Raw genomic sequence first — 104,083 nt, forward strand, 5'->3', positions numbered from 1 at the left:
TGAAGCCATCAGTCATAGTCCTTTTATTGCAAGTCTCAAAGTACGACAATATCCAACTACAGGGAAGTCCAACTTCAACTACAGGAGAACCGACTAGTTACTGAAGGATGATAGATAAGCACATCTATCCTCAAAGGAAAAGGGGAGAGTGAAGATTTGCCCATGTGGCCCAAGCCACTAACAATAGTCTTAGCTACAAAGTTAAGTACTTAACCACTAGTCACAATATCTAGAACAGAGTTCAGATATAATACCAAAGAGAGGTGGCTTGTTTAGGGGGTAGGATGTAGGGTAGGTTAGGCCAAAAGTGAGCCAGGGTGGACGTCTCACAGGATGGAGGGGATAGGGGAACGAGAGCGCCGTAGCGGGCAGGGCGATCCGTAGGGCGAGGTCACAGGAGACAATCTCAGAGCGTTACCAGTCATGCCCGCTATGTTGTTTAAGCTCCGGGATTTCTCATAGCCTTCAGATGAGGGGGGGGGGGGCGCGACAATAGAAGGTGGTGGTGGAGGTGGTGGTGGTTGTGGTTGTGCAGGAACAGGACATGAACACACACAGGCAGGCAGGCACGCAGGCAGGCAACGATCCGAGTCCGAGCCAGTCGAGTAAACAGAGACAAGACAGGAGACAGGAGTGAGACAGAGCAACAGTAACATACTGTATGGTGAGTGCATGCACAGCACATTTTCCTGACAATGGCAGTAAGGCAGATTGGAGTTAGTCAAATGTTTCTCTAAGCTGCTCTGGAGGGATAAATAACTTCATTGGCTGAGGTAAACCTGAGTGAATAGAGCCAAAGAACCACAATTTTTCTGGCTGTATATTCCATCTATTTTTGAAACATGTATCCAACCAAAAAAGACTCATGGAGCCATCACATTAACTCCAAGGTAGAAGTTGGAAATAATCTTGGGCAGCTGCCAATTTGGTGGAAAATCCTGTCACTGAAAATAGCTGGACTGTCAAATACATAAAAACCCTTCACTATATTACCCTTCCATCTGAAGGTAGGCTGCTTAATTGGGAACCCTTCCTTATACAGTCCATGCTAATATAAGGTACATTACAGTATATTATTGTCTAATTACAACTGGTAGTAGGTAAATACAGAGAAACTACAACTGAAACACTAAGAAAAACCTCCATAAGTACCCATCAACTCTACAACTCAACCTACCAACTAGGTACTGTGTAATTGTGACTGGTTCAGCTTATAACTTACAATACAATACAATTGCATACTACTTCCTGGGAAAGCAGTCAACCAGTTCTTAGAAACACCTCATTTATTACCCATGGATAAATAATTAATTCTAACTTGATTGATGGGTGACAAATGATTATGTTTCTAAGAACTGGTTGTCTACCTCACCAGGAAGTACGCCATTATATCAGGTATTACAAACCTAAACCAGTCACAAATACACAGTACCTAGTTGATAACTCAGATGTAACTGCGTACTTACTAGGAAGGTAGGTCTTAGAAACACTATCATCTATTAACCTTCAATTCAAGTTAGAATTGTAGTTATCCAAGGCTAATAGAGGAGGTGTTTCTAAGAATTGGTTGCCCACTTTCCTAGGAAGTATGCAATTGTATTACCAACCTAAAGCAGTCACAACTACACAGTACCTGGTTGGGTTGATGGGTAACAGTGGAGGTTTTTCCTAGTACTACCTATTACCAGCTGTAATTCACCACCTTTTTTCAGAGTAAAGACTTGGTTATTAGTGGTATGTAAAAGGAAGGGTCACCACTTAATAACACATTGTGGTCATGTCACATTGTCAGAGGGTAATTACAAGCAGCTGAGTGAGGAAAACCATCCACATGTGTGTCTCATTTTGAAGTCTAAGTCTGAGATATTAGGAATTTCTGAGTTTGCAACATTTATGCTAACATTAGACATCACCTCTACAGCCTTAATGCTGCATTTGTGCCAACAGAAAAAAAAAACAGGAAACAAGGTCCATTACTCCAACTTAGAAACGTTCTTTACTTGCTAGCCTTATAGTCACACAAGAATAGTTGTAAATGGGAATTCAGCTGAAATCCAGGCACATTTTTGTAATTACACATTAACAAACAACTTAATGCGCCAAATTCAATATATTGGTATTGGTATTTAGGTGCTTCGATGTAACTGCCATTCATATTTGACTTTTTTTTAATTGCTTTGATTGTATTTTCTTTTCTCAAATGGGGGATATTGCACAGTAGTTGTCAGAAATTCCCAATATCTCAGAAAAATGTACAATTATTAGAATGATGTGAATGTTTTATCTCGCTTGGCTAATCATAGTTTCAGCCTTTATGTAAACTATCATATGTGTACATATGTGACCTGGACTTATGCTAGCTTGCTAAGTATGCCACTTAGCTAAGGTGCTAACGTTCCAACACAATTAATGTCATGGTGATGAATGGATGAAGAATGAAATATCTTCCATTACAGTTTTGACCAGTTTCGTCTGCCATTTCAGGAAGCCAATCAGCTAATGATGGTTCTAAGGCTCCATCCACTCAGTCAACCAATCAGATTGCTTCAAACTCTACAGCAACTCCACCTCTGAGAAATGCTCATGTGATTAAAACTCCAGACTGCCAGTGTAAATGTAAAAACCTATTAGTCAAATTAGAGCTATCGCTATTCTTAAACTAGTAGCACAGAAGAATAGAATAGATCAGCACTCATTCATCTCATGGCATCATCATTAGTATTTTATCTCACATAAAATAGTTTAAATCTATAAATCTTACAAATGTACAATAAATGGTAATAAGTTTAGGGAATGCTTGTATACATGCACATAGTTGAAATATACATCAGTCATACAGACCCAAGTGTACATATTTAGACTGCCAACGTGCACATTATGTATCAAACATAGCTGTTACAGTGTATAAATCTAAGTTGTAGCCCGCACATACTGATGATGATGATGATTAAAAAGCCCTTAATTATTAATGCTCCAGTTATCTGTGCAGATTCACGACAGCTCAAACATCTAAAAATGCAGCATGTGATGCACGCTGGCAAATTTGCATTCGGTCACTTGGTGCAAAATAAACAAGCAAGCCAAAGCAGCCAGATCATTAATGGAGCATGCCAATCAGCTGGTGTAAGCGCTGATGAGGAACAGCTAATGGGAATGTGGCCTCATTACCATACTGCATACGGCACCATTTGTTTCACCGAGAAGGGAGGGTTGTAAATTAAACTGGGGGCTCTTTCAGAACCAGCCAAGCAGGCAGAACAATGGGTGGACTGGGTCTATGCCAACAGGTAGCGAGGCTAGAAGGGACCTGATGTTTAATGCATTAGTGACGGTGTGGCAGCAATCGCAACGATTGAGACGCTGAAGGCACAGCTGCTCGGCCGCCTACGCCAAAAAAACTGCTGAGGTGCCTCGCTGTGAGAAAGACCTCTAGATGTGCTCTCTAGATGATCTGAACCACATGTACAGTAGTTAAACTTGCTACAGTATTTCTGAAAAGCATCAACAAGTTAGAATATGGCTGTAGAAGTTAACATAAATTATGTATTTTCTCATTAGAGATCTTTAGAAATGGGGGGTAGAATTTAATTTAACAAAATCGTCCATTAGAGTGGCACTCTAATGGTATGATAGCGCTACTTTGCCTGCTATAGAGTGAGTACAGTAGCACTATAAGGCTATGGAGCAATATCACTGAAAGACATTTAGAGAGCTTCCTGGAGAGGCAGTTAAATTCTGATAGAAAGTAATTAGCTGAGGCTTAAAGCTTTCACATTACTGTGCAGATTAACACAACATGAATGCCCCAAGATGCCTGAGATAAAACTGAGGATTTAAGCCGACAAACAATGTTATGTGGTTTCTAAATGTTATTTCAGTGTGGTCAAAAGTGTTTTATGATTTTGTTGTAGTGACCACCTATCAAATGCCTAATGGCCTATCAAGCTGCAGCATGAATTCATTTCCATTGTGTTAGCTGCTCATTTTAGACATTTTGGTTCATGCCCTTTTTTGGGGCGAGGGACAGTAACAAGGCTTTCTGATAATGCAGAAGATGTGAACTTCACAATGACCTTTAGCTTGGGTCAAAGTGTTTGGAAAGTCGAGCCCTCTCTAAGTCTGACCTTTCCACCGATGCAGCGATACACGACTGGAGGCGATGACTGACAGGCAAATCATTTGGGAAAAATCTGACAGCAAAATTTGAAGACAAATTTTGTCGGTTATGCTTCTCATTGGAAACAATGATGAACAAAAATATTGGTTTCAGAAACACAAAAAGAAGAATCAGATTATCATGGTGGTGCAGAACCATGGTCAACTCATAATGATTGGCAAATTGACTTCTTCATTAATACAAACATTAAAACTAATAGTAACAACAATATTAATTGACTGTTTGCAAAACTCTTCCCTCAAGCAGTGATTGTCCATTCATAGGTTAGGAACGTAACTGTCAAGCTGTCAGCATTTTAGAGTTTTGTATTTTAGAGTTTTCATAATGCCAAAACTTAGCATATCATAAGACAGAAACTAACCTTTTTCTCACATAATACTAAAGTACTGGAGCTAAATAGGCATGATCAGTGCAACAATACTATCAAAGAAGTATATTATCATTTAACACCAATATTATTCTTGTAAATAATATTACTTTCTTTCTTCTTTTTTTTTTACTACATTTCTTACCACTATCCTTTTTATTAATGCTCTTTCTATTTTTGCTATCCACTTACTGTTGCAATAATGTACATTTCCTACTGTGGAACTAATAAAGGAATATCTTATCTTATCCTATCATTATCGCACAAGTGAAGGACTTTAAGGTTTAAACATAACCACAAGCTTCAAGAAATAAGTCTGCCACTGTAAACTGTATGTGTGCAGTGCTAGAATGGAAAGCTTGACAGACTAGCAACAGCGCCTACAGGGAACTGAGGGCCAAGTGTCAGTTAAAAGGCGTTTATACTGTAATTAACTGATTTTTCTGTTGATGAAAATTACCACACATGAAATTACCACATATTCATAATTATGTTTTTCTTGTCTTACATTAAAATACAGAATGTAACATATTTAGCAGGTTAAATAAAGAGTCACAAGATGACTAGGTTATATTTATTTGATTTAAATGTGAATGAGTCTATTGTACACACTGGTGATTAGCTGGAATTGTTTTTTTACGCAGTCGTAAATGTTAATGGGTTATACTGTAACAATGAAGAAGTCAACATGTTTATGAGTTGATGGGATTCAAATCTGTTACTGTAACAATTGTATTTCCTTCTGATGGTATGTATCTGAAATATCTGCTGGTGTATCATCACCTTAAAGCAGATGATACACTGGGCAATTTATCTGGGAGCTGAATATGGGCAATGAACCTGGCAACAGCCAAAAAAGTGAGCCACGGGGTCAGAAATTTATTCAAGTGTTTCCAGGCAACAAGAAAGCATGAATAAATTGTGAAGACAGCAACAGTTCTGAGTCAGCTGCATGGACACTGTTGCAGAAAAAAAGTTGTGCTGTGTCACTGCTGAGAACGGCAGCAGCACCATCTGGATCAGGGGTTACGTTACCTTAGCTCGCTAGGCCTGAACAAACAGCTTTCCCCCCCTCCAAGGATGTCGGTGTCCCAATCACTATGGATACGGATCAGCTGATGAGGATTGTGACTGATGTTTTCTCAGTTTTTAATATCTGTCTTGGAATTTATTTGACTGTTCTGACTGTTTTTTTGAGGTTATTAAACAAATATTCCACACAAACTGGTGGTGGTCACAGGAAATCCATTAGAGGTGAAACCTAACCAGACTCGGACAGACTGTCTAATGAAACAAAAATAAAACAGTATCAATGAACAATAGCAAGCATGAATTTCATAAGGATTCTGAATAAGACATGAAAATATGCATGCCTCTCAAACAAAGACTTATTTTAAAATATTTACTTAGAGTTGCATTTCGACACTCAGTTACCTGTTTTTCTTATCCCTCCGTCTGCAGGGCAGGTATAGTCACTAGCAGCGAGCAGAAAACATGTTCCAGCACTCCGGCGGTCCTGTTCTCGAGTGCTGGATCTTCGCATGGGCACCCTCTCCTCTGGAGACATGGTCAGGTCACTGCCCCCGCTGCAATCTGCTGACAGAACTGCGAGCAAGGAATGCGGACAGATTACAGACCTGAGAATGTGCTGCCAGGCTGAAAGAATAGATTCACATCTTATCAAGTCACATGCCATGTACACTGAAACAAATTTGTTTGCTGTAATCATTCCACTCGCTCATGCTGGCCAATCCTTTCCTAATGTGCTCCAAATAGAGGAGATGGGGACTGGAGGCTATAGCAGATGAGCTAGACAAATAAGGATTTTCCTCAGTTGGTCTTTTCAGTACAGAATTCTGTCTTTGTGTTTCCTTGGACAGTGTTTCTGTGCTGAGCCACAGTAGAGGGATTCTAAGATACAGTATAGAGGGAATTTCGTACTAAATAGACTGTAAAATTGGAAGATTTCCACTTCTTTTATATAACTCAAATGGCCGATCCTCAGATTTATAGTCTCTAATATTTCTATAATCACCAGAGAGTTTGCTTGAAACTGTCTTTAGTGTAAGTCAGACATCTAATAAAACCAAAGGACTTTACTAGAATGGACTCATGTCAGTGTTACATTTTTGGTGAAAATGACATCCAAATTATTTAACTTCCACTGTTATTAATCTGGCATTATAGGACACCGTCACTTCTGAAAGGGATAAAGAGAGGTAAGATCCAGGAAGCTAAAAACTCAATGCAAATATATGAAATAACAGTTTATATAAATGAAAAAAGCACTTGAAGTTATATTTGCCATTAAAGTATTAATACCTCATTATTCCCTTATATATTTTTTCTCACAATCTGACAGTTAATAAAATCTAGTTAAATATGAAGCACTACCTAAGTGTTATAGTTAGTAATCACATTCTCTTTGGGGAACAATGAATGAGAAACTTACTTCCCATTGGTATATTCTCAATAGTATATGAGCAGAGAGAGGGAGAGGGTTTGCAGGGTGAGGAAACGGGAGTTTTGGGGTGACAGGAGAATCACAGTCATGACAAATATCAAACAGCCTCCCACATAAAAAAGCCAGCGCCAAATGTCAAACTGACATGTAGCACAGCAGAGGTCAAAGGTCAGATGGAGTGTTGAGCTTGAATTGATCACAGAGACACATTGTTTTCTTATGTGCCAATGAGGGTTTACAACAGAAACAACAACTTTTACCTCTGGGATGCCTGCATTTGCTATACTCAAAGGATAAGATCGATCTTGATGTTAGTCTCAATAAATCTCTTTAAAAGAGAAAAAACAGCAATTCATTCATAGTACTAATAAGTGTTATCTGTGAACCCACAGCCTGATAGACTGTAGATGTTGTCTTTGTGCCAAGAGACTCTGTTTTTGTCCAAAACTATTAAAAGCTCATAAAAGAGTCATATCCTTGCATTTGGATGACATACTGTGGTTCCATCATTACAATGAAGAAGGCCAGTGTAATATATTCCTCTTAGCATGTAAAAGTGGCGCTGTATCCCCAGGTATTCCCAATGATGTCTTCCAGATATAGAATTACTCTCCAAACTCTGAAAATACAGTTTCACCATCGGCCATGTCCATTGTAATGATGGAATATATAATATATTGCATCAGTGTGGCTCTTTTATGTGTTTTTAATAGTTTATGGCACACATGTAGGCATAAGCTATTTTAGGCTTAGGCTCATTATTGCTTTTTGTCATATCAACTGATTTGTTGATAGTGATAAAAAGATGAATTGACACCAGTGTTTTTTTTGTTTTTAAAAGGTCTAATAAACCCACTACACCTGTTTAGCTTTCTGGCACATACAGTGATAGCATTATTAGATTAACCACTTGAAATTCTCAATATTTGAAATGATAATATTATGTATTTGAAGGATGGGCCGTGATGACAGACACAATTAGACAAAAGCAAAATTCTCATTTCTAGCAGGTGACTTTGCTGAAATGACAACACTGACAAGCTAATTTTATCAGTAGGAAGTTGGCTAATTCAACTAATATTAGCTGCATGGGTTGGTTGAAAACAGTCTCCAGTTGACTTTTCAATCTCTAAGACTGGATTTAAAACAAGCCAGCGGGAAGCATTTCATATAAAAAGCGTTTTGTAAAAGGGATTGTAAGGATGCGTTTGATGGCTATAACACTGTGCTAAAAGTCTGATTGCTAATTAGCTGCATGTCCCTCACCAGCAAATGATGCATGTGGAGGAAATGTAACATTGCTATGAGGGCTACTAACATTACAGAACTGCTAACATTACCTAGATTCCAGGACTGGCTTCCACACTTTGGCAAAATACTGTGACAGTTAATGTTTGTTCTTTTTTGACCAATGTAGTTAGTTAATGACATGCTAATTGGCCTGGGATATAATGTTGAGATACTTTTTCCTGCTGGCAAGCTAGTAGCCAGACATAGAAGCCTCTGTGAGAGCAGATAAGCATACAGTTTAGTCCATTTATTACACTTTTGCTTCTTTGTTTTTGCTCTTATAACAGCTCCATGTGCTTCATTATGTGGAGAAATCCTAAACTTGACAGGCCTGCTGGGCCTTGTTACTGTTACTAAGCTCTGCCTTTCAAATTGCCTTTCAGGGAGTTAATGAACTTTCAGTTACTTATAATAGTAACATAATACTACCAAGTAAGAAAACAATCAGTTTAATACAGAAATAATCATGTGGCAGTGTTCCTGCTACAGTGAATTTCTATTTATATCAATGTCAATATCCAAAACGTTAAATTCTTCAGTCTTTAGATTACTCTAAAGGTTTTTAAATGAAAGGTTTTAGCTGATATAATCCAAGAGTAAATCCATATACTGGAAGTTGAGAAGCCCCCCTCACATGAAACCCTTCACATTGGAACAAAAAGCAGGAGGCCATCTAAAGGACAATGAACAGGAGAGTAACCTTGCCAGCTCTGTATTTAAAATGACCTCTGAGGAAATCACACAGGCGACTAAACCAGATTGATTCTGCTTGTGCATGCAGTTGAGGAATGAATTATTCTTTGCGTATTGAATATAAGGTTCAGAGACCTTACAAACAGACGGTGAAGAGCTTAAAATGTGCACCTACCCTCAGGATTGTCTGCGCTAGAATTCAAAGAAAGTCAGTATACAGAGGTCGACACTAATTTCCATCAATATCAGATGTGTCAGTGTAAATTACTGACATGAGCCCAGAGGGAAAAACAGCCACCTACGGTTTAAGCAACAAATGAACAATCCCTACTAGGAAAGACTTTGACACAAGGACTATGAATTCTTATCAGCATGAGCTATTCCAATGCTTCTCCTTGTCTCAATACCTTTTGCATTGCCTCCCTTATCACTGTGGCAACCAGAGATGAGGGCTACAGGGCAAAAGAGCTCAGTCTTTTTTTTCGAGGCAGCTGCTGTGGTGTTCATAAGTCCCGAGGGGGAAAACCACTCCAAGTATCAGGGGAGAATCTGTCAAATGAACACTGCTTTCTACCTGATATGAGGTCCCTTATGGATTCTCCTCCCTGTCACTACATGAATAACACCCTTCGGTATAAGCTGAACTTTAATACTGAGGTGAGGTTGCTCATAATTTTTTTTCTCTCATATGGCCTTGGTATGGCCATATGGTCTTACCTGAGCGGTTGCGTTCTAGTACCCTGCCCCCTTTGACGTGGCACAGGTCACCTTGAGTGCTGTTGCATGTGGTGTTGAGATCGCCTTTGCAGTAGGTGGGAGACCCTCCCTGCACCACCTGAGGGATGTGTTTCTTCCTCTTCTTGGGCAGCTTCTGCTTGGCCATAGCCAGGGAATAGTACATCCCAAAGTTATTGACGATAACAGGCACAGGCATGGCTATCGTCAGCACGCCAGCCAAGGCACATAATGCCCCCACCACCATGCCTGACCATGTCTCTGGATACATGTCACCATAGCCCAGTGTAGTCATGGTTACCACAGCCCACCAGAACCCAATGGGGATGTTTTTGAACTTGGTGTGGAGGCTAGCAGTGGGGTCATTGGGCTTAGCGCCGATGCGTTCAGCATAATAGATCATAGTGGCAAAAATTAACACTCCCAATGCCAGGAAGATGATGAGCAGCAGGAATTCATTGGTGCTGGCCCGTAGTGTGTGGCCCAACACCCTAAGCCCCACGAAATGACGTGTAAGCTTGAAGATACGGAGGATACGAACAAAGCGCACCACCCTGAGGAACCCCAACACATCCTTGGCAGCCTTTGAAGAAAGGCCACTCAGCCCTACCTCCAAGTAGAAAGGTAGAATAGCCACGAAATCGATGATGTTGAGCACGCTCTTAACAAACTCCAACTTGACCGGGCAGAAGGTCACACGTACCAGGAACTCAATAGTAAACCAGAAGACGCAAACGCCCTCCACGTACGTGAGCGCAGGGTCAGTTTCAATCTCGTACTGCGGGCCCGGGTCCGGAAGGCTGCTGTTCCGCATAAGCTCCGTCTTGTTGATGATGGTGTTGAAAGCCTCATGAGTCTCCAAGCAGAAGGTGGTGATGGAGACCAGGATGAAGAACAAAGATGCAAAGGCAATAAACTAAAGGAGAAGGAAAGAGAAAAGAGAATAACATGTTACTACAAACATGGTATTTTAGGTTATATGAACCATGACATCCTATGCACCATCCCTGCTCAGTGTGCATGCAATACAAATATCAATCACGTGATTTACTCTTGAGAAAAAGGATGAACTGACATGTTTAATTAACTAACATCAATTTGAATGGACTCTAGAGAGAGGAGCAATCTATTAGCAAGAGCAACAAATAAACACACACCATGGGGTACTCCTTTAGGAAATGGGAATGTAGATGTAGTCAGATCTAATTAACTACCTTTGGTATGTTGGGCAGTTGGCAGTAATGCAAGCAGGGAAGTGGTATAACCAACCAAGCCACCTTAGACCTTCAGACTCATTAGGGAGTTGAGAAAGCTAGTTATTTTTGTGCATTGCTTTGATTTTTTGTTTCTGTAAATCTCTTATAGACTTTTACCATACAAATCTTCATGCACTCAATAAAATGGATTATTATTATTAGTGTTAAAGTAGCTGGGAAACCTTTACAAACTTGACAGAATGCATCAACATTTATGGTTCCTATACTTTTCGTTGCCCCTTAAGTTATGATACCTTGCCAGAGGTTGCATAAGTGTACTAATTGCGACCAGGTCAACTAACAAATGACTTTTTTTCCTGTTGTTTCTATTCAGAGGTAAAAACAGAAGTAAAATTATTCACAAGACAAAAAAAGACTAGATGACAGTCTATTTTTCCTTCTTCTTTCCCATCCTCCGATTTATTCTGTACTCTCAGATTTTCTCAAATTTGTCTTGTGAATTCATGCTATTCAGGAACTACTTGATAGGTATGTCAAAATCATTTCAACTCAAGGCACACTTTCAATCCCTTGAAGGGTCTCTAAAGTGGATGGAGTTTGTTCAGCTGTCATGGAATTTGCTTAGATGTAATCCATAGGTGTCACAACTTAAGTATGGAACTAATATGGGTCATCTGATAACAAGGACCATCATTCCTTTCTGTTGAAGGATGGTCTATGTCGTCAAATATGGATGGTCAAGAAGGTCATGGTCAAGAATTAACTTTGGGATTCACTAATTAATAGTTCCTCAATCAAATTAGTTATTGTAATTTGAAATGAAAGTTTAAAGATATCGATTGTTTCACAATTTGTATGTATTGCTTTACAATTGACTTTAATCTTAGGAGTCTGCCATGGTTGGTGAAAAAACTGGCAGCCCAACTGAGCCTATAAGCCTTCTTAATAAGTGTGCTGGTGTACTTCTGCTGGTCACAGGTAGTTCTTGCCATTAAAAACAACATTGTGTTGTCTCCAACACTGTGTGTGATCCTTTTTTTGCGTCACAATATAGCACACATTACAAATGAAAGCCATCTTTTCTCACTTGTCCCTGTTGTGTCTGAGCAGCAGTGTCTGAAGGCAAAGTCAGGCAGCGCTAGCGATACCTAAATAGTCCTCTTGGGTGCTATTTGGTAACTGCTTCATTCATATTTACTGCCAACATGAAGAAATGCATTGAAATAACTGTTTTATTGGGATGCTCTATCCTCATCCGCTTTGGGTAAGCCAATAGGGGAGAAACAAGGTTATGTTAGCATTGAAGGAATATAAAAATGTTATTGGCAATGAGGACGAGCAATTTCAGAGCTTGACAATAACACTGACAATACAGCAGTAGGTTCAGAGTGAATAAATATGAATCACTAACCTCCTCTACATTTTATGAATATAAAGTTTCCGTACAAAACATCCCAATTATACTTGAGTTGATGGAAAATAATTCAAATAACCTCTTTTGCCATTCTGCCTTCTTTAATTGGCAAAATGGCAGAATGCTGATACACTGCAGCTGAATCTGTAAGGCAACATTATTAAATGATGACTCATCTACAGATTTTATTGAGTTTTTTTTCTCTCAGCAGATCATGTTTTGTTTTGGTGTTCTTTTGCAAAGTGTTTAATGAACCACCTGTCAGATGCAGAGCTTACATCCAGCTATTCGACTGGCCTGGAAAAAGCTCTGGCTGAACGTGCAAACATCCACGTCTCTCTCTCCCAGAGCTAGACGGAGCAGATTTCCACACATGCAGCCTACTATGCTTATCCTTTCTCCACCTTCCTCCCACTATCCACACACTTGTACACTCTGCCTACTGAGCTCTAAAGAAGTCGTTTCACACCCTGCTTTCTTTTTGGATTGCGTGACTCATACACACTCTGAAAATATCACTGCCACTATTTGGGTCACCCTGCTCATGAACTGTGTATGTACGTTCAATCTACGGCTGCTAGCATAGGCTCTGGTCATATATTATACATGTGGCTTTACCGTTCTGTAAGTGCATGTGTTCATCCTTCTCATTCACTGCTGCTGTTGTAAAGGCACAGCAAAATGTTGCAAAATGACACCTTCAGTTTGACAAGGTTGTTCAGCATCACTCAGCAGTTACTCAGCAACTTTCTACATTCAGGAACCAGGCAAGGACGTCTTTTTAATACTGAAAATGTCATGCAGCTACTTGCAGTGATAAACTTCTTATTCACAAAATGTTTGAAAAAGTATAGTTCAAAGTTAAAGGAATGTCTGTTATTAACACTGACCTTGTCATTTTCTTTTGTGTTGTACACAGTGATATATCAGTAGTAACATAATCTTGCTCAACATCACAAGAGAAAGAGAACAGAGAGATGTTTTAATGTTTCCAACTCTAATATTGCTTTTGGCTGCATTGTGTTTTATCTATTAAATATATGGATTTAAATCTTTACCCTCTTCTATACACTAATCCAGGCTGTAGGCAGATGCAAACAAGCCATCAATACTGTACTAACATCTCTTGTACACACTGTCCAGTGGAGTGTACTGTATATAAATGAGTTAACTTCATCAAATACTGCATGAAATTAAGGTTATAATCTGTCAAAACTTTCAATTGGATGCAGATGTCCTTATTCATTTTTACCTGCAAATCACCCAAATCAAACTTACTGAGCTATGCTGCTATCAGATGCTGTATGGTGGCTGGGAAGTGCAAAACAACATTACAAACTGTGAAACACTTTTATAAAGCTTGAGACAAATTTACATTTTGGAAAACATTTGTACACATCATACAAAAAAATTACATGAGCAAAACACTTTTACCAAGGACAAAACTAATTTACATTTTTGGAAACAAATTGACAAGATGCAAAACACTTTACCAGTCCTGAAACAAATGTACAAATGACACAATCTTCACAGAAAGGGGATGATCCAAATACCGGAAGTGACGCGGAAGTAGTTTGGGTGATTATGATGCCCGAAATTATGGATTACAAAAAAATGTGATGACTGTAATCACAAACCAACAAAAGGCAGGCTGTAACTATTACACAGAACTGTCACATCCTCATCATCTATCAATCTACACACCGCTAGAAAGTCCAACATATCAATCAGGTGGATTAGTTTATATCAGTGCAAAATGGCTCTTTGATGCTGCTGGAAAAATCCTGCATTCGTGTTACATAAAAATAAACAAATTACTGATTGATAAGTGGCTTTAATGTCAACATCAAAGTCATAATTGTAACAAGGGGGATGCAGAGTCTACTAAAAGCTGGAAGTCCAAACAAATATTGGATGTCTTTCATTCAAGGTTAATTAAATCCATGCACACAGTATATCTAATCCTCACATAACCATCTGGAGCTGCCTGATGATGACAACTCTTGGAAGCTAGTAAAAATGGGAATGTTTCTCATCACTGCCATTCAACCAATATGGTGTTAACTTTATATAACACCAAAAAAGAAACACAATGCACCACGTACCAAAATTATCCCAGAAATGCAAGGTACAATAGAGACAACATCATAAAAAAAGTATTAGAGGTGTTTTATGATGGATTTTCCTGTTGCTCTTAATGCAACAACTTTCCTTCCACTACTCAATTGTAACTTTCTCTGTGTCTCACCCCCTCTCTGCGTCTTTATCTTGCCTCCGCTCTTATCGTGACATTGGCTGAAACTAACAGCAGGACAACCTGAGCTGTTTCCTTTGGCTGCTTGGATGCTGCGCCGACTAATGACAACTGCCGTCTCGTGCTGGGCTGTAATTTTGTTGCGTTCACGTCTACAGAGAGAGGATATATCATCTCCCCAGTGCACACCGGCCTGTAACATCTGAATCATGTCACATTAAACAAGCCAGACAACAAACACACATGCATACAGAGAGGAATAACAACGCGGGTGTACAGGCACAGCCTCGCAAACATGCACAAGGTTATTTATGACAGACATTAAAAATGCAAAGGCGCTACTCTACCATGTGATTGCAACAGGCACATGCTTCTCGACATCCTGATTCCCAGCACACACACTCTGCATGCAAAATACGTCCTGTACTTATATAAATCGCCGTTTGAGGGGAGCGGATGTGGCACAGACAGTCCATCTCTGAACAATGCAGATCTAATTTAGCCCGAGGACTCGCCCCATTTTTCAACCATCATTTTCATTACCTCTAAGGCTTTTAGCTTTATGCTCTCTCATTGGCAACGCTGATAATGGCCAAGGTTGCTGGCGTAGAGGTCAAACATATGGCCTTTATGATACACAGAACCTGTGTGCTGAGTAAAGTCCCATATATGCAATTTTTGCAGATGATTTGACCAATTAGAATGCTCTGTAAATGACCTGGAATGAGACTTTACTCCAGTATTTTGCGTCAGGATATTATGGTGGTAATGTCATATGATTGGTTGGTCACTACCATACGTCTGACATTTTAGTCCACAGCAAAGTACACATACTGTACAGATTGCCATGAAATTTGCAGTGGGCAGTAATATGTTAGGCTTTTCCTGGTTGTCCCTGATTGGTTGACACTGCTCACGGAAAATAACTGGATCTGGGTTGGAAAATTTTACACCCAAGAAATACTGATTCCACCAAATTGATCTTAATTATTAGGTAATATTTACTCCCTGCAGGCAGGCAAAAAGTGCATGTATTATTATAGTACTGTGATGGTAATTGTAAAGTGAAAGGACGTAACTGGCCACAAAAAGCTAAAAAACAGCTAGACTAGCTGCAGCACATGCTCACGGCCAAAATACTATTCCAAATTTAGTTTGGAATAAATTTGTGCTCTGGCAGAAGTATCCTCATTTGGTGTCTGCAGAACTTGAAATGTTGTACAAATGTGTACACCCTGACCTTTCCTCAACTAAAACTCATGTCTATGACAAGCCATCTTAAAAAAAACTATCAGCTGAAATTCTAGATTACTCCACCAGTCTATGGAGGTAGCCTCTTTGGTTTGACCCCTGAGATAACCATGGCTGACATCACACTGAAATTAGCTGTCAAGGTCCCTAAAAAAACCTCCAGTGATTTTTAACACATATGCAATGTAAAGATAGCGTAACATGCAGTTATACTTTTATTTTTCGCAGTCCATCCATGAGAGTCATCTGTGTGTTTGTGTTAGTTTAAGTATAGCTTGCATACAGTAGTTGCAATTTAGCCAGCCAGCTAGCTTAACCGATCATTGTTACACTGCTACATCATGGATATACTAGGAGAACTGGATACCAGACCCGTTGCTTCTACGATGTAGCCACTGCTACAAACCATTATTTAGGGTCTCGGGGGATTTCTTTTTGTTGCAGTACCAATAGTGGCCTTTGCGATAAATTAGCGCCATTCAGTTGTCTTAATACATCCATATGCTTTATGTTCAAGTCTTCTGGTGTTTTTAGCTGTTAACAAACAGCTGTGCTTAGCTATTACCAAACAACTTCTGATACACTCCCCGTTAGGACAAGCGACCCTGACTTGCATGTAGCCCAGGAGAACCAAGATGGATCGCAAACACATTTTTAAACTGGCAATTGAAAGAACATATAAGTGTAAACGAAAGTGTATTAAATCATATGGATTTTATCTGGATATAAGACACTTCAAATGACAAATGTCAGTGGGCCACGATATATTTGCCATATGGAGCACATTTACGCTCCCAAGGTGAAACCTCCTGATGTTAATGACACCATGACCCTTCATCTAGTGCTACCCTGAGGACAACATTTTTAGCGGTAGGCTGTAACAAAACAAAATAATCAGTATATTGTTTGTTATATTGTATTGTTCTGTCAAACACTTTTGAATTGCAGGATGTAATAAACATTTCAGTCCCTTGGAGCTACTACCGAGGCATTTTGCTTTACTGAATTTTGAGTTTGAGTGCAACACCATGACTATTTTTCTCTTTTCATACAAGAAACCACCCTTATTCAGTACAAAAAACAACTGGTGGGATGATTCACATAAAACACAATAAACAGAAAACCTTTATTTAGTTTTGTCTGTTTCTGTTGTAGCAATAATCTATTGTGCCTTGGTTGAATGTTTTCATATCAGTGTACCTAGCAATGAATCATAAACATATTTCCTTATACATATTATCCATGCAGTCCTTAGTTATTGAGGAAAGCTGTGCAGAATGATAGAAGACCTGCATTTCAAATAACTGAGATAGTAGATGTAGATGGCAAAAAAGAAAACATAACTTTTAAAAAATAATAGAGAAACTCTTTGCATCATACAAGCTCAGTGGTTTTACTTACAGGCTCTGTGTATCTCTTATACATTCTTTACAAACAGAGTGATTTATTAGGACCTAACAGATTCAGTCAGCAGCTTTTTCACCACTCCAAACACTGATGGGATGCAATCGTGCTTCACAGTCCTAAAGCACAAAGGCATCCTCATAATCACATCATTTTTCGTAGGACATCTGCCACTCCCTGGAACTCTGCCTGTCCTCAGCCGAGGGAAGAGACACGAGGAAAATGCCAGATCAAACAGCTTCGATCACATGATCCCCCAGCGGATTACATCTGCCACTTGGCCTGGAGCTGCCAGCGCCAGTGGTCCAGGGCACTGACTCCAGAGCTATGCAGCCTCAGGTTGTAAACAGTAACTGATACACCAGTATGGGCGTCACATTAGAAAGCTAATAGAAACGAAAAACGTGGTGGTCTGCAGATACAGTGGAGGAACAAGGCTGTCAGCGACGGGTGGTAAATCAAATGTGACTAAACTGAAGGCTCCAGTCTGTGATTGTAAAAATATAAACCAAAACATTAATTTCTGCCATTTTCTAGAATGTAGACCAGCTTGATTATCGTTACTTGCTTACTTTGCATTGAATTGAAGTAAGTAAATCTTAGGTAAGTCTTTCTTGGATGATGAGAAAGTGTATTCCATAAATAAAGAGTTAAACTGGAGTAGATCAAGTCAACCTTCCAGAACATATTTACACTACTTGTAACATTCCATTGGCTACTTTGGCATGAGAAAACCTCCAAATATGTCACCATATCATCTTGTAACTCTTTATAAAGACTTAATTAGACTTGGTTAGTCCATCACCTTAAGACTCAAATATCACAACAAATATTGGATACATTTCAATTCCAATTTGGTAGACACAATCGTGGTCCCCAGAGGAATCCTACTGACTTTTGGTTTTGAGTGAAATATCTTGACAACTACTTTCTGATCTAGAACTTTGGTGCAGAAATTCAGTCTTCCTCAGAATGAATTACTCTGATGATCCTCTGACTTCTAATCTAACACCACCATCAGGTCAACATTTCACTTTGTTCAATAGTTTGACCACTACTTGCAAAGCTAATGACAAAACCATTTGCCTCATCTGTACTTTGCCTACAGCTAATTAGCAGATGCTGGAATGCTAATTCTGGTGAACGTGATAAAAATTCTAACAGGAAATCTGCATGTTGTTTTTTTCATTTGTTAATGACTGAAGTAAATTACCTGTCTGGCTGAAATTCATATTTGCCAAAAGGCTTTTTTCACCCACATAATTGATGAAGCAAGAAAAAATATTTTCTCACATACCTCTAGTGGTATCTACCCATACAGAGATCTTCGCTTTACTTTTCCAGTTTTTAAGCTGTCTCTGCTGTCAACCCAATACAATGGTGGTCAGTTGAATTTTGATTGTGGTGCTAACAGCATTGACAATTACATTACAAGCAGCAACACTACTTCCTTAAAACTGGTTGTGTTACTAGACAATCCACAGAGGATGGTATACACAGTTTTCATTGGGACTATTTCTTCAGTTGTAGTAGTTTTAAAGAAAACAGTAAGCACCATAAATTAAATTACATCATTCACCTTCCGTGTGTTGAAATCTTAAAACTAAAACTATTTGCATGGTTAGGGAAGGGAAAGGGAAAAGTAAGTGAAAATGATTTTGTACAAATGATTTTTTAAATTTAACCCTGCTAGTATTTGAAATATTCTCTGGTAACGCCAGCACTCAATCAGAAAGCTAAAAACAGAATGACCCTCATGGGTCACACATTTTTCTGTACATCCCTTCATCTATTGGCAGCGCAGCATGTTGGATGGGCAAAACTTTGGCATCTTCCCACTGAAAAATCCCCCCCACCCACGCAACCAGGCAGTCTACTGCTCTGCTGAGGTTCTGTTTCAGAAACCGCCCTGCTGGCCCAGCCAATCAGAGCACTCGCTGCCCCCACCTCCTCGGGACTGCCACCATCTGTTTGACACTATGGATGGAAGCTGTGCACTCCGATCCTGGCCCGAGACCACCATCCATCGCCATGCTGTTTCAGTCCTGCTAAGCTGCCGTGACATCATCAAGCAAAGGGGACCCCGGAGGTGCTAACACAGTCCACAAGGATCTCAAACACACACACACACACACACACACACACACACACACACACACACACACACACACACACACCAACATACGTCTACACACTGACATAATTAAACCTATGGGGTTTTGGGGTTTGAGCTTGTATATGGTTTGCCTTCTGTTTCTGCATGATTGCCTGGTTATAATTTCAATCAGGATTTAGGGCTTTTCCACTGTGTATGTACATGGAGTCTGCAGACGTGTTAAACTGCAAATCCAAATGAAGACAGCAGTGTACAGTATGCAAAGACAGCTTACATGTACTGTGAAGGGTAAACCCAACTTAAACCAGTTTATAGGCAATGTAGATCTTATGGTATGGTTTGTGGTTCTTGCTGTGTCTTTTTAACTAGCGCTTACATTACAGAAAAGATCTCTCCACTGACCTTCTGGAAAAGTGCTGCAAAGTGTCTGAGCCAAAATATATTTGTTAACATTTACAATTCCAGAGGGACTACTGTAAAAAGACTGAGTCTTCAACCATGCTAGAGACCAGTTTAAAATGTACCATCCTGTTTTTGAGGGGACCATAAATTATTGATTTAAAAGCTGTTTCATGGACAGGTGTGGTCAGGTTTGTTATTTCATCATCAATTAAACAGGTAAAATGTCTGGAGTTGATTCCAGGTGTGGTCTTTGCATTTGGAAGCTGTTCCTGGGAACCTACAACATGCAATCTAAAGAGCTGTCAATGCAAATTAAACAGGCCATCCTTAGGCTGCCAAAGTAACACAATGCACTGGTGAACTTGTAACACAAAAAGGTCCACAGAAGACAGCAGTGGTGGATGATTGCAGGATCCTTTCCATGGTTATGAAAAACCCCTTCACAATATCCACCCAAGTGAAGAACACTCTCCAGGAGGTAGCATGTCATTATCCAAGTCTATCATTAAGAGAAGACCTCACAAGAGCAATTACAGAGGGTTCACCTCAAGGTTCAAACCATGCATAAACCTCAAGAATAGAAAGGCCAGATTAGCCTGTACCAGAATAATGGGAAGAAAATAGTGTGGATAAGGCTTGGAACGGCTCATGATCCAAAGCATACCACATCATTTGTAAAATAAGGTGAAGGCAGTGTGATGGTTGGGTATGCATGGCTTCTAATGGGTCACTAGTGTTTATTGATGATGTGACAGAGGACAGAAACAGCCGGATGAATTCCGAGGTGTATAGGGATATATCTGCTCAGATTCACCCAAATTCAGCAAAGGTCATTGGACCATGCTTCACAGTACAGATGGACAATGACCCAAAACATACTGTGAAGGCATCCCAAGAGTGTCTAAGAGCAAAGAAGTGGAATATTCTGTAAAGGTCGAGTCAATCACCTGATCTCAACCCAATTACTTTTGAGCCCCTGAAATAGGTCTGTGTATAAAAATGCTTGCAGTTCCTAACATTTTTAAACTGTAATTTTGTCCAACCCCTTGAATTAAAGCTGAAAGTCTACACTTCAACCACATCTTGATTATTTCATTTCTAATCCATTGTGGTGGTCCAGAGCCAAAATTACGAAAACTGTCACTGTCCAAATATTTATGGACCTAACTGTAAGAGTATAGCCTATTAAAATTGAATTCGAAAAAGGTTCAAACATGCATAGAATGCTGACTCTATAACTTAAAAAAATAAGATATATATCGGTGACTATTGGATGACATAGTCACTGATACCAATATATCTGTAATAGGCCAATATCGGTCAATAATATTGGGTGATTGACATATATCGGTCGGACTCTAGTTTATGCCATTACAGTAGGTACAACTTCTAAACTGTGCCTCATTAGAAAATGAAACAGATCGTTTCTATTATTGTGTGACATTCTTCATATGAATCCTTGCCTGCGGTATTAAGCTTATGTAAATTAGTGTATAAAGATGGGGTTATTTAAGGGAGTAAAACAAAAACAAAATCTGTCTTTAATCTTCTGAAAAATCCTTTATGTCAGAGGTTGTAGTTTAAGCTGCTTTCAAATTACCACAACATAAATGCAGAGAGGTAGGGATGCACACAGCCACAGCCGTCCTCCTCGTCCTCGTCCTCCTCCTCTCCCTCCATCTCTGTCTCTCTCCCACAGACACACAGTTCAGCTCCAGCTGGAAGCAGAGACCCCCGGGCAGAGATATCCCTCCGTCTGTTGCTCCGTGTCTGTCACTCACTAGTGTTGTGTCTCTTCAAAGCGACCCCCCCCTCTCCTCCTCCCTTCCACATCACCACCAACCCACGATACTGACAACACACCAGGGAATGACACTGATCAGCTTACTTAATGACAGGAGCATCTCTCTTCCCTTATGCATCGTTCTGTCCCTGTCCCTTTTTTCTTTCTCCCGCTCTCCCGCCATCTCTTCATGCTGCCTAGCAACCATTGAATCAGGGCTTGTAAACAAAAGTCAAATATACTCTGCAGCTCATTGTTTAAGAGTTTTGCCAACCTATGATCCCACCAGGTTAAAGATTTTGGCAGTTGGATAGAACAAAACTGATTTTACCTTCTCTAACTTCTAACTTCAGGCTAGTCAAGGTCTTTGTCTATGTGGATTACAAACAGTGTTGGGAAAGTTATTTGAAAATTAAGTAATTACTTAGTGTAATGTAGTAATTACATTGATAATTACTCAGCAACAAAAGTACCGTACGTTATATTACTTGTTAAGGCCCATTTATGCTCAACTATTTGAAGATAGGTCTTTTATGCAAGAGGAACATTATCAATATCTCCTCCACAGTCGCCATGTTTGTTTTTGAGTCTGTTAAATAAATTTAGACTCTGTGCTGCCCCCTGGTGGATGTATTGGTTAACATCCAGGCCATCGTAAAGGACGCATGGAAGTATGTGAGCAGTGATAGTAACATCGTTTGAAATGGATGTACACATTTTCTTATGTACGTTGAGCAAAAATGGGCCATTACTCAGCCAAATGTGACTTTTGTGGTTTATAAAGTGAACAGAAAACAGTTTGAAAAGCTTTATTGACCATCCAACAGCCTCAATGACTGAACACAGTAACACCAGAAGTCTCAGCTGCATGACTCACAAACCCTCCAACCCTGAACTAAACCAGCATCAGGTGATTCCTGAATGTAGGCGTACCTGTGGCCAACATTAGCAAGCTACAACACAACTTTGGAATTACTGAAAGTTGCATTTCTCTTCCTTTGGAGTGTCAGCTGAACAGAGACCACACCAACCTTTCCTCAAAAAGTTCCTCCATTGTTATTTGTTCTTCGTGTCTCACTAGAGCTACGTATCGGGTAGTGACAGCAACACTGCCCCCACAGTTTCCGGTGGTACTGCTCCGTTCGGTCCGTATCCGTAAGCTTTATGGAAACGTGCAGAAATATGGACGAAATGAACGCGGAACACAGACAGAAGGCTCCGTCCGTATCCGTATCTGTATTTAACGTTGAGCATAAGTGGGCCTTAAGACAGAAATCATGCTAACTACCAAGTGTAAAAGTGATGGAGCACTACTGTAATATAAGTACTAAGTTTCAAATGGCAAAAAAAGTATTATTACTGCAATGCAATAATTGCCAAACACTGTTTACAACCTTACAAGCCTATAACTTTTGGTTATATGGGTTAGGGTTAGGGTTAGGGATATCTATTTCAACGCAGTCCAATTCAGAGACAGACAGCAGAAGAAAACCTGGCACTAATCTTGATTTTCTTGATTGATTGAGCCAAATCAAGCAAAGGTTAAAATATGATATCATTTGAATGAACCGTTTCAAACATGCTTAAGGTCTGAACTTACCCTCCTCCTACACACACACACACAAAGAAACAGGCTGACTACTGTGGTCACATGTATATGTAGATATATTTAAATATATATATGCAGTTCCCTCTGTTGTGCTTGTCACCTGCATGCTTCGCAGACTCCGAGGAGAGGTGATGAAAGCTACACGCACCCACTCAAACGCATATTATTAATAGCTTTAAATCCCAAGGGCCAACCTCTACATAGAGCATCTACACACCGCTGTGTAAACGACCAGGTTTCCATGACACTCAGTCAAAACCACCGCAAATCCATGACAGGTGAGAAAAAAAAACATTTCAACACTTTGGTAACCTCAGTATACCAAAATATAGTGCAGTGGCAATGCATGTTGGGTTTGAAATACCGTGACTCTTATTCTTTCTGGAAATGTCATTCTTTTGCTCCATTTTTTCATTCTCTACCTACAGCAGACAAGAGTAGTGTGACAAAGGAATCGATCACACCACTTTTTTCTTTTATGTGTCGCAACCAGATCAAGATGTTAGTCACTTCTTTGACCTTTTAAGAGCATGAAGGGGGCAGCAGCTTGTGTTTATTTACCTTATTAAAGTGCAGCCGTTTTACCTGCTGCCCTCTGAATAATAGAGTCTGCTAAATACATGCAATGCAAATTAAGTGCTACTATGTTACTATCTTATTAAAACTACCTGTATTAACTATTCATTTCACTAAAACACATGTCAATAGATACGGGTCAAAAATGTACAGCACCTATACAAAAGTATTTTTTATATTTTGTGCATATTGAGCCACTTCAGGAAAAGTCATCAGATTTCAGGGTAAAAGAACATTTTCTCTCTTTTTTTTTTACAGCTGTCAAATTTGACCCAAACAATATATATGGGTTAAGCAGCAGAATAGAGACTCACTTTATTAAGCCAGGCACATTGTACATGGTGTATTTAAATCCTGACTCGAATATCAACTGAATTTCTGTGTTTGAGTCAATCTAGTCTTCCAGAGAGCGCATGAGTTTGAAATGATGGACTTCCTTAACAGAGCCTGTGGAGTTAAAGATGCTGAGAAAACCTTTTTGATGACTGCCTCTTTCAGAGTCCAGCCCCATTAGCTATCCACACATGCGGTCTATCTGCTCAGACATGCTGTGTGATAACTGAGCCAGCCTGTAGGAGGAGAATCGTGCATGTTGGAGGGGGGGGGGGCAGGATGTCTGTATTTGTGAGTTCTGTTACATAGAGATCCTCGTTCTAAAATTAAACAGTGGTTAAATCAACATTATGTAGTGTAGTTAGCTGAATGGCTCATTTAAAGACCATCGTAGCGTAATTAAACCGCCAAGTAATTGATTTCTATCTCAGACTTATTCTATAGAGACGAGACTGGATGATATTTCTTTTATTAAATAAAGTGGGATAAAAATAAAGCAGGTGCCCTGGAGGACAGTGATGAGTCCCAGGGAATATCAGAGACAGGGAAGAATATGAGGCTACTAATGAATTGCCCTACATTACAATGAAGTCCCAAAACAAAAGCTTGTTTTTGTTGTACACAGCGCTGCACTTTTTTCCCTTGATAAGCCGCCGCCATGGTAACGCCACCTTTCTCTCTCTCTCTCTCTCTTTTTTTTTGACAGCTCAAGATGGTGAATCGCAAGTGTGAAGAGAGAGAAAGAGAGAGAGGTAGAGAGATGGTGAGGAGGGAAGAAAAATAGGAGGTGGAGAAGGCAGCGGAGGGGAAAATGAACGGTTGTGCTCCCTGGCAGCGAAAAGGGTTTCCCCCTCTTTCTCACTCTCTAAACACAACAAAAGCTTTTTTTTTTCTTTCTTTCTTTTGTACAGACAGATGACAAAACAAGAGCGTGATGATTTGCTGTCACTCATTCATCTAAAAGGATAGGTTTCACTAAATTGCTAATTTAGAATCAACAACTGACAGAGGACGGATGCGAGCGGGTGGGCGTCGCCGAAAACAGATCCTAGACTCCTACCCGAAGAAAGAACAAAAAAAAAAACACAGAAGCCTTTCCACATGACAGGAGGATTTGCTGTTCTCCCTCGTTCTGTCTCCCCCGCCACTCACACACACACACACACACACACACACACACTCTATCTCTCTCACACACACACACTTCCTCCCCATCCTCATTACACAGCTCGCCGTGACATGACAGCCAGCTCACTTGGGGAACCCTTCTAAACCCATAGCTTTTGGCAACCAACCAGATGCTGAGGCTAAAAATAGCCTATCAAAAATTTCCAGGCGTTCTAATTTGAATAATTCATTGTCACTTTAATTCGGTGAACTCGGAGAGGAGCCGAGGTGTACAGACGGAATAATCCCTGCCAGCTACTGTCGACTTCATTTACACAGAGCCTCCAAGGGTCAAGAGAAAAGCAGATTTAACAGTCTTGTACTGTATGTTGCATAACCTGATGCAGGAAGTGGATATGCCACTGATACCTCAATGACAGAGTGATGTTAAACATTTTATGGGATGTAGTTAACCTTTAATGAGTCCAGCTGCATAACTGTAAGCATCAGATTCAACAAATGTGGAAGAAACTCTCATACTTACAAACTGCTATATTAAATACTGTATCTATGACATTTTTGCCCAATTCATATATGACAAATAAACAAGATGAGTAATTCAAAAATATTTTATTTTGTATTTTGTATTTGCAACATTTTATTTTATTTTACCAAAAGTAAAACTGAACACTCCTGAAAATGTCAAATGGTGTAACCACAAAAGAATGATGAATATTAAATATTTTATCCACCCAAAGTGTATTTAAGTGGACTTATACACATAATCACTTCATTTTCTAAAATCAAATGAAAATAAACATTTTGGGGTGTTTAAAATTTTAAAGCATTTTTAAACCATTTTTTCTAAATAAGTTTTGACAAATGATGTAAAATTTGTTACAAACCATAATGTTGTGTTGCTAAAAGTGGATTATATTTATTCCACATTTTAGTTCACAGTCATTTTCCTGATATAATCAGATTTTCATGAAAAAGTACTGGTTACACGAATTGACACTGGGTTGCATCATGTTACTGACCCATATGTTCATGAATAAAATGCTTGGTGACTGTATATATGACTATGGATCTTTTTTCACGCGATGTCTTACTGTTCATTAGGTTTCAGATTGCTTACCTTTAAAGTGGCATTTCACCAATTTTCGCATACAGTAACTGTAAGTTCAGTCAGGAACACTCTCCTAATAGATCAAACCATTTATTACGACAAATGATGGAAATACTCTTTTTTTTTTCTTGGTGCTGGAGACTCCACTGAGCTGACACAGGGTGTGTAATGCAAAACTCCTATGCAGAGCGGGCTGAAAGCAAGACACAAATTTCAGAATGACCCTTGGGCCATGATGGTACCCTGAACCAGAAAGGTGGAGGCTGGGGTGGTGGAGGCCAGTTTTGCTATCAGCAGCGTGAGCAACAGTTTGTGTAGCAGGATCAGTGTAGGTGTGTGAGTCATATTTAAATGGATTGCCTTGTTGTGAAAATAGCTGTGTGTGATTGGTGTGTGACTGACAAGAAATGCTGATTCAATCAATAACCCTGATGATGTAAATTACAAATGAAAGCATGAGTTACAATCTGCAGGCCTAGAGTTTCAAAGGTGTGGGTATTTTAACCAGTTAGGAGCTCTAACAAAAATATGTAAAGAAGTTGCATTACGGAAAGTGACAACGTGACAAGATGCTGTAGTAATTATTCCTATTGTTTGTTGGAGCTCGCTTTTAACTTGACATTAATACAGATTACAGAGTTGGTCTACAAGAAGTCCACGGTCCTTTCAGAGCTGTGGTAATGTGACAAGACAGGGTGGCAAACACAATGAGGGTACTTGGAAACTGTGACTTCCAGTTTTTGTCAGTGCATAAAACATGCAGATGATGAGCTGTTAAACCAGTGTCACAAAGTCTGTGGGGATATCATGTGATACAGATGCTGGCACACCAATCCAACACACTCTGCATCAGGATAACTTTCAACATTCATAATTGGCTTTAATGATAATAACTGGATTTAATTAAATGAATCATTATATTGGCTACGTGTTATATGTTCAAGTCTCTACCAATCGGAAGATTGGTGGTTCGATTCTTGGCTCCTCTAGTCCACATGTCGATGTGACGTTGGGCAAGATACTTAACCAGTAGTTGCTCCTGATGGCTGCGCCAACAGTGAATTAATGTGTGAATAGTTAGTCTCCATCTGATGAACAGGTTGGCACCCTGTGTAGTAACCCCTGCCATCAGTGTATGAATGTGTGTGAATGGCTGAATGTGACATGTAGTGTAAAAGTGCTTTGAGTGGTCAAAAAGAGTAGAAAAGTGCTGTAACTAAAAAACTACTGGGTCCACATTTTTGCATTATTACTTTAAAGCGATGGTTCAGCGTAATTTCGACCTAGCGTCATATGCACCATGAGGTCTATCTAATCACCACCTCAACTGTTCATTTTCATTTGGTTGCAAAATAGTGGAGTTAGAGCCATCAGCCGAATGTCTTAGTACGGGCGCTAACGGGACCACCAGTGTATCTCACAAATGACCCCACTAATAATGCCTGGATTGTTATCAAACTTCTACAGTAGTACAAATAGGGTCTTTACTCATAAATTGATGCTTTGAAAAGTTTGTAAATACACCAGGAGTTTATTAGTTTATAGACCTCATGGTGCATATGACGCTAGGTCAAAATTACGCCCAACCATCGCTTTAAGCTGTTCCCAAGATAACAGGTCAAAAACAGCACGATTGGGAACAAGGGTGTCAATGTTCATGAAATAATATCATATGGACATATCTGTTTTGGATAGTAGTCATTTAGTTCCTGCAAGGTTTTACATTTCTTATCCAAATACCTGATTTTAGCTTGGTCTTTTAAAATTTTGAGATATGCTTTTGCTGCGTTCACAATGAAAGCCAATCATTGTCATTAGGATGTAGACTGGGAATTGGGGAGATGGGTTGTTTGTGCAATGTTTAAGGCTACACTGAAAAACAATACTTCAAAGAATCCAAAGAATGGGTCTAAAATATCTGTTTCCTGTCAGCAACATAGTCCTGTAACATCAAATTCAAAATATTCCTTAGCTCATGTTGCCTGTCAAAGTCGCCCGAAAAAAATACATGGTAGAAAACAAAGAATTTATGCAAAAGATTAAAGTGAGCAGCAAGACGACAGCATGTGAATTCTTATTGTAACATCACTCAAAATAAAACAAAAGCTGTGTTCAACCTCTCCAGTCAGACAAAAATACTCCAGCTTGAAGATTCCAGGGAGACTGTGATACTAAATATAACCAACACGCCTCTCTCTCTCCCTCTCTCTCTCTCACACTCCCTCTCTCTTTCATCTGTTCATCTGCCCATCAATATTTCAGAAGCTTGCCTATAGCTCAGACGTGCCATTGACTCATGAAAGTGTCTGCTGATGTTTATGTCAGTGTCTACAGTATACTGTAGCTGCATAAATATTAGCAATGACTGTGCTGATGTGTTCAGAGAGACTCCATCCATAAACAGTACCATCAGGATATGACAGGCCTGAGCAGAGGGTAGATGCTGATCTGATGATGGTGGCTAGGGCAGGGGGTTGATTTTGGTGGTTAGTAGGAATTTGTATGGAGGTCTGAAACTGACAAAAATAATAAAAAGTCAAAAATTTAACTAAATACATCAATAATTTAAATGTGGTGCAAATCGTGTTTTTTTTTTACATTCGTTAAAAATCACCGCCTAACATATAATATATAAAATATTTTTGAATCATTTATCTGCAACTATCATGCAACTTTCCCCATATTGCTAATGCTTATATAATGAGATGGACTTATATCCATTGAGACTTATTTTCATTGTGGATGTTGATATAGATAAGAGACATGCACTTGAAGATGAAGAAAACATTTTAAAGATGGTAGCATGGTGTCTGTGAGTAGCTTGAACTTTAGCTTGCTTAGTTTCTGGGCTAAAACATTGGTGATTAACATTAAGTGCAGCTGGTGTAATATTGTGAAGTAAATTAGATTGGACATACATAGATACATCCATCTCATTATTTATGTATAAGAAAAATTGGAAATGTAGTGAGGCAAATTTAATATAGTAATGTCACACATGCATGGATCAAATGCATAGATGCCTAGATCAAAATATTTGGAAGATACAGGTTAAACTTTTTACTGACTGTCCGTTTTTATATTTACTTATTTACATACGTTTTGATTACATTTTGTCAGTTTTTGGCCTCCATATTTTGTAGGAATACACACTATTTTAGAATAAAACTACTACTAGTTGTGCAAATAAATAAACAAGTAAATAAAAATGTGAAACTGTGACATCAACAGAGAGAGATTTTAGTCTCTAAAGAAAGTTGACACTATGTAAATCATCACTAATCTTAATAGCCCAAAAGACACCATTGCATGTACCCATTTCCCAGCGAGGACACTGACTGCCCGTATTCCCAATAAAAGACGCAATCCTTTGATTCTGCGTTCAAATCCTGCTTGCAAATCCTCAGAGACTAAGTTTGACATTAATCACATTTCAAGGCTAGGACACATCTGAGTCCGACATGATAATCTGAAACGGAGGAGGATCAGAAAGACAAGTCTGGAATGGAAGACGAGTAGCCTCATTTGACTTAACGGTCTTGATTCTTCAGTGACCCACAGTGCGTTTGATTTGGTGTGGCACGGAGCGCTCGGAGGTCGGTTGTCTCTTAACTGGAGGAAGTCCAGTTTGACAGCAGGATGAGGATCTGGAGTGTCGGTGTAGGTGGAGGAAGGTGCTTGCAAAAGGTGGATTCTGCTGAAAGTCTGAGGCAGAATGTTTAGTTTATCTAATTTTTGTCGGATGTGTGTTTTTCTAGGCTGATTTGACACCAACTGTTTCTGTGAGGAAAAATATTGACAAGTTGAACATCCAGGTGGCTCAGACACCCACTGTGAAAATTCAACATCCAATTTGATTGTTTTTGGCATGAAATCTGCTCTCTTGCTGCTCTGACTGCCTCGTAAAAGCTAAACAAACCAATATAGTAGACAGATCATAGAAAATGAGAAATACTAAACTTTCACAGCCATTAAATGTGATTTGTATGGAAAGTGACTGTTGCATTCACAGCTCATTATAATGACAGTCTCAGAATGATAGACCTGTAGACTCAAGACTTAGACTTGAGCCAGTCGTAAAATAAGGATTTTTGAGACTTACATTAACAGTCAAAAGTTTGGGCGCACTTTCTCACACGTGTATGGGAACACATGGCCCAACTTAAATTGTACTGTATGCAAGACTTGACTGGAGAGACGATTAAAAATGGAAGGAAAATGCACATCTACTGTATTAACTGTAATGCCATCTTAATATTCAATTCTAGAGAGCAACAAGTTGGCACTTATTGTGTTCTCCAGGGTCATAAAAAAGAAATATGGAACAAGAAAAAGTAAAGACGTCAGTAACAGACAAGACTTGCAGGCACGCTGCTTGAATATATCATTATTAGGACTGTGCATTTAAGAGACTTGCTCTCAGCTACAGAAAAAGCACAGTTACTGAAGATTTGACAGGAACAAGGTATTTATATGCCATGTAATTTAAAAAGCTCAGCATTCAAACACCTGATAGTCTTGCAACAGCAATTTGTTAGTGTACAATTGTGACTTGTGACTTGAGCCTGATTTGAGGCTTTCTTTAGAGCTGTTGTGTTGGTTAAATCAGAGTCAGGTTTGGTTTGGTTATCTTCAGGTTCAGTTGGACTAGACCTTCACAGAAATCTGATTTGCTTTCGCAAGACTTGACTTCAGAGTTGGACTTGTCTTGATTGACTTGTAACTGGACTTGAACTTGTCTCCACCAATTTAAGACTTCACATGGACTAGTCTCAACTGACCTGAAACTTGACCTGGACTTGTGTCTTTTAAACTGAGAAATGTGTTGACTGAATTGAGAGTTTGACTGGCCTGGACTGACTTTAGAGTTGTTGTGTTGGTTAAAGCTTCAAGCTTTGGCCATTTGAAGATAACCAAACCTGAATCTGACCAGTCATGGTTGGACTCAACAACTGAATTGAGGGTTCGACTGGTCCAGACTGACTTGAGACATGGACCTGAACTTGTCTTGACCCAATAAACTTGACTTGAACCCACAATTGCCAAAAACAGTCGGGTGGATGAGGAGAAACAACATCAGCCATGACAAATACATGCAACAATAATATATGGATCTCTATCTTCTGACATTTGCTCACATTAAACACTGCTGTTTTTGTCACATCAAACTCTGTACTGCAGACTTTCGCTCATTTCACATATTTGTGTGTCTACAGCGTGCATGTGTGTGTGTATGTTTGTCTGTGTACTACAGTGTAATTGATGTCAGTATCTGCGCTTTTTTTCTGTTGTGATTAAAAGCCTAGTTGGCAGGCATTTGCTCAGCCCTCCCAAGATTTCCTGAATACATGAATACATTATTGTCATTTAAAAGAAACAAACATGCAATTATATGGAGAGTAGGAATAAAAGAGAGACACAAGCCTAGTCAAACCGCTATACATACCCCCTTTGTGTGTGACCGAGTCCACACACAAGGACTCACACACACACACACAAAAACACACACACACACACACACACACACACACACACACACACACACACACACACACACTACCTCCCGCTGACATCCAAAGCCTCTCAAATTCAATCAAAACCTCCTAAAAGAAAAGTACCTTCTCCAATAAATGAGCCTGTTATCTATCAGTACTTTTTGTGTTCTGATGAGCCTCCTGCTCCAGATTTCATCTGCTTAATTTAGCTGCACTTGAAGTGGGTCACATACAAAAAGCTGGGCTGGCAGGGTCCGAAGCATAGCAGCATGGGTAAAGTCCTCCTCCCGTTGCCGAGGTGCAGGTAGTATCAGACGACTGCAATTGAAATTCAAACCCGATGTGAGCTGCAGATATAAATTATCCCAGTTTGGCTTCTATCAAGTCAGCGGGGGAGCAGGTATTGTTCACGTCCAGGCTCTGATAAATAAACCATGGGGTGTGACGTGGTTCAAGGTCAGAAATGATAAATCTGGAATGGGGTTGCATGAATTTTACCATCATATAGCCCAGAATTAAATAGCCTTCAATGTGCAGGAAATGTGAGGAGAGGACAGCAGGGGACATCACTAAACACAGGAAGTACAGTGATTGTTGAAAAAAACAAAGGGGAAAGGAGGGAAAAGTAAGGAGCATGGAGGTCAGGTGGTGAGCTAGCAGGTGGGTGGAGGCAGTTAATTTAGAACTTTTAAGGCAAACTCTTCTTTAAAGTTGCATTAATCAGCATTAACAATAGATGAAATTACTATGTGTTATGTGAAAGGGTTCAATTGTAGTTACAAACACACCGAAACGATCGCCCTACACAGCTCTACAGAGCATTTTAGTCTCTTTAAGCTCATTGTTTTGGGTTTACACACTATTCCTTTATGTTTTTGTCCAGTCTGACCGCTTTCATCAACCACATTTCCAGATATAACAGGCACTTGTTTTCAGAGCTAAATGGCTAGATATTTTTATCAGCAGAGGAAACCAGAGCCAAAAGGAGAGTTAAATACTGGACTGACATTCATGAGGTGGTTGGAAACATGACTCCAAATGAATGCTAATGTTGCTCTGAGTCTGCTGGACATGTAAACAGGCAAATGGTAGCTAGTACACTATGTCTACTTTATAAGGTGGCCCAGATGGCTAAAAACATCATAAATTATTGCAGGTTTAACTAGTAAATGAAGTTTTTCCATCATACAACTTGTATCGTGTAATAATGAATGTCCAGCTGCTCTTATGATTCTTTTACAGTGAATGATGAGAGATTAAAAGTGACTTTATGGATACTTTCTATGGTTACCTTATGTTATCCTTAAAGACTAATAAACAAATCTGAACTTTTTGAATCCACATATGTATTTAAACGAGCAACAGTAATTATTACTTACCAGAAAGCAAATCGATAGTGGGGATCCATACAATTGGCCATGTATGTCTATACTATTATTTCTTTACTTTTCATGATGTGTATACATACATCACTTTTTTGCTGTAAAGGATATTAAATATTTGTCTATGTATTCATAACGTGAACTTTATTATTGCAACATAAAAATCCAGATGATGTAATCCGTACATTTGTTATCATTTTCACTAAGGCTCGAGTTACATGCTATCAATCATAAGAGAAGTATAATGAATAGAAATTAATCATGTTGAATGGTGGATATCTCATTTTGCGGGACATTCTCATCAGTGTGTCTGCTCCGCTACCATTCACTGATTCCCACAGCAGATCAGCATTATTCAACATCTTCAGGGCCGTGGCTCTCACTGAGAGACAAGGTATGGAAAGCCACTGTTGCTATGGCAATGAGGAACGTGTAAGTGGTGGCTGAGGAGTGCTGTGACAAAAGACAAGGCCAGATTCGACAATGCCTGGACCGATCGTCCCTGAGCTGAATGCTGATGTGTTTTGACAACATGACGTTCTTGAACCAACATTCAACCAGAGATTCGTACCTGAGTCTTTACCTTCATTATGTCTGGCAGAATAACTCAATGCAGCAAGCATTTAGATATTTAGACACTGAATAGACTGTGATTCGACAGCCTGCACTTACTGTATATAAAATTCAAAGAAAATGTAAGGCATGACAGCTTCCTATTATTGATTGTCTTTTTACATCAAAACTGTGATTTCAAAGAGAGTTTTCATTACAAGAGCTATGAAATTTTGTCAAAACAAGCTGTGGGAAAAAGGTTTAGAGCGCACTCACACTAAGTGATCCGCGCTGTGCCCGAGCACATTTGAGCCCTGAAGCCCAGTTCGTTTGACTAGTGTGATCGCTCCGAACCGGGCCCGACACGGAACACTGAACCATGCCCATGCCCGGATGAAGAGGTGGGCTTGGGTACAGAAAGTCGAACATGAGATAATTTATGCAACTGTCGCCATAGCAACAAAGCGGCATAGCAACAAACAGATGAACGTGAATTGTGGTCGGCGAGTAAAGCTGCAAATTCCTCCCTCAACATCCGCTGCCTCCGTAAAAATCTTCTTATACGCCCACAATGACTTAAAGTAGGCCACACATTAAGCAAAAAGGTTAACTCCATTGAACTGTGTGACAGCTGTTTCACCAACACAAAAACAAATTCACGGTTCAAGCCAACCAGGCCTAGTGTCAGTGCAACCCTTAGGCTGCGTTCACACTGCAGCAAATCTGATTCAAATCTGATTCCTTCTCAGATCTGTTCAGAGCTGTTCAGACTCAGACACATCTGTCCAAATGCGATTTGAAACTACCTCCCAAAGGTGGTTTCAATCTGGTTTGCAAAAATCGGATCTCATGTGATTTATGACTGCTCAGACTTCATAAGAGCCATCCAGTTCCAATCTAGACGGGCTAAAAATTGGATTTTGGCTTGCAGTGTGAACGCAGCCTTAGTCAGCCTCCATTGGTACTGCAAATGTACTTGGCTAACTGATCTCAAGTCTGCGAGTTGGCCAAAAATGAACAAGACACTGCCTTTGCCAAAGAAAACATACAACTGTTACTTTGATTCTGAAGAAAAAGGATAATGTGCTGTGTTTCTGAGTTATCGTCTCACATCAGTTTCAGACCGTTAGCTAGCTAAGCATTAGCAAGGTAGCTCAGTGGCTGTGGAGTGTAAATGACAGCTAGCAAACAGAGTTGTCAGCTCTCTGTTAAACTTTTAAGCACATTATACTGTTTTATGCTCATTATTTTTTTAAACATTTGAATTAGTACATTTGATATTAAGAGCTGTGAAGGGGTATGTCCTGTCAGTCTTTGAAGCTAATATTCATGCTAACTAGCTCAATCGGCTAGGCTACAGCACACAGCTATCAATCACTAGCAGTTTCAGTATGATATTGAACACTGTCAGACATGACTCTGTTGTAAAATAATATACATATATCAGTTTGTCATAATAATATTTACATGCCAAGTTATTTCTGTGACTGACTGACACAGACACTCTCATGTGGAACAGGTATTTGGGCACATGTGGGTGCCCCCCCCCCCCCACCTCTGGTCTACATGTCCCTGTCTCTTCCAAGTTATTTTTATCCCTGGTGGGGACAAAAATGTATCCCCCTCATACTGATTTACACTGTTTCATCTGTACACCATCTAAGATATCTAAAATAAAAATAGGCTATTTAAAATCTCTAAAAATCTAAGTGAAGCACTGCAACATGGGAAGTCATTAGTGCAAACAACAATATAATCAGATATGGACTTTCACTGTCAGAGCTCGTGTGACAAAAGAGATGACACGGCATCTCAGCAACGTAATGATGCAGTAAATGGAGCAGGGGTTGCTTCATTGCCTGCCAGGAGATTTGGAATGATGTAGGTAAAAGGGGGAACTCATGCTGCTGATGACCCATCCACAAGAAAGCTTAACAAGAGGACAGAAGTCATCAAATCATACTGTTTTCTTATTCTGACAAATATGCATATAGCCAGTTTATTTTTATGATGACAGCATGTTGTGATTCTATTCAATATTGCAGTTTGCTGCAGGCTGCACATAGAGCTGAATTAAACAGCGACTTGCAAGAATGACATTAAGTGTATAGGCACGTGGCGCTATCCACAGTACTGAAATGAGTGTTCAACTGGAAATCACATTACTGAGTGAAACTATTGCACGACTTGATGATGTTCATAATTATTTGTATAAATGTTATTGTAACAGCTGCAAGAAATAGCCTATTATTATTATAGGCCCACTGTGGCTCTGATTTATTTTTTATGAATAAAAACGTTTAACCCCCCCACCTCCCAGACCACAAATCACACCAAGTTTATCTACATTACATAACTAATATCAGTCTGACATGTAAAAAAAAAAAGAGTACCGGTAATTTGGAGATGAAACTGAAAATGAGTGCATTTAAGTGTAAAAAGGGAATAATCCTTTATAATTCAGGAAAACAGTGTACACACACAGCATAAGGAAAGCTAAAGCAGGAAGTTGGTCTGTGAGGTTTTAATGGAAAATTTGTGTGATTATGTCACAAGTTTTGTGTCTGATTTAACTGATTGTCCGACTGCTTGTGTTTCCTGCTCTGTTGGACTCCTTTTTACTGATGTCACTGGTGTGAAAAATGTTAATATTACTGATGGCAAAAACTACAAAAATAAAACATAATTCGCAATAAATAAGAATGATCCATAATGAACGATTAAACACATTTGTCCTTCTTTTAGCTTTCCAACTAAGACAATGTTTTGGCTATAAATTGTCAACTTGCTCTGTCGGTGTCTCATATGGTCAAACGAAATACACTAAGGGAAAAAATGTCCCCCCAAAATTGTGTCCTTTTACCAATAAGCCTGATAAAAACCACTCACAGCATGGATTCTCTTATCATCTTGCTTCTCCAAGAATCTGTCCCCAGCTGGACAGCAGGGAGGCCCCTGCTGAAGTCTGATTGCAGGGCAGAGCTGGCTCGTGTGTAACCCTCTTTCCGCCCTCTGGCAAGCTGAAATTGCAGGTCCCACTTTGCTATTATGCTCAGCAAGATGAACGCCTACGGGCAAACTGTGTGTGAGTGAGTATAGCAGCATGCCATATAGAGTAGTCCGTCCAGTGATATAATCCCTCGTGGGATTTACTGTTGACCCACTAAAGGTCACAGAGAATGTAATACAGGCAGGCTATAGAGTTTCATGATGGACTTGAGTTTCAAAATTGATGCTCGGGTGAAAATAGCAGTCTGAACAACTTCTAACATTTGTGTGTGTGTCTCAGGGAATTTGGCATATTAAACAAGACACACACACACACACACACACACACACACACACACACACACACACACACACACACACACACACACACAAATGTTAGAAGTTGTTCAGACTGCTATTTCACCTGAGCATTTAACACGATCACATTAAAACACTATTTACAAGCCAAAATGTCAAATACGCATAATAGATGTGCAATCACTTGGTTAACATTGAATAAGTGAGTCTCTGGTGAGAACAAGCGCACATATGTCATGAGGGTGTCAATGACAAAACTAACTACAAACTTGAGTAACAATACTGTTTGAGTTTTTACAGTTGAGCAAATTCCATTTCTTTGTAGCTGCAAATTAAATTTCCAACCAATAACTGTGACAATCCTGCTTCTCATCTCTCTCTATCAGATCAAACTGCCTCTCTTTCTGGATATTCCATGCTTCCATTAGTTGGAGCAAGGATGAAAATGTTCTCCAAATTGAATTTTATGACCAAATTCTTCATATAAGTACAATAACGAGCATATACGATGTTACTATTCTAAGTAAGTATGTGAAAAGTATGAGTATGTGGCCCTTGGTCACTAGCCTACATGACAAGTCTGTCACATAATTCTTCAAGGCTCATTGTCATAGAAATGTTGTCACAGGCCATTTTCTAAAGAATATGACTGATGGACATAAGCTGAAAAATGAGTCAAATTGAAAATCAATCAGCAGAAATTTGAGAAGGTGTACCTGTGGCTACTGTCACAAGCCAGCTAAGTTACTACTTAACTTTGGAACTACCGCAAGATACATTTGTCCTCCTCCAGTGTCTGTCAGCTGAACACAGAGACCACACCGATATCCACCCTCTATTAAGTTTCCTAGGCTTGACAATCTTAAAGGTATGCTATGCAGAATTTGTTGGTTGTTGTTTGCAAACACAGCATTTAAAGTTAGCCCCCTCCTACCCAACTCAACGATACCAAAGTAAGAAAAGAGAAAGCAAGACAGGCCTCTCTGCTCTGCATGTGTGTCTTCCAGTCAAACAAACACACAGCAGTAGAGAAACAGGGCCAACACTGAAATACATAAAGAAACAGCAATGTAACCTGGTCGCTATAGTATATGTCCTGACCTCACACCCTGCGAACTGTTATTGACCATGAGCTTCTAGAACACAGCAAAAATAATAAGAAAATACAGGCAGAGTTGAGTGTCTGTAGGTAAAACACTAGTGCGTCATAAGTTATGATTGAAAGGGAATATTTTATTTTTGTATGAATCTATACATTGTTTATTTTTTCATGAAAATCCTGTATAGTATGCCTTTAACAATGACCAAATTCATGTTTGATGTAGCCATATTCACACTCCTCTTTCATCACTGCCACACACACACACTAACACACACAGACAGGAAGGCTAGAAACCTGAATGCTAATGCAAATGAAGGTCAAGGCAGTGTTTCTTTTTTTGGTCCAGGCCTGTGCTGGTCTGGAATCTGGGCCTTCTGACTGATGAGTGGCCCCTGGCTAAATGTGAAACACCTCCGTTTCAATCTGACACACCTCGTTTCCTGTGTCATGGGGAAATATAGCATTCAGGTTGTCTCCACCCGTGGGAGCTATGTGCAAAATAATTGGCCAGGAGATAAATTATTTATCTGTTGTGGTATCTGAAGGCCTTGTACTGAAGGTACATATCGTTATTTTATGGTATGACAGATATTGCCACAAGTTCTCCATTGGTATTTACCAGTTCACCACCTTGTGCCCATTAGAGTACAACATCTTGGTGATAAACATAGAAAACGTAATACATCAGTGTGAGTTGTCACATTCATATTATTATGATTCTAGTGCTATGACCCCTACTCAAGACTGCTGCTAATCTGTAATATTGTTGGATGTCTGATGCAACCACCAGGAGGTTTGCAGCCTTTTATTCTTCAAAAAGGATCAAAGCCTTACGAATGCTGCCACTACAGTAAATCTATTTGTGGCTCGCTTGCTGAATTATTCATATCTGATGCGTGTTCTGACTGATCACTCAGGTAACAGTGTCATGTTGAAGCGCTCACTGATCTATAGGGGTGTAGAGGTGATACTCAGGATTTATTTAAAAAACCTTATACAACATCATTGTTACATCAAGAACAGTTTTTTTACTAGCGCTTCACCTCTTAAAGTCATACATGATCAGCATGTTGTCAAAGACTCATTATTCTATAATGAATTCTATAATTTTGTACTTTGTCTTAACAGCACAAAGTATCTCCATTAAGTGGAACTATTGTTCCCATTTGTTTCCCATTAGTGTAAATGAGGTTTGGCTTCATGTTGCCCATTTGGAGGCTTCACAGCCAACTCTAAAATATATTACCTCTGCTCATTTAGTTGTCGGTGTCTTTATTTTTTTTCATTTAGCAGAGAATCATATTAACCTGCGAACATATCACAATGAAATGTGGTACACAGTTATGGCCGTGGATTTGAGGACAGTGATCAGTTTGCATGTTGGCTTGTAGTTTTTGAACTTGATCGGTCAGCTTAACTCTTAGTAACCAAGGTCTTGCGTCTACAGTATATGTTAATATGTCTAAAGCAGAAAGCTGTTTCAGCCACAAGGGCACAAATGACGAAATTCCTTTTACCTGGATTCCAATATTAGTCCAATAAACATTGATTAATCGCAGTCATATCTACTGCAACCAGGTTTGTCATCACTTTGAATAATTCTGGCAACCAGATGATACCTGCCACCCTGTGAAAAGATTGCTTTTCTCACTTTGCCAGGGTGAAAATATACACTTTTCCATTGGTTGGTTCAGAGATATCTCTTCAGCTACTGATATGTTTGCCATGACATTCTGTATGGGTATTTATGAACCCCAGAACATGATTTACAATTACCTGACCTTTCCATCCTCCATCTTGCCACCATGAGGACAAAATTCCCCAGTGATTAACAATTTGGTCATTGACAGGGTATCTACTGGAGTGGACAGATTTCTATAAAACCTTGCAGTTAATATTCATGATCCCCAGAGGATAGATCTTAATAGTTTTGTTGATCTCCTGGCCTTTTCTGTGGCAACACCTAATGGACAGATTACCATGAAATTTTCTGAGCATAGTCATACTCCCCAGACGCTGAACTCTGGAAACCCAATTATCTTTCCTCCAGCACTATCCTCAGGACAAAAGATCAGACGATGCAGCTTTAGACTTGTCATGAAAAAAAAGATGGATCTAAATTTGGAATCACCCTCCCCTGTACAACTTATTTATGCCTATGTGTCATGGCAGTGTGCCAAAATACTCTCTCTGGAATAATTACATTTCTGTCAGAAAGCTGATTAGATAAAAACCATCAGAGAGAAAGAGGCAGAGATAAAGAGACAGCCACGTGCAAGAAGGAGTAACTAGTAATGCTACAAGGGAAGCATGAAGAATGGAAGAGTGAAGACAAAACAAGATAATAGAAATTATGAAAGAGGAGAGAGAGAAAGACAGAGAAAGACGGAGAGTGATGATAATGAATGCCACTGCTCGCTGTGGCTCACATGCTACGATCCGGACCATCCATCGTCCAACCATTCCTCGTTAAATAATACAGATAAGATGGAAAAGCTCCCATCGTCCATATCCACTTAGCCAAATCGCACTCTATTGTAGGAAAAAAAATGTGCTTAATGATTCATGAAGGAGCTCTTATTACTATCAAACCAACATCCACTGGAGATAGGAAGAGTTGGACTGGAGCTACACCTTAGTCTTCCATTAGACAAAGAAACACAAGACAGGAACAAGACCAGAGTTTTAGTGAACAGGTGGATAAAAGTGCACACACCATGTACATATGCCAGCTCATAGACTTGAATCAAATTCTTGACCTTCAATCTTTTCTCCGGTGTGCCGTCCAACAAAAACACACAGTAGTGACCACCATTGGTGCAGGTGTCATTACTGTGCTACGGATGTAATGTCACTCACATCTACAGACTTTTTGGCAACGTCTTTTAGGATGTGGTTGGTTTTGATTGGTGGATACATTAGGGATAGAAGCCAGTACATCCACAGTGAAATCTAAACGACTTATCACACCATTGCTCGACTTCTGAACACCGGTAAAACTCACTGTCCATGTTCTCTGACATTTCCGTGCACTGTATTTGTCAACCCACCAATTGTGTCCCATTGTTCCCTGAGAAACTTCTAGACCCTTGCAGTCTGAATGGGCACTAGAACAATGTGACAGTTTTGGAAATATGTCACAGAAGTAGGCACTGTGGAATTTATGTGAAACATGAGAAACCTGGTTACTCATATCCCTGTATACATGATCATAAGGTATCAAAGTAGAAGACGATAGTTTCCAGAAGACGGTAAGGTACCTATCAAGGTACTTACCATAAAAACTGAGCAGCTGACTCTTTAGATGGTCTTTTAGTACAATCAAATAGTGAACAAGACTTTTTTAGGTGACCAAAAAGTTACAATGAACTTTCCTGAACTGAACACACTGTGAAAAAGTGGAAGCAACACCTAAACTCTGTGAATCTGGGGTTACGCCATGGTTATGTTACTGAATAAATGTAGCCATGGTGGCAATTTGTCAATCACAAGGTCACCACATCCTATATCATACCATACTTTATTGTTTATTTACTTTAATTTGCACCATTATTTCCTAAATGAACATTGTGCTGTACTGAAAAAAGACTTGAATCTGCTTAATTGAAGTACTCCAGGTAACATATCCAAGTTTCTGACACCAGGATATAGAGCTTATGTGCAACACATGACCAGAACTTGGCCTTTACATAGATTACACTGGATTGGATTCCAATACACTCCCATACAACAGCCCTGTGCAATCAGTCTTAAAATAACTAGAGCTGGATCAACAGATAAACACTGAAATGAATCATCACGCTTCACAAAGTTAGGATTTATTGATGAACTTTTGTAGTAGTTTGTACTGAATTATAAATGTGTTCATATTCTGTTTAATTAAGTTTTGCAAGGACCATATATCAACTTTATACATACACAGCTGCTGCTTTAGTGTTATCAAAGAATACTAATAAACCCACAAAAAGGCTATTCTTATTGTCTGACTGACTTTAACCTTTTCATGACAACGTTGTGCCAAAACAGCCTTCTGAGACAGCTACCAGACTACAGCAATTAAAATAATTGGATTCATTATTTCCTCCAATATTAAGCTTACATAATAAGGTTTGAAATTATGATAATCTGGATAAAGAGTGAGAAAATCTGCATCTATTTCAACCAAATGTGAGTTCTCATCAAATTAACGTGTTCGCTCAACCTCAGCATGCTGCCAGGCAACCTGCACAGCACAAACTGACATTTGGGAGCAGTCAGCATTTGGTATGTTAGCACTGTACCATTTAGACAGTCTGGCACGCACTTGTAGACAGACGCACACACACAAATACACACACACACACACACACACACACACACACACACACACACACGACATCCCACAACTGCCCTCACTCACACACATACACAGTCTCTCTCAGTCTAACACACACACACAGACAGAGGCAGTAAGCCGCCTTTGCTGAAACACAGAGGAGCAGCCCCCAGCGGATAGATATCAATGCTAGGCATTATGGGTGAACCTATCTGGCGTTTCAGATCGAGTTAGGGCCAATTAGCCTGCAGGGAGTGAGAGGAGCCATCACATAAGAAGCTGCTGAGAAGAACAGCACACAGAGGACTGAAGACGCCCTACAGCAACGATTATAACACACGCTACTTCAACACCATAAACTCTTGATCTTCTACAAAAAACACAACTCAAAATAAAAATAATAACTGTCTATGAATAAATGTCTGTTTTGGTTTTTCTCATAACTGACATACAGTATACAGAATCCACCTAAGTCAAATCACTTTTTACAGTTGCTGATCTGAACAACAGGAAGCAGATTTTCCATTAGACGTTTACTCCCCTGCAACCCTCTGGCTCCAAATCAACCACTTCCTGCTTTGTTTGTGTCAAGTATTGGAGGATCCAGGGTTGTGGCTACGATTGAGAACGCCAAAGTGTTGCTCTCTGTCTATTGTTTCTGGGAATTTAGGGGTTTTAATAACCTTAGCTTCTACACACAAATTTGATTTGGCGGATGGATTTAAAAAGCTCGATATTTTTAGAGTTCAACTGATATTGAATTGCTACAGCACACATGTCTACTCTGTAAATCATGTTACTTTTACATACCTTATCTAGCATACATACGCGCATGCAGTCCCTCTGTAACTTCAACTCCAACTTGAACACAGTGGTAAAATGCAGTATAGAATAATATGATTATGTCTTGAAATGAATGTGAAAATTGTTCTTTAAACCTATATAATAAGTACATCAGCAGTTATGGAGCAATATTATCATTCATTTGGAGTCCTGTTTTTGTCCATCTGGTGAATCTAAGTCCAATATTCACTTTCTCTTAGCTCTGCTTTTGCTCTCTAACAATTCCTGAGGGAAATATCTGGCTCATTAGCTACTAAATGCATCACTATGTTTACCAGCTAGTCTACAGCTTACTGTGTCTGTTTGCCATTTCGGTGCTGAGGAGGTGGAGAGCTTTTTCTCAGAAAACAGCTGCTGCAGCTGATAACGACGATATGAGAATGCTGAGAGTGAACCAAAACAGTAAAGTTGGAGCCAGACTGCTAAACAATGAGCTGAAAGTCACTGTAAAGCTCCATAAAGTGGAAGGGAGCTGCAGACTCACTGATAATTCAGGTTCATTACTATGAGCCACGCCTCTCACATGATACACTGTTATTATAAAAATATCCATTATAGCTGCTTTAATGTTGAAATGTTACATAGTCCACCGTTAACACATTAAATATCAGGCTGTAGAGAAATCAAGAGCAACACTTCTCTAATCAGTACATGTCTATACACACACTGTAGCATGAACCGACCAACCTGCTCCACAAACACAGCGAGGTGGAGGGGATCTAAGCGCTAAGGCAAGATAGATATAAACATCATTTGTTTTCCCTGAAGGTGACTGAGATAAGCAGCGCAGCGATGGATAGATGTTCAGAGTGAGAGGGCAGCCCTGCAGATTGATGTTGTGTTCACATGAAATGAATTGCCAGAGGGAGGGAAACTGTATAGTGTTCTGGGATATGATAAGAGATCAAGCAGAGATGGAGGGTTGCGGGCGGATGTCAGTGTTTGTACGTGTGTGTGTGTGTGTGTGTGTGTTTGTTACACGTGTTGCTTGTGAATGAGCAGCTCGGAGAGTGAGTGGCATGCTGTCACGAGGCAGTTTAAATGGTTTAGAGGAGGTCTGCTGAATGGACGAGAGAGACAGAAAGAGACAAAGTGAAGATCGAGAAAGAGAACAATGGAAAAAATACCCACCCTTTCTCTTTTTTTTAAAATTTTGCCTTTGACTCCCTGTCTCTCTGTCTGTCTCTCTTTCTCCAGTGGGTCTGGGTATCACCTTCTGCATTGAAAGCACACACTTCACCCTGCTCGCACCCACCCCAACTTCTAAATGAAGCCTAAACGAGATATGCAGAGGAAACCATCGACATCCATCCCTCCCTTGACTCTCCAACGGGTTTGCGATTACCAAATTCTCCGCAGCCTCAAGGTCAATGCCATCCATGGCCAGAGACAGAGAGGGGAGTGGTGCTGGTGAGGGGGGCAAATGTCTACTGGTGTGTGTAAGAGAATGTGTGTGTGTGGTAATGATTGAGGAGAACACCACTGGAGATGGATGGGGCTTACTTATGTTATCCTCCTTTAGATCTATCAGGGCACAACCTTTGACTAAACAGGGTTATTATGGTTTCATTTCATTTTACTTTATTTTATTTCACTGGAGGAATTATATATTGATTAAGTATTTTTTATAGTGTAATATAGCCTTCTATATAGCCTCACAATCGTTGGACTCTTGGCTCTTTGCTCAGTTTTCAGTCCATTTATTTTTAGGCTTTCAGCAGAGTCACTAGAAATCTTAGCCAGGCATGCCATCTATTATTTTCAGAATAAGATGGGCTACTCAGAAATATTATATTCACAGCTATACATAGCACTAAAATTGTACAAAAAAGTAAACAGGCTGTAATTACATATTGACACCACTAGTAACAGGCTTGTAGTGGGGGAAACAGTAGTGGTAAAAGTTGCAGTATTTGTAAAAGTGATATATAGAAATATGAGGTAGGTCTGGTTTAAGTTCTAATAAAAAACATATTGTCTGTTGTTTAAATGAATGATCAATGATGTAATGTCATTTTACAAAATAATCTTTACTAAACTTAACACTAAAGGTTATCATGTGACATAAGCACACACAACTGAGCAAACTCCATCCACTGATGAATGCCATGTGGTTGAAGACTCCAGTAAAAGCTAGTAAGTGTATAATGTTCAAATATGTTGCGCTTTTTAACCTGAAGAGTTTTTGCTAATGTAAGGACATACTGCAATATGTCAGTATCTCAATATCAAAATACAACTAGTATAAAAGATACAGTATGTACACAGAGACATTCACATACATTTAGACAGACCTACTCACATCCCCAACCACTACTGCCCCATCTGAAAGTTGGATTCACAAGATATTGTATTAATGATATGATGGTGCAAACACACCCATAAAGTTTTGCACCTGAGTGCAATATGCCCTTGTTTTGCATGTTTGTGAGTGGAGCGGCTTCCAGTGTTTCAGGCTTTACTCCATATTTCAGCACATAGATTGATCCATAAAGAAAATTCAGAGACCACATAAAGCCTTACATTTGGTGTATGGTTATTTTATAAGCAGATGCATACACACAGGACTCTCTACAATCACAAACCAACTTTCATGTATTTTGCTTCATAACATACTTAACATAACATACATACATATCTACTGAAATGTCAAACTACAGCTATTAATGTGACTGTGTGATGTGTAATGCTGTTGACTGCAGCATCACACAGCAGCTGAAATGAAGTGCGTCTCAAAACTGAAAAACAGATTGTGCACATTTACGCACATGGCACAGCAGCAGTAACTTCATTAACACCGGATCAGTCAGGATCTGACTGTAATTAATGTTCTGTGTTGTGCTGCACATCTACACAGCTCAGCTGTTGCTAAATTGTAATGAAGCAGCCCTAATGGATGAATCCTGAGCTCCACTGCAGCTGTTCGGACATTTTTATTTTAAGTAGCTGAAAGTCCGAGATAAGCCTGCTACCCTATACCCACTGTAACCCCCCCCCCCCCCCCCCCCCCCCCCCAGTGACTAAAGATTTTGCCCTTGATATCATTCAATATCAATTCAATATCATTCAAGCAACACAAGCTTGGAGAGAGACAGAGAGAGAGAGATTCATCTGCATAGAAACAGGCCAATTTTGTGCTAAATGTATGCATCATTTACACAGATGCAAAAAGTACTGGAACGCTATTTTCCTGGCAGTGCAGTTTGGGTTGCATTTGAGTATTTGCGGGGGCTTTGCCAGTGTGCATTTCCCCTGACTGAGCAGCTGTCCAGATGTTGGCGCCAGCAATATGTTGGTGATTTCAACTTGTTTTTCCATCACAAGCTCAGTATGACATGTTTCCTACTATAAGCTAATGCTGTTTTCTCTGTTGTGAAAAAGGAGTGCAAAGCAAATGATGTTTATGTATGTTCATTCTGTTGTTTTCTAATTGTAGCTCATGGTAGCGTGGGTGAGTTTGCACCTGTTTTTTAGCTTTCACGATCATTAGTGAGTGTATCCTTATGGTTTGATCCCATTGGGCCAACTGTGGTGCTTTCCAATTTTCAAAATAAAATAGCTTGTGCAGATCCTGGTTGTGTATCAGCATTAAAACACAATTAAAACAGACGAATAAAGAAACCATTTAACAACATATGCTGCTTACCCAAAATCAAGGAAAATGACCAAATCCATATCTGAGAAAGTCAGCAACATCAGGCAGTTTAGTTCGACTGCTACTGCAGTAATTACAGTGGCCTAAAGGCACTTATGTTGCATTTCAGTTGTACTCAGAAGTCACAATTTCCAAGTTCCCATTCAGAAATGTCAATTGGATTACCTCCTGAAGTCGGTTTTCTGACTTACTAGCACTTCTGTCTTATTTATTTCTCATTAAATCAGTCATGCACACAGCACTGTCCAACTTCTATCTGTGGACATGTTGCTACACTGTTTGTATGAGCAAAAAACAGCAAACTGTGTTTTTATCAATTGGTATTGCTATCAATGGCTAACGTGGCTAGAACTGGTTTTCCTACTTTTAACTGGAATGATTCAAACTCAGGTGTGATGTCATTCCCAGCCCTGACTGGCCTGCTGTAATTACTGTAGTAGCAGTGCAACTGAATTAAAAAGGTGGTTGGCTTGTGCATCTAGTGGAGTAGCATGATGTATGGAGGGCGGGACAAAACTGCAACAGAGCTAGAGTCCAACACAGACTCACCAAGTGGGATCCCAGCGTTACAACTTTCCTCCTTTCAAACAGTAACATTGAGTGTGTGTATGTATTTATGTTAAATATTAGCCTATGCAAATGCACATATTCACAGTGTTCACATAGACATTTATTAGTTTAGAGTTGAGTTAATGGTTTGAGTGTGGATTAGGAACTGAATGTTAATGTTAAAATGATTTTCTTTTCAATGATGTTAATGGTTACACATGTTTGTTACTTTATGAAAACCATATATCAGTCTTTCATTTAAGTCTCATGAATTATTATAACAGTATAGCGAAGAACATTTATATTAACACTTTATAATCCTAAAATTAGAAGTGTAATAAGAACAAAATCAGGATTATTACGCCTATTTCCACTTTCATTGAATACAAATTGTTTTGCCGATTAAACAAATACAGATACAAATTCGAACACTGCCCTCTCAGTTATAGTGGTAGAAGTAGCAGTATGTGCAGTAAAAGTTGCCATAGTTACAAGATTACTTTTTTTATTGAAACTGATTTTGCACTAGATTCTACTTCAGTTCATAACATGATAAATGACCAGTGAGCGGTGGGCTTCTTTATGTGTAAATGGTGACCAATGAGGCTATCTGTTGGTGTGATGTGGGCACTACGCTTCACTGCACCTAGAGTTAAAAACACCTCACACATCATCCACCAACTCCCCTTGGTTTTTCTTGCAATCACAGTGACTTCTTTACAGCAAAACCTTCAGGAAACGTAAAGCAAGCTTCCACATTTGTAGCCAGGAAAACCAAAGACAAAGGCTTTATAATAGACAGAGCGACTCCTGTGGCAATCCAGTGGTGTTATTACTCCCCCCCCCCCCCCCCCTTGATGTTTTCAACCCACAAGAGAACTGAATCTCCTGTGACAGAAAACAAGTCTTTGATTATGCCGTTACCCATACAACCCTGGAGCTGTGTTGGCAATTACAATGCCTAACAAACATTTTAATACAGATGAATGAAGTACTCGTGTTTTAATGAGGAGAGCTGCATGTCATCCCTGTGAGAAGTGTTGCAGATGATGTCCATACAGTTTATCAAATCTCAAAACTCTGACGCAGATCTTCATCTATCTGCACACGACTGTACATTTACGCTTAAAACTTAAATGTCTATAACAGCTAAAACACTTAACTGTCAGGTTTTGACATCACTCCACGGGAGTCAAACTGTTAAAAAATCTTTCTTGTCACCATTGGCACCAAATGTTTAATAAAGCATGCAGTGATTAGGTTTGGCACCTTTTGGAGCCAAGCATTGGTTCCGGAGAGCACCAAAATTTCCCCTTTCGTAAGCTGACTGGCATCAGCTGTTTCATTCATGCTTCACAATCAATGACTCATTCATCATCTGTTGTTACCAGCTGACTAGTAATGTCTGATAATATTCACAGTGTGTAGAGAACGGCCATTAAAACATGGCACTTCTCCCTTTTCCTTTGCTGAGACATTGTTTGCTGCCACAGCTCCATCCACCACCCCAACCATCTCCTATTGTTGACTTAACTACATGTTCATACTGTATATGTTTGTTAAGGGGGTCATTTGTTATCTGACAAAATACTTGTGGCTCAGATTCTTTTAGACCATCCTAAGAAAGAACAGTCCTTTCCATCAAATGAAAACTGTATGTGATGTAAGTGGTCACTTCTTCATCTCCGACTTTAATATTTGTGCCATCAAATATAGATTTGTAGAGGGATGTTCGGATGATTGAGGCTGTCTCTTTTTTTCAGGTAATTGGATGGAGGCTAGGTTGTTTTTCTTCCCTTCAACACAGTATGAGGGTTTTTGGAGTTGGCATATCTGTAGCCATTAGTTTAACTACTTTGCAAGAAAATTTCTATATGGCCCGAACACAGCAAACAATTCACTTCCACTATATTGGGGGGAAGACAGAGATCTCTCAAAACCTGGACAAATAAGACCAAAATGGAACCATTAGCACAACTTATTTTCTTTCCTCAAAGCAATTCCATCAGTCGAAATGAAATTAACTTTTACAGGAAGGAAAACGGAGATGTTGGTACACCCGCAAATAGTGGAACAACAACACTAGGTCAAAACTTAGTATATGGCAGGACTGTGTATGGAATGCTAGAGGCTCTTAATTTGATAAGACAGATACGGCAATATGTGGCAACCAATCCATTTTACATTCAGGCAAACTAATGTATGTCACAGCTATAATTGTTAGATTTCATCTGTGAGACCAACATTTATCTTCCAAAAGGAATTATATCATATATCAAAATGCTACAGAGACATCTGAGACAAATCTTAAAGTGACATACAGTAGTAACAGTCTTATAGCAAATATGAAACACCTGTTTATTAAAAAATAAGATACTCCGCTTTCTCAAGCTTCGCCTTCAGCTGACCAATAGTGTAACTAATCATTCAATCAGTCAGGGAAAGACATTTGTGTTAATAGCATTGGCCCCGCTGTTGCAATTTGGCCAAAAAGGAGAACATGTTTAACTGCAGGCTCCTTATACACCGTGGGGACTGAAAACACTTTATACACTACTGTGCAATGCTCACAGGCGCTATTAGACAGTTGGGAAAGACATATTCTTATGGTGGAGGATATTTATGTCTTTGTATTTGGCGGACAAAGCCTTAGGGCCTTGTGTGACAGAAAAAGATGAAGGAGACCCTGGAAGAGATGGAGAGCCTGGCTCCCCAATCTGGCCTGCAAAATGCTGGGCCCTCTGGTTCCAGTAGATTGGCTTGAGATGACTTGGCACTTCAAACAAAGCTATTTCCATCTTTCAAGCTCGCTTACTTCATCCTGATGACAAATGACCAGCGTCTGACCTCCCGTGGCAGCCATTTTACACCTTAACTCAATTCATTAATGTTCTAAAAATACCCGCATTCAAACAACAGCACACTTCCAGGGGTGTGAAGGTGGGAAAACGGAGAAGCCACGTGAGCAGAAAGGCTTTGCTACACAACAAATACTTGAAGAAAAAACAAACAAAAAAAGGATTTCTGGATATACATCAAGAGCTCATGCTGTGTGGAGCAGGAAAACACGGCCAAACAGGCGCTCTCACAGGGATCTTTGGTGTTTTATGTGTGTGTGTGTGGCCAGGGAGGCAAGCAAAGCCACGCTGTCTCGTTAAAAAGTGTGCAAGAGCTTTTCCTTCAAAAGGAGACTAAAGAACAGGCTCTGCCAGCAGGATCAATGCCAGGCAGACTTGGAGCAAGACGGCCACACATCTCGTCTTACTGCACTTGGTGAGGGGATATGTACCATTTCAGTGGGGATTATATGAGATAAAGAAGTCGGGGAAAGAATAATGAGAAAGAAGGAAGGACAAGGAGAGAGCACAAAGTACACGTCTGCCAAAAAGAATGTCAATACTAGTTTATGGGGTGAGATTTGAGATTTTGGATAACATACTGCAGTTATATGTGATAATATACTCTAGACACCAGATTAAGGAATTGTCTAAACTACACTAAAGGTTCTGAGGATAGAAAGAGTTCAAATTAATTTCTTCTCCTGATAAGGTCTAAGACAATGCCAAAGAATAAGACAATGTGCAAGAGATTCACTAAAGTTCACTAGTTGAAACTGTGATTATAGCAGTGGTCTACTTCAGTACCACAATCACCCCACTAAAGAAATATGTTCTAAGGATAGTCTGCGTCTAAGAATAACCTACTTATGGAAAAAAAGTTGTGAATGTAGGCCAAAGTCAGTGAGACAGAGAACATATAGAGAACACCGCAGGAGACTTGCCCAGGCTTGAGCTGGTCCCCAGTGTGTCTGTGTTTTCCACCCCGGTGTTCTTCCTGTGCCTGACTGATCAGCCCTGTTCCCTCTACAGGTGAGACCGCCTGCTCCGCTGCTCTCACCGGTGCCTAAGCCGGGAATACATGGAGACTGGGGAGCTGGAGAAGAGAGTGAGTTTTGAGAAATAGAACTCAGGTGGACTGCGGGTATTAGAGATCGATTCTGAACACGGTCATGAGTGAAAGTAGTGGAACTAAAGGAGATGGAATAGTCGACAGCGAGAAAGGTCCTCCCTCCAGCCAATTTGCTACTCAACTTTAACATCCCATCTTCTCCCGTCATCCTGATAAGTTCTGACAAATCACTTTGCTACAGTGCTCCTAATGTCATGCTTGCTTGCCATGATTTATTTACATCTTACTTTAACTTCCTCCTTTAATGTTCATACAAATTATAAGACCATGCTGGAGGTTTTGGAGGTTTTAGTCCATTAACTTTAATCAGGGTTTTTTTTCTCCACCACTTCTGCAGAACATTTTCTAAAGTGCTCCCCAGTTTTCAGAGATCTCCACTTTCCAGGCAGGCACTGGTTTCATTCATTCTATTAAAAAAACAAATCCCACACACTTCAAGACAGACTTGCTTGAGGTACAGTAAGTAATCAATGACAGTGGGCATGTATTTGATTTGTTTTAGTACTCTACCAAGTTGATATTCACACTGCACTGATATGGTTTCATTCCAATTGACTATTTGCTAAATGGCTCCTCCAGTGATTATCTCATCAGAGCTTAGCAACAGTAACTAAGCAGGCAGGCCAAGCTTTAAATCTCTCCATACGCCTCAGCGAGGTTTGGTGGGTCCGTCTTTTCACCTTTTCCAAACCAAACGCACAAGAGCAAAGTGTGTTTGCCTACTATAGTCATAACATAGATGTAGATCAGTGCTGATTCCAAAGCCTAAAGTTAGCACATCATTAGTAAATTACATGATATTGTGGGGTTATATTAGTGGTATAAGCCCTGCTGTTGTCTTCCTGTCGACTATGCAACTTTTTCTACTCCCAGGTCTAAATTGACCTGGTCTGGTTTGACTGTTTATAAAGCATAACGTATAAATTATCCCCCTATTCTGTGTTAGACCTTTTTAGCCAACTTCATCCCAACTTATTACCACAGGTTTTACAACTACTTATTGGAAATTATGGTTAATGGACCTCATTTAAATGAAAGTATACCACATTTTTGAGTTTTGAGTTGTCCTCCTGGGTCAAAATTGAACCATGGACAACAAGAGGCTTAGTGATATTGATTTATGTTAAAAACTTGTTTAGAACTGACATAACCACTGTGTGTGAGCTGATGTAACACCAGTCCTAAAAGCAACTAATTATATAGAAAGTTATGTCAGGTTAAAGGGTAATGTAATGGCGTAGTCCAGCTCTGTATTGGATTTGAGGAAGTTTAAACAAAGTCAGTCTCAATGTTTTTTATACCTTTTCATGGAGAAGTAAAACATGAGGTAGATGAAGAAGAATGTCATGTTTGAAACAATTTAATGCACATTTAAGCTGGAAACATTAAAAAGTTGAGACGATGAGAGTTAATGTTACCTTGATAATAGGAGCAAATAAAATATGCTGTGGGGAAGGTAGGAAATCAAAATTACATTTAACATGTTCTTGCATCCATAAAACATTGCTTTGGGTGTTTTCTATAATTGCAATGGATTAGTTCTCTTATGACAGCCTGCACTAAAGTTTGACCTGAAGAGGGCCAAAATATGCAGTTAGGGACCCTGCCATATGCCTTAGGGAAATTAATTGGTGGCACCTGATTGAATAGCATTACAACCTAGATGTCAGACATACAAATTCCATACCTTTGCTTGATGGCAATGACACAGAATACCCCATTACATTAGCTGTATCAAGTATGAGGTACAGTGTCTAGCGGCATCCCCACAGTGATTAATACACACACAATAACACATAAACAAGGAGAGGACATCCCGGAATGCTTGGAATGCATCCAGCTTCTTCAGTCCCAGACAAATTCATCAGTCTTGTCACAGCAGCGTACATTATTCTATCATTACGTTGTGACGGGGCCTGTTCCAAATAAAAATTGATCCCACTGACGGGTAATCATCTTAGGCCAGTGGCTTTCTCTTTGAGACTGCTGAATCCTTCTTGTGATTTACTGAGGGCAACGTGTCCCTGGAAACCATGGAGTAGTAATAATAGAGAGCATCTTCCTTTTGTTTTTCCCCTGCTCCGGGCCTGGAGTTTGCTACATACTGTAGAAAGGTGTTGCCACATCAAGTGGAACCATTTATGCTCTGTCACACCTCAATGCTCAAACATTAGACTTTCCACCTTACTGCTATTGATTCAAATCTCTTTTATTCATACAGCTTCAGATGTTGTGTTTGTTCAACCATTGCTGCACTTCTTTGCAATCACTGAAGATCTCTATCAATTAAACTCAAATGCAAGTATTGGAAATGGTAATTGACGGATTGAGAAGCTTTGAGATTGTGTCTTTGCTCTATTTAGCTACCTTACATTTAACAGTCAACAAGCTGTTGTTCTTCCATTTAACTGTTACATAAAATGATTTACTTTTTGTTTTGTCATTTACAAGCCACTGTCGCCCTGGGTTTATTGGTATTTTTGGCAGTTCTTTCTGGTTAACTGTGGACAGTAAATCACTCTTTGATTACCTAATGCCACTTTCATACCATTGTTTGACCTACTGGAAAGAATTGTCTACAGCCACACGACAGGCTAAGTGCTGCCAACGTGGGATTAAACATAAGTGACCCTGAATTAAATGGAAAGGCCAGGGGGCGAGTTTAGAAGCCGCTGACAGATGAGGATTCCAGGGATGGAATATGGGTGAGGAAAGAAGTGCTATTTTGTAGTAGCACTTTGTACTTGGCAAAAAGTACACAGTGGCTCAGATGTGGTTCGGATCAGCCCTGTGGTGGTCTTTCTTTGTCCCGGTGACAGGAACTCCTCGTACCCCATCCCTTCTCAGGCTTAAACAAACTTGTCCTTTCTTCCCTCCTTGAAATGAAAAATCGAACTGAATTGACCTGTGAGATAACACAGTCTTTCAGAAGAGGAGTTAGATTTCAGAGTGAAATATCTGCTATTTGAAAAAGCCTATGTAAAGAGAACAATATTATACTGTGGATATTAAAAGGATTATAAGTAACTTAATTCCTTTCCTGAGAAAAATATTATGAGGTGGATATTCTTTTACAGAAAGTGAGTCATGAAGGTCAGACAGAGTTGAGGTCAAATATAAACAAATTGCAGAAGTACAAAGCTGAACGGTGAACATATGTCTAATAAATATATTTGCAAAAGCTAAAAAGTATTTTGGCCCTTTTGAAATGATACAAATCACAGTGAGAACAAATGTCCCAGATGATAACTCCAACTTCAAATTTCCTGAAAAGATGTGAAAAATAATCTCAGCTTGCTGTCCAGCATGCCAGACAGGCTAATCACAATGCACCTCAAGCACTGACGCACTGATATCAATTCCTGCTTCCGCCCAGATCTGATAACATATCAAAAACAGGTCCTCCAATAACAAAGTATGAGAACAGGTGCGTCATTCGTTAATTGTGTAACTAAATGTCTTTCAGACTTCACACAGCGACAGAAGAGGGTTGTTATACATTTGGGAGCCAAATCTGTCATGGCAGTACAGGGCTGTGTGACGATTATATGGTAGCATTCGGGTGAGAGGGACTGTGCCAGGACAATAGGTCACCGGATTTGCACCCTCCTCCATAATCACCTCTATTTGCAGGGGTTAAAAGAAGGCCCCATAAAACATGACCTTTTCCGAGGCTCTAATCGCTCTCCTTGGGGCCAGGCACCTTCCATTCCCAACATGACAGCTTTACAAGTCCCTTCTGACACCATCGCCTGTATTCAGGGACACTAAACATGCATAGCTACAGACTAGAACAGTGAGGAAGGAAAGGAGGGAGAAGGATGGAGAGCAGAATGTCCTAGAACATGGTGAAAGTCACAATCAGGAAGATAAAGAAGTCTAGAAGGAACAAGACGTTGATTAGCATGAACTGTATACTTCAGTTACTTTGATCTCATCATTAAATGTACTGGTGAGGATTTGTAGAGAAGATGTTAAAAGAACAACCTGTACCAGTACCAAAAGCCTACTGTGTATAAACATTGAGTCAACTATTACAAATGTTGGTTTAATAAGAATTTTACAATCATTTCATAATTAACTATTTGTACATGTAAGACTACGCAAATGTAAAATATGAAATTAATTTCGTCAGTACAATTCAGATTTTTACTGGCAGCTGGGACCCTAAGGTTTGATACTGATACTGTGTCAATGACAGAACCAATTACCCCAAATGGTAAAAGGCCCAAAAAGGGAGTGCACTTAAGTGAAAAAGAAAAAAAACGGTGAAGAATGTCAGTATGAATGAACGATCGAGGTTGGGGCAGAAAGCATGTTGCCATGAGTTCTAGCTCTGCTCAGGCCTAACTGGGTCTGTGGGTCCTATTTTTTTTTCATTAGAGAGATGTTCCGATTCATTCCTTTAAGCGTTCTCCCTGTCCTCTTGCACTACTTTACCATAACCTTTTAGACCTGCTCCCAGAACATGTTCTTTATAAATAGTTCTCCCCACACACACACACACACACACACACACACACACAATCACAAACACGTGTTAGTCTATCAAACTGTCTGAAGAACATTATGCCCAGAGGAAGAAAACTTCCACTCTTTGCTTTGTGATTTGCATATACAGCTGTTGTAAGTTGTTATATTCCACATTAAGGCAGAAGGCAACGAGGGACTACTGTAAACTTGTCGGTCACAATTACTGACAGCTTCAAAAGAGAAGCAGATGGTTAGTATGACACTAAAAGAACACATATCCTCTGAGGGAAATGGATAATGCAAATTCAGTGACATTTCAACATGAATTCTACTCTAGAAACACCTCACTCCTGGTCTTGTTTAAGCCCAGTGCAAGAGTATAACCTCCACTGAGAAGGTATGCATTGACAAGAAACAACTGGAGTTTTTTGGGGTAAATGGGTGAGACAGAGTTAAAAAATTGGTGAAATATAACTCCTTTGATCTACAAACCCCGTCTTTGTAATTCCCTAGTTGGAGTGTCCAATGCTTTTCAAGATCTCAACTATTTACTATCAAGGTTGGAGTTTTTCAGATGGAAACTACAAGTGGAACTACAATTGTTTTTTGATGTTGCTGTTTTCATCAGCTCAGACTCCACCCACCAACTTATGCAAAACTTACAATATAACATGACCACCAACTGAGGTTTTGTTGCATGTGTTCTCCTTGGTGGGGCTAAGGAGACTACAGCCTGTTAGCTGTGAGGTCTTAAAACTGTTGTTGAGTTGCTGTCATGGTTTGGTGTTAAGGGCGCTTGAGGCAGTTCCTTGTTCCCACATTCTCCTGAGTAACTTCACGTCACAACCCATAAAAAAATCCATGAAGTGCAAATAAAATAAAATAAAACCCTTTGGAACTAGGTGGCTTACATAAGCAAATCAGTTAAAAAGGGCATCTTGGGACCAAACTATTCCCTGTATTTATTTGACTTCTGAAGTATTTACTTCTACAGTGTGACTCAAAGACCTCTTCACACCACGCTAACTTTTTTGACAAATTAAATTCATTCCAATGAAATGATCACAATCAGTAGAATCTCTTGTGTGAGCAAAGTAAATACATGTAGGATTTTCACATGAGGTTAAACGCTGATTAACTTTGACCCTCGAATTTGCGCTGTTGACTGATAGCAAGCTTTTTTTGACAGTGCTAACCTTTGAGAAGATGAAATCTGTATCCAACACTATCGTAGCTCATTAGCTGTGTTGCACCTGTCACTTTTATTTAAACTTCCTCTGTGAATGCAAACTATTCCACAAATGAGCAACTTGGTGCCGACAGTGATGAGGCAGGAGTTAAAGATACAAATGTGTCTGAAATTATTATTATAGTTCCATTAGGGAACAAGCTAACACATTTGCTAACTGATCTTTAGCAAGTATGTTAGCGTGAAAACTTTTATTTACCTTCTTCAGTAATGTCACTGAATGAAGTGGTTCAATGGTGAACAAAATCCTAGGGAAAGTTAACAGAACAATACAGAGACGCTCCATTGCGGCTGGTTAGCTGGAGTTCATCATCTACAGCAGTTATCGGACTAGTTTCCACAACAACGCACAGTTCAACTTTGCTGAATGTGACCAGCCCATAATTTAAACTCCTCAAATAACAACGCTAAAATTCAAGTCCAATATCTCTCCTAGAACTTTGGTACTCTTTGCTAACCAGTAATGACTATAGTTACGCCTCCAAATGCCAGGGTTTTAGATTTCAAGAAGTTGTTTACAAGTGACAGCCTGGAGTTTCTCAGGGTTGGAAAGCCAAGCATTGAAAAAATGAGCAGAGGTCAAACTGCGGTCCAGGCTGATACACATACTCCAGCGAAAGGTCAGTTTAATATCACCAAGGTAATTGAACATCCATGTGTTTACAAGCCATGCAATAGGACAGTGTGATTCTTATCAAGTAAACATAAAAATCAATGAGGCAAACCTGAATATACTCTACATGAGAACAGAGAACACAACAGATCTGTAGATACCGAAACGCCACTGTCAGCCAGCATTACAGCTTTGATCGATTACCATCATTACCATAATTGGAAATTGCACTGTTCCACACACTAACTCCATAATATCCTTGTTATACTTTGTCACTGGTGATGCTTTCAGCTCTGGTTTTCTTTGAGTTACTGCAAGAGTTTGACAGACCAGACCGGATCCAGATTAAAGAAGCCAGGCTGACAGATTTAACCAAAGGGAACCTTAGATCTGACGCAAGCAATTACTGTATGGTAGGACCGCGGCTGTGGTGACGCGTCTGCTGACCTCTTGTCTTAGCATTTGGTGGCGAAGAAGACAAATTTCTTTCTTCCTCTTGTTTTTCATAAAAGGGAAGTGTAAGAGCTTCTGGATGATGTGTGTGCATGTAGAATATGGGACCATTAAGGGTGATGTCGATATTTTTAGAATTAAGTCACTTGCCGAAACATTTTCATGCCGAAGCATTTACTGTTTCACGCATAATTTGTTTTCTCGTCTGTGTGGAAACACGTCCAAGACAGCATTTTGACTATAATGGGACACTAAAACTGACTCATACTTTTAGAGTTGGTAAGGCATGGTGACTCACTCCACTTATTCACTGAGACTCTGGGAAACTCTCAGATACATTTCACTTTTCAACAAAGATCTACTGGAGACATTTATGAAAAAGGAATCAATGAACAAATGAATTAATAAAATATAACATCTCATTAATTGTTGTTTTTTCAACATTGCTTGTACGTAGCTGGTCATGGAAGAACTGTCATATCAGTAGAAAACACTAAAAGATCAATATCCGATATTCATTCTAGTTAGGAATAATCTACAATGAGCTGTACAGTTATTGAGATTTAATGGAGCATAGCAGTAATTCTGGAGTAACAGTCTTTAGCTTTACCAGCTGATTGGATGTTACTAAACAGGTGGTAGCCAATCAAACACATTCAGGTGACAAAATAGTAATTGTAATCTAACCTTTATATGTCCTCTGATACCTTCATGATACCTTCACCACCCCAATCAATCAATATATGCAATATGTTCGATACTGTTCATTTAAAGATAATCAATACAATAACAATAGGTTATTATTATGGTTATTATGTGACTACATGTTTGTGCAAGTTGACATTTGCAATAACAGACCTATGGATAACTGTCACTCAACTTTACCACTCTCCTCAACTCTATGGAGTGTCTTTCAGCTCATGGTTTTGGTTTTATGCCCTGCAACTTTGCTGTTTCTGTTCATTTTCATCACTGTCAGTGTCATTTCCAGCTGAAGCAGTTTTCAGCAAAAAGGCTCAGATAAACTGTCTGTACACTACCTGCCTGGTACCAAACAGTAGACAGACAAAGATAGAAACTTTTAACAGCTAAGATATTGAACGAGATAATAACCTCAGAAAGAGGTACAGACCAAAAGCAGAGCTAAAATGAAGGTGAATATAGGATTTACATCATTCTGGTTGCTAGAAATAGGAATCATCATTATGTTACTCCATGTCTTCTGGATGTGTATAAGCCGATGTCTGTTAATGAGTTAACTTTATAAAAGTAGATAATATATCAGTGTTGGAGTTTTCAGTTTGTTTTTGGTGCCACCAAGTGGTCAGAATCTCAGTTAAAGCAGTTTAACTAATATTTAATAATCACTGCTGCTTAGATTATTTTAGAAAGCCTTTTCCATCAAATCTAACTGTGCAACCATTTCCTATAAATGTTAAATTACTTGTAGTGTTAGTGACCAAACTGAGAGAAACCGTTGCTTTGTTTAGCTTGTTTAGCCTTACAGCTATAATGACTTAAAATTCTGATTACGTCAGAGCCATGAGGTTATCTGAAATATCAAATCCTGCAACCAATCAGATTTGAGGATAGTCTGTCCATCATGTTCTATTGGTTTAACCTCCGGCACAAACAGAATGCCACAGCTGGCTCTGATGTACCTTTAAGTGCAAGTCTACACCATTTAATCTTGTTGGACCCTCTCTGTACTGTACCACACTTATACTCCACACAGCTAAGTGCTTGTCTTCACTTGAACTGACAGCATTGTATTAATCATTAATACAAAGCCGTTCTGGAAGTTGGTTTGTATAAGAGCACCTGCCAAACGTTATAAATGCTGCCTGCTCTAATCTAATGTTAATGTGTGTGTACTGTATATGCATGCCTGCACGCCTATCTGTTGCTGGAGGGAGTGAACTGACGTTAGTGTCATCATGTGATGGGCGAGAGTGGAGAGCCAGAGCTGCACAGATGGTTTCAAGGCGGGGCTCCTCCAGTGTCACAGGCCTCCTGCCGTCTGCGCTCACAGACAGGGAGCAAAAGATCAAAAGGGGGGAGCAGAGATGCTTCACATGATAGACCATGATGACTGGACTCATTCACATTCTCATGTTGATCCTACATGGTTTAATGTATGAATTTCTCTCTGAGCCAGAGCTGTAGTCAGGATCAACTTTGACAGGTCCAATCAGGTTAGCTTACATTCAAATCAAGGATAAGGATGAAGGCCAAAACACTGTAGGTAATTAACAGTGTACATTCCTTCCAAGATGAAAAGGTATTCATGTCGTATTACGGAGGTCCTTACAGATGAAAAGAAGAAATCCCTATTATGCCCTTGAAAGTCTTCATAGGATTTTACTTCATTTTGAGGATCATAACAGCCCACGGGAGCTCAGTGCAGCCGAATCCTTTCACTGTTTTTTTCTTGCAATGGAACCGTGAATGCTGATAAAATTGCAGCCGTGGTCATAAAATGCACTTCCACACTTTCTGCTATTCAATTTCACGTTTGGACAATGAAGACACCTAGATAAAGTAGAAATCATGGAAAGAAAAAAGTGTGGGCTTTCTCCAATCTGCTATCAACCATAGCTGTCACCTTGTCATCAGCCCTTAATCGCAGCAATGGCTAAGCAATCTGATTCTACTGTAATTGTAACATAAATCCCTTTTACACTAAAACATACAATTGATAGAATTTAAAATTGATCTCATCTATGAAAATAATCACACTGTAGGCAACAGTATTTGTATCACTTGTCAAATCAAAACAAAAATGTGTGACATCACCTGCTATTGATCATCGATCAGTTATATGTAGGTGATGAGTCAGAGTTTTTATAGTGTCATGAGTTAGACTGAAGTCAGCTAGTTCAGTACTGTGTCTGTTACCAGTTGTTAAAAACTAAGTATATATACACATATACAAGTATCATAATTCAGGACAATTTTCAAGTAATTTTAATTTACTTTAATATTCCTTCTTGTTGCTAAGCTACACTTGTAGTCCACTACATTTATTTGACCCATACAGTGAGTTTGATAGATAGATAGAAACTGAATTCTGGAAAAGGAAACTGAGACAGATGACACACGGAGGCCTAAAACATTCCTTTGTGCAATCTAAGCAGGTGCTGCAGACGTAGCAAGGAGGTGAATGATACGAAATGAAGATGGAGCTCCTTCTCCTCTTGCTCACATTAAGATTTCTCATTGTTCAGAAAGCCACTTACACACACACACTAGTATAAGCTTGAGTCTTTCTGTGTGTGTGTGCTTGCTTGCGAAAGAGAGACCCTCTCCACAACTCCACTAGCCTCCTCCAGCACACTGCTTAAGTGACTTCTAATGGGAAGAGAGTCATGGTTCGAGGCAGAGCTTGGCAGAGAGTGAATAGCATAATTGCCTGTGTCTGAGGAGGGCGGGAATACGAGGGTGCTACAGAGGAGAGGGTTATATTTACATGCTGGGTTGCGAGCGTGAGCAGACACACCACGGCATTTAAATCTGACACTGCAGCCGGCGGTGAACCTGCCGATCTCACGCAGTGCCTGATTGTTTTTACTCCTATAAACGCTTGCTGCATAAATAGTGGAACGATATTACACTGAATAGCGCACACTTTGCATGTAGTGCCAGCACATTAGAATGAAGGGGAACATGTGGAGTTCCATATTGCTTATTCATGGCATCAAGCTAATGTTTTTATCCAATGAGTGAGCAGGTAAAGCGTAGTATCATTATTTTGATGTAAATATGGCTCCAGTGAATACTTATATGTGAAAGGGTCGCTCATAGTGATAAGCATACTGAGATACTGCAGTTCCCCTTAGCTCTAACAGCAACTTTAAATTGTTCAAAGCTAGTTCTGTGAATTCCTATTCAAGTCCTATTCAAGAAGTGTCAACATTTTTCTGGAATCATTTTGGTCTCAGTTTCTAAATTCTGTGTGGGTGGAAATTTTGGAAATTATTGCTAATTGTTAATCACATTCAAAGACTTATATTAGCTACAATGTCTGCCATTTAGGTGTTGATTGGCAGCTGTAATTGACAGTTGGCTCACTTGCTGCTTCACCCGCTCTGGGACTCAAACTGAGTCGGACTGTTGTCGCAATATTTCTCCTATTTATACCTGCCCTGTTAGCACAATTTAGCTAAAGCAGCTAACGTGCAGGTCTCGATGTTCCCATGGATGCATTATAAACCATTAAAAGCTGCTCATCCTTGCAGCCAATTTTTCCCAATAGTCACTTGTGGTATTGCAGCAAAAAAAAAACCCACTGTTGCCCAAAAAGCATTTTCCACGTATACCACTATTGTAAAAGAAACATCTGTAAAACTGTTGACAGGACACCTCAAACTGCAAACAAGGTCAATTATGACCGTTACTGTTATGAATTTCTGATCCATGGAGGTTTCATACTTGTAAAACTTTCCCCACGCTTAAAAGAGCAATTTAAAAATCTGTGACATCACCACAATGTAAAGTCTGAGAAGGAACATGTGACACTGCTACACATCTTCAGTGGGATGCATACAACTGGAAGTAAACCCAGAAGCTAGAAACTTTTTTGGCGTACGCACCAGTCAGGCAATTCTTACTGGACTGAATGGGTGACATTCTAGGTTCCCAGTAAGCTAGCATTCACTTTGGTCCGAGGTAGCAGGGAGTGTTACCAAAGTGTTAAAAGCATCACCCTGCCCTCCTTATTCGGAAGTTCCTGGCTCCAAACGAATAAGATGGTGCTGACTATATGTAGCCACTCTGGGCTTCAAAGCAGCTCCAATGAAACCAACAGATGACGCCACACCTCACTGCAGACTAACTTAAAGAGGCAGACATCTTAAAATGGCACGTCTCCAACCCCTTTGTCGGCTTGTTGAAAATGGAAAGAAAACATATCAATGTTTTCAGGCTATAGTTAGTTGTAACATATAACAGGACTGAAATGTAGGACACCGTGCCCTTTTCTTTAATTCGACTGGATAAAACAACCCGTCTTTAATTTCAAAGTGAGAAGGTGAGTCAATTCCAGAGACGTGGTGAAGTGTCTCACCAAGGATCCATGTACTCATGACCAAGTGGGGGTCTAACAGTTCTCTAAAGTTCTCTCTAAAGTTCTCTCCCTAGTCCACCGTCATTCAACTTTAATTGACATTTAACATTGATTGAGTCTCTCTCTGCATTTTGGGCCAGATCTAAATTAATGTGAATTCAATGTCTAATCCTTATGTAGATCATAAAAAAGGGTATACATTTGTAGCTGTACTATCATCTGTTGAAGAGATCATTTTTGTTTTATTACATTTTACAACATGACAATACTGATAAGGTTATACAGTAACTTTATATTGATTTTTTAAATGTTATGACAGAAGTAATGAATATTTTATGGTCAATAATGATATTTAATAATCAACAAAGTGTGCAACATTTGCTACTAACCTAATAGACTATATAGTGATCAGACAGGAAGTCATATTGAACATTTTCTTTTATTACGAAAAATAAGTGATGTTTAAATTGTTTCTGAAAGATTATCTAGTTGCTTTAACTTTAATTCATTCACTTTAGTATTAAACATTCCATCCTTAACAGTCCGATTACCAGAAATGTCATGTATGAATGAATGAATGTATGATGTTAAACTTTTTCCTTGAATAGTTATACAATATATTTATTATCTACAATGTAACATAATGTATTCAGATAAGACTCTCAAGTGTGAATATGCATTTAAAACTCATACTAATTCCCATTTTTGGTATGATGTTTTTAAGCTGTATAGTGACATACAACTGATAGCTGATCCCTGATGGCCTCTTTGTATTATTGGGTAGCTTACATTTTTCTTTAACTCTTCCCTCTACATTACAACAAGTCCTCATGTTCCGTATGATCATTGCAAAAAGGGAGTGGAGAGAGAGTGGAAATCTGTTAAAAAATGGCTGAATGACATTTCCTAAGGTCTGGCGACCCTTTATAGATCATAATAGGAAGGAGAAGTGTCTCACTGGGACCTAATTAAATTGGACCATGGACCATGCCGTATTGTGTTGTATTGCACTGCATTGTAATGTGCTGTGATCCCATAGGATAATTTTCTTTCATGGCCTTTCTTGACCTTTCTGTCTTAGTTACACCAACTTGATTCCTGACGTTCAATACACTTATGGACATTTCAGTCATTACATGGATTGACATGCATATGCATGTTTACTGTAAGCTGGCAGTTGGTTTATTTTATTTTGTTTTGTTTTGTTGTGTCAATTTGTCTAGTTTGTTCTTCATGTTGTGGAAAAGCAACATTTTCATTCATTCCCCAGTGTAGACAAGTAATTTGCCACTACAGAGTCAAAAGTAGCAGCCTAGAGAACAAAGAAAATAAATATTCATCAAAGCTTCAGAACTAAAACTAAAGAAGCACTGTTTCCACAAATGTGTCCAAAAATAGATTTATCCTCTTTAGAAAAATGGAAAAATACACAAAAACTGCAGTGTCATTATAGTGGTACGTGAGGTAATTGAGAACTAAAATTTCAGTTCCACTTAAGGACGTTCATCAGGGTGTCTGTCATTTAAAGTCTAGATAATGTAATTTTTCAGGGGGATGTGATTTGAATGAGTCCTGAAAATGTCCGACTATGTGACCTGGAGCAGTCTGGAAAACAAAACCTGCTAACTTTCTTTTTTTTAAGCAGTGGCAGTGTGTAAATATCCCAATGTCCTTGAGCTCCACTTCTTAGTGACTGACACTTGAGTATGGTTTCGTCTAGCCAGACTTCTGGCCCTGCTTTTTGCTACCACAAGCTCAAAGTGTAATCCTCTCAAAGTCAAGCTGTTTACCTCAAATTCAGAGCCAGTTCAGCATCTGGGTGAACGTGATATCTGAGGTCATTAAGATAAAACTCAAGACACACAGTGACTTTGCACTTTTCTGTGTTGTTTTTTTTGTCTCGCTCATTGCTATATGTCCTTTTCATCCTCCCTCCTTCCTTCTCATCCTTTCTTTTCTCCTGTTTCAATGTTCATAAAATAACCAAGAGGCTGCAGGTATTTTCAGACATCGCTTTACTAAACTAAACCCACTCTTGAGTTTGCTTTGCTCTTGAAATATGTTCTAAATAAAAAAAGGCGGCACCTCTGGCTGATGGATCACCACGGCAACAAGAGAGACAATCGTCTGAGAGGAAAACACAGATTTCTGCATCACAGTCAAAACTATGTGTCATCAATCTGGAGAAAGACATCGACTATCACTAAAATGGTAATCTGTGACATTAATAATGTGTAATTAATCACGTCTGCTCACATTGTTGAATGATAGCAGCATTAATTGCAGTTGAAACAGTTTTAATATGATGATTTATATGATTGTCAAATCCATTAAGATATTTGATGCCTATCTTGTTCAGTCACATGTTGTTGGTGCTGCTCTAAAACAAAGTAAAGACCACCAAAGTTAAGACAAAGAAGATCACTGTTTCCACATCATAGGCTGAATTCACTGTTGAATTTGCGGACTGAGCACTGCAGGGACTTTGATTTCTGATTATATGCATCATGACATGCACGCTGCCATTAGATCAAGTCTGTACAGGTGCTGGCAAGAGGTTAATATTAGACGGCAATCATTTGCAGAGTGTGCTGCTTTGCTCCTACGCCTTCATATCAAACCCTCAACTAAGAATCTTCATTTCCTAGTTGGATGAAAACCATCCTGTGTTATTGTCTAACTCTATTATAACAAACAAAACCAGATTATTAGGTCTATGAATATCCAGTGAGTGCAATATCGAAACTAAAGCCATGCTAGTGACTTGTTGAGTTTGTACTTAGAATAACTTAAAGCAACTAATTTACAGTTGAGGCTGATCTCAGCTTTGAAGATATTTGGGCATAAACCAAATGCCAAAAACAACGCTGGATGAAAAGTAAGACAATGATCGATATGTGTATTATATGTAGGGCTGGGTATCGGTACTTATACCTTCAAGGGATCAACCAAAATAAATCGATACCAAGTAGTATCTAAATGTCTCCCAGCAAACAATACCTGCAATCGATCCTTTTTGCACCCAGAGCTAGAAAATATGACTATTTGCATTGGACTTGCTCACAGCCAATCAATACAAGCACTTTTCGATGTAATGCGACTTGTGATTGGCCTACTGCCACAGCAGCTACAACCCTTCTGTGGTGGTGAATTTGAGTTAGCGCACTTAGCAGTTGAACAGCCAAGATGCCACCTAAATGCTCTAAAGTGTGTCTACACTACACGCCTGTTACACCAGATAAAAGCAAGTGCACAAAATGTGTAATGGTATCAAATGAAGTATTAGTATCAGTATCACTTCAAGGGCACTTTGATTGGTACTGGTATCGTAATTTTTAAACAATACCCAGCTGTAATTATAAGTCATGGAAATCCATCTAATGGTTGTAGAGAAATTTCACTCAAAGCCAAAAATGTGAACCTCAAGGTGACACTAGAGGAAAGAAAATCAGAGAATCACCAAAGTCAGAGGGATTAATTGTCTAGGAACCATGAATGTATATACAACATTTTGTGCCAATCCATCACATAAGTGTTGAGATATTTCATTGCATATGTGAAGACTTTGACCTGCTGTCACCATTTAAGAAAAAGTCAATGAATCAACAAAGCCAATAGGGTTTATCCTCAGGGGACCAATAATGACTGTACAGAATTTTATGTTGAGATGGACCAAAGTGGTGGACCAGCCAACAGACCGACATTACCATCCTTTGAGTCACAACAGATTAACAGGTTAAAAGCAACAATTGCTCTTAAAAATAAATGGAATGAATAATGGACTGTAGCCTACAGGTTGTTATATAATGTCTAACAATGTATGGATATTAAGGTGTACCAGTACATGTAATAAAATATTTAATTTCAACTGATTTCTACAGTCACAAACTGGACTTTCCATTTCAACACTGCAGTGCAAAATGTCATTGGAATGATCTCTATCATTTTACCCACAGCTGTGTAAGGCCAGTCAAGCTGAAGTGAATTGAATTGTGAAGCTAGGTGGTGGATTAAACACTCATTTAGTTCAGACATGTGCCGCCTTGAAACACTTCTCTTTCTGTCTGACAGTAAGCAGCAGTAGTAATTTAAGATATATCACATGCCAGGAGGCATTAGCAGCTGGCACACAGTGGCATGCATCTGCTCAGATGAAGACTCTCACACAACAGGAGAGTAACCTCCCTTAGCACAGCAGAGCCTGAGAGAGAAAAAGTTGTCCTTGGATAACAGCAGGCATGCTGCCGAGAGGCTGCCTTTCTTACACTCAAGCGGTGCTGAAGTCAACTCTTAAAATGGCTCCTCAGCCTGCAGGTGCAGATGCTTGGTTACCCTCCACTCCCAGCCGATGTGATTCCCACAGAATTCAGGTTAACTGTCACATAAGAGCATTGAAGGAACAGGTGGGGCGCTTTCACTGCAAGTGAGCTCCATGCTTGTGTCTGATGACTTCACATTTTATTTAGTTTTTCTAAAATTATAACTTTTGAAAGTCTCAATTCCTGCCTCATTCTTATTATTATTTTTTGTTTTTTGGAGGCTGAGGGCTAAAAATAGCACATTCACAGTATTCCTGAACTGGTAGAAGAAAAGTAGAAATGTAATTCCATTAACTTAACTTTTGGTCAATGTTGCTGACGACCAATATTTTGCTTAAATTTAGCCATTTTTATAAGAAGCAACAAATAAGTTGTGTTCAGCAGTTAGTTCCAAACATGCATCAATGTCAAAAATGGAAATGCCTCTGAAACTGTATTTCTACTATAAACTCGCCATTGAAACTTATCTCTAAAGAGACAACAGCAGATTTCACTGCCAGGTTTTACACACTGACAACCATGAATCACGTCTTTACCTCCATCATCAGCTGAGATCAATGTTCTACTATCTAGCAAAAAAACTTAGCCCGTGTGGTCAAACACTTTCCTTGTCAGAAGGTGATACACTGTTTCTAAAACCTTCAGCCAGGTGGGACCAATCAGTGAAATCACTTGCAGCAGCTTGGATTTCTCAGTGGCATATGATCAGACATCACTGGGTTAGATTGACGCATTTGTCCCCTAAATGACTTTTAAAGGATTATCACCGAATAGATGAGATTAATTTTGGAGTCATTTATAGAAAGGGCCTGGGGTAATGTTCTCATCCCAGCTTGGTTCCAACAACACTCAAGATTTGTGAGTCAATGACAAAATTGCTTGTGTGGGAGTGAATCAGCATTGTGCTTTGACACACACACACAGACACAGACACACACACACACACACACACACACAGGCAGAAAAACCTCTCTTCCTCTACTTCCCATCAGTTTAGGTTGCAAATATTTACACTAAGACTACATTAGAAAAGATTTCATAAATTGAAGTAATTCAGTGTTTCTCCCACTCATGTTTTGGAATGAATGATTTTCCTCCACACCCACTGAGGAGTTTCACCAACACAGGCTGATATTAAGGATGGTATTCATTTGACAGACTTATGTGAGTCATGTCTGCATGTAAACAGGACAAAAGTGAATTGTATTAAAGAATGGAATGTGACACAAGTTTAACTGGAGACAGAAAACCCATAACCATGCAATGACTCTCTAAACACTGACATTGTAATCACTTTTGGACTTTTCTAGAACCTCCAGTCTTCAGAAGAAAGCAGGTCACTTTTTATCACATAAAAGCGGCTGCTGACCCAGTAATTTGGGTTATTTTAGTCACAGGTTTGTGCAATACTGGCTCACAAAAATGTGCGCATAGACTCACAGTGTGATTCATGGACTGGAAATACTACTAAACACTGTGATAGATCTAAAACCCAGCTCGGTTGCTTTGGTAGGAATATGGATAATAAAAAGACATCCATAATGTTGATTAGACTGTCCAAAATCTTGAGGAATATTTCGATTTCCTCATTCATCATGCTATAGTTAGTCAACGTTTTAAACCCTGTATCCATGGCCAGATTACCTTCATTGTTAGGCCCCCATTTATCCCTATTATACATGGTTGCACTCTAGAACTGTAATGCTAATATGATTAATTTATAAGTAACAATTACTATTTGATTATCTTTTATCCATTTTATTAAGCAGAAATGACAAAACCAGCAGCCCCTGAAATGTGAATATTTGCTCATTATCCATGATAGTAAACTCAACAGTTTGAGACAGTATGTTAAAGGTGCAGTGTGTATGATTTAGTGGCATCTAGTGGTGAGGTTACATATTGCAACCAATTGAATACTACTTCTACTCCTCTTCCAGGCATGTTGGAGAACCTACGGTGGCTGTGAAACTTAAAAAATACTGTCCCTGTTTGTTTTGTCCCCTCAGGCTACTGTAGAAGCATGGTGGTCAGGCGTTGTTGAAAAGGACCTGCTCCTCTTGTAGATATAAAGAGCTAATTCCAAAGCAAAGAAAACACAATTATTCTTAATTTTAGGTGATTATACACTAATGAAAACATACTTGTGAATATTATATTCCACTTCTGTCAATAGATGCACCAAAATCTTACACACTGGTCCTTTAACTTGAGCTTCAGGGAATAATCATCAGTATTTTTCACTATTTTTTGAAATATATACACTAAATCACAACCAGTCAATTAATAATTGAATGAAACAGCTGTTGGTTTCAGCCTTACAGTACTCCTACGATAGATGGATACTATCTTGCCCCGGGTTTTCTATGTGCAGTTTGTTAAAAACACAACTATACAAACATTGACCACAATATGAACTAAAATGTTGAATATCTTAAAAGTCAGATTGCAATATGTTGGAGGGGGAAAAAAACTAACTCTAACCAACTCCTACGGTTGAGCTTAGAACTCATATGCACCCATTATTCTGGTTGTAAATGTCAGGTGATGTCATACTATTAATTCAGCAGCCCACAGCTTTATCCAAATGTGTTTTTCAATCCAGGTTAATGTTATTCTGTCCTTCTAAGGCAGAATTCAAATATAGCCTGAAGTAATAGTGTCAAATTGGGAGCCAGACCATTATACATTCATTCTCTCCTGGGATAGTAGTTCATTAATGCCAACCCTATAGTGGAGTTGATCAATGTAGGGAAATAGGGAAATGGGGATTCCTGGGGAAAAAAAACCCTGACCTCCTAATGGAGCAAGGGCAAGTGAATAGTGAATCATATTCTACCAGCACTGACTGGTTTATCCCACTAAAAAGAAACCCGGGGCCAAATGATCAAGAATAACTTAGCTCATATGTCTAATTTGAAACCTGCCGAGAAGCTATTCAAGAAATGATTTGCTGATCTGCATTAATTGATATGAATTTCTGCAGCAGTGTGGGAGATTGGAGATTGATGAGTGTGCTGGGAAAAATGAAGTACTTTGTCATATTCACACTTGGTGGCAGGTTATATATTTTCAGCTGATGCTCATCTTATAGCAGTCACGATTCCATCCAAATGAACAGCAAGGTTTAACCAAATTTATAGAAAATAGGCAAAAGAAAATGATTGTTTGTTTCAATCCACTACTCTTATTTGAATATTAGGAGCTCGGTTCTTCAAGATAAACAGTATCTGATGAGATGATATCATTATCATTATCAAATAGTGGAAAACACTAAAATATGACATTTGTGTTTGTTTCATGTATTAAATTCATCATTATGTTTTCGTCTCACACTTTCTTCTCTTTTTCTTCAGATCTGTTTTCCTTATCCTAATCTGTTTTCACACCACATTTTTCCAATTCAACTTAGGGTAATAATGTGATTTTTTATGATCAAATTGAAAATGATCATAAAAACAGGAGGCTAGAAATGCACTCACTGCCTGACCGAAAACATGAAATACTATGCTCTTGTCCATCAACCTGCAAAACTGTATTTGATTTTCCTCCTACTTCACCCAAATGTTGTTTTCTGCAACGAGCAAACTCTATAAAGTGGATGTTAGACAGCCTAGTTATAGTGAATGCTCCTTAACCACAAGGTCATAGAGGCTATATTTCATACGTCCTGTCATTGTGCCCATGAGAAAAGCAATGAACCATGCAGTAAATCTTCATTTCTACTGCAGCTGAAGGTCACCTTTTTGTTTTCCTGTTTGATAAATGTAATGTTTCCCGAGATTAGCGCACAATTAACGAAAATAAGCTGGACTCGCAACAAAACTGGAAGTTGGCAATTGTTAGCAAATGTTAAAGCGATTCCCTGTGCTAATAGAAAAGCACTTTGCATCAACTGTGTTGTGTCTATAATGCTATATACATAAGATTGACTTGAGTCGAGTAATATCACAACTGTGACTGTTCTCAACAGAAAATTGACAGAAAAGGTTTAACACAACTCCACTGTCCTTAAAATCGACTTATTGCAGTCATGTGTGAGAGTGTGCATGACTGTCGTCTCTCAGCAAAGGCAAGGAGCATATAACGTTTTTAGCTAATACCTCTAATGCTAACAAAGACCATGGTTTGTATCCTGTCTCCCACAAACAAGTATCATTGCATTTATTTATCTATGACCATGAATATCTTCCCTTAACACTAATCAAATAAAGACTGAAAGTTCATTTCCGATATAGCAGCTGACAATAACAACTTCATCACAAAGCTCATTCAGTGCCTGAACTGATCAGGAAGATTGTGTAATACAATCAAAAGTTCCACATATCTACTAAATGGACCTTGTGGCGAGGCTGCTTGCATCGGCGGATGTCAAGTCTCAACTTTTGACTCAATCTGCATCTGCAATTCTCGACACTTAGGTAACTATCTACTGAGGAAGATCAAGCAATACAATCGAAAGGTCAGCTAAAACTACAGAATTAACATTCTGGTGAGATTGTTTTCATCACCTTAATTGAATAGACAGGTTGCCACACCTTAACCATAGGCTTTTATTGTATAGGTCATATATATCACTTAAAAAAACAAAGGACATACAGTACTTTTTTTTTGTTAAGATATGATGACCTACTGAGAATTGACAGAACACAAAACTAACAAGAGGGGTTCTCTCCCTTTGTTGGTTATTTTTGAACTCAAAATCAAATGACTGCAACAGCATCTCCTATGATCTCAAGACCTCTGCAATCCTAATGAGGCAGAGTTCTCGCTTACCCAAGCCTACTTCTTTATCCACCCACCAAAGGCATCATCTCTCATTCCTCCAGGTATCATTTCTCCTGTCAGAGTCCTGATAGGTGGGAGAAGGAGAAGCCATGCAAGTTTTGAAACCCTGACATTAATTTGAAAAGTACTGAATCCTGAAAAGACATACATGGAGAGAAAAAAGTCAGTGAAAGACTCTTTGATCGAATTAATTGGTTCCTGTACAGCAAATACTGTGCACATTTACAACACATTCACTGGAATAAACTTTTCCCCCCACATTCTCCTACACTGGGTGCTTGATTCGCACTACAGACTATCCCACCTTGTACTATGAAGCAAATTTCTCACTTATGGAATGAAAAGTAGGGAAGAGGAATCTAATACATGGCAAATCGTGTTCAATGGGGCTTCGCCATCAACCACCGTGGATAAGAATGTGAGGTAAATATTGAAAATGCTCGTCTGCCTTTAACGGCTTTGAGAGTTGTTGCAAACATACAGCGAGAACAGAGAGATCTCCTTAGGCGTGGGCCCTTTAACCTCTTTCTTTGTACCAGCAAACCCCTTGTGGTTCTTACTGAAGAGCAAACGCACTCAGGCGTGAATATCTTTGTCTATCTGCGAGCCTTGCATGGAGGAGGGGGCTGCAGGAACAGAGGGCTCCTCTGGATCCCCAGGAGCCCGAATCCAATAGAGAATTACTAATAGGATTGGTTCTGCCAGGTCGGTATCATTGAACCATTGAAAAAAACTCTGACAGACAGAGACTCCTGCGCTGCACTGCAGGGTTGAGGGTCAGCTGGCTTTCACTTCAGTCGGTCTGCAAAACCGATTCAACAGACAAGAAATGAATAGATTTTCTCTAAACCATTTAGAAAGTTGATTCCCATTCCTAAGTATACTGTCACTAAGGCAAATGTCTTCACCCATATTCATTTTACAGTAATCTTTGGGCAATTTAAAATTTTAGTTGAAATATCCATCTAGACCCTTTAAACCAACCATTAAAACAAGGTTGTTGTCTCCTTTCAAAAATTGATTTTTAATGTTTTTTTCTAAAATGTTCATGTTCCTTCCTTGTAGCTGAAACCTAAAGCAGGCCCTCCACCACAGCTTGGTTTCTTAAAGCTCATAGGGATAAAGAACCATGTCATGCTTGTATTAAAAATAAATCTGGGGTATATTCTTTATTTAATATGTTCAGTACAAACTGTCCTCAAGTCTGTATGCCCTGCTCCCCACATGAAGAATTCATTTATTCTCTGATGTGCATATAGTAACTTTATAAGAACACTTTCAGTCTAGATTGAGATATACACTATTTGAAAAACTCTGACAGCTGTACTGTAATAGAACAACATATACATACATATAAATAATGTTTTATTAACTACTGATTTGCGACAAACCACAACACTAGTTTGACAAAAACTTCTTCGCTCAAGCCCCACTTTTTCTGGCACTTTCACTGCATCCTGTGTTCTATCTCAGTGGACACGATGTTCTTACTTGTCATGGTGATAGTTTAGCTATCTTCTCGTGACTTAAGCATGGTATGGTTGAAAGCTCCTGAAAAAGCGAGTACGCTGACTTTGAGTTAAGCTCACTTTGTCAGACGACTGTTTCCATGGTTAAGAAGGAACTTTCACATTAAAATGTTTTCTAGATACTGTTAGGTACATTTACCTGTTGACTGATTGATAATTGGTCAATTAGTTGATTTTATTCACAAGTTTGATGAATAACATATTTACGTTTAAAGTTGATTTAAATTCATGTCTTTGACAATACATTGTATGTGTAACGAAAGCGGTCACTAATAGGGCTCAGTAATACATGGATATTATATCTATATCATGCTATATAGGCTGTGTTACAGTAAACTGTTCTAGCTGCTCTATTGTTTGTCTTCACTTAGTCATTATATCCATTACTGATAATTATTTACCAGAAATCTCAGTTTGTCAATGTTTTGTGACAGCACCAATACTTATCACTACAATATTTTTGCACTATTGAGTGAGGTATTTTGTCAAAAATATTGAAATATTTGATTTTGTCCACATCAGACAAGCCCTACTCACTTGTAGTGCCCATAACCTTTGATTCAGTCTCACTACTTACATCACTGTTGTTTCCAAATGCAGCAACCAGCTGAATTTCAGTGAAAAACCCACATACTACCTGCCCATCCCCATATGGTGGAGAAATCAAGTTAGCAACTAACTTTCTAAAGAAAGCTATTTTCTCAGGAGGTGGTGGAAACAAAACCAGGGTTCCAGAAAAAGAGAATATTGGACTTACATTCCCCACAATGCATGAAACAAGACTCCAAATGAATACAATAGAGGAGTTGGCTGGTTAACATTGTGCAGCACTGACTGAATAAAGAGACAGCTATTTTTTTCTAAGAGCTAAAAGTGGCCAAGTGGCAAAGTTTTCTCATAAAGTGAATTTGACTTCATGAAACTCGATGAAAACTAGGTCTGCACATTATTATCTCAACACCACCCAAAAACCACCAATATTATCTTAAGTGACATTAAAGGGGATCATTGGCACGGCATTAATATTAATGACAATTTGGTATACTGTTTTTCCCCTAAAATGGATTCATAGCATTTTCCAATTAAACTCTTGACACAATACAGTATAGAAACCACAAGTGACTGCTCATCATTGTGTGAGGTGAGTATGAAGGCAGTAGAGGATTGTTCAGCGGAGTGTACTGTCTACCCAACAATGTTCTCTGTTTCATATCAAACAAGCTGCAAGTCCCACGAGGAAAACTGTGCAGACTGTAACAGGGTTCATAGTCTGTTAAGGGTTCATCAGCAAAGGCAACTGATATTTACAGCATCTGAGTGGAGAGTCTCCTCACCCCTGTGATTCATTGAGGTTTGCGTCTTAGCTCTGCATTTGAAAAATGTACAGTTTTATAATCAACCTCCTCTTGTAAAATTTTGAACTTATTTCATGTGTAATCTTCCTTTGGGAAATTTGCAAAGTCATGAAAATAACACTTTCCACACTTCATCTTCCTGACTATGTGTTTTGTGCCAAGGGGCAAACGCAGTTCACCAACCTTTCATACTGTTAACTTTTTTTCTTCTAAGAGACGACCTCCGGGGAGGTTTCTGTTACTGACTGCAGTCGATAACAGTCTGGCAGAGCCTGCATTACCATATGCCATCATCATCAGCCAGCGAGACCCCTGACAGTGATGAAAGAAGTTACATTAACATTATTTACAATTACGGTTAGATAGAAGGAAGTTTGTAGTACTTGACTCTGGTCTCTGAGGTATCTTGGAGAGCTTTCAATTTACAATGTTTCTCTCTGAGCCAAGCTGTTTGACGTACAGTTAATAGCACAAGTCGAGGACGAAAATGCATTCGAGCAAGAACAAATATATACAGAGAAGATATCATTTACTTGCTGGAGGATTTAAGAGAAAGGTGTTCCTGCTTATAATACAGGGTGTCCACAAAGTCTCTTTATAATTTAAAAAAATCATTACAAAAGCAATTGATGAGATATGTTAATCAGATTTGTTCTATGTACTCAGTGGTTATCAGAGTTTTTAATCACATTGCAATTTGTGTATCGTGTATTGAACAAAGATACGAGGACATCAACGACCTGAAGCAAAAGATCACTGATGCCATTGCCACCACTGATGAGGCTATGCTACAGTGTGTGTGTTAATGGCAGTGAAGAAACATCACAAGTGCAACAATGTGGGTCACTGATGTGTTTTCAATAGTTTTTGAGCTACAACAGAGCTCTATGGCCCACACACACAATATTTGTTAATGACTGTTGGATTTGTTGACTGTAAGAAAAAATAAAGAATATTACCAAATATTTTTTAAAGCAGAATTAGTATACCATTCAACCATGGTCATAAATGTTGTTTGTTACTGTAGTCCAGACTGCTGATAAAATATTGAAATTGAGGTTTAAAACTAAATACCTGAGTAAACAGCCTCACAGAGCTGCTAGCATGGCTGCAGTCTCTTTAAGGGCCGTCCACAATAACTATATCTATAACGATGTGAGCGTCCACACTGAGAACAGTAACTATAACTATAATGATGTGAGCGTCCACACTGAGAACAGTAACTATAACTATAATGATGTGAGTGTCCACACTGAGAACGATAACGTCCTGTAAACAGCGGTGTCAATCACGCACTGCACGCTCCAGCTGTGTCCGCAGCTAATTATTAATGAGCTGCTGTACGTTGTACGGAGAAACAAAAAGACAAAAAGAAGAGCTCAGAGGTGGGTGCTGATTCAGTGTGTTGATCAGAAGAATTTCAGACACTAGTTGCTGTGATGTTTCAGTATTTACAGACTAAAGTGACCCGCAGCACATGTTGAAGCAGAGCTGCTAGCATGACTCCAGGTTCTTATTCCTGGTATGTCCAAACTTGCTAGCACTAGCAAAAATCTTAACTATGTTTCTTTCAAGTTGTGAAGTACTTTTGAAGTATGTAGAACAAGTACAGTAAAATAAATGAAAACAGAAACTGACTACCATAAACAAAGAACAGAATAGAAAGAGTCAAATTGCAGCCCTGATGCTATAGTGTGATTGAACTCCTCTGCAGTAGCACTGTGGGACTCTACATTATGTATTTGATATCCGACTTGAATTGCATCAACTCCCCTTTTCTCTTTTTGCCCGTCTGTGTGTCTCTGCATCTCATTCTCTCCACCTGCTTCTTGGTATGTTGATTTAGCTCCACATGTCCTCTAATTGAGCCCCGCTTGCTCAGATGCTGCTGCATTAAATAATGGATCTGCTTTAAAGTTTCAGTCTTTGAACCAGTGTAAATGATCAGTGGGCAGAGCTGAAAGCCGGGGGTTGATCCAGCAGGGTAACCAGGCATGCAATTAGCATCAGACAAAGCTACCAAGAAAGAAAGATAACTGCAACATCCAGTTCGTTAGTGTGCCTCGATTTGTAGGGACAGAAAAATGGACATATTTTACCGCTTCAATCGCTACCAAAGCTGTCAAAGAGGGTCAGTCTGCAACTATTTCCCATTGTTACAAGATGGCAACGATTTCTGTGAACATCACACCCCTTTTGTCTCCTTGCTGGCTTGACATTTTCAGTTTTCAGCCTGACCCTGTCTGTGACTCCAAGCGTGGACTCCCACCGTGTTTATCATGGTTCAGGTTTTCAATTCAAAGCTGTGAAGCAGGCCGAGGTGTCTGCTGTCACCCGAGAGAGAGCGCGGCGTGCTATAAATGTGACCGTTGGCATATAAGATGCCGTTGAGTATAAACACCTCCCTGAAAATGTGGCCTAACCTTTTGCCTGTGAAGTCTGAAAGGCTCTGTGGAATGCATTCCTCCCAAATGTGAGTTAATCTAAGCAGTGGGAAAGGCTTTCTTCAATACTTACTCTGTGGCTTAAAGGGAAAGAAAAGATCTGAAGGGCTGTGTAGTTTATAAGATTGCATCAGCCTTCAGTTGCTAAGTGACGGGATATCAAACCCTGGACAGAGGAGGTAGACGGACAAGAAGGAAACCATATTGTTGTCAGGTAAAATGTAGTATCTCCAGAACTTTCACTTTTCATGAGCAAAGGAAAACATCACAGTACCATACATAAAACATGATAATCACCTAAACTGAAGAAATGTTTTGACACAATGGTGATGTACGCTAATGGAACTTATTTTTTATGACCTCAGTGATGCATTGGAGGTTCAATCATTATGACTGTATGTGTTAGTTAGAAGTTACTTTCAAAGCCCTGAAATCTTAATTCAATCCAGCAAGCATTGATTTGATGACTAAATCTTAAAATAGAGTTGTTAATGTTATTGAAACAACTAGACACTGATCAATTCATCTGATATCTGTTATTTGGTATTGGTATATATTATCCAATAAATAACAAATGCCAAAAGACATGTTTGAGGTCCTTTAGAAACTGTCACGACTATACTGATAAATGTTATTTTCAACTATAAAATCATGATCTTGGTCACTATTCTTTACTAAAATTACTCATGGGATCTTGAAGTAAAATGTTTGGTAATGTGTGTGTTTAATAAAAATGAATATCATCATATATTAAACTCTTAAATATTGATATTGGTCTCAGGATTCTGTTGTTTCTGTACCTACCTGTACCTATAGGGATAATCTATTCTTCAATTATACATATACAGGACAGATAAACTTTTTGATACTAGTGATGTTATAAAATACCCACATTTAAGTACAATTAATGGTATTTTCAAAAGCTCATTAGATATATGAACATGTTTTCTTCATAACTTGAACAAAAGAAACAAATGTTACATGTCTAAACATCAGTAGCAATATAAGAACTTCGCCTAAATAATATTTAGTAGAAACTGGTCAAATTCAGTTTTAAATTAAATATCAAATCATTTGTTTGAGTAGAATATATATATGGTGCCCAAATGATTAATATAGATCTGAAGGGAGGGGAGGCTAAGGTAATGTGACCTTTTCCAGTGTGTGCTACAGGAATCATTAGATAACATGATGCTATGTGATACAGTCACTGTCACTATCAGCCAGCCTCAAATGCAGCAGAGGAAAGGAAGCGTGCAGCTCAGCAGACACATCTTTTATCATCTTTTTCATCCCACTTGAGTTTGCGGGCCTGTTGACAGTCGTCCATACGGACACATTACCACCTGTGCCAAAGAAGCAGTGAAGATTGATACCCGGCCCTTGTTATGTGACCTAGATAAGGTTCACTTTTTCACCTGTGTCGTCTCGCTGTTGACAGTTTATTCTTGACCTTTAAACGGCAGTTCGCAAATCAATCTCGACTCAAGGTCCGCTTGTTCCAAACTGTATGAAAAAGTTTGGACATCTGACAACTGAGCAAACTCAATCTGCTAATGAAGAATGTGTGATACGACCAAAAGCTCCAGACCTCAACCTTGAGTTGAACTCATTTTTGTGAACTGTCCAACCTGAAAATTAAGGTTTAATTGGAATTTCTTGTCAGGGTTGTAAAGTTAAAAAAGTAAACACACATATCATGAGTTATAGGGGAATAAATAAGCTTGTTAAATGGCCTAAAATGTAAAAACAAAAAAACTTTGACACTATTTACAAGTGGTTTGAGTGAAATAATGAAAACACAAGGATTTTTTATTGGTTCAACCTAAACTTAAACAGCTCTTATTGAATTCACTCTGCGCTCTGTAACACTGTGACTCCGTCAACTGAGGCACAGACTCAAGAAACACAAAATGAGCCTGAAAGTCTGATTTATTAATTACCTTTTAATGCATGAGCCTCGGGAGTTGTGCAAATAGTGCCAGAGAAAAAAGAACTTTCAAGTAAATCCATTGTCCTTCGGAAGCACTCAATCTTTTAGAGTGAATGGATAAGCATTAATTATTCAGCATTCAGCCCAAACACAACTGGTATGCCTGTTACAGCTGACAGAGTGGGTCACATCAGGGGCCACTCCTGGCCGTTGACGGGCAGCGCACAGAAGACGGAGGGGGGAAAAGGGTGCACACCTTTAACATGCATGACACATCCATAAATGCATGATAGATATCTTCATCCAACCCATTCTTTCAGTGCACTCCTAACTCCTGACGCCGATCTATCTACTGTATAATCCAGGATCTTTCAGATAGACCTCGAAGAACCTGACACCAGTCTCCTTCTTTTTGATCTGTTCCAGGTTCGGCAGCGCTCCTCACAGTCTCCGAACATGGCGACATCGGTTTCTGTTTGCAAATTGAGCGATAAAGCTCGTCCAATTTGGCTAGCATCGAGTCGGGCATTTTTTTCTGACAACCACCCACCACATCTTCCATTTTGAGGTGACTGTCACACCAAAAACTCTCTTTCACACATACAACATATTAACACGATCCTATGACTAACTGTTGTACTGGGGTTTTTTTTTTAGATAAGCACTTGTAGAAACCAGAAGAAGGTGGGTGGGAGCAGGCAAACAAGAAAAGACCATTTTTCTGATTTAACACCTGTAGAAACCTTTAAGGAGACAAAGAAGAGTGCTGCCGTCATGGAAAGTCAAACATGCATGTTATGTCTCATGCTCCAAAATGCTTCATTCATAATCAAATGCATGTCATGCCGACTGATGACCAACGTCTTTGTAGATTTTCTTTGCTTTTTGAGAGTCCAAGCTGCTTTTCTTCTTTCTTTGCAAACTACTCCATCAAGGACGAAAACATCTCCATGGCAATGGTTTCCCACAATCCATTACTCTCCTATCCTTCAAGGTGTTGTTACGTCATTCCTCCTGCCTCACACCTTTATATATAATTCAACTAAAGGAAAAACACAATGATTTGCGTATTTGTAATTAATATATGCTAGGTGGACTCCAAAAGACAAAGAAAGAAAAAGTCAAATTGTGATAAAACCGTCCTATGCGAGATGATTACTTTAAAACTGATTCATTCTACAACAATCACAAAAGATCCACAACGGCCACACAAAGGGAAGGAAGCGTCACACAGACCTAGTTTTAGGTCTCAGAGTAACACCAACATCACATATGCCAAATATGGCACTTTAATCTACTGCGTAATAATTTAACGTTCCCTTTGCAAGTGAGAAAGAGAGCAGGCATGTTCTTCATTTCGGTCAAGTGTGTGCGACATTGTGTGTGTGTGTGTGTGTGTGTGTGTGTGAGAGAGAGAGAGAGAGAAAAAGGGTGAGACCAAGAGACAGATTGAGAGAGTAAGGCCTGATGGGATGCTGTATATAGCAGGAAACCACGAAGGCAAGGGGGTCCGATCATGCATACCAAACGAGTCTCCTTCATTAACTATCCAACAGGCCTCTCTCTTTCTCATTTTAATGCACACAAAGACACGTTCCTGCACTATATCATCTGTGTTGGTGGCGGATGCTCCATCGTATAAATGAATATCTGCTTTGTTAATCTATTTTACCAATTGATGAAGTATAATGATGATGGAATTTAATTAAGGTGTGTCCTGTTCACTAAAGGTTGATTTTCTGGTTTCTGGCGAGTTTTTCCTCATGTTCTTTCATTTGACTGGTATGAACTTTTGCATGAGCAGCAATTTCTGCCATAAACCAGGCAGCAACCACCATAGATGAGTGTTCAAGCTAATGTTGATGTGTCTTAAAGTATAATTAATAATAATAAGTTTATTGTGTATGGCACTTTTCAGGAGTTTAGCTTGTATCTAGTTTAGTGTCATATCTAAACCACTTTCTTTTGAGGTAAAACTTAAAAGTGATCACACTCAAAAAACTTTGGTAACTATCCCTCATTACACAGGACAACCATGTGTGCACACAACTACGGCAAGTACACAAGTAAATTTTGCAGATCGGATCATCAAAGTTGTTGGTTTTTTTTTTTTTTTGGAGGGGGGGGGGGTTTATCTTGCCACATTCCCAGATCTTAGCGAGTAACTTGGTGAATATACTGTTATTACTCATAGAAAGTAATAAACCACTTTCTTTTGAGGTAAAACTTACAGTGAACACACCCAAAAATGTTGGTACTATCTCTCATTATACAGGACGACCGTGTGTGCTCACAACTACGGCAAGTACACAAGGTCAAACTTGAATCTGGTAAAAACTATAATGGATGTTTTAAACAGATGTGCACCTTTTTTCCCATAAATGTGGTTATTTTTTATTTAAAATCTGATCATCTAACTGCAGTTTCTTTATTTACCAGTGTCACCATATTATATCAATCAATCTACATAGAGTGTTGGACATTAAGCACGAGTAGAGAAACATCATTGCAGCAGTAAGTATATAAAGCTGGTGGTCATACCAGATCTAATAAGGCTGTGGGAACAGCTGAGTGTGTTGAATTGAGTCAGGATTAATTGTATTACCTATGTGTTAAAGCTTTCATTTTTAATAGGACAGAAGAAAGAGTTATTATTTCTCTCACTTTAAAGGCTATAATTGTCATGTCAGCAGTTTCCTTTATAGCTCATGTATATCTTATGTTTATCGCTGATCTATTAAGTGAATATATGGTTTAAGTGGGAATTTGTATGATTGACATGTAGCTCTGCCTATAACAGTCAGCCATGGTGGTTCCTGATTGATTGATCCTTAGTTCCTCACAGGTGTTGTTCCTGCCTCCTGCCAGTAACTGTGGAGTAAATATGCTCAACAGACATAAAACAGCATAGACTGCAGTGCATGAACAGCACAGTGTTTGAGCGCTTAGCAACAAACACGCCACCGAACGTTTAAAAAAAAGAAGCAGGCATCATATTAAACCCTTTAACAACCAAAAGGTGTCACAGTGACAGCTTTACTCATACTAACCTATTTCATAATTACCACAGCTGCAGCCCTGCTCGCTACTCCTGTCCGCCCGAGCTATTATAGTCAACTAACAGCAGCAGAGGATGATGACTGGCAGGGCAGATTAACGTGACTGGCAGCGGCTACAAACATGCCCAGCGGTGTGCCGTCACCGCCCACGCACACTCGGTCCCAGCCATTTGCCCCCACTCTCCTACCCGGCGTCAGACTCTATTTACTCGACGAGGCCTCGCCGTCTGTTCGTAGCGGATCGGGCACATTTCCTGGCCTCCTACCACCTCAGATGCTGCACAATATGATCCAACGGGGGGGTGGGGGGGTGGGGGGGGCTTCCTGATGAGACGCTGGCACACCTGTAGCTCTGCTTACACGGGATTAGGTCGCTGAAACGCATCACCTCTGACAGCATGTGAAGGTAGCAGTTAAGGAGACATGCACACATGGATCAGTTGAGTTAGTGATGCTCCAACGCCTTTTTCTGTTTTGCATCGCTGCCTCAAAACTAACAAGCGAGCACGCAAAAGGGGGGTTACCGAGCAATAAGGGTGCACGGTCGAGCAGGTTTCTGAAATCAATCGGTTCCATGGACCGGACGGATCTCAATGAAAACAGGCCGTGGTGATGAGCAATGATGTTGCCATGACAACAGGCAGGCTGAGCGTGCAGCCTGGCTTTGGTATCTTCAGGCGTGCGGCAGGCGGCACCCAGCCGGTTTGGGTTTTTAACCTCTTAAGTGGCAGAAAGCAAGCTGCAGTCTCAGATGAGATCATGATGGGAGGATGGGAGGGGGTGGGGGGTTTGAGGGTGAGGGTTGAAGGGGGAAAAGTGTGTGGAAGGGTTTGAAGGGAGGGGAAGGGGCTACAAAGTCAGGCATGAGTTGGACCTCTGCCTCAGAGCTCAGACATGGAGGAATGAAAAAAGGTGGTGGTGGTGTTATTTTTTTGTTTTTTGTCTTTCCTCTTTTTTTTTGTTACCATCCCATTCCAGCAATGGCCGACTACAGATAGAGATATGAGAGGGACAAACAAACAGATTAACACACACAGACACACACATATAGAAAAACAGCCATATATATATTTTCACTCTTTTCCTTTACAGAAACAATTAACAAGAAGAAAGAAAAAAAACAACCAGAAATCCCTCACTCTGTGTCACACACACACACACACACACACACACACACACACACAGCTGCGTGCAGATTAAAGAGGCAGCACTGAGAGTGAGGAGAGAGAGAGAGAGAACAGGATGGCTACAACAATAGAAACAGCGTGGGGAGCCCAGAGAAACACGCCTGCTACCGCTGACTGCTGGCACATGAACACTTGAGAGCGAGTTTGTTAAAGGGACAGATCAGACTCTTTTTTTTTTTGATGGGGGGGGGGGGGTCAGCTTACCTGGAGGAAGAAGCTCGTGACAGGCTTTTTGGACAGCCAGATAAGACACTGTAATGTAGTTAGAGTTACTACTACAACTCCTTCTGTTAGCATCCATAAGTAGAAGCTGGTGTAGAGTGAAACCACTGTTGTAATAATATAAAATATTATAATACAGTTGCTGATTAATGCTGTATATTAATAACACACTTTAAAATATCTTTATATGCTCGTTAAGCTCATAACTACATTACAGTGTATTTAACCCTGTGACGCAAAGTGTTTCATATTTGATAAATGAGTTTTAGAGATCTCTGCATCATCCAATCACGTGCCTCAAAGCAACTGGGGGGGGGGGGCTCTTTCATACCATCAGCCAACACCAGAGCTCCCAATAGCTCCCACTCCCACTAATAAGCCTGAGGCTGTCCTTACTGTTTAAACCCAGGAACATTACACACATACAGTGTAAGGAGTGTATATATATTATTACAGATTATTTTAGATATTGTTTATTATATATTTTATTAAATGTTATTTTATTTTAATTTTCTTTTTTGTCACGTCACTTTTAAATTTCCCCCCTAGGGTGATCAGGTAAGTGTTGCTTACCTTATCAGTGTGATCCTTTTTTTCCACCATGAAGAACTTACTGTATCTGATCAGACACATGTAGTGCACAGATGTTGAATTACTAAATATTGTGTAGTTTATTTTATGGTCAATTAGTGTTGAACATGTGTGTATCAGATGAAACACAGCAAAGTCATTCATCTGTAATGTGTGTCATTTGATCACATTTCATGCATTATGTATCATCATCATGCATAAAACAATGTGTATGTGGTGATATGAGCTTTATGCATGACATATAAGGGCTTAAAAATGTTGTTCAATAAGTTTTAATTTGTTTTAAAAAATTCATTAAAGAAAATAAATTGCAAACATTTCCAGGTGTATTAAATATGACACAAAACTCAAATATGTAAAGTGTTATTTAATGATGTTTTAATTACTTGTCAGAAAGTTCAATTAACACACATTTTCTGGCAAGTATGTGATGGTTGAGACTTTACGGGCTTCATGTTTATAGACTGTATTTAAATGCTGAATAGAGGGACTTTTAAAATGAGGTGCTACCTTCAAATTAATTGTGATGTAATTACTGTAAACAAATGTGAACACTGTGTTTTTCACACTCAACAATGCATCATGTTTGATGTTTGGCTGGTATGAAAATATTATACATATAGCTGTCAGATAAATGTAAAAGAGTGAAAAGTACAGTATAATATTTCCATCTGAAATGCAGTGAAATAGAAATATGTAGCAAATAATGGGAATAAGCAAAGTAGAAGTACCTCAAAACTGTATTAAAGAGCCTGTTACTGCTGCTGTTACTGCTTCCTCACATGGAAAATAAAGTGTACAAGTGAATTAGATGTAGTCTTCTGGGGAAATGCTCACATTTGTTTGCAGTAACTGTATTAATGTCTGGAAAGAAAATTGTTCAAATGCAGCACAGAGCATATACAGGTGTGATGGATCTTTTTTTTCCTCTCTCTCTCTCTCTCTCTCTCTCTTTCCCTCTCTCTCTCTCTCTCTCTCTCTCTCGAAAAGAGCTTTAATTATCTTTCATTGAATTTAACATACAATTCTTCATCTTAACTGCCCCAGCTCATTCCTAGTCCCTTTTATGAATGTGATCTGTATATAATGGAGAATAATAAGAGTTAAAGCGGTAGAATAAAAGGTGGCTTATTTAGGCTAAACACAAGAATGGTCCGGGTCAGCCTTTACAAATGCCAACCGTTGATCAGTGTCTAGAGGACTTTGGATAATCCGTCTTCGTTTCTGCCTACTACAACAAATGGAGTGTAATTCCAGCAGTTTAAAGAGAAGAGCACTTTATACAGTTCATGCTGTCACTTGTGTGGTGTCAGGGTTAAAGGTGAAGTAGGGCTGAAATCACACCTTTCAATTCCATGGAGGATAATTCCACATTACTCTCTCCTAACACCTTGTCTGAGGGGGGGATTAGTAACCCCCCACCCACACACACACACACACACACACACACACACACACACACTCTTATTTAATCCGCTATTGGATTTACATTAAAGGTTAACCACAGAGGAAATGTTCAGGTATTAAGGACAACTGGATGTTAATTAGTCGTACAGGTGGCAGGGACATAAATGTGACGTGGCTTCATTTCTGTGTGTGTGTGTGTGTGTGTGTGTGTGTGTGTGTGCATGTGCAGGGAGACAGATGTATGTGTGCCTTAAACACACACACACACACACACACACACACACACACACACACACACACAGAATTCAGCTCCATCGACTCTCCTTCTGCCAATGGAGCATCGCCGAAACTAAATATTTACCTCTGTTACATCCCTGTTAGTTCCTCTGTTGACGGGGTCACTTCTACAAAAAAACATCGCCAAGAAATTAGTAATGAAATCTGGTGTGATGAGTTCAAGGAATGACGGATGGGCAGAATTCTCAGTTATTTTAAATTGTAGGCATACAACGCTGGAAGCCTGATTTTAAAGTTCTTAAAGTAAAATTTAGCTGACAAATTGGTTGCAGTGTGATGTTAAAGACTTCTAAAGGTATCTTCTTTATCAGTATTCATTTCACACACAAAGACAAATCCCTGTTCATCCTCACTGAAAGTTTCCTGATGGATCGGGGCGAGAGGGACGAGTGATACAAGGGAAGGTCAATGCCAACACACACACACACACACACACACACACACACACACACACACCCCTACCTCCAACTCCACACCTCTCCTTTCATTAAATATGTAGATGGACAGATTTAAGAATTGGGTGACAGAGGAAACTATTACCTAATGATTGAATCAACAGGTCAAACTGCTCATTGTAATTTAAGCCTCTAATTCTCTTGTTGCACTTTCTCAAATGTGCAGATCACTTTAGTCTTTTATGATTTTAAATATAATAAAATTGGACTGTCGACCAGATAAAGAGAGACATGACTCTGGGAGTAGAACTGTCATTTGCTGGACGATATATTGTCTCCGAAAAAATCGCGATAAACGATATTATTGTTATTTTTAAGATAATTTTATACCAATTATATCATGATAATATAATAGCAGAATAATGCAAAGGGGGTGGGATAGCCTCTTAGCTGCTAATGTATAGTGTGGTAATACTGAGGTCAAAAAAATGATCAAGGGCATGTCCATGTATCATACTGTATGATAAGTCCATATATAGACATGATGATGCTGATAATTAGGTTATTGTACAATAAGTGGATAATTAATGTGACAGGCCTGTCTGAGAGACTGTAACAGGCATCTTTCACTCTTCTGAGATTAAATTAATTAAATAAACCAAGTTATTGTTTGATTTAGAAATAAAAATAATCTTATCCGCGATGTAAAAGTTCATGTACTCCTGTTTTAAACTGCCACCTGTACACATTAAAGAGGAGTATAAATAGTAATAGTTATAGTTAATAGTAAATCTGGTCTAATATCTCATTTTTTATCTATCAGAAGCTATAAAGAAGTTGAGAAACAGAGTAGAGTTTTGTCAATAAGCTTCACTCGTCTTTATGAAAGTTTGAGGTAAACATGCTGGCTCAATAAAGGAGAATTGCATTGATGGGAACTACTTTCTTCAGTATAAAGACAGAAGAAATGCATTAAGACAACCTTTATCATTGTGCATCACTCTACTTAACTCATATGTTGGTTAGATGTACGGTAAATAAATATGAAATTCACTAACAGCTTCTGTGCATTTTAAAGTACAATTCCAGCATGTCTGGATCAATGCTGCCGAGAAGTTTGAGCTGTACACACACACACACACACACACACACACACACACACAGTGTTTGGGAGCAATATTATGGGCTAATATCAACCTCTGGGTGGATTTGTCGCCTTTAGGTGTGACTGTTAGATGAAAAAATCTTTCTTTGGAGTTTTTGTAGCACTGCAGTGATACAATGCAAGAGAGTGTGTTGTGTATCTAGAGGGTATGCTTGGTAGAAAATAAATACAGAGCAAAGTATAATTTGAAGGTTTTGCTTATGAAACATAGACAACGCAGCATCATTTGCACCAGAAGAGTCTCAAAAGTGTCAGTTTGTGTTTAATAGTGTTCTAAATCTTGTTCCTAAGTCTTAGACATGTGATCTAGGGCAAACATTGAAAACTAATACATCTTTTAGAATTAAAGTTGTTCTTTAAATTCTTCATTAACTTCCGATATAAAAGATATTTGTTCAGAGAATATGAGCTATCAGAAATTGAAGGCATAACATGTGTTTTGTGTGAAGCCTTTGTTAAAAAGTGAATATTGCATCATAAAATACATAAAGTGTAAAACTTTAAAATAAGTAGATCTAACCACGCCCATATTAATGATGTCACAGCAGGGTGTTTTGCATTGGACCGCCATGAAAAACACAAGCAGCACATTTCCAGCCTGTGTGACTCAGTGTTAAATCACATTTTAACACTTCCGTCAGACAAACCTGAACTGTAGCTGCATATATTAGCGACAGGCAGCAGTATCATGTTTGCATCTCCAGCTCAAATGACTAAACTCTCTGTGACATCATGAATCTTTTGAACAGTTTTGCACGATTCCCACAACATGACATCATCACTTGGTCATTCGTACCGAAACAGCCTGCCAATGAGGAAACCATTTACTGTTCATTACCCCAGTATTCACCAGCAGCCTGAGGCCAGCTAACCAACCCCCCCCCCCCCCCCCCCATGCCCTTCCCTTAAAGAGATTTGTCTTAATACACAACTGTTGCAGATATGGCATTGTGTCTTTAACCACTGATGAACAGCCGACACATGATCCAGCTGTGTCTATATCTGAGGATACTTCATGTTTATGAGTGTGAGTGTTATTTCCTAGCAATTAACCTTCCTGTGGTAATTCAAAAAAAAGACAGAAAATCCATTAACAGTTTTACTAGGTGAGATGTCAAATCTCGCCAGATAAAACCTCTTAATCCAAGCTGCACATAAAAAAACACACTGAAGATGTAAAAGGAATGACAAACATAGGCACTGCACACATTTTTTGGGGGCATCAGGGTGCAGCCCGGTGAGATTTTCCCTTAAACTCAAGCACGCAGCGACTGTTGAATTGACATTTCTAGAGCTGTAACCCAGTAAACACAACCCTTATGCATCAGGAAGAGTGGAGTAACACAGATATAGGACAGATTAAAATAAACGGAATCGGAGTGCATCAAATGTAGGCTTATAGCCTTGTGTTTGGCACAGGCCTACACACCTAAAATACACTGCTATGAATATCCAGCCTGACCAAGTGTTAACACCTTGTTTGCTTATGACAAATGGGAGAAAAAAAAATCGGCTTTATTTTGAAATGGAATAATTGCACCTGTTTCCAAGTCATGCGCTCAAATAACTGATTATAGTGAAATGAGTCGATAGAGCAGATTCAAATGTTAGAGGAAAGAAAGTTTTTGAGACTTTATGCAAACTTATTAATTAGTTTCTTTACTCTTTCTGGAAGATGTATGGTGAATTAACTAAATTGAGTGTGAGCTGCTGTGATTGTGTGTGTGTGTGTGTGTGTGTGTGTGTGTGTATGTGTGTGTGAGAAGAAAGCTGAAAGTGTGGAGTAAAATGGGGTTATATGGTGCGTGTTTGGAGAGCTCCAGACGCAGCGGTGCGCCCTTACCCTCGCCGCCCTGGAGGAGTACGGATCCTCGAATAGATTCCAGATCACCGGCTGCCACTTCCTCCACAGGCTGACATTACCGTCGGCAGCCACATCCTCAATCCCGAGCCTCTTCGCTATCTCGTCGTCGTCCTCTCCGTTGTCCACGTTGAGCTCGAACACGTCCAGCGCCTCCTCTGCGTCCCGGTGCTGCCGGTATGTCATCCAGCAGCAGGGCTCCACGTCCGTCTCATCGATGCCCCAAAAGGAGAGCTCCTCCTCGAATAGCGGTCCGCACACATCCGCCGGACAGTGGAGCTTCCCGGTTCGGTAGTAGTTGAGGACGTAGGCGAACACACCCGGGTGGCGATCGAAGAAGTACTCGTTGGTCCTCGCGTTGTACTCGATGAAGCCGGGGACTTGTTGCAGCTGATCCAGCACGGAGTCGATGTCCGAGTCGGAGGCGAGCAGGGCCAATCGAGTCCCCGGCAGGGTCTTCAGGGTGGTTTTGTAGGTTTCGTGCCTGGTGCCCCCGACGTTGAGGATTATCCTCTCGTTGTCGTCAAACTTGCCCATCGCTCTGTATCAGACATGACTTGATGGAAAGCGGGGGAAGTTGGCGAGTGCAGTCCGGAGATAACGGCGAGCCCGACGCGCGCGCACACCCACAGTCCTGTTCAAAAAAGCTCCAGGATTTTGGCCGTGGTGCGCAGCATCTCCGATCTCTCTCATCCGACGCTGTCTTGTCTTTTCAAAGGACCGAGGAGGATGTCCATCGTTTGTTTGAGATGATTTCCTTGAGGCGGTGGTCGTCGATTTTTGTATCCAACAATCCTTTCAGACAGTCAGCGCTCTGAGTGTTGAATGATCTCAACCGGTGGCTCCAAACAGACTGAGCTGCTGCTTCTCCTGTTCCTGCTGCTGCTGCTGTTGCTGGCGTTTGCGCGTCTCCTGCGTCCCTGCCCTCTCCAAGACGCACAACCGCTCGTCAGCGCCGGGTTCGTTACTCAGAAATATGTAACGCAATACCCGAGATTCTTTTCCAAAGAAAAAAAAAATCATGTCAGCACATTGCACTCAATCGTTGTGAAAAGTCATCTATCCATTAGACTTGTTTTCACTTCCACCTCTACTGCTGTTGCGTCTTTTTCTGAATAAATCAGCTTCAGGGAATTTAAGCGCTCATCACCAAAGTTTTTGTGACACTTTCGGTTCTAAGAATAAACTTCGAGGAGAATTTAAAGCTGAGGACGTCAAGATTGTTCGATTTTTTTCTCATATAAACCTGCGCCAGTTAACAAATACACCAACCAATCATGCAAGCCAATTTTGGGAACGTGCTTAGAAATTACAGCACTGATCAAACAATTTACACAACTAATTTAATTATGAACAACTCTTAGAAAATTAAAAGTAGTGATACCAAGAATAACTTTAATACGTCAACAGGTGCAACTGCTGCCAGCCTCTTCTTCATCTGTTTTTATCCTGCAATAGATCCTAGTGGATATTGGATTCATTCATTCTTACCTGTATGGTTTCACTTTCACATACTGTATATGGTAATGGAGGCATCACAGAATAAGGGAAAAGCACCGTGTTGTGTTTTGGAGCCTTGATATTCTCTTTCCTAATGTGAAATAGTGTATGACTGGGGTTTAATCCTTTGCTTTGGAGCAATACATTGCTGTAGTGATCTTGAACTAGACAGCTTGATCCCAGACAGCAGCAGAGCCTCTGATCCTATGACTTTATTGGGCAACCGGAGCAGTAGTGTTAACAGAGCTGTGAGCATACAGCTTGTATCAGTTGAACAAGCAGTAGTCGGAGAGGCTTACTAGTGACTTTACAGTAGTAAGCAGTAATAGGAAAAGGCAGTAGTAGTAGTGTGTCAGGGAATTTGCAGTTTAAATGTGTAGTATAATATACAGGAGGATGGTGGTGTGATGGAGGGAGCTACACAACCCTGTTTTCTAGAAATTCTACATACTTTTTGTTGGAAAATAAAGCTACCTGGATCTACATTATTTAACCAAGTGCTGCCAGTATGTAAACATAACGATACTAAATGTTTAGTAATGCATTTGTTACTATGAGTAACAGTAAAAGCCGACTGACAGAAAATGAACTAGCAACTATATTATTTATTATTCGTTTAAGTTATTTTATTAAAGCAAAAATGCCAACATTTTTATTGTGGTTTCATTTGGTTTTAGCTTCTCAAATGTGATGGTGGCTTTGTCCTACATGATAGTAAACTGAATATGTTTATGGTTTGGACTGTAGGTAAAGAAAAAAACACCTGAACACTGTATTATTGTATGTGCATTATACATACACACACACACACACACACACACACATATACTTATGCAAATGTGCAATATTTTTTATATAAACATAGTTTTTTTTTTTTTTTTTTTTTTTTAATTTCCACTGTTTTATATGTTTTAATATAAGCACTTTTAAAATATTGTGTACTATTTTGAGCCATTGCTACAAAATGTCAAATACAAATACAATCTATCTTACCTTATCTTATAATTTTGTGGAGCCCCCCCAAAAAAAAGCACCCACTTTGAGGGCAGCTTTCTGCTCAAGGGCCCCTGGGTACTTGCCCATATTGCCCATATGTATAGATTGGGTCACGGCCCATGCTGTACACATGTATGAATATAATTAGATGTTACTAATCAGCTGGTAACCAATGTGCTTTGCCCAAACTGAATCACCAGCAATATTAGTAGAGGTTATAATGAAACATGCCACCAGTTACAATCAATCAAAGGCTGAGGCAGGTAGAAATAGTAGTAGAGCTAGTGGTTATATTACTACTGGTATGACTTACTTTCTTCTCTACTTGTTTAGAATAATGCTCCTTACATCATTTATTCATGGAGAGTTTATAGCTGGTGGTGTACCTCACTGACACAACCAAGGAGTAACAGTCCCAACAGCGATGCTAAAAAAAAAAAAATCTCTGCGCTTATGAAACTGAAAGAGTTAGTGGATGAGAGCAGAGAAGAAGCATCTGTCTAGCATAAGGCACATCATCTGACACTCTCTGCAATGTATGAGAGGGAAAGAGTGACATCTTTAGGGAATTTAACCACAGCTCAATCAAGGAGGAGACACAGCGGGTGGCTCGCCTATAATTACAAGCATCATTATTCTCTGGTGTAATGCTGCTTTATAAAACTGCAACTTCTGCATAACCTAATTACTCATTCTTGATTAAAATCAGCAAAGAAAGGGAATAACATTGGAAAGGAAGAAATAAACAACCACCTGCTTTAAAAATAAGAGCTATGCTTACACAACTTGGTCTTATTAATTAATTAATTTGTTTTATTTATTCATTGCTACAGATACAGTTGAGATTTACATTTGTAGTGACAAGTGATCACTACTGTTAACCCATGTTGGCAACATAGTGACTTGCCAGACTCCCATACTTTAATCTATAATGGACTTTCATTTGTTTTAATTACCTAGTTATCATTTCTTTGTTGTAAAAATGTGTCAATTGCAGGCTACCGTAGTTTACAAAGAAGGTAAGGGTAGTGGTGAAAAGGTTTTTTATAAAAGGTCTGTATTGAATAAAATGTTAGCACTGAAACAAATATGCAGGACAGCACAGCAAGACTATAGTTAGAGTTTGAGTCTATAAAGTCACAGTCAATCAAACTATAATGAAGCTTAAGGGAATTCATGTCGGAATGCTCTGGTATTATGTCTGTAGCTGAGGAGCAGTTATTACCTTGCATTACATACACACGCACAATATAGTACTACAATACAATATGACAGTGTATGGGATTGTTTGGGCAGACTGGGCTATAATAAGTAGTATGGTCTTGGTGTTGGCCACTTTAAGGAACATCAATGAAAATCTCCTACAACAATCCGTGTTGGAGCCAGTACATACAGTCAGGTATGGAAGCCCATTCTTGCCAAAAAAAAATAAAGAAAAAAAATAAAATAAAATATGTGAAGGTAAGTCATGATCAGAAGTTATTCCAAGTCTATATTTTGACACACTAAATTAGAATAATGAGAAACGTTTGAGAAAGTCAAACTAGGTCAAAATTAGTTTGATTAAATAAAATTTAACTTACAACTGTTTTAATAATTGATTAATCGTTTCAGTTATTTTAAAGTAGTAAATATCAAAAGTGGCCTCAGCGTCTCAAATGTGATGATTTTGCTCTCATATATGTAAACCATGAATTGAAATATTAAAATTAATATCGTATGGTTTTGGACTGTTATCCTGACAAAACAAGCAAATGATGAATATATAATTGTAGGCATTGTGAGGAATTGTGAGTTTTCCCCTACTTTTTAGCGTTTCACTGAACAATCAATCAAAAAAAAGGAAGATAAGTCAATAATGAAAATAATCGTTAGTTGTAGCCCTGGTCAAGATTATGAGAAAAGTCAATTGTTGGACTTAGGATCTCTGAATTAAGCATTTTATAATAACGACTTATGCTATCTCTCAATTCTGACTTAGTATTTTATCATTTTTACCGATATGAATATTTTCCCTTCTCATCATATCTAACTTTCCATCCATTCTTTTCTTTTCCTTGCAGAAAACGGCTTCCACAGTTAAGGTTTTATACTGAAAGTGTGGTGTATAAAAAGGGGAGTAGAAATAAGATTGCCCATGCACCTGAGGGACCTGCTTCACCATCCCTTGAGAGACTACACCACTGTGTTTCGATTACATTTATTCAATGTAGTACAATGAAATCGACCTTACTAGAATTTTTACACTTCCCTAACAGAGGTCAGTTTAGGTCATACAGTGCAGGCCCATTGGAACAAACATCTTTTGTGGTAGAATAAATCATCTTTTACGACCTGCTGCTTCCCATTTCAATTTAAAATGAAACAGCCGGTGAATTTTCGGGTGTTGCGGCCCTTTAATGTTTTACTAATGAGGCCATTCATCACAGAAGATGAAGTATTAGGGACTATTGTGGGCAAAGGCGGTCCTTGCCTATAAACAGCTATCCTTGCACTGACCGATACAGGAAGTAAATAGCATCCAGAGCCAGACTCTAGTTCCCCTTTCTCCCTCCCTGTAATATCTCTACTAAAAATAGCGCAGGCAGATTGCTGATCTTTATCGGGAACTGAAGGGTAAAAAAAAGAAGAAGAGAAAAGTCTATTGGAAAGCCAAGGTCCTTGGCTAGTCCATTTTCCCCAAGTAGAGCCACAGAATCAGTCCCAGAGGGGCTTGGTGGCTAGACAGACAGACTTGGCTCATTTCAATTCAACTACACAATACCATCAATCAGATAGTCAAGAATAGAGTATGATACCATGATAGCCACTGTTTTCTAAGTAGACGATTTTGTGATGAGTGAAACCAGTTCCAATGTTGTCAAATGCTCCGTACAAGTAAAAAGCCAGGGTTTCTACTTCTTGCTTGTAATGACATTAGATTGTTAGCAAAAGGCCACAAATGCCCGTCTGCTGTTGGTCTAATGGCGCTTTTCCACTACACAGTTCCAGCACTACTCGGCTCGACTCGACTCGGTTCCAGAAACAACCTTTTCTATAACAAAAAGGTACCTACTCAACGTGGGCGGGGTCGTCATAGCACGGCTCTGCGATACTGCCGTGACTTCGTTTTATACGCGACACAAACACATACACAATGGAGGGCATGGAGGCGATGGTGTACTTGCTGCTGTATGTGGCTTTTGTCACACACAAAGCAAGAAAATTGAGCCGTATTGCTGTAACGCTGTTGCCGGTATTTAAAAATGCCGGGTTTGATTCTAGTGTGGGACAGCTCATGACTCTTCCAGACAACTCTTCTGACCAATCAGTGACCGGCAGTCTGTTGACGTCACATTTAGTATCGGCTCGGCTCGCTTGGAACCTCAGCAGAGCAGGTACTAAAAAAGTACCAGGTACCAGGTACTATCCCTAGTAGAAACGCAAAAAAACCGAGTTGAGTCGAGCCGAGTCGAGTCGAGTCGTGCTGGAACTGTGTAGTGGAAAAGCGCCATTAGTTATTAAGGTTGTTCCATTGTGTTCTTCCATTGTGTTGTTGTATTGGTTGTCTACTTCTATTGTCCGATTTCAACTCAAACCTATACATACGCATTTGAGAAGTTCCCCTTTCGAGTAAAGAATGAAAAGTAGTGAAATCTCAGTATTACTGTTTGTTTATGTAACCTCTGGAGCTGCCAGAAGTTTGTGGAATCTGGCCAATCCGAACCAAACACCGAGATAATGGCTTTTTCGCCCTGCTGCAGTCAGGAAGAAGGCACCAGATACACCAGATCGGCACTGAGAGATCAGGAACAGCTTCTATCCACAGGCCACTACGATCCTAAATACTACCTAAGACTGGCCACCCCCACTGGCCACCCCCACAATCCAATCATACACATATATATTTTACCATTCTTATCCTTTCAACTCTACTCACACTCTCGTACATTTCACTGTGATTGTACCTTATATGATAAAGTTTGATCGATTAAAGAAACAGTTGCTGAATGAACCTGTTTTTCCAACTATAAATCATGCAAAGATATACCAGTTGAGCCCTATAATCTATATATAGACTTGGGAATGTGCATGATAGGTCCCTTTTAAAGGAAAAACCTCACCTAGGCCACAATTTATATTACTTAATTGTTGATACTACTGAAATATATTCCATTCCTCTCCAGAGCAGTGATGTTGTCAGACAGTCTTCTGCCCTTTCAGTTTGAACTTTCCGTATCATTCTGCACAGACTCTATGCTGGGTTTATATCTGATGAAGCACAATACCTCTGCCTCCCTCCCAGAGGTCTGAGAACACAATCCTGCTGACTTCAGAGACCAAAAAAGGACAGTCCTTTGTCTGAAACGTGAAATAAAAACTCTGCTATTTCAAATGTCCCTTTCAATTATGTCAAAAAAAGAAGAAGAAATGCTTACGTGTTGAGGTTTTATTTCTACTACAGTAAAAAGGCAGAATGGTACTATAGTGTGGGTCAGAGGGCTACATGTACTATCTTTGTTTTCTTGGCACTTGAAATTATGATACTTAACCTAAAGAAATGGTCATCCATGTGCTTGTTACTCATCAGAAATACAAACAAAATTTATTGATTGACATTTTCCATTTATACTCACCAATTTCATCCTCTGAAGTAATGTTCCACCTTATCATCACATAACTACTTATTTGTTGAAAGAGACACTGTGTTTTAGTATGGTACTTCAATACAGTTGGGGAACTTTTGAGACGCTAAAGATTCAAAGAAGACGAGTCCACGATATCCTGTATGGGAAAAGCTCCAAAAGTATTGGATCTTACACTTCCTATAATTCAACCAATAATCTCTCTGCCAAGTTGCTCAAACTCTGTGCCACCAGCAGGGTCACTGCTAAGCTTTTGGGGGCCCTAAGCATAAATGGTCAGGGAGGCCAATTTATTTTAAAATTGACATGAAATATACATATAATTATGAAAATGTATATATTAAGCAAAATATATAAAACAAAATGTCAAAAACCTTCTTAACAGCAGCATTACAATATAATATGTTGCTGATAGTTATAATGTATCACTGTTTATATACTATTATTGTCATTTTGTACATGTTTCAGGTGTCTTTGTGTGTCTGTGTTGCTTGAGAGGGCTGTCAACTTTTATTTTGAAAATACCGCTTTTATTTTGACATTCTGTGTTTTTGCTGCTCTGTGGCAGAGAGTGAGAAGTAAACGGGAGAAGGTGAAGACGCACATGTGCTGTAGTTAAGCTAAACTGTAAAGTTAAGGACCAATTTACGTGGTTACAAGGTGTTTAAGTGTTCAAGAATCATCCGAAGACCAGAGATAATTCCTCCTTTACACGGCACGCAGCCAACGAGCTCATTCATGTGTTTTGAGTAATAGGGCACACAATTAAGAAAAACAACGTTGGGCCTGTTCATAACTAATTTATATAATTTCTTTAATGTAATAATATAATAACTATCATGAATTTTTTTTAGCAACCTTAATTTTGGGGGCCCCCGCCAGGTACTTGAGGCCCTACGCGCTCTGCGTATGGGGAGCAGCGGGCCTGGCCACCAGTTTGCAAAGTAGCCTACATGTTCTATCATGACATCATTCTATCATGACCAGGGTTAAAATAAGCATGTAAAAATAGTGATATTCACCTGTAATTTTTAAACTACAAAATTAAAAAGGTACCCTGGGGAGTTTTCTTATTAACAAACTAAGTTATGTTTATACTCATTGTGTATATCCTTGAAGCCTAATCAATGTGTTATGCTGTGTTCCACTTATCTTTAGAAGTTGGAAGTTGGAGTTGGAATCGTTCCACTTTAGAGACTAAACAATCAGTTTTAGCCAGGTTAGCCATTGATAGCAATACCAGTTGATAAAAACGCATTTCGCTGTATTTTGTGCACACAAATACCATAGCAACACATCCACATATAGAAGTAATATATAAGTGCCGCGTTTACAACTGATTAAACAAGACACAAATAACACAAAAGTGCTAATAAATAGGATATCACTACAACTTTCACATTGTTGATGCACGGGGCTACTATTTTGGATTTTGAGGTCGGCCCATTTCACTCACATCATCTAAAGTTACCAGTAGTTAAAGCAGAGTTACCAATAAGGGAATATGCTTAAAAAGAGACACCACCATAGTTATTGTGTCTTCACTCCTGATTTCACTGTAATCTGTTAGTTGTTGCAATACCTAAACATGACAATAGATGGCGCAGTAAGCTTACTTTATTTAACTTCTTATTTTAATAATGAAATGTACCCCAAGTTAACTGTAATGGTCAAAATGACTTCCATCATTTCTTATCCTGCATTTATACATTTTAGTTTTTTACACTTTATAGTTATGTCTCTTATAAAGTCTTTTTAACACTTTAAAATATTAATAACAGGAATGCAGCTACTACCTGTCTTGTTGGAGCTGCTGGATGCACCCACTGACTGAATGTTTCTCTTGTGGAGATTGGCATAGCGGAGGGCCACATGTGGGCAGATGTGACCAGCTGCAGAAAGAGTTCAGCAATGCTAAGGCTGCTAAAAACAACTTAGCTCCATGCTATTGTCTTGATGGCTGCAGCTATTTTAGTGTTTGCATTTTTTCAGAGAGATGTTCCCCTGTCGTTGTCCACAACGTTTCAGTGCTGATACTTTGAAACAGCAAACAGATAAAGCAATAAAAGGAATAACTCACACTGCATCCAGCCAGCCAGCTCCGTCAGCTGGCGGGAGAAGCTCCGGGTCTCAGCTCCTCCACCTGCTGCTGCTGAAGCCGGTCCGGTCAAAACTGCTTTATCCTCTTTCTCTCTTCAAGTGAAAGTCTTGTGAAATTATGTTTTTGTAGAGAAATTACCAAATAATCTTCTTTAATTTCCGCGGCTCCACTTTAACGTCATCTCCTGAAACTACCGTCAGCAGGAGTTTGAGTGACAGTAGCTGACGAGAGGGCGTGAATGACCAATCACAGTAGATTAAAAAAACATAAAACAACAATCATTCGCTGCCAATAAAAGTGGGCGTGTCCGAGCCGCGCCCAATGGGATAACTGAAGGAAGCCACTTGTGCTTGTCAAAGTTTGAGGGCTTTAGGCCAACACCTCCCACACAGGAAGTACATGTAGAAATTAATAAAATACCATTTGGAATCAATTTATAATTAATGCTAACAAGTGCTGACAGACTCACAGGTGCATTTTACAAGCAAATACTTTTTATTTCATAATTATTTAGCATTATCTAATTAAAGGTTGAATATGTAGAATATTAATTAAAAGCTATATTTTTTTTAAAATAATACAGCCACGGGGCATTTTGAGGGGTACAGAATCTATTGCTTTTCCATAAAAAAAATGTAGTCTGAATTAATCATTTTAAAATGTTTTGACGGGTTCGACAACGACGTTCTGACACGTTCTGTGTACATTGTACCAGCCAATTAGCGGCCGGAATTGTGGGTTGCCAGGGTTGTCTGTTGTTCCAGCGCAGTTACTGTAGGCTGGCACTGGGTGAAATGGAGTTGTAAACGATCTCGAGACATTAGATGGCGTTGTTCTGCTCATTCTACATATTCTACCTTTAATTTATATTTAATATGTTTAAGTAGACTTTCTCTAGATGTCTAGACTGGATGTATTGCTAAAGAAGCTTGAACATACCTTCATTGTGCCCAGTGAATCTTCATGGCTTCATGTGATGTTGCCATTTTTTGTTTTAAGTAAAACATATCTCCACAACTATACAGACGGTCACATTCCTCTCATGATGAATGGTCATAACTTTAGAGATCCCCTGTTTTTTCATCTGGTGCCATCATCTGGTCATAATGTTAACTATCAAATTCTTATCTTCATCAGCCTAAGCTATACTTTGTGTTTGGGACTAATTAGCAAATGTTAGCATGCTGACACATTAAATTGAGATGGCGAATATGGTAAACATACCTCTATACAGCAAGCATGGTTGTAAATTCTTAGTGTTGCTTATACATGTCATATAATGAATGGACATTAAAGTCAAGAATTGCCTGTAAGAGATGGCTCACTGTTCATACTATCACTGATTTCAAATATTTATACATGTACACAACACAGCGAGGAGCAGAGCCGTGTTCATTTTAACACAAGTCCATCAAAATCAAACTAATTGCACATCTCCCGGACACTTTATCTTTATATTGCCCTGATGAAGATACAGTAGCTGAGGAATAAAGCTTAGTGTAATTCCATCACAGAAGCAATTGCAGCAGTTAACAATTACTGCCAAGTCATCAGGTTGATCATGTAAACCGTGTCAATAAGCATATAAAGCACTGCTGAGCACGCTTTACACATACACATAAAAACACTTAACCAATGCAATAACACTCTAGAGAATGTTTTTGAGGTGTGATTAGAAGTCCAGTGTAGCCCTGAAGGGAGTGGTGGAGGGAATTAGTTCCTGCTGCAAACACTTTCAACTCCATTCACAACCATGGAGTACAATAAGAAACAAATTATCCTACTAACCAGGGGCCCTTGGAAGGAATTAGGCGGAAATCCCACTGGAAGAAAACTGAGCTGATTAAATGTTGCTTTCCTAATTGAGAGAGCCAAGCTAATTTACGTTGAATCCCAGATCTTTTTCCTCCACTGCAAGAGAGGAAGTCATTAATAAACTCTGTATGTCTAATTATAAGTTATGATTACAGTGGGCGGTTTATTTCACCAGGACACTTTGGAGAACTTTTCAACATAGTTAAAGGTTGTTGGGATTAATGAGGAAAGGAGCTTTAAAAACACCTGCTTTTTATTTACTATGTGTATTAAATAAATGGAAAGTGAGTATTTTATCAGTTGAAACATCATATAATAAGCCTTACTTACCTAGTGCAGTGTTTTACATTTCTTACTTTCAAGGCGCTGCTGTAACTGTTACTGTGGCGCCATCTGCAGGATACAAAGGGAACTTCAACAACTACTACAGCTTGAATCCACACACACGCACACACACACACACACACACACACACACACACACACACACACACACAAGGCACACACACACACAAGGTGGGACAGTCTCCAGATTCAATTTGGTGACAGTGAAAAAAGAATCAGAGAAGACATATCAGGCCGAACACAATATACTCTTTTCTGACCACATGCAACTAAAAAATAGCAGCATAACATGTCCACGTTTCACTCTGACAGGTGTTTTCAATTATTTCCCCTGATTAGATGAACTCTTCTCAGGATTTGATTGGTCGGTCCAACTCACTTGTTACATCTGTAAAGGTGGGACAACATATTCTTTATCCTTCTTACTGGCTGTACATTAACATTTCAAAGTACATTTGCTCACTGTACCTGACATTGCTATAAACAATATTCTCTGTTAACAATGGTTTGAATGAGTATGTGAAAGTGGTTGCTCATAGTGACAAACCTACTGAGGATATCAATCCATATCTGCCAGGTGTGTAAATAAGCAACTATTTTCCCATATTGATCATGATTACCATATTGACTAATCAAAAGGCATAGGATGGCAATGCTGTGTTTCTAGATGGTTTCTGCTGCCTCCAAGTGGCCAAAATGTTATTGCAGGTTTAAGCACTATTTACTCATCAAGAATTACATTTCAACTGCAGTTCCTGGTTACTTTTCATATTAAAAATGCACACGACAAAATATACATTGTTCTTAATTTACGTTGTAATATAAATAGCTCCATCTCAACATGCTATTGTTATTGTTAAAACACAACATACACATGAATTCATCAACAATAATAATAATCAACCACACCACTTTTTTTGTTGGTTTTATTTTCTACTAAGGCGAGTTGAGTTCTCTCACTCAACTTTCACATGAAACACACAACAATGAACACAAAAATGTAACATATGCATAAATAAGGAAATGATACAAACCTTTTACAAATTAAATTAAGGCAAAGATTTGTCCGTGGCATGACATGGCAATGAATTTGGTGACAATATGAGTGCTAATACATTGGCAGCTAATTTAGGCTAAAATGATACATTTGTTTTGTCATTATGGATATATGTCTTCAGAAATTGAGTTTTTAACCACACTTTAAGCACATTGTGTTACAGCAACAGTTGGATTATCATTACAGCAAAATATACACAAAATTTAGTAAGTTAAATTCAATGAAATGAATGGACATTATCCTCAGTTGTACAGTGCTAATCTGTAATGAACATGGAGATATTATCTAAAATTCTTCATACATTTGCATGTTACTCAAGTGCTGTAATTGTACTCTGGGTGTTGGCACCAACCAAATAAACCAATACAATTAACTTAATTTTTAAAATCATGGTCTAAAATGTGTTTGTATTTGGAAATTTGGATCAATATTCCATAAAATGCTCCCTAATAGTAGTCTGATGTATGTAACCCAACAAGAGACAACATGGAAACTACCTGAAAGCCTTCCCACAATGCCCTCTCCTGAAATAAGGGTTACAATTTAAAAAAAAAAGACAAGGTAATAACTGAAATACATTATGTGGTTATATTCTGATGTATTCTACCTAGTTGGATCAGGACTGGTAAAAGTGTAACAGTGAAAACAGTACAAATAAATAATAAATATGTTTCTGGTTGACCAGACACAGTCATGGAATTACTAAAGGAAAACATCATGCAGTCACATTGTGCAGGCAAACAAAAAAAAGAAATTGAAAAAACAAAAACATGCATTAATGTTTTGATGTATAAATATACCACAACTTCACACCTTGTACAATGTACATTATAATATTCTGTTATGTAAGTAGGCTCATCACATCCAGCAGCATTAGTGTCAGTTGCTTTGTGATACAAAATGTAGAATATATATTAAAAATAAAGAAGGAAATTAGAATTATTTATGGTTAGACTTCTGTATTAATCTTTAAGTCACTGGAAGTATAGCATAGATTTACAATGAAAGCACATATTTTCCAGACTAACCTAAAGAAACGTAGTCCGAAAACCCTCCTCACATGTCCTGTGGTGTTAATCATAGAAGAATAATCACATCAACAGACTTTTCTCACAGCAGGCCATTTGACTGGTCATAACAGGTGAAGCATAGGTGGAAGTACCCAGTGAGATGTGACTGTGAGCCACGATGGGCAAACAAAACTGAACATCTAATTGGAACCCAGCCAATGATTAATGTTATTAGTTGGACCTGTTTGATATGTTATCCAAGATGAGGAAGGTGAGGTAAGGACAAGCACGCTATTTATGTCTCTGAGGACATCCATGATCAAGGAAGCTTTAAATGTTTGGCATCGGAGCATGTATAAACCAAAACAGAAAAAATTAACTTCATTCCAAAATCAGGCATGTTTAAAAAGATGACAACTAGTGTTAGAAAAGTGATATTAGGGGCTCTATTTTCATGTTGGCAAAAACAAACAAATATATGTTGGGTTTTCCCCATGTCTCTTATGGAACAAACAGTGCATAAGTAAGAGGAGCAATAACAAGAAGTTGAGGTATCCACTACCCTGTTTGGTACATTGGACAAAAATTGGCTTTTTAACATTGGGATCTACATTTATACACATAAAAACCCTGCGTACGCCATTTTCAACACATTGACAAATATTTTTTAGAGTAAGTTGAAGGCAATATAAAGGTAGAGATAGATAATATGGCGAGTCAGAATTTTGTTATATGTCATCA

General features: G+C 39.2%; 1 protein-coding gene across 5 annotated transcripts; it reads right to left on the minus strand.

Moving 5' to 3' along the window:
* Window positions 1–259: 259 nt before the first annotated feature.
* Window positions 260–90,431, minus strand: kcnc2 (potassium voltage-gated channel, Shaw-related subfamily, member 2). Of its 5 annotated transcripts, none has more exons than XM_053313770.1 (4): window positions 89,877–90,431; window positions 9,709–10,642; window positions 5,979–6,101; window positions 260–463 (listed from the first exon to the last, which is right to left on the minus strand). In XM_053313770.1, exons 1-4 carry the CDS (start codon window positions 90,429–90,431, stop codon window positions 327–329), a joined length of 1,749 nt encoding a protein of 582 aa, XP_053169745.1. In that variant the 3' UTR covers window positions 260–326. The 5 variants fall into 5 exon arrangements, with proteins under 5 accessions (XP_053169745.1, XP_053169744.1, XP_053169743.1 ...); XM_053313769.1 differs by having other exon boundaries at window positions 6,021–6,149; XM_053313768.1 differs by having other exon boundaries at window positions 5,979–6,149.
* Window positions 90,432–104,083: the final 13,652 nt, after the last annotated feature.

Source organism: Scomber japonicus, chromosome 23 (genome assembly GCF_027409825.1).
Source record: "Scomber japonicus isolate fScoJap1 chromosome 23, fScoJap1.pri, whole genome shotgun sequence".
Classification (NCBI taxonomy): domain Eukaryota; kingdom Metazoa; phylum Chordata; class Actinopteri; order Scombriformes; family Scombridae; genus Scomber; species Scomber japonicus.

Excerpts from the sequence above, each read along its gene's own strand:
- kcnc2 (XM_053313767.1), bottom strand. The coding sequence starts at position 90,431 with ATGGGCAAGTTTGACGACAACGAGAGGATAATCCTCAACGTCGGGGGC. Across the intron at positions 6,155-9,686 it reads AAGACCATATGGCCATACCA|CGCAGTTCTGTCAGCAGATT; the intron begins AGGCCATATGAG and ends GCATTCCTTGCT. Across the intron at positions 464-5,978 it reads CGGAGGGATAAGAAAAACAG|GCTATGAGAAATCCCGGAGC; the intron begins GTAACTGAGTGT and ends CCTCATCTGAAG.